General features: G+C 44.3%; 1 protein-coding gene across 1 annotated transcript; it reads right to left on the reverse strand.

Moving 5' to 3' along the window:
- Window positions 1-1,377: 1,377 nt before the first annotated feature.
- Window positions 1,378-119,534, reverse strand: B3GLCT (beta 3-glucosyltransferase). The gene is made up of 15 exons (XM_027557475.1): window positions 119,185-119,534; window positions 103,474-103,523; window positions 97,374-97,413; window positions 89,262-89,371; window positions 67,958-68,034; window positions 67,348-67,459; window positions 59,016-59,152; window positions 51,293-51,356; window positions 44,317-44,436; window positions 42,382-42,451; window positions 27,373-27,486; window positions 25,169-25,268; window positions 20,940-21,059; window positions 14,711-14,855; window positions 1,378-3,382 (listed from the first exon to the last, which is right to left on the reverse strand). The coding sequence occupies exons 1-15, from the start codon at window positions 119,255-119,257 to the stop codon at window positions 3,215-3,217; spliced, it is 1,500 nt and encodes a 499-aa protein (XP_027413276.1). The 5' UTR covers window positions 119,258-119,534; the 3' UTR covers window positions 1,378-3,214.
- Between the last annotated feature and the right edge of the window lie 24,645 nt (window positions 119,535-144,179).

A 144,179-nucleotide genomic window follows, 5' to 3' on the forward strand; every position in this document is an offset into this window, starting at 1 on the left:
CTCGGCATCCCTTTCTCAGCGGCCCTCTCTGACCACTCCATCCAAACGAGTCCCCATGCCCCACCCGGTTCTGTCTCCCTGTTCTCAGTGTCTAATTTAGAACATTTATTATTATTATAAATCATCTTATTACTGGTTTATGTCCTTTTCCCTTGTACCTACCCCAACTCCTTCCAGGAATATGTGTCTTTAAAGTGAAAACATGTGCTAAAAGACTTAATGCCAGAAACAAAGTCTTCCCTTTCTTTCTTTTAATATTTATTTATCTGTCTGTACTGGGTCCTCATTGCAGTACCAAGGATCTTTAGTTGCTGTGTGTGAACTCTTAGTTGTGGCATGTGGGGTCTAGTTCCCTGACCAGGGATGGAACCCGGGTCCCCTGCATGGGGAGTCTTAGCCATTGGACCAAAGAAGTCCCAAAGCCTTCACTTACTATAGATAGAAGGAAAGCATATTTTGCAGGTGACATGTTGATAGAAAGCTTGAGGACATAAAATGATAGCACCTACTGTGTGCCAGGCATTCACGGATGCCGGGGATAACACTGTAAGGAGGACAGACAAGAGGCAAGGGTCGTCCTGGAAGGTCTGACATGTAGTAAGCGTTTAAGAAATAGTTGCTGAATGAATCTGATTGATCCATTTTAGTCCAGGTAAGTTCCATCTCTGATTATGAATAGAAGACAGCAGAAACATTCTTACAAATGTCTACTCTGTTATAAATTTTTGAGGAAAATACAGAAACAATCGCAATGGATATGTTTGTGGAAGTACTGCAGGTATTCAGTAAATCAGGCAACTCAGCACTGATATGTACACACCCGTGCCGAGCATCACTGGCAGTCTAGCACGCCCATGGCCCTTTGTTCCCAAACAGTCTGTAAAGGCTGTGTTTGTGTTTGGATTTCTATTTTGCTACAAAAAGTAAAAGTCCTATTTAGTCAGGGAGCTTGCTTTGGCTCTATCAGCAGAAGTGGCTTAAAAGCAAAAATGGCATTCTAGTGACTCCACCTGCAACTCCTTGACAGTGATACCCCAGTATTAAAATAGCCATTTGAAGTAAATTCCTACTTAAAAGGCACAGAAAATATGCAAAGGACAGTGTCTGTCCAGGAAAGTTCAGATTCAAAACTAGTTCTTAAGATACAAACTCTATGAGAATCAGTTCCAACATATTTCCAATTCATTATATAATAAAATAGATAATGGTTTTATAGACCATGTGTAAATACATCTTCAATGTCCATGGTTTTTTTTCTTTTTAAAAACTGTGTTTACCCAGCTGCCAACTTCCTCCTCTGATTTCATTATTTCCTTTTCCCCATGGCCCTCCCCACTCCCACTCCACACTCATAAATACATTGGAGAAATCAGAAACTTAGGCAAAGTTCTTTTACTTATGGTTAGGCTTACACAGTTCCAAAAAGTAAACATAATTAACAGAATACCTAAAAGTACCAGAGGAGGCGCCCCGGTATCAGCAGAAGGCACAGGTCATCGTAACAGAGAAAGCTTGATGAGACCCTTCACATGGAGATGCTTCACGTTCAGTCCTGTTAGAGGAACACTGTTCTCTGAGTGTGACGACGGCAGGCACGAGTAGGAGCTGAAGGCTTTTCTCCACGGGGTCAGGCAGCCCAGCCCTCCAGGTGCGTTATTACAGGACCACGAAGGTGGCTGTGACAGTGACGGCAACAGGAATCCCAGCTATGACAACAGTGCTGATGTCATCAGCAGTAGCTTGTCCAGACGTTTACATCCTTCAGGCGCGTCTCATCCAACCGATCACGCTGGATCCATTCCCCGGACAGACCACAAAATCCACTTTCAGAGAAATGAATCCAGTGTGTTCAGTTATCATTGAAAACACACCAGTCTTGGTATTGGCTGGTTTGGAAAAATGATAAATACTATTGCATTGTTTTGGAAATCCATATAAGCTGCAAGAAAAATGTATCGTTAAAACACACACATGGGTACGTTTGGTGGCACAGCTTTAAAACCCTATGCTTGGATATAAAAACATTATAAACAAAATTAATCATTTTTATTTTTAAAAAAGTATTTTACTATGCCAAAATTAGTTTAAGACACAGTAAAATCAAATTTTGTGCAAAGACCTTTAGAAAATGGAATTATATAATTAAATGTTAAATACAGAATAAGCTTTAAAAATTAATAGTGTATTAAATTACTATATATTAAAGCTATGATGTGGAAATTAGTGCAGTTTCAAAATACTGTTTGCAGATTTAATTCCTTAAGAACCCTGGGAAGTTGCCAAATCACCATGCAGCCCTCCCTGACACTGGGGAGGTCCTTTCTGAGTCTGGAGTCATTACGTAATATACAATAAGAATAAAATACCAGGTACAATTAATTTAATATACTTGCTGAGACTTTACACAGAACTCAGTGACTTGAATAAAATACAACGCTGTTTTTTAAATACGAGAACACTTTTCTGGCAGCAGTCAGTACACTTTTGTGTTATAAGTAGGTCATAAAGATAGGGCTTCAGGGAGAAATAGAACACAGATGAACCTCTAAAGAAGCAGAAAACTCTCGCAGAAGACTTCTTATTCTCTTTTTATGAGGCATAAACAGAAAAACAGATAAAACATAACAACCCTGATTACAGACTCCAGGGGATTTTTTCATTTGCTAGACTTTTATGATGTTTTACGAATGATCCTTAATATAGCAGTCTTCCTACTGAGTTACCAGAAAATCATTTCGATCATCAATAGTATGGTTTAAAAGTTGGCCCCATGGTAAGATCCAGGTCAAGACACCTTCTCTTCTTTATTTTATGTATAATGGTGAAGACAGTCACGTCTCTCCAGCCTCATGCCCAGCTGACACGTCCGTTATAATGAAGAGCGAGGACAGGAAGGAGACTTCTGGTACCATTTATTTTTCTGTGACAGAAATAAAGCTGCTGTTTCACAGCTTGAAAAATACACAGTAATCATTGTGTATTATAAGAACTGCATAATGCCAATGCAAGTGATTTTTTTCCCCCAGAAAAGAAAAAAAATCTGTTTTCTCTATGACTTCTTCCCCACCCCCAACTCAAAAATGACCACATCACACGTCCACCTGCAGTCAGGACGCTTCCAAAGCCATGTGTCACGCACAGGTGAGCCAAGAGACGCAGCCCAGCAGGACAGCGCAAGTCTCGGCCTCCGACCCGTGCCCGTGGGCCCCGTGCTTCACAGCTCCTCTCTGAGGCCTCTTCGGCTCTGCTGCCTGGCTCGGTCCTCCTCATCGGGCGCCAGCCACGTGAAGTAGACTTTCACGGGATCGATGTTCCAGTGCTTGTGGAAAGACACGGGAACCTGGTGAGACAGGTAGTCCTTAGGGTAATCCACGGGCCGCGCCTGCAGACAGAACAGAGAATCACACCCTCTCACTCACCGGAAACAGTCCTGCTTCAGAATAACATTTAAATGTGTGGATCGACTGCTTTCTTTCCAGAGCTGGTGTTGGTTATGGGAATCTAACAGCAAAGAGGAGAATCCTTTCCAGGAAAATCTGCCTCCAGGCTCTTTGCTTCTGCATCTCCAGGTACTTCCTTACCCCCAGCACAATGCTCTAAACACATCCGCATTCTGCTCCGAGGTTCCACAGCCATGCCCCTGAGAGATCAACCGTGGTAATATGAAAAGGTTTCCTTGGTAAGTCATTGAAGTTACTATTAAAACTTCTGCAGAGAGGCGGAAAAACTTACTTCCCAGGTCTAAAGAAACTCTGGCCATACATGGTGTGTGTATGGCGAGGTGGGGCAAGGTGTTCTGGGGGTTCCCATTGCTCGTCTGCTGTTCTGACGTGGAATCAAGCGTATGTCTTTCAGAGAAGGGAAACACAGGTCTCATCAGGGACAAGGACAGGTCTAGAAAAGGAAACACTGTAGAGACACATGGTTGATGGCTGGATGGCATCATTGACTCAATGGATGTGAGTCTGAGCAAACTCCAGGAGATAATGAAGGACAAGGAAGCCCACTGTGCTACAGTCCATAAGGTCGCAAAGAGACACAATTTAGTGACTGAACAGTAACAGCAGTAGAGACACAAAGCAAACCTGTGGTGTCCTGGGTCTACAAATGCAGTGAGGAATGGCTGCAAAGCCATTCAAGGGAAGTGTGGGGGGCCTGACTATCGGGCCATAAGACCAGGTTTGTGATGCTCTAACTCTGGAAATTTGCTAAGATGTTTCAAGCTGCCATTCATACCATCACTGTGTGAGAACTGTGTATGGGATGTAAATCATAGCTCAGTACAGCTGTAAAGCGTCTAAAATAGTTTTAACCTCCATTTGTTGCACTGTTCAGTGAGCTGTCATCTCTACAGATAAGGTTTACGTTTTGCCCAACTTACGTCCTCCTGCAGTTTTAAACCATCTCTCTCTGTGTACACAGCGCCCCCTCTGCCTATGTCGATTCTCTTTGGTATTTGGGCCCAGAGGTTGATTATCAGAGGCAGTGCAGGCTTCTGAGCATCACAGATGCTGCTCTGGGTGCACTCTACTTTTCCGGTTTTGTCTTGTTCTTTTCCGTGACCTCATTTATCAGAAATGATTTCGCAAAGAGTCGGACACGTCTGAGCGACTGAACTGAACTGAATGCTTAATAAGCCTGCACTTCACTTCCACGGATGACTCCTGAGATGCAATCAATCACTTCTGGAATCTGCGTCAATAGAGACAAAGGTATTATGGATTTATTTTTTCCCTTTAGATATATCTCCCAACAGTTCATTTTTAAGTGTGAAAAACAAGCAACAATTTTGACACTTTGCTAGATTTGCTGGTTAACATTTTGAATTTTTGGTTAACATTATGAATTTTTACATCTGTGTTCAAGAGAAACGCTGGCCTGTGGTTTACTTTTGTGATATCCCATTTTAATCCCTTTGTTAATTTTTTAGCTATTTTTTAAGTGATCTTCTTAGTGCTTGCTCCTGGGGATACAGCGTATATCTGTGGCATCATAAACTGAGTTGGGAAACATTCTTGCTGCTTCTTGAATTCAATTTCATCAATGTATAAAGGTTTAAATACATTTTCTATTTCTGAAGAAATAGACTTGCTTAAAAAGTGTGATTCTAGAAATTTCTCCACTTCATTTAAACTGTCTAATTCGTTGGCATAATTTTGGTAGGATATATAATGATGCCCCTTTTTCACTTCTGAGTTTGGCAACTTACATCCTCTCTTATGCAATGCAGGAGACTCAGGATGGATCCCTGGGTGGGGAAGATCCCCTGGAGAAGGGAATGGCTACCCACTCCTGTATTTTTGCCTGGGAAAGCCCATGGACAAGGAAGCCTGGCAGGCTACAGTCCTCAGGGTAACAAAAGAGTTGGGTACAACTTAGCAACTAACCAACAAACAACAGCAAAAACAAAACAACTGGTTTTCTGTTGGTCAAGCTAGTTAAAGGTTTATCAGATCAGAACTAATTTTTGGTTTAACTGATTTTCTGTTTCCTATTTCATTATTTGTGCTCTGATCTTTATTTTTTTTATTTTATTTTTAAACTTTACATAATTGTATTAGTTTTGCCAAATATCAAAATGAATCCATCACAGGTATACATGATCTTTAATATTTCTTTTATTCCACATAGTTCAGATTTGATTTTATATTCTTCTGCTCTCAATGTAGAAACTTAGACTAGTAATTTAGTATCTTTGTTCCTTCCTAATATCACACAGTCAGACATGACTGAGCGACTAAGCACAACACAGCACAACATGTTTAAAACTATAAGTTTCCTAACACTCTATCATGTGAAAGTGAGAGTGTTAGTCGTTCAGTCGTGTCTGACTCTTTGTGACCCTGTGGACTGTAGCCCACCAGCCTCCGCTGTCATAGGATTCTCCAGGCAAGAATACTGGAGTGGGTTTGCCATGTCCTTCTCCAGAGAATCTTCCCGACCAAGGGATCAAACCCGGGCCTCCTGCACTGCAGGTGGATTCTTTACTGTCTGAGCCACCAGGGAAGCACGGCAGAGCACAACATGTTTAAAACCATAGATTTCCTACTAATCACTCTATAGCTGAACTCAAATTTTTGGATATGTTGTGTTCTCATTTTCTAATTTTCCTTATGATTTTTTTTTCAGCCCAAGGGTTATTTTAAAGCATGTTGTTTAATTTCTAAATATTGGGGGAATGTCTCCATTTTCTGTTGATTCTAATTTCATTCCACTGTTCTTGGGGGTGTACTATGTATGTTTTCAATCCTTTTAAATATATTGGGCAAAACAATATGACTTAGCTTCTGGTCTATCCTAGAGAATATTCCATATACATTTGAAAAAGGAAGTTTATTCTATTGTCAGATGAAATGTTTTTTATGTGACAAGTAGCTAATACTTGTCTGTTTCTCCTTTCAATTCCATTTAGTTCATGTAATGTGAAGATCTGTTAGCTATAAACATGTGTTATATTAATCATTTTTTCTCTTGATGTATTGACCTTTTGTCATGAAATGTCCCACTTTCTGTCTAGTAATATTTCTGTTCTTAAAATGTATTGTTTTGAATATTACTATAGCCACTCAAGCTCTCTTGTGATTTGCATGGTATTTTTTTTTTTAGTTTTTTATACCATTTTTTAAATTGAAATATAGTTAATTTACAGCGTTGCGTTAGTTTCAGGTATACTGCAAAGTGATTCCCTTTGTTCCAGTGCTTGTGGGAAGATATGTGTCTATACACATACAGATATTTTATGCTCACATTTTTCTTTTTTATACACGTGTATATATATACACAAGCATGTATATACATATGGTCTTTCCAGTGTACTTAATCACTCGCTTATATATTCCAGGTACCACATGGTATCATTTTCTCTCAGCCCAAAGGATTTTCTTTAGCTTTTTTAAGGGAAGGGAATGTCTGCTAGCCAAAAGTCCTTCTCACTTTTTGTTTATCTGGTAATGGCTTAAAGCTCAACATTCAGAAAACTAAGATCATGGCATCCGGTCCCATCACTTCATGGGAAATAGATGGGGAAGCAGTGTCAGACTTTATTTTTGGGGGCTCCAAAATCACTGCAGATGGTGACTGCAGCCATGAAATTAAAAGACGCTTACTCCTTGGAAGGAAAGTTATGACCAACCTAGATAGCATATTCAAAAGCAGAGACATTACTTTGCCAACAAAGGTTCGTCTAGTCAAGGCTATGGTTTTTCCTGTGGTCATGTATGGATGTGAGAGTTGGACTGTGAAGAAGGCTGAGCACCGAAGAATTGATGCTTTTGAACTGTGGTGTTGGAGAAGACTTTTGAGAGTCCCTTGGTCTGCAAGGAGATCCAACCAGTCCATTCTGAAGGAGATCAGCCCTGGGATTTCTTTGGAAGGAATGATGCTAAAGCTGAAACTCCAGTACTTTGGCCACCTGATGCGAAGAGTTGACTCACTGCAAAAGACTCTGATGCTGGGAGGGATTGGGGGCAGGAGGAGAAGGGGATGACAGAGGATGAGATGGCTGGATGGCATCACTGACTCGATGGACGTGAGTCTGAGTGAACTCCGGGAGTTGGTGATGGACAGGGAGGCCTGGCGTGCTGCGATTCATGGGGTTGCAAAGAGTCGGACACGACTGAGTGACTGAACTACACTGAACTGAACTGCATGTCTTTATTCCACTTTCATTTTGGAAGGATAGTTTTACTGATACAAAATTGTTTGTTAAATTCTTCCTTTTCTTTCTGCCTTCAGGTCTCTATTATTTCTAATGAGACATTAGCCAATAACATTTTAATTTCAATTTTCACTAGGTTTTTTTATTAAGGTTTTCACTTTCTCATTGCTTTTCAACGACTAAACATGTTCATGTGTAATCTTTTCCTGATTCTCCTGTAAGGGCCCTGTTGAGTTCCTCAGATCAACAGATTGCTTCTTATTACAATATTTGAGAAAATGTTGTTTCTTCTAAAAAAAAAAAAAAACTGTCCCATTTTTTTCTCCCTTCTCTTTTTAAAAAGAACTCCCATTAAATGTATGTTGATATACTTTATGTTTTACCACTTTGAGGACACGTTCATTTTTCTTTAGTCTCGTTTCTGTTCTTTGGATTAGGTAATTTCTATTCATTTGCCTTCAAACTTACTGATTGTTTCTTTTGCATCTCCAATCTACTGTTAAGTTCATTTAGGTAATTTCTCATTTCATTTGTTGGGTTTTACAACTATAGAGTTTCCATCTGGTTCTTTATGAAAGTTTCTGTCTTTCTATCTTGCTATTTGTTGAGTTACTGTAATATTTTCCTTTAATTATTTGATTATAGTTTTTTTTTTTAATTTTTTAATTAGGTGCTTTGAAGCCTTTGTCTGTCAAATCTAATACCTGGTCCCATTCAGAGTCCATTTCTGTTGACTGCATTTCTCCCTGAATATGTTTCTTTGCAACTTTCACCATAATTGGTTGGAAACTGGCTATTTTAAATAATGTTATAGCAACTCACAAATTTGTTCACTTTTACTACTCTTTATAAAAGACTAACTTAATTGAACTTATACCATAGACTCCTTCTCCCTGGAATGTGTGGCTGCTTTTTTCCTCAAGCTTTAATTCTCATTTTTTAGTATGATTTTCTAGAAGTCACTCCTATGCCTGAGCAACTTAATCTAATCAACTATATTAGATTATAATATAGGCAGAGATTGGACTCAGACATCTCTAGTCCATAAAGCTTCAGTCTACATTTGGATTGCAAAGGACGTTCAAAACTTCAGTGGATTTTCAAACATGCCTTGGCCTTGACTTTCTCTCAGGTTCATCACCATCCCATGCACATGCACAGAGCTTCCCAGTGGGCCAGAGAACTGCGGCTGGCTTATCCAGCCCTGCCTTCTTTAATGACTCAGTCGTGTCCGACTCTTTGTGATCCCAAGGACTAGATAGCCTGCCAGACTCCCCTGTCCATGGGATTTCCCCAGACAGGAAAACTGGAGTAGGTTGCTATTTTCTCCTCCAGTGGATCTTCCCAACCCAGGGATGGAACCCACATCTCCTGCACTGCAGGCAGATTCTTTACCAATGAGCCACCAGGGAAGCCATCTAGCCCTACTATGCTCTTATTTCCAGGGGATTAGATATTAAACTTCTGACAAATAATTTCTTCACATAATTGAAACTACAATCTCAGGCCAGTGAAGATGCAGGTTTTTCTTGTTTGTTTCCCACCCAAGTTTGACAATTTTAGCTGGCACACCTGTGGGTTTTCATCTCTTTCCCAATCAAGTTCACCCCCTGACAGAAAACTTGTTTGTTTTTTTCCAACCTGGCCCATACTGGTCAAACTGCTGCTCTCTCCAACCAAGCTGGGATGGAAATCAGGTAGGATTGGGGGTTTCAGCCAGAAAAGCTTCAGACTCTGTTGCTCTTACCCCAAACTACAGTAGTTTTTCAGGATTTCACACTTCTCGGTGCTTTCTGGTTGACTTCCAGAGTCCTCAAATGGTTACTTTGACAATTTTCTGCACAAGATTCACTGGCCATGCCATACCCATTCAGTTCAGTCACTCAGTCCTGTCCAATTCTTTGCGACCCCATGAATCACAGCACGCCAGGCCTCCCTGTCCATCACCAACTCCCGGAGTTCACACAAACTCATGTCCATTGAGTTGGTGATGCCATCCAGCCATCTCATCCTCTGTCGTCCCCTTCTCCTCTTGCCCCCAATCCCTCCCAGCATCAGAGTCTTTTCCAATGAGTCAACTCTTCGCATGAGGTGGCCAAAGTACTGGAGTTTCAGCTTTAGCATCAGTCCTTCCAAAGAACACCCAGGACTGATCTCCTTTAGAATGGACTGGTTGGATCTCCTTGCAGTCCAAGGGACTTCTCCAACACCACAGTTCAAAAGCATCAATTCTTCGGCGCTCAGCCTTTTTCACAGTCCAACTTTCACATCCATACATGACTACTGGAAAAATCATAGCCTTGACTAGACGGACCTTTGTTGGCAAAGTAATGTCTCTGCTTTTGAATATGCTATTTAGGTTGGTCATAACTTTCCTTCCAAGAAGTAAGCATCTTTTAATTTCATGGCTGCAATCACCATCTGCAATGATTTTGGAGCCTAAAAAAATAAAGTCTGACACTGTTTCCACTGTTTCCCCATCTATTTCCCATGAAGTGATGGGACCAGATGCCATAATCTTAATTTTCTGAATGTTGAGCTTTAAGCCAACTTTTTCACTCTCCTCTTTCACTTTCATCAAAAGGCTTTTTAGTTCCTCTTCACTTTCTGCCATAAGGGTGGTGTCATCTGCGTATCTGAGGTTATTGAGATTTCTCCCGGCAATCTTGGTTCCATCTTGTGCTTCTTCCAGCCCAATGTTTCTCATGATGTACTCTGCATAGAAGTTAAATAAGCCAGGTGACAATATACAGCCTTGACGTACTCCGTTTCCTATTTGGAACCAGTCTGTTGTTCCATGTCCAGTTCTAACTGTGGCTTCCTGACCTGTATATAGGTTTCGCAAGAGGCAGGTCAGGTGGTCTGGTATTTCCATCTCTTTCAGAATTTTCCACTGTTTATTGTGATTCACACAGTCAAAGGCTTTGGCATAGTCAATAAAGCAGAAATAGATATTTTTCTGGAACTCTCTTGCTTTTTTGATGATCCAGCAGATCTTGGCAATTTGATCTCTGGTTCCTCTGCCTTTCATAAAACTAGCTTGAACATCTGGAAGTTCATGGTTCACATATTGCTGAAGCCTGGCTTGGAGAATTTTGAGCATTACTTTACTAGCGTGTGAGATGAGTGCAACTGTGTGGTAGTTTGAGCATTCTTTGGCATTGCCTTTCTTTGAGATTGGAATGAAAACTAACCTTTTCCAGTCCTGTGGCCACTGCTGTGTTTTCCTAATTTGCTGGCGTATTCAGTGCAGCACTTTCACAGCATCATCTTTTAGGATTTGAAATAGCTCAACTGGAATTCCATCACCTCCACTAGCTTTGTTTGTAGTGATGCTTCCTAAGGCCCACTTGACTTCACATTCCAGGATGTCTGGGTCTAGGTGAGTGATCACACCATTGTGATCACTGGGTGATCACTGGGTCATGAAGATCTTTTTTGTACAGTTCTTCTGTGTATTCTTGCCACCTCTTCTTAATATCTTCTGCTTCTGTTAGGTCCATACCATTTCTGTCCTTTATCGAGCCCATCTTTGCATTAAATGTTCCCTTGGTATCTCTAATTTTCTTGAAGAGATCTCTAGTCTTTCCCATTCTGTTGTTTTCCTCTATTTTTTGCATTGATCACTGAGGAAGGCTTTCTAATCTCTCCTTGCTATTCTTTGGAACTCTGCATTCAGATGCTTTTATCTTTCCTTTTCTCCTTTGCTTTGGTTTCTCTTATTTTCACAGCTATTTGTAAAGCCTCCCCAGACAACCATTTTGCATGGGGATGGTCTTGATCCCTGTCTCCTGTACAATGTCACAAACCTCTGTCCATAGTTCATCAGGCACTCTATCAGATCTAGCCCCTTAAATCTATATCTTACTTCCACTGTATAAGTCATAAAGGATTTGATTTAGGTCATACCTGAATGGTCTAGTGGTTTTCCCTACTTTCTTCAATTTCAGTCTGAATTTGGCAATAAGGAGTTCATGATCTGAGCCACAGTCAGTTCGTAGTCTTGTTTTTGCTGACTGTATAGAGCTTCTCCATCTTTGGCTGCAAAGAATGTAATCAATCTGATTTCGGTGTTGACCCTCTAGTGATGTCCATGTGTAGAGTCTTCTCTTGTGTTGTTGGAAGAGAGTGTTTGCTATGACCAGTGCCTTCTCTTGGCAAAACTCTATTAGTCTTTGCCCTGCTTCATTCCGTATTCCAAGGCCAAATTTGCCTGTTAGCCCAGGTGTCTCTTGACTTCCTACTTTTGCATTCCAGCCCCCTATAATGAAAAGGACATCTTTTTTGGGTGTTAGTTCTAAAAGGTCTTGTAGGTCTTCATAGAATCATTCAACTTCAGCTTCTTCAGCATTACTGGTTGGGGCATAGGCTTAGTTTACTGTGATATTGAATGGTTTGCCTTGGAAACGAACAGAGTTCATTCTGTTGTTTTTGAGATTGCATCCAAGTACTGCATTTCGGACTCTTTTGTTGACCATGATGGCTACTCCATTTCTTCTAAGGGATTCCTGCCCGCCATAGTAGACATAATGGTCATCTGAGTTAAATTCACCCATTCTAGTCCACTTTAATTTGCTGATTCCTAGAATGTCGACGTTCACTCTTGCCATCTCCTGTTTGACTACTTCCAATTTGCCTTGATTCATGGACCTGACACTCCAGGTTCCTGTGCAATATTGCTCTTTACAGCACTGCACCTTGCTTCTATCACCAGTCACATCCACAACTGGGTATGATTTTTGCTTTGGCTCCATCCCTTCATTCTTTCTGGAGTTATCTCTCCATAGTAGCATATTGGGCACCTACCGACCTGGGGAGTTCCTCTTTCAGTATCCTATCATTTTGTCTTTTCATTCTGTTCATGGGGTTCTCAAGGTAAGAATACTGAAGTGGTTTGCCATTCCCTTCTCCAGTGGACCACATTCTGTCAGACCTCTCCACCATGACCCGCCCATCTTGGGTGGCCCCACACGGCATGGCTTAGTTTCATTGAGTTAGACAAGGCTGATTCATTGAGGCATCAGAGGGCAGACACACAAACCATAATCACAGAAAACAGTCAATCTTATCACACGGACCACAGCCATACCCATTAGTGGCATATAATTTTGGAACCGCAGAAAAACCACATGTTGTAGACACTTTGTTTTTAACAGAGAGCTATACTACACACTCCTTGAGGTCTGTTCTGAACCTGTGATTTCACAATAACCTTCCCTGACTCAAAAGAGAAGGAATGGGGCCCAGGCAACTTTGAATCCAGCTTGTTTCCACACACCCACTCTAACTCACCAAGAATCCTAGATTTTTTTTCTCTTTCTCAATATGAACAGATACACTCTCTTTTGTGAAAGTATTAGTTGCTTATGTATCATGTCCGACTCCAGTGTTCAAACATTACAAATGGAAAGTAATGTCCAAATCAGAGCAAACTCTCTTAAAAGAGGCTTAAGAATTGGAAGATAAAGCAGTGTCTGTTGGGGAGGATGGGTTTTGAGCACACTTTATGACTTTGGAAAGGTTTAAAATGTATTATGTGAATTAGCAAAATCATGAGTTTTAATGTTTGTGAAACAACACTTTTTAAATTACTTTCAAAGGACTTTTACTTACTGATTATTTTCCTTCTTTCTTTTCTCTTTACCGCTTCATTTACTAATGAATTCTTCCCTAAAGAAGCTGCTATAAAAAACTAAGACTGTGATGTGTGCTGTGTGCTCAGTCGTGTCCAACTCTCTGCGGCCCCTGGGACTGTAGCCCAGCAGTCTCCTCTGGCCATGGGATTTCTCCAGCCGAGAATACTGGAGTGGGTTCCCATGCCCTCCTCCAGGGGATCTTCTCCACCCAGGGATCGAACCTGCAACTCTTGCATCGGGTTCTTTACCACTGAGCCACCTGGGAAGCCCCAAGACTGTGATATTACCAGTGACAAATTATTTCCCTTATACACCAACAGTTTTCATTGTTCTTCCTCTCTGTGAGTGAAACATTATGAGATAGAACAAGAGAGAGGGGTCAGAGAGGATAACCTGCTTTTCTAAGTCCTCAGAACACCACATATAGGCTCAAGGTTTTAAAAGATGGCCAAGTACCTTCCGACTTGTACCAAGGAGGTGGCTTCTCAGACATTTCTTATTGTAGAGTTCTTTTTTTTAATCCTTCCTTGCAGTCCTCGAGAACGCAAAAAATGGGTTCTGCCTTTGTTGGTAACTTAAGCACTCTCTGTGCCTTGCTCAAGTTCTCCTGCAGGGCTATTTCTGTCATGCCCAAGTCTCTGTATGGCTACTGGTTATTGAATAAGCATGACAACTATATTTTCAATGTAAGGGAGGACACTTAAAATACATGTGCATTTAGATATTTCTAATTTCAAAAAGCTTTGAGTTTCTCAACAATGGGTGTGAGCTACGGTTATTTTGTAGAATTTTACATAAAATGTAAAAATACTGTAATAGGATTTCCTTCTTACCCCACATTGCAGGATGGTGACCTTATTAGCACCAACCACCCCTTATGAACATAACCTCATCTCTTCTATAACCCCCAGAATATATGCTTATTGAGATACTACACTGAAATTTAATTAGTTTAATAGCACCCAAAGAGGAGAAAGCCCAATAAAAAGGCAGCCAATGCTATAAAGACTGAGGCCAGTGGAGAACTGCAAACACTCGGTGGTAAGCAGGACAATATTGGGTCAGTCCTGATATTTCGAAATAGCATCTGATAGTTTCTAAACGCCATCAATTTTTTTTTAATACAAAAGGCGGTGGGGGGAAGGAACAGCTTCTACCTGGTCCCGCATGCAAGGATGCAGGTCAAACACCGTTTCATTTTGCACATGTTTCTGTGTTCCGTCTTCATGCTGTACAGGTACAGCATCAACCCTCTGGACAAACAGGTCTAGTTAAAGATGTCCCTGCCTGGAGCCTGTCTACACAGTTCTTAAGACTGTTTCCAGAAGAATACGTGAAGAGAAAAAAGTAGGATCTTCAAGTAAGAAGAAAATCCCCATCTCCCGCTCTGAGGTGGGAATAAAACCCTTTTTCTCACCTGATGGAAGAGAGGGCTGTGAGTCACGGGGATTCCTAACCCACTGAAGCACATCCCTAGGACCATGTCATCTGGAGCATCGTTGCTGTAGCAGCGACACTTGCTGGCGAGAAGTCTCCTGATGGCCTCTTTGCTGAAAACCATTCTGGGGGAAGCCAGAGCAGACAGAGAAGGCAGTTAGGTCCTTGCGACTGGTAATCTAAATGAGGAGATAGAGTTGAGAGCCACATTTCTCATAAAGATGTCAACATCAGTAGTGTTTCATAAAAATCACTTTTAAGTTATTTAATAAGCAATTGTATTTCTTCATGTATATCTTATACACAAATAAATAGGCAGTATTCTTTTTCTAGTATGTCACTGGAAAATTAGAAGAGTTCGTAAGTTCACACATGCTTAATGAGATCAGTAACAAAATCTGCCAACATTCCCCCAGCGGGCAGATGGACCCGGATATACAAGGTACCTAAGTCATACAAGTGATAACTGATGATGAGATCAAATCTAACTGGAAAACATGCGTGGTCCACGTGATTTCTGCTCACAGAAGCCTCCGTAAGGTGGTTTTGAGAAGGGTGGTGGGAGAAAGAGACTGATTGGTCTCCACTGGTGCTAAAACGCTGCCTGACCTGATACGCCGGGCACCTCCCAGTGGAACTCACACTGTCCCCGCCTTTCTGCGCTCTCCCTAGCGCTGCAGGAAGCTGGGGACTTTGCAGTGCCCTCCAGACTCCCTGGCCAGCTACATCCCAGCTTCATCCTGACAACAAGGGGCACATCCCTGGAGGAGGCCGTCTGCTCCTGGCTCAGCTGGTCTCTAGCCAGAGGCAGGTGTTGGGCGTGCGGGAGCCACGGGCTCCAGGAACGCTGGCACAGGCTGGCAGAGCTCTAGGGACAGTTCCCAAGCAGCAGTGGCAGCCAGTCCCGGGTCCGCCCCAGGTGCTGCATTGCTAGCCTGACAGCAGCGGTGGCCGCAGCAACCTGTACCAGTGGGCTCTCAAATCCAGCACCTTCTGCTCCTCCAGCCTCGGGAACAACAGCACTTCCTGGAGTTACTGAGCTCTGGGTAAAGCCACCAGCTCCCTTTTTGTCCTCTGGCCCTTTCCAATACCTTGTACCAAGTTCCTGCAATAAATTCTCTTCTTTTTAAGCACAGATCAGTTTCTAGTTTCCCTTCTGGTCCTAGAGTAGTACTAGATATTTTCGTATCATGAATAACCCAAGAGCTGATAGGACTAAAATGATTCACAAGTTCATTCCCAATAAGCAAAGACTTTACTGACAGCAAAACTATCTGTGTATCCATATATTCCATCGGCAAATAGAGGGTCTCACAGTAAGTCCTCAATAAAGGTCTGATGATCCGCATTTATAAAGCTCTTCCTGAGGGAGGGAAAGAGGACAGAGCCCTTGAGCACAGTCCCTGATGCAAACACATCCGTTCCCACTCAGCGGGGCTCAGTTCAGAACTGTGTAACCAGCACCAGTGACCACGGCCGGTGAAGCAGCAACATGGAAGACTCCCTGCCTTTGCTGACATGTCACAAGACTGGATGGAATATGACAAGACGACAAAGAAGCTCTTTATTTAAGGTGATACAAGGAAATAGGGCTGTACAAGAAGAAAAATGGTGCTATGAACTATACAAAAGGGAACTGCAAGTTTGAAAACTCACCATGAATGGCCTCTCTTAAAAATCGAGCATTCATCAGTGACTCAAAATGGCTTAAAGACTTTAAATGTAAGACAGATACCATAAAATTAGGAAACAGCATAGGTAAAACCTTCTCCAACATAAATGGTACAATGATTTTTCTTAGGTCAGCCTCCCAAGACAATAGAAATAAAATAAACAAATGGGACCTAGTCAAACTTACAAGCTTTTGTACAGCAAAGGAAGTCATGAAAGAAAGACAACCTATGGAATGGGTGAAAATATTTGCAAATGATGCAACAAGGGCTTAATCTCCAAAATATTCAAATAGCTCATACAGCTCAACAGAAAAACAACCCAAACACTGAGCAGAAGACCTTAACAGACATTTCTCCAAAGAAGACATACAGATAGCCAATAGGCACAGGAAAAGATGTTCAACATCGCTAATTATTACAGAAATGAGAATCTAAAACTACAGCGAGGCACCACCTCACACTGGTCAAAATGGCCATCATTAAAAAGTCTACAAATAACAAATGCTGGAGAGGGTGTGGAGAACAGGGAACTCTCTCACACTGTAGGTGAGAATGTAAGCTGATGCGGTCACTATGCAAAACAGTATAGAGGTTCTTCAGAAAACTAAAACTAGAATTACCATATGATCCAACAGTCCCACTCAGACAAAACTATAATTCAAAAGAGACATGCACCCCTGCATTCACAGCACTATTCACAGCAGCCAAGACGTGGAAACTAAAATGTCTAACAGACGAATGGATAAAAACGATGCGATACATACACACACACACACACACACATGCACAATGGAATGCTACTCAGTCATTAAAAACAAAATGAAATAATGCCACTTGCAGCAACATGGATGCAACTAGAGGTTATCATATTAAGTGAAGGTATCAGAAAGAAAGACAAATACCATGTAATAGCACTTTTTATGTGGGATCTAAAATATGGCACAAATGAATCTATTTACAAAACAGAAACAGACTCATAGAAAAGAGACTTGTGGTTACCAAGGCGGGGAAAGAGGGATGGAATGGGAGTTTAGAGTTACAGACGTAGGTGTTAGTCAGTCGTGTCCGACTCTTTGCAACCCCATGGACTGCAGCCCACCAGGCTCCACTGTCCACAGAATTCTCCAGGCAAGAATACTGGAGTGGGCTGCCATTTCCTTCTCCTTATAGATGCAAGCTATTGCATTTAGAATGGATAAACTACAAGGTCCTACTGACTAGCACAGGAACTATATCCAGTCTCCTGGATAAACCATAGTGGAAAAGAATATTTGAGAAGAATGTCTATATAACTGAGTCACTTTGCTGTACAGCAGAAATGAGCACAACACTGTGTAAACCATCAGTTAAAAAAATAAAAGTAAAAAATGTTAATTATAAAAAAGATGTTGAAAGGGTATAAGACTAATAATATGACTTCCTTTAACATACAATATAGTAATTTTAAAAATAGTTTTAAAATAAGGAAGACTAAAATAGGAGCCAGGGACTTGCCAAGGGCGTACCTGCAAATCAAGACACCTGCAGAAGTGTGTCAGAAACAGGCCAGACCTGTGCTGGGCTCTGAGCAGATGAACAGGTCATGGTGGCCTCTCTGGGCAACAGAACCGAGGCCTCTTCCAAGGAGGAGCCAGATCACCAATGACATCCTGAGCACAGCTTCATACCCAAACATATGTAAGCACTTTTTAAGAAAACAGTTATTGAACTAATTATCTCTAATTACCCAAACTTTCAAGGACTAAGCAACAAAGTGGAAAACAGACAGCTGGATTCTAATAGTGCAAAGGTCTCATTTTCCACACATACATCACTGGAGTCCACACTCCTGGGTTATCCCTGATAACTGGGGCTTAAGAGGGTGATTTAAAGCAATGGTTTTCAAAAATTTATTCGACTCTAAACCACAGTGAGGAAACAGAAACACAGTCCATATGTAACCATTTATGTTTTGTGTATGGGTGTAAAACTGAAAAATACACATAACATTTGCTACATAATATATCTATTTTATTCTGTTCTGTTCTATATTTCATTATTTTTAAATGTTGGTTGTGATCCATTAACTGGTTTTTAAAAGCCATTGATTGATTCTGACTTGCTGTTTAGAAAAAAAGCATGTTGGTTCTTAAGTTAGATCATCAGAAAAATCTCTTGTAACATCAGAGAAACTATTATGCCTGCAGCTTTTATCAAAGGCAGAAATGAGACAATCTCATGAAGAATGTTTCTGCATCTTTGTGAAGTGCTGCTATGAACAGAACATGACACTGGTCCATGTTAGTCATATAAAGATCAGTACCAGTGTTCATGCATCTGCTTATTCATTTGTCCCCTGGACCCTGTAAAACTGCGTCTCCACGACAGGCAGTGAGGATGGAATGAGAAATGAGATGCAGGTGTTGCCTTCAAATAATTCATAATTTGGGTAGAAAACAGGAAAGTAAATAGGCAATTAAATGATAATGGTCACCATAATGTGCTTCGTGTATATGAGGAAAGTATCTAACCCAGATTCAGGAGCCAGACTAGCTTAGGGCTTGAGAATGATATATTGTCCACGAGAAGCAGAAGGATTAGCCAGGTGACAGAGGCGGAAGGCGGCCGGGGGCGCGGTGGGGAACTGTGCTGTGAAGAGAGCAGCAGACGCCGTATGTGAGGGAAGCGTTAAAAGACAGCGCCTCTGAGGAACTGAAAGAGGTTCAGCACGAATTCTCTCAGGATGAGGGCGAAGATAAACGAGGCTAAGACGATAGAACAGCATCTGCCAAGACAGAGGCAGACCTGGTGAGCCCCAGTGAGGAAACTGGACTTTATCCCAGTGGAAATGAGGGGCTGTACAAGGGCGCGAAAGACTTCCACTCCCCTGGTCCCGCAAAGAAAAACCCAAATAAGATACAAATCACACTAACCTAAGGAACTGCTGAAGAGATGAGTGAGTGGAAGCCTAGATGAGCCGGCTTTCAGGGAAGAGCCTTGCCCGGGAGAGAGGGTCTGGGGGTGGGAAGGCAGGAGGAAAGACAGGTTAGAGACGTAGCCCCAAGGCCGGGTCTCGAGCACCTGGGGGCTGGGGGTTAGGCCAACGGGAAGTGGTTAAAAGTGAGGCCCGATCCAGGTCAGTGTGAGTCTGGTTGAAATCTGAGCGATCATCTTCTAGTCAGATGCCTGCAGTAGGAGAGGAGAGTTCAGACTAACAGCAACAGGAAGGCAGCGCAGCCTCTGAGCAGGGAGCGAGAGGACCACAGAGAGTCTCTGACATCAGCACAGCAGGGAGGAGGACGAGGGGCGGGGGGACCAGGAGGCTATGGCTCTGCCCCTTCTGGGGTCAAAGTATTAACACATTCCTGCTGCAAAATATATCGACCCAAGTACAAAGCACAGTTGTTCAGCTGCTCAGTTGTGTCCGACTCCTTGCGACACCATGGACTGCAGCATGCCAGGCTTCCCTGTTCTTCACTACCCTTTACAAAAGGGGAAACTCTGGCTTAATGGACACCAGCCCCTCACCCAGGATACTGATGCATTACCACAAGGCTGCAAAGAGCTGGAACCTTCTTAAATGATGACGAGCTCAACACTCCTCGGCTTGATGCTTTAGTGTCTTCTCCAAGGCCTCTGTGGACCCCTGCTTCCTACTGCTAATGGCCTCAGGTAGATCAACAAAGATCAGAACTTGCCCAGGCCTGGTTATCACTAGGAAAGGCCACCTCCACAACCATACTTCAGTCACCACTAACCAGGCCAGACCAAAACGGGAACCCCTGGAAGACCACCCTGTAGTTGTAGGCCCGGTTCTAACCTAGGGGATTGCCAAGTAAGAATAAAAAGTCCGAGGGTTCAGAAACCTACAATCCAGTGAATGCTGCCCACCACATAGTGGATACTCAACAAAACCTGCTGAATACGTGTAAATCACTACAGTGGATAAGAAGATTCTCCCTAAACACCCAGCAGCAAATACTATAGAAACAACAGAACAGGCTAACTGCTTGACTGATTCACCTACACAAATCAAATCAAAATCTCTCCCCATAAGAGATTAGGCAGAAGCTTACCTAAAAGCACTGATTCTTAACTATATTTAAAACCCATAAATCCCACACAAATATCCCATAATTGCTTAAATCTAAACTTCTGTAACTACTCTTTTCCCCAAATACAATCAATAAGCACGGGATAATTAAGAAGTCTAATGAATTATTTTCTGAAATGAAAATCTAGACCCCAAATTTTTTCATTCAAACAGACGATCAAAACTAACTGGCCACCTAGAAGCAATCACTACTACAGGCACATTTCTACCAACTATCATCTATATATATCATCTATATATACATACATTTATATATATATAATTTCTTCAAGGAATAAAATGTTCTTCACTGTGGGTTCTTTTTAATGTTCACGTTCCTATCATAGTAACAGCTCCCCCCATTTACAGAGCTCTTAGGTATCAGCCTAGAGCCCATAGCACAGACCCACCCCTGCATCCCGGAAACAGAAGTGCAATTTCCAGAAAGCCAAGCTTATAGTTACCCTCCTCCTCCTGTGACGTAGCTGTAGCCACCGGTGCCCAGCCCGTAGCCGTAACGCTCTCCCAGAAACACGGGTTCACGGGTGTCGTAGCAGCTCAGCAGGTGCCGGAGCCTGGAGATGCTAAGATTCCCAAGGGAACAGAAGCGACAGTTCCTTAATTCAAATGTGTCTGCAGAATACATATTTTACGGTTCTTACATCCCACTGGTTATACTCTGCAATACTCCCTCTCAGTCACAGAGATGAAATTCAAGAGACTTACAGAAGAAAGATTTTTAAAAAGAAAAAAACTTGATGTACACTGTACATCACTGGAAACAGGAGAGAAACTGAGAAACAAGGGTCTCCCCCTGTTTTCACAAGCCCAGACCAGCAGTGGCTGCCTTGTGTGCATGGGCAGCGTGGCCAGGCGAGGAAGGAGGGTGGCCAGTGGTCTGCTCCCCACTGAATGAACTCCTCAGTGTACCTTTTCAGACCTCGCTGGTATCTGTAACAATCCTTGATGGCTAAAAAAGGAACCTGTAAAGTACAGATGAGTCCTTGGCAGGCAGGTGAAGGCAAGGCGGGAAGGGAATTTGGGCAGCAAAGCTTTCCAGGGGGCCTTCAGATTGTGGCACACCACTGCACTGTACTTACGGCCTCCTCTAGGGAGGCTTCCCTAATCCATGGCCTTTTGTGTCTGTCTGTCTATACCTCTGGCCCCTATGCCTCCTTGTCGTATGTCAACAGTGACAGCTTCCACAGGGCTGTGGGAATATCCATTAGCTGCTCAGAAAAATGCATTTATTTGTCATTCACTTTATTCTCAGTTTCATCTCCTTTAACGGTTCCTCGGTTTTTTTAATCTTTCATGACACTGGTATTTTTAAAAAATAAATGCCCACCCCCCTTTTAATAGATTGGTCCTCATCTTGGGTTTGTCTGATGTTTCCTCGTAACACAGGCAAGGTTACACATCCTCAGGTGCTGCAGGGACACAGAAGGCATGCCGTCTGGCCTGCGGCATCCGCCTGTCCTCCACTGGGAGGGTCTGTTTTGATCACACGGTGCTGCCCGGGGTCTCCCCTGGACACTTGCTATTTTGCCTTTGCTGTTTCTCAGAGTCTCCGGCAGACACTCTAACACTAGCAAGTATCCTGGTCCTCATTAAAACTTATCCCTAGTTTGGCATCCGTCAGTTTCTTGCCTGAATCAGTCTTTACTCTGATGGTGTCAGAGAGATGACTTTTCCAGCTCCATCAACCAGTCAGAACTCCTTGCTCCCTGCTAGCCAGAATCTGCCCGCTGTGGACTGAACTGTGTCCCACGCACAACATTCATATGCTGAAGCCTTAACCCCCCAGGTGACTATATTTGGATATGGGGCTGAGAGAGTTAATTCCTAGGCAGGTTGATAAGTCCAGGGTCCCCAAGGAGGAGAAAGGGGTCTGGGGCTCTCGAAGTGGAGACAGGGCTCTGGAATTCTCAGGGAGGAGGAAAGGACAAACATCTTTTTTCTTTCCTCTACATTCCTTAGTCTCAGTCCCATAAAATGTTTCCTTTAAGCCCAGAACTGATGATTACACAACAACTCAGTTTTAACTCTGTACTAAGGATCATATAGGGTTTCCCTGGTGGCTCAGAGGTTAAAGCGTCTGCCTGCAATGTGGGAGACCTGGGTTTAATCCCTGGGTCGGGAAGATCCCTTGGAGAAGGAAATGGCAAGCCACTCCAGTATTCTTGCCTGGAGAATCCCATGGATGGAGGAGCCTGGTGGGCTACAGTCCACAGGATCACAAAGAGTTGGACAGGACTGAGCAACTTCACTTTTCAAGGATCATATAACAACAATATATCCTGCTTGAGGACAGGCTCTCCTTTCTGAAAACCTTCTGGCTAATCTGTTATCTTAAAATGTAAATTATGGGAGTGGGTCTAGTAAGATGTTTACAACCTTGACACATTCTTTCAATTTATTCCAATAACTAATTTTAAAAGTATTTAACTCCCTTGCTTAGGCTATCAAGGGGCGGGGGGCGCTCTCCATCCCCTTTCTGATATCTATGTCAGAAGCTTTCTCTGTCTCCTTCTATACTTTAATAAAACTCTGTTGCACAAAAGTTCTTGAGTGATCAAGCCTGGTCCCTGATCCCGAAGTTAAATCTTCTTCAGAGATCACGAATCCGACACGGTTCCCCGTAAGCTATCAGGGCCTAGAAGGAGGTTCAGTGAAGTCACCAGTGTAGGACTTGGATGCGACAGAACTTGTGTCTGTATGAGAGGAGACACCAGAGAACACTCTCCATGGCAGACAAAGAAGAGGTCCCGCGAGCACACACCAGGCCAGCGGCCACCCTCAAACCAAGAGAAGAGCCATAGAAACCTGCCTCACCAGCACCTTGATCTTGGACATCCCAGCCTCCAAAACGAGAAATAAATTTCTATTGTTTAACATAAATTATTTTGTTTATTATTTGGTATTTTGTTATGGAGCTAGATCTGCCTCATTACTTTTTTATTATAAGCATGAACTTATTGCTTCCTAATTGTCATGGTTCCTAATCCATTATCATCCTCAATGACACTAATGCTTGTCCCAGATTCCACCAACGGGAACCTCTTCAAGCTTGCTCCTGTGTCCTCTTAACATGCATTCTTCTTTCTTTCTTTTTTTTCCTAAGCACTTCCTAACTCTCTGGCATAAGAAAAAAAAAAGTTAAAATGTCTTCCTATATTTTCCTTGCCTCAACCTTAAAATCAGCTCTTTCTCTGAGAAGGCCTGGTTCCTTTTAGTAGGAAAGTTGTAGTATTAGTTCTGTTCATTAGTTGCTCGGTGCTACTGGGGATCTTGGTATCTGGTCTTCTTTGGTGTGAAGAACTAGAAAGATATGTGTGCGCACACACACACACACACACTGTAAAAACCATGAGTCTAATGGAAATTATGAATTCTTAGAGATTTCTCTACTTCTAGTCTTCCAGCCTATCAGCTTGACCTGGCCCATCCATGTCCTTCCACAGTGAGAACCATGGCTCCCACCCAACACTATTTCCACTTAGCATTCTACTCAGTCCTACAACCTACCTAACGTACCTTCAGAGTTGCTTCATGACAAAAAACAGACCGACTGAAATCTCAGGAGTTCTTTGGCATCTCCACTTCTCTACCCCTGAAGGTGTGTCTCTAAAACCTATCTTCAGCAGTATTTGCTTTATATTTTCCCTTCAGTGTGATTATGTTTTCATCTGAAATACAGTTAGTTTGTTTCAGCTTTCTCCTCATCCTTATTGATTTTTCCCATCCTTATAGATTCATTTTATTTTTCAATAGGTAAAATATGAGCACACTTCCCAAAGTCAAAACTAAACAAAGAGATAGAAAAGGGGCACACATACCCCACCTCCATCTACCCCACGCTCCCACCCACCCCTCTGTGGGAACTACTTCATGGACTTCCAGTTTATCTGCCCACTTTGTTTTTGAACAGCTAAGTCCACATGGGTATGTTTTATTTCCCCTTCTTTCTTACACACAGGGAAGCAAACAAAATACACTCTTATGCACTTGGCTTTTTCCACGTAATGGTATTACTGGAAATCACTTGATACAATTTGTTAATTTTTTTTTCAAGGAACCAAAATTTTGGCTCTTTAGTTTGATCCTCTGCTTTTTTGACCTCTACCTCATTATTTCTGCATGTATCTTTATTATTATTTTCTTCCTTGTTTGTCTGGGTTGACTTTGTGATTCTTTTCCTAGCTTGAGTTGGGAACTGAATTTTTTATTTTTATTGTTCCCACTGGCTTGGCAAACCTTACCCATCCCTTTATCATTAGACTTTTGGAATGACTATGTTTATGTGTCTTTCATATAAAGCATAGATTTGGGGCTTGTTTTATGAAGCACTTTGAAAAGTTTGTTAGGTGAGCTAAACCCACTCACATTTAGTGATATGACTGATGTTTGATTTCAACATTAAAATTATTTTAGTTTTGAATTATTTAGGTTTGAGTTATTATACATATAATACTGTATTGTCTACTGTCCATGTTTTAAAAATAACTCATTTCAGATACTGTGTCCTTTACAGCGCGGGGGGCGGTGGAGGGGAGGAAACATGTTTCAGATGTGAGGGTAAAATCCAGTCCCTGTTTCTACATGCTGGCCAGCAGCAGAAGTACCCACCCTAGTTTCTGCCTATGAATACATGTAGAATTTAAAGCCGCCTGAGGACAAGAGGGCCCCTTACCTTATTAATGTGTCATCATCCACAATGACCAACCACGGTATTTTGTCATGGCTATGATTTAGAAATCTTTCCAAAATGGCAAATGTCTTTCCACAATGACCTAGGAAAGGTGAGAAGAAAACTTACAATGTATTACTTTCCTTAAAACATTGTGAGTCAAAGTTTAAACACTGGTATTCACTTAAGAATTTGAAATTTTGAAAACCAGCCTTTTCTAATTTCCATGGACTTAGTGAACCAGGGGGAACGATAAAAATCATGAAGTCAGTCATTCATTTCATACATGAGAGACTGAAGACCTAGAGAGGTGAGGGGAATTACACAAAGTCAGGTATAGGAAACACTGTAGTTCACTCCAGACACATAAGAAATTTGTTAAGTCTTGCAGAAATTACAGGAGCCTGGCTTCTTTCCTTAGACCACATTATTCTGAAAAAAACATTAGAATCTCAGGCATCACAACCTTAGGGAAACAATGGTGCAAGATACAATATTATACTGTCGATTATTTATTTTGTAAATACTTGCTATTACGTTTCTAAAACGCCAGACATGGTGGCCAGCTCTGGGATGTACACTAAAGATACAGTGTTATCAGAGGCACAGTCCCTTAGATGCCGACAGATAGCAAACCTTTCATGGAAAATGCTGAGGCCAGGTCGGCAATAAATGCTTGGGGAGAGAATGCAAGTCAATAAATAAGAATAAACCCCTCGATTCAACAAAGTATTAAGTGACACAGTAGAGAACAAAGCACTCAACTAACCATTACTTTTCTTATTCTTGATCACTCTATGTATTTTTAACCATTATAGTATGGTTACCATAATACATTTTAGTACATTATGGTATATATTTTTGAAAGCCATCTCAAATTCCTTTTGGATAAGGTAGAACATAAATATAAGCAATAATAAGGTCAGACTGAAAATAAAACAAATCAAGAATGCATCAATTTGTGAGTATTAGAGTCTAAAAAGCAAGATAAACAAAAAAAAAGGAAAATTCCATCTGAAATCATTTTTCCAAAACAGACAGCAACAGACAGACTTAGTGATATATATACTAATCTTGTCAGAATAATCAATACTACAGGATGGAGTATTGATTCTACTTTATCAATCACAGCATTATGAGTGACAGTATCATAAAATAATCAAGATAAATTACTCTATAGAACAAGATCATCAACTTACTACTCTTTTTTTCATAAAAAGGTTTGGGGGGAACCAGAAAACTAAAGAAAAATGTGGCAGGAACAATGGATAAAAATTAAGATGAATAAAGCATCTGAAGGTGAGGTGGCCAAATTTATACTTCCAATTTTTTGAAATAAAAAATGTTTTGAATTAGCCTACAATCTGAAGAGAAAAACAAGTGTACTTCAACAATTTACTTATATATTATATATACGTATATGAGCTTATACTACATATGTCCCATGTAGGATGTGGTTAAGTGCCTCTCAGAAATACAAATGAAATGCATCCTGGACCGTAACAGACCATAAGCTTCTGGAAGATGGAAACCATCAGCTTCATTCCTGTTTCCCTCAGTGTCTAGCAGGGGCCAGCACACCACAGTCGGATGATAATACTGGCTGAATAAATGGCTAAAATTAAATGAAGAGACACTTTGCATGGGAATACGAAAAGTTAACTCTGGGAGGGGGGCTTCCCTGGTGGCTCAGATGGTAAAGAATCGTCTGCAATGCAGGAAACCTAGGTTTGATCCCTGAGTTGGGAAGATCCCCTGGAGAAGGGAATGGCAACCCACTCCAGTAATCTTGCCTGGAGAATCCCAGGGACAGAGGAGCCTGGAGGGCTACAGTCCATGGGGTCACAAAGAGTCGGACATGACTGAGTGACTAAGACACAGGCACCCCATTATGGCCACAGTGAATTATGAAGGTACAAAAAATCTGTGCTTAAACTCTACCATAACTGTCATGTGCATAATCGTCATGTATGTCAGTCACTTACATATGACCAACTAAAAACTTGGAACTTTTGTTAATACTAAAAGCAGTGCTTAAACTGCAAGAATCGGTCCACATCCATGGATAAAGATGTGAGGAGGAAGGAAAGAAACTTACACAAGGGGAACATTACAGTATTTATAAAATACTTCATTTTTATCCTAAGCTACTATATTTACAGAATGGACATTCTGAGTAAGAGGATCAGTCAGGACCGAGGACTCACCTCTATCTGTGTTAGGAATCCCCAGATCCACCGTCGGAATGGAGTTGTCTGCGTAATCACTGTAGTATTCGAGGTGACCTGCCTGCCCCGCCCAAGTCTGCTTCACGATGGGGACTGAAAAAACGAGAGAGGGGACCATCACTGGCACAGTGACCCAAGAAGCTGGAACCCCCGCGTGACGGGATGACCTCCCAGAAAGGAAGGGGACCAGCACGTGTTCTTCTCCAGGTGTTTCAAGGCTTAGCGCTCCCCTCCTACCCTGAGAAACCTCAACAGCACAGGCCCTCCTCATTGCTGCTTCCACAGGAAGATACACTGTCTAGTCGGATCAGACTGCTGTGTAGAAGTTAATTTTAACTAATTTTTCTCTTTCCCCAGGCTGCTTTATTTGAAATTCACAACCGGAGTTTTAGATGTTTTTTAGAGGTGTGGGGATACAATTACTTCTAAGGGCTGGAATATTCTGTGCGGTTCTCGTTGAGATGTATACTTGCCTCCCTCACAATGGAGGAGGGAACCTTTTCAAAGTACACGTCTCCACCCAAAGATGCCAACAGAACCACCCGACCCTATAAAGGACATGACCCTGCCATTAAGAATCACTACATGTACACCAGCAGCTGATTCATGTCAATGTGTGGCAAAAACCACCACAATATTATAAAGTAATGAGCCTCCAAATAAAATTAATTAATTAATTTTTTAAAAATCACAAAATGTGATGGCTGATGGTATTGTGTCGCACTTTTCGAAAGTGTAGAAGAAATAAAATCGAAAACCACTGCAGATTCTAAAACTGTATCATGAACAGATAAATTATTTTAATAAACACAAACAGCAGAAAACTTGGCTGATTTTCTGTATTTTAGGGTGAGATGCTCAAAGTTAGCTGTGACTCCACACCCGACACAGAGAAATCAGCTTGACCACGATTTGATACTAATTCACTTGACCAACTATCTCAGTAATTGCTTTCTTCTATACTTTTTTTAAAAGTTACTACCTGTGCATCTCAATTTTAAAGGGATTCCGCTGTTGTTTTAATAGAAAAGATCATCAACATAAAAAAAAACTAGATTTTATACTGTTGATTTAAGAATCTCAACTCTGATGAACCAAATCTTCAGGTCAATATTTTGAACCTTTATTAAATCATTTATATTTTTCCCCCAACCTAAATAAAAATAAATGACATGCAAAAACTACCCATGCAATGTCAAAGTTAAGTGTCTAGCTATGCCAGTCAGCAAACTGGAAGACAAACTCAGATAGCCCATATACAGAAAATACAAAAGTACATCATTCCATAGTCCACTATTTACCAGCTCTTAAAAAAGAAGAGACTTAACGAATTCTGGACATTTGCTATGGTAACCTCCAAATTACCTATTTTAAGCCACTAAATATTATTTTATATATTAAAATACAATTTTCTGCAATCATAAAAAAAGGCAGATATAAAGATTTCTCCATGCCAGAATGGACAAAGATCCGTAAATGATAAGGTTGGGGGCAGGAGAGGGTGGAAGAAATTGAAAGGGTAGTGCTGAAACATATACATTACCATATGTAAAACAGATAGCGAATGGGAAGCTGCTGTATGACACAGGGAGCCCAACCTGGTGCTCTGTGACAACCTGGAGGGGTGGGATGAGGTAGGAGTTGGGAGGGGGGCTCAGGATGGAGGGGACACGGCTGGTTCATGCAGATGTATGTCAGAAACCAACACAACACTGTAAATTATCCTCCAATTAAAAATAAATAATTTTGAAATAATAATAATAGATAAGGTTGCTAAGGGAGAATAAGAGAAAAAAGGAAAAATTCTTATTCTGTCCAAATTCCAGCTCAAGAAAACCCAAGCTTGACCCTGTGGTGGCCCTTGGCTTTGCACATAATAAGTAGGACTTATCCAGATAAGACCGGCTGCCCTGGTGGCTCAATGGTAAAGAATCTGCCTGCAGTGCAGGAGACCAGGGTTCGATCCCTGGGTCAGGAAGATCCTCTGGAGAAGGGAACATCTAGTATTCTTGCCTGGAGAATCCCATGGACAGAGGAGCCAGGCAGGCTACAGTCCATGGGGTTACCAAGAATCAGACACGACTGAGCGACTGAACAACAACACACCTAACCTACTTGTTTCCTGTTTTGGTTTGAAACAGGTGAAACAGAAATGTTACCAGAGGTAAGAATTTCTCAGAGCCCAGCACCCCATACAACCTGAGACACAGTAAGTGCTCAGTGAACAGCTGCCTGAAGACTGGGTGCTCTGGGGATTCCAAAAGGCAGAGGGTTCTTTCCGGAACTGGTTTAAAGGAAGGAGTTTTATCTCTATCAGCGATTCAGCCTTTGTACAAGACCATGCTAAGTTGCTTCAGTCGTGTCCAACTCTTTGTGACCCCATGGACTATAGCCCATCAGGGTCCTCCATCCATGGGATTCTCCAGGCAAGCATACTGGAGTGGGTTGCCATTTCTCCTCCAGGGGATCTTCCCAACCCAGGGAAGGTCTGCATCTCTTAAATCTCCTGCACTGGCAGGCAGGTTCTTTACCACTAGCGCCATCTGGGAAACCAGTACCACCATGACCAATCATTTTAAAATGGACTGACCATTTCAACACAGCAACGTGTTCTGAGTCTCACACCCCAAAACCATCCAACAGTGAACAATGTTATCACCTATCCAATCCTTGTCACGGTAATGCCTGTGCAAAGAACTGAAGTCAAGGTGAAGTCTCCTACAACAGCAGATGAAGACTATTTTAAACCAGAGTTGATGCAATACTGCTTAAAACTTTAGACATTTTGGTCTATTTTATCATCACTGTTTGAATAGAGAATAACTGAATTCTTTCTATTATTTATATTTCATATTAAGACACTCTATTCCTAAAGATATTAAACTTGGAGTAAAAATTTCAATATAGTTAACGTGATCTACTATTTCATTTTCAATACTGAGAAGCATACTTCCTCCCACATAATAAAACAATAGTGAATGTCTCTTTCAAGAATGTTTGCCACAGATAATTTAAAATTAGGATAAAGTAAAAAGAACTGTACTATTTAAAAAAAAAAAAACCATCTGTCCAGACAGCATACATCTTCTCCCTGGGTGCACCATTGAGAAGCAGGAGATGCAGAGAAGTCCCTTCTATTCCCAAAAGGCTGACGTGCAAAACTCTGATTACAAATGAAAACAAATTGACCCTTGAGCAAAATCTACCACACAACCAGATGTGCATGACCATTCTGATTTGAAGAATCTGCCGTTTTCCAACTGACAAACGGACCTTCTGTCTCGGTGTGAAGTCAGTGAGCACATAGGAAAGCCCTGGTTTCTCTTCTCTTAGGAGAGGCTTAGTGACAACACCAAGGCTGTGCTCCGATTCCTGGTTTGGGGATCGGGTGTCTGTAAGACGGAAAGGCTACTTGACACAGTAGCGTCAGGGCACTCTGGCCCCCGTCTTCACCTGCACGGCAGCTGAGAGAGAACTGAACTTTCATCAGGAATTAAGCTGCTCCGGGCGTTTGTTCTCTATGTCACGTCTCTACTTCTGCCTTGTGAATGAGACCATCAGTACAGTTTTTCTAGATTCTACATATATGAATTAATACAGAATACTTCTTTCTTCCTGACTTACTTCACTCTCTACGACAGTCTCTAGGGTCCAGCCAATCTCTACAATGACCTAATTTCATTCCTTCTTATGGCTGAATAATAGTCCATGAGTGGGAAGGAATCAGAAATTGGGATCAACACATATGCACTATTGATACTATGCATAAAATAGATACCTAAGGAGAACCTGCCAAGAGAACACACTGGTCATAGCAAACACTCTCTTCCAACAACACAAGAGAAGACTCTACACATGGACATCACCAGACGGTCAACACTGAAATCAGATTGATTATATTCTTTGCAGCCAAAGAAACAGCTCTATACAGTCAACAAAAACAAGACCAGGGCTGACTGTGGCTCAGATCATGAACTTCTTATTGCCACATTCAGACTGAAATTGAAGAAAGGAGAGAAAGTAGATCATTCAGGTATGACCTAAATCAAATCCCTTATGACTATACAGTGGAAGTGAGAAATAGATTTAAGGGACTAGATCTGATAGACAGAGTGCCTGATGAACTATGCAAAGAGGTTCATGATGCTGTACAGGAGACAGGAATCAAGACCATCCCCAAGTAAAAGAAATGCAAAAAAAGTAAAATAGCTGTCTGATGAGGCCTTACAAATAGCTGTGAAAAGAAGAGAAGCCAAAAGCAAAGGAGAAAAGGAAAGATATACCCATTTGAATGCAGAGTTCCAAAGAACAGCAAGGAGAGATAAGAAAGCCTTTCTCAGGGATCAGTGCAAAGAAATAGAGGAAAACAACAGAATGGGAAAGACTAGCGATCTCTTGGGGTGGCTGTGACTGGCGCACTAAGCGTGGGCGGCCGAGAGGAGCTACCCCATGTCCGAGGTCAAGGGCAGAAGCCGGGAGGATCCCATGCCCGAAGGGCGGCGGCCAAGAGGAGTTACCCCACATCCGAGGTCAGGGGCAGCAGCCAAGAGTGCCAGGCTGCGACAGCGCAGGAACGGCCGAGAAGAGCTACCCAAGTCTGAGGTCAGGGGCGGCGACCGGGAGGAGCTACCCCAAGTCTGAGGTCAGGGGCGGCGGCTGGGGGGAGCTACCCCAAGTCCAAGGTCAGGGGCGGCGGCCGGGAGGAGCTACACCGCGTCCGAGGTCAGGGTCGGCAGCCAAGAGGAGCTACCCCGCGTCCGAGGTCAGGGGCTGAGGCCAGGAGGACCTACCCCACACCCCCACACCCGAGGCCAGGGGCGGCGGCCAGGAGGACCAACCCCACATCCAAGGAGCCATGGCTGCGTGGACATAGGAAGGCCTATAGGAGCTATCCCATGTTGAAGGTCAGGAAGGGTGGCGGTGAGGAGATACCCCTCATCCAAGGTAAGGAGCAGCGGCTGCGCTTTGCTGGAGCAGCCGTGAAGAGATACCCCATGCCCAAGGTACGAGAAACCCAAGTAAGACAGTAAGTGCTGCAACAGGGCATCAGAGGGCAGACACACTGAAACCAACTCACAGAAAACTAGTCAATCTAATCATACTAGGATCACAGCCTTGTCTAACTCAATGAAACTAAGCCATGCCCGTGGGACAACCCAAGACAAGTGGGTCATGGTGGAGAGGTCTGACAGAATGTGGTCCACTGGAGAAGGGAATGCAAACCACTTCAGTATTCTTGCCCTGAGAACCCCATGACAGTATGAAAAGGCAAAATGATCAGATCAGATCAGTCGCTCAGTCATGTCCAACTCTTTGCGACTCCATGAATCGCAGCATGCCAGGCCTCCCTGTCCATCACCAACTCCCGGAGTTCACTCAAACTCATGTCCATGGAGTCAGTGATTCCATCCAGCCATCTCATCCTCTGTCGTCCCCTTCTCCTCTTGCCCCCAGTCCCTCCCAGCATCAGAGTCTTTTCCAATGAGTCAACTCTTCACATGAGGTGGCCAAAGTACTGGAGTTTCAGCTTTAGCATCATTCCTTCCAAAGAAATCCCAGGGCTAATCTCCTTCAGAATGGACTGGTTGGATCTCCTTGCAGTCCAAGGGACTCTCAAGAGTCTTCTCCAACACCACAGTTCAAAAGCATCAATTCTTTAGCGCTCAGCCTTCTTCACAGTCCAACTCTCACATCCATATGTGACCACAGGAAAAACCATAGCCTTGACTAGACGAACCTTTGTTGGCAAAGTAATGTCTCTGCTTTTGAATATGCTATCTAGATTGGTCATAACTTTCCTTCCAAGGAGTAAGCATCTTTTAATTTCATGGCTGCAGTCACCATCTGCAGTGATTTTGGAGCCCAGAAAAATAAAGTCTGACACTGTTTCCACTGTTTCCCCATCTATTTCCCATGAAGTGATAGGACTGGATGCCATGATCTTCATTTTCTGAATGTTGAGCTTTAAGCCAACGTTTTCACTCTCCACTTTCACCTTCATCAAGAGGCTTTTTAGTTCCTCTTCACTTTCTGCTATAAGGGTGGTGTCATCTGCATATCTGAGGTTATTGATATTTCTCCCAGCAATCTTGATTCCAGCTTGTGTTTCTTCCAGTCCAGCATTTCTCATGATGTACTCTGCATATAAGTTAAATAAAATGATAGGATACTGAAAGAGGAACTCCCCAGGTCAGTAGGTGCCCAATATGCTACTGGAGATCAGTGAAGAAATAACTCCAGAAAGATTGAAGGGATGGAGCCAAAGCAAAAACAATACCCAGCTGTGGATGTGACTGGTGACTTCTATCACCAGTCACATACAGCTGGTCATACATCCACATACAGCAAGGTCTGATGCTGTAAAGAGCAATACTGCATAGGAATCTGGAATGTCAGGTCCATGAATGAAGGCAAATCGGAAGTGGTCAAACAGGAGATGGCAAAAGTGAATGCCGACATTCTAGGAATCAGCACACTAAAATGGACTGGAATGGGCGAATTTAACTCAGATGACCATTATATCTACTACTGTGGCAGGAATCCCTCACAGGAAGTGGAGTAGCCATCATGGTCAACAAGAGAGTCAAAAATGCAGTACTTGGATGCAATCTCAAAAACAACAGAATGATCTCTGTTCGTTTCCAAGGCAAACCATTCAATATCACAGTAATCCAAGTCTATGCCCCAACCAGTAATGCTAAAGAAGCTGAAGTTGAACAGTTTTATGAAGACCTACAAGACCTTCTAGAACTAATACCCCCAAAAGATGTCCTTTTCATTACAGGGGACTGGAATGCAAAAGAACAAGTCAAGAAACACCTGGAGTAACAGACAAATTTGGCCTTGGAGTAGAGAATGAAGCAGGGAAAAGACTAACAGAGTTTTGCCAAGAAAATGCACTGGTCATAGCAAACACCCTCTTCCAACAACACAAGAGAAGACTCTACACATGGACATCACCAGATGGTCAACACCAAAATCAGATTGATTATATTCTTTGCAGCCAAAGATGGAGAAGCTCTATACAGTCAACAAAAACAAGACCAGGAGCTGACTGTGGCTCAGATCACAAACTCCTAATTACCAAATTCAGACTTAAATTGAAGAAAGTAATTGGGAAAACCACTAGACCATTCAGGTATGACCTAAATCAAATCCCTTATAATTACACAGTGGAAGTGAGAAATACATTTAAGGGACTAGATCTGATAGATAGAGTGCCTGATGAACTATGGACTGAGGTTCGTGACATTGTACAGGAGACAGGGATCAAGACCATCCCCATGGAAAAGAAATGCAAAAAAGCAAAATGGCTGTCTGGGGAGGTGTTACAAATAGCTGTGAAAAGAAGAGAAGCAAAAAGCAAAGAAGAAGAGGAAAGATATAAGCATCTGAATGCAGAGTTCCAAAGAATAGCAAGGAGAGATTAGAAAGCCTTCCTCAGCGATCAATGCAAAGAAATAGAGGAAAACAACAGAATGGGAAAGACTAGAGATCTCTTCAAGAAAATCAGAGATACCAAGGGAACATTTCATGCAAAGATGGGCTCGATAAAGGACAGAAATGGTATGGACCTAACAGAAGCAGAAGATATTAAGAAGAGGTGGCAAGAACACACAGAAGAACTGTACAAAAAAGATCTTCACGACCCAGATAATCACGATGGTGTAATCACTCATCTAGAGCCAAATATCCTGGAATGTGAAGTCAAGTGGGCCTTAGAAAGCATCACGATGAACAAAGCTAGTGGAGGTGATGGAATTCCAGTTGAGCTATTTCAAATCCTGAAAGATGATGCTGTGAAAGTGCTGCACTCAATATGCCAGCAAATTTGGAAAACTCAGCTGTGGCCACAGGACTAGAAAAGGTCAGATTTCATTCCAATCCCAAAGAAAGGCAATGCCAAAGAATGCTCAAACTACCACACAGTTGCACTCATCTCACACACTAGTAAAGTAATGCTCAAAATTCTCCAAGCCAGGCTTCAGCAATATGTGAACCATGAACTTCCAGATGTTCAAGCTGGTTTTAGAAAAGGCAGAGGAACCAGAGATCAAATTGCCAACATCAGCTGGATCATGGAAAAAGCAAGAGAGTTCCAGAAAAACATCTATTTCTGCTTGATTGACTATGCCAAAGCCTTTGACTTGTGGATCACAATAAACTGTGGAAAATTCTGAAGGAGATGGGAATCCCAGACCACCTGACCTGCCTCTTGAGAAATCTGTATGCAGATCAGGAAGCAACAGTTAGAACTGGACATGGAACAACAGACTGGTTCCAAATAGGAAAAGGAATACGTCAAGGCTGTATATTGTCACCCTCTTTATTTAACTTATATGCAGAGTACATCATGAGAAATGCTGAGCTGGAGGAAGCACAAGCTGGAATCAAGATTGCTGGGAGAAATATTAATAACCTCAGATATGCAGATGACACCACCCTTATGGCAGAAAGTGAAGAACCAAAGAGCTTCTTGATGAAAGTGAAAGAGGAGAGTGAAAAAGTTGGCTTAAAACTCAACATTCAGAAAACGAAGATCATGGCATCTGGACTCATCACTTCATGGGAAATAGATGGAGAAACAGGGAAAACAGTGGCTGACTTTATTTTTTTAGGCTCCAAAATCACTGCAGATGGTGAATGTAGCCATGAACTTAAAAGACGCTTACTCCTTGGAAGGAAAGTTATGACCAACCTAGATAGCATATTTAAAAGCAGATATATTACTTTGCTGACAAAGGTCCGTCTAGTCAAAGCTATGGTTTTTCCAATGGTCATGTATGGATGTGAGAGTTGGACTATAAAGAAAGCTGAGCGCCGAAGAATTGATGTTTTTGAACTGTGGTGTTGGAGAAGACTCTTGAGAGTCCCTTGGACTGCAAGGAGATCCAACCAGTCCATCCTAAAGGAGATCAGTCCTGGGTGTTCATTGGAAGGACTGATATTGAAGCTGAAACTCCAATACTTTGGCCACCTCATGCGAAGAGCTGACTCATTTGAAAAGACCCTGATGCTGGGAAAGATCGAGGGCAGGAGGAGAAGGGGATGACAGAAGATGAGATGGCTGGATGACATCACCAACTCAATGGACATGGGTTTGGGTGGACTCTGGGAGTTGGTGATGGACAGGGAGGCCTGGCGTGCTGTGGTTCATGGGGTCGCAAAGAGTCAGACACGACTGAGCGACTGAACTGAACTGAAGGCGAACCTACCGTATAGCACAGGGAACTCTACTCAGTGCTCTGTGATGACCTGAATAGTAGGGAAACCCATGAAGAGGAGCTATGTGTACACACACAGCTGATTCACTTTGCTATCCAGTGGGAACACAACTGTAAAGTGGGAACACAAGTTGTAAAGCAACTAAACTCCAATAAAAATTAACTTAAAAAATAATTAATCCACTCACTTCATCTAACATAGGATATGGCCTGCCAGTGGCTGGCTGCATTTTGATTCAACCTCCTGTTTTCAATAAACCTCTCCAACCAGAGGGAACACACTCTTTAGCATCAGTATGTTCACATCTAGAGAAAATCAATACAGTCAAGATACCAGTTTTTTTTTAAGCTGAAAGATGTCAAATGTTTATTTTAGGAGCTCCAGGGGCTGTGATAAGGAACTAAAGGCTGAGCAAATGGGGATTTAACCTCTCTACTTAGAGGGAGATGGCAGGAGGGGCAACACCTCACAACCCACCAGCTGACAAACAGAAACGGGGGCGGCCACGACATAAGTGGGACCCACACGGGAAGCACGTGGCTGAAGGACACACAAGACCCGTAACATTTTGCTGACAGCTCACATCACGTGAGGAAAGACACGTAACCCAAGAGGAAGTAACGAAGCTGCTTTATTAACTCCAGAGAGCTTTTCCTTGCTTAAACCTAACTTTACATTCTATGGCAGTTCATTGCTTTATATAATACCTCTAAAGTTTCTTTAAAACCCTACCAACCACTTGCATCTCAGCAAACCATGCTCGTTTGATGCTGTCAACATGTACTGCTTTCTTAAGCTAAGAGACAGAGTATATTTTTGCTAACTGTGTCCTAAGATGCTTTAATTCATCTAAATCAGAATCAAGACAAGTAGTTACGTAAAGGTCTGCTTTGCTGTTAGGGAAAAAAAAAAGTGTAAGATGTAAAATAATTTTTTTCTAATTTTGAAATTTGGCTGTATCAATTCTTCCAAAAGAGTATGAAAAATGAGTTCCTTGTGTACATTCCCTCACCTTGACCACAGCCTTGGCCGGACTGTTCTATCCCTCACATCCTCACCCCTGGAGGAGCCAGGACTGGGGCGTGACGAGCGTCCACTCCAGTCAGAACCCAGGGCATAGACAGTGAGAACCGCCTCCAGGGAAGTCAATGACAGCGCACTCAACTGCTCAGAGATAAGCACAGCCTGGTCTGTTTATTTCTTCCTTCACTGTTGTCTGGTTTCTGTAACCTCAAGTGTTTCTACCAGACTGCGTACAGAAAGAAAAAGCAAAGCCCCACATCCATGCATTCTGCTTGACTGCCGCAGTAATATGCGAGGATGGGGGCCATCTGACTCCCCAGCTCCGTGTGTGTTTCAAATCATCTGTAGATTTGAAGTCCTGGCCGTCCTCACTGCTACTGAAAGTAAAAAGCCTCCTGTCACTGCTTCCAGCCAAGTCAGATCTGACCTTGAGCACAGCAGAGAATCAACACAGCTATCAAATACTATTCATCAAGCGTTACATTCCTAACACATCCAAAAAACTTCCCAGGTGGCACAGTGGTAAAGAATCCACCTGCCAATGCAGGAGATGTGGATTCAATCCCTGGGTCAGGAAAGATCCCCTGGAGGAGGAAATGGCAACCCACCCCAGTATTCTTGCCTGGAAACTCCCATGGGGTCCAAGGGGTTGCAAAGAGTCAGACATGATTGTGATTGAGCACACACACACAAAGAGGTCACAGCACAGCTCTGCTGTGGCAGAAGGAACTGGGGGTTCGTGGCCAGAAAACCTGAGTCCTGCTCCTCTGCTCAGTCCGCATGAAGTTGGGCCAGTCTGTCGTCCCATGGTCAGCTTCCTTTCTCTGCTATATCAAGCGAACAGCAGTAATTACCACATCACAGGGAGCTGTCAACATGAAATCAGATGACAGAATACAGGTGAAGGGACCTCCCTAGTGGTCCAGTGGTTAAGAATCCACCTGCTAATGCAGGAGACATGAGTTTGGTCCCTGGTCCAGGAAGATTCCACATGCCGTGGGGCAACTAAGCCCATGCACCACAGCTGCTCAGGCCCGTGCTCCGGAGCCCACGTGCCGCAACTACTGAGCCCACACCCTAGAGCCTGTGCCCCCAACTACTGCAGTGAGAAGCCCTGCACACCTAGAGAGCAGCCCCCGATCACCGCAGCTAGAGAAAGCCCTCACCCGGCGACGAAGACCTGGAACAGCCAACTATAAATACATAAACTGCGATTTTCAAAAAAAAAATGAAAAACACCAGAAAACATGTTTAAAAAAAAAAAAGGATTAGCAGTTAGAAGCAGTTACTGTGGCATTGTTGACTAAAACTAATACGATTACGGGTAATTCTCTTGACCAACTGGTGACAGAACTCGGTTTCCAAAAGCGGGGCCAGAGCCCCCTGGCCTGGCAGACTTCATGTCCATCAGGCAACATGGACATCAGAGTCCCTAAAATCCAGCCACCTATACTATCTTTTCAAACAAACATGTCCAAGTTTAAAGACAGCCTGCCACAGCAACTCCACTGCCAAGTTCTCAAGATATCTTTTAGATCTCAGGCTTCAATGACCTCAGACCCAATTAACAGCAGTAAATCAGTTCATCTGGTTTGGGGAGGTTTGGTCTTTATGCTCCTAACAGACTTGGAAGATTTTATAATTTTTATAAACCTTTGACTCAAAATTGAAATACAAAAGCATTTCATAAATATCTGAAAGGATTATCATAACCTTATGCAAAATAAGAAAGCAGTAAACAAACAAAGCTAGTGGAGGTGATGGAATTCCAGTTGAGCTATTCCAAATCCTGAAAGATGATGCTGTGAAAGTGCTGCACTCAATATGCCAGCAAATTTGGAAAACTCAGCAGTGGCCACAGGACTGGAAAAGGTCAGTTTTCATTCCAATCCCAAAGAAAGGCAATGCCAAAGAATGCTCAAACTACCGCACAACTGCACTCATCTCACACGCTAGCAAAGTAATGCTCAAAATTCTCCAAGCCAGGCTTCAGCAATATGTGAACCGTGAACTTCCTGATGTTCAAGCTGGTTTTAGAAAAGGCAGAGGAATCAGAGATCAAATTGCCAACATCCACTGGATCATGGAAAAAGCAAGAGAGTTCCAGAAAAACATCTATTTCTGCTTGATTGACTATGCCAAAGCCTTTGATTGTGTGGATCACAACAAACTGTGGAAAATTTTTCAAGAGATGGGAATACCAGACCACCTGATCTGCCTCTTGAGAAATTTGTATGCAGGTAAGGAAGCAACAGTTAGAACTGGACATGGAACAACAGACTGGTTCCAAATAGGGAAAGAGTACGTCAAGGCTGTATATTGTCATCCCACTTATTTAACTTATATGCAGAGTACATCATGAGAAACGCTGGACTGGAAGAAACACAAGCTAGAATCAAGATTGCTGGGAGAAATCTCAATAACCTCAGATATGCAGATGACACCACCCTTATGGCAGAAAGTGAAGAGGAACTAAAAAGCCTCTTGATGAAGGTGAAAGTGGAGAGTGAAAACGTTGGCTTAAAGCTCAACATTCAGAAAACTAAGATCACGGCATCCGGTCCCATCACTTCATGGGAAATAGATGGGGAAACAGTGGAAACAGTGTCAGACTTTATTTTGGGGGGCTCCAAAATCACTGCAGATGGTGACTGCAGCCATGAAATTAAAAGACGCTTACTCCTTGGAAGGAAAGTTATGACCAACCTAGATAGCATATTCAAAAGCAGAGACATTACTTTGCCAACAAAGGTTCGTCTAGTCAAGGCTATGGTTTTTCCTGTGGTCACATATGGATGTGAGAGTTGGACTGTGAAGAAGGCTGAGCACCGAAGAATTGATGCTTTTGAACTGTGGTGTTGGAGAAGACTCTTGAGAGTCCCTTGGACTGCAAGGAGATCCAACCAGTCCATTCTGAAGGAGATTAGCCCTGGGATTTCTTTGGAAGGAATGATGCTAAAGCTGAAACTCCAGTACTTTGGCCACCTCATGCGAAGTGTTGACTCATTGGAAAAGACTCTGATGCTGGGAGGGATTGGGGCCAGGAGGAGAAGGGGACGACAGAGGATGAGATGGCTGGATGGCATCACTGACTTGATGGACGTGAGTCTGGGTAAACTCTGGGAGTTGGTGATGGACAGGGAGGCCTGGCGTGCTGTGATTCATGGGGTCGCAAAGAGTCGGACACGACTGAGCGACTGAACTGAACTGAAACTAGATTATTCAGAATGACCAAATTAAAATTAGCTAACTCTTTTTTTCATTTCTGTAGAATATGAAAACTACAACAGAGACCATCCCCAACTTTACCACTTTACTGCCAACTTGAAAAATGTGTTTCAAAAGAGAATATACCACCACCCCCATTCCTAACATTGATATATACTCCAAAGGCAGCTTCAAGATCAAATAAATCAATTTGAGCACTTCTGCTTGCTGTTTAAAAAAAAAAGAAGAAGAAAAGCAGTCTAGTTCAGTTCCCTTGACATTTTTTTAATGAAAGGTATTTATCAAAAATCGTCCCTCCAGATTATGTGAAAAACAAAAGGATATTAAACCTAGGTTAAACTTATGAAAAATGAAATTTTTAAGTTCTATATTGATTTTTAATAGTATTTTAGGACTTCTTGTATAATGAATGCATATTTTATTTAGACTGATTTTAATAGGACTTAGAATTTATTGTGACTATTTTAGGTAACCATGAAGGTTTATAGCAAACGTACTTTTAAGATAGTGTTGACTATAACCAGACCTGAATTGATGTCAGTGTCTTAAACAATGCCATAATTCCAAATTATGATATTCTTTTATCTGTAAAATATGTTCCTCTTTAAAGCATCATTTGTAAATATCATATTATCACATAAATTATATAAATGCCCCACTTAGCTCCAATCCCACAAAAATGACAGCTGGTTTAGAAATCTCTCCTCTATAAATATCACACTCTTGGTAAAACTGAGAGTCTTTTCATGGAAAAAAAAATAAAATATGTGCTAAAATTAGAAAATGCAAAAGATTGTCTAATCCTCGACTTGAGAAAAGTGCTGTTTGAAGGTGAAAAAAACAGATAAATTATGTATTTATAAATAGGCTTTTTAAAAAACAGTATCATCATAATGCAGAATTCTGGAATGGCACCAAAAAATTAAATAGAAACATCTATGTGCAGGATTTCCTTAAGAAGGAACCATGGCTTGTAAGACAAACATTTTTTACTTTTCTCTGTATATCTACACTTGAGCAAATACACATCCTTACTTACAAGTTCTGATGTGTGAGTGTGAAATAAATATAAAAAGAAGGAACGGCGTGAGAAAGACATTCTCTCTGACATTCCGTTACCTTGAGAAATCCCCTCTCATTCTTCACAGCTCAGAGTCCACACTTGGACATAACAGGACACTGTTTTGCAAAATGGATTATTATCCACTTACAGTCTCTGAGATTGCCACAGCTGAGCATTTCCATTTCCAATTTAAAACACTGCTCTAATTAGTCCTTAGAAGGGCCATGGCCTCTCATGTTGCAACACAAAATTGTCTTTTCTAATTGATCTTGGTGATTGAAGTGCTATGAGGAGGAAGACTGATTATATAACTGCTTGCACTTCCAATAATATATCTGTCATTATCCCCTTCTTGAGCTGAGCTCATATTTGATTTGTCCTTTTTTTTTTTTAAGGCAGTGTAGATTTTTAAAGTTCAATAAAAATGAATAATCCAAAAAAAAACATACTTCTATCACCATGAAACTTCTTGCATGTTTTCACTGCAACAAAAATATCCTCCTTCTTCACTGGATTTCCCTTTAAAAAAAAAAAAATGCATACGTGAGTCGATGTATCTTAACAGCACACCCAAATTAGTTGTCACATGCTCTTGAATTCAAATTCACCAATGTCAGCGACATCAAACTTGTCTCCAGAATCAAGTTTCAGGGCACGACTGTATCTTGGAGGACCACAAATGCTTTGCTCAGCCAGTGGGGTAGGGGGGTGGGGGGCTTCCCTGATAGCTCAGGTGGTAAAGAATCCACCTGCAATGTGGGAGACCCTGGTTTGATTCCTGGGTCGGGAAGATCTGCTGGAGAAGGAATAGGCTACCCACTCCAGTATTCTTGGGCTTCCCTGGTGGCTCAGCTGGTAAAGAATCTGCCTGCAATGCGGGAGACCTGGGTTCGATCCTGGGTTGGAAAGATCCCCTGGAGAAGGGAAAGGCTACCCACTCCAGTATTCTGGCCTAGAGAATTCCATGGACTGTATAGTCCATGGGTCGCAAAGAGTCAGACATGACTTGAATGACTTTCACTCACTCACTCATAGCCAGACGGAGACCAGAATCCCAGCTGTGCCATCCCCCCTGCATCACCTGGACGAATGTCCTCTAAATTTCCAGCTCATTCAGGAAATTGGGAGATAACCACCAGCACAGCTGCTTTTATTACTACTATTTATTTACTATGAACATCACAGGTGCCCAGGAAGTGTTGGTTTACCTTCCCTTTTTCCAGCTGGTGAAAAATTTTTTTAAAAGGGAGAGAGAAGTAGAAGGATGTTTTAGTGCAAAGTAAGAGATGACTCCCTTTAGGGAACCTGACCTCACTTTGATGTTTACAGTATTTTTATGGCCCTTAATGGTCCACGCAAGTCTAGGCAACAGCGGTGCTCTGTCCTCTGCCAAAGGCAGGATTACGTCAAACACCTCGCAGGGGTGGGGGCGCTGGCTCCAGCCCAGGCTGGTCGCTCAGATGAAGGGGTCACAGAGGGGCTTGTGGACAATCCGGCCCCTAGGCTGTGGGCGCTTCACAGTGGGGCCAGGGCGGGGGCTGACCCCTTTATCACCATCTCAGGGCTGTAGGGACATTCAATCCTGATTCTGCATCATTTGGGGCTGGTTTCCAGCGACATGCAACTGCAGTTTCATCATGCCACTCAAGGCACTAGGAGGTCAACCCTTCCAGATTTTCCAGAAGAACATTAGAGAACAAGCAAGCACAAAGTCTAGAAAGACATTTCCCTCTCAAGTACTATGCCAACAGCACAGATTCTCTCCCACTGCTACTGTGTGTGTGTGTGTGTGTGTGTGTGTGTGAATACACATACTCCTCTTTGAAAATGCAACCCAGACCACTGTGTCAGTGACTTGGAAATGAGGCGGTGAACCTGCTTATCCTTACGAGGAAGGGCTGCTAACCACCCAGCTGAGTGTGGTCTTTGGGTTCATCCTGGGGACTGGACCGAGGGCCCACCATGAGCCGGTGCATTCTCAAAGTTCTGGACAGTCTCAGGTGAGGTTGGAGTGGGGTCGCTGGCTGAGAGGAGGGTAGAGGTGGGCTTCAGGAGAGGGCTTGGGAACAACTGGAAATGTCTGACACTGCCTTTCTAGGAAACACACCAGGAACTGCAGCAGCTCTGTGCTATACCTTCAACCAAAGAACTGACTCAGGGGCCATGCCTCTGCAGCTCCGGGGTGCCCCCTTCTCCCGTGTCCAATAGGGTAACAATGGTGCTTACCTTACAGGGCTATCATCCCTAGAAACGTGATATATAGTTCTCACGGGGCACATGGCAAGTGGCGGTGTTTGATCAGTGTGTGAACTGCTAGGGCAACATCATGCACAACATGTATGTTTCCCTTTGACACACGAGGAAGCTGTCCTTCTGTTACTCACACAAAGCGGCAGGGAAGACTGGAACGAGGTGGCGCAGGAGGAGCCCACAATGTCTGTACAGAACTCGGGCACAGGCGTGAGCGGGAGTCCATCTCCTCCATCCCAGATGTAGAGCGCGATCTGTCACACAGGAAACCGGAGTGAATGAGAGCCAACACCACCGTGCACGGAGGTACGCCGTGTCTCCAGGGAAAGCTACACCTCCCCTTCTCTAGCGAACATCACACTGAACCACATCTACATGGCAGCATTCTGCAGGCTTCCCAATAGGTGGCGCTAGTGGTAAAGAACCTGCCTGCCAAGGAGGGAGCCGTAAGAGACACGGGTTCGATCCCTGGGTCAGGAAGATCCCCTGGAGGCGGGCATGGCAACCCACTCCATTATTCTTGCCTGGAGAATCCCAGGGACAGAGAAGCCTGGAGGGGCTACAGTCCATGGGGTTGCAAAGAGTCAGTCATGACTGAAGTGACTTCACAGCACACACCAAGACAGTAATTCCATGTAGAACAATCAAATCTTTTATTAACCATAAACAATTAAGAATCAATATCCTGGGGGACTTCCCTGGTGGTCCAGTGGTTAAGAATCCACCTGCCAATGCAGGGGACGGGAGTTCAATCCCTGGTCCAGGAAGACCCCACGTGCCACAAGGCAACTAAGCCCATGCACCAACTACCGAGTCAATGTGCTGCAACTAAGCCCGCAGGCCTAGAGCCTGTGCTCTGCAACAGGAGAAGCCCCCGCAATGAGCAGCCCGTGCACTGCAAAAAGCACAGAGAAAAGCCACTGAGCAGCAGCAAAGACTGTGTGGCCAATACATTAATTCTTTTAAAAGAGAATCAATATTCCGACCTCCAAAAGATCTCAAAACTGTCATAAGCAATTGCAGGGAAGCTATTTTAAGGATTCTAAAGCATCACAGAGAAAGATAAAACGTAAGATCATCGTGACTCTGGTTTCCTGCAGGATGGTAATTACACACCCTGAATAACCAACGGGCTGAAACTATCTAAAAATACTGCATAAAATATCTTTAAAAGCTTTTTAATGTACTGCTAAACTGGCATAAAACGTAGAGCTCACAAAGACAAAACTGGAAAGTGAGAACCTGGGAGAGACGGTCCCTGAGGGTCGCTTTCCCTCGCAGGCACCAGCTGGGTCCTGGGCATGCTGAGGTTCTGATATGTGTTAAAGAGAATAAAGCCTGTGACCCACCCAAGTGGGGGTGTCTAACAGCAAACCCCCACATGAAGCTGGGACTTTGGCACTAGATGGGGAAAAATCATCTCCAGCTATCCTGAGATTTTGTAACCAAGATCCAGGCCTCCCTAATCTGTCACCTACATAGTCCAAAAATACCTTAAACAGAGTGGCCCTGAGTCAGTATGAGTCTCTAGCAAGTTGGAAAAAGCTAATGCAAAGCCTTACTGAGGAGCCTGCAACCTTAATAGGACTCGCGGACTGTCACAGGTGAAGTCCCCAGGAGCAAGAGCACTCAGAAAGATCACAGAAAGTAAAACAAAGACAGGAGATGAAGAGCGAGAGCCAGCAGACACAGCTTAACCAGGCCCACCCAAAAGAATCCAAGGATCAGAGTGATCAAGCACACAGATTAGAAAACTACTGTTTCATATGTTTTTATAAAGAAAAACTTTAAAACATGAGCAAAATTTCTGGAAGATTACACAGGAAAGCAAATTTGAAAAAGAAATATCTAAAACATCAGACATGAAAAATACAAGCTGAAAATGAACATTTTAATGGTAAGGATAAGCAGCCTATCCTAGACACAGCTGAATAAAAACTAGGGAACTAAAAGATGAAGCCCCCCAAATTATCTGAACTGTATCTCAGCAAGAAACAGAGATGGGGAACATGAAAGAGAAGTGCAAACCTCTAGCATATATCTAAAGTTCCAGAAAGAGTAACAGAGGGGAGGAGAAAATAGTTGAAAAGACAGTGGCTGAGAATTTTTTTTAATTGCTTAACAATTCTATTATAGAAAGGTCCAATGAATACTAAGTAAGAGGAGAAAAAAAATAGTCTGCGTCTAGACACTGGTGTTGCTGTTCAGTCGCTTGTCATGTCCAACTCTGCAACTGCAGCACGCCAGGCTTCCCCATCCTTCATTGTCTCCCAGAGCTTGTTCAGACTCATGTCCATTGAGTCGGTGATGCCATCCAACCATCTCATCCTCTGTCGTCCCCTTCTCCTCCTGCCTTCTATTTTTCCCAGGGGTCTTTTCCAATGAGTAGGCTCTTTGCATCAGGTGGCCAAAGTACTGGAGCTTCAGTTTCAGCATCAGTCCTTCCAATGAATATTCAGGGTTGATTTCCTTTAGGACTGACTGGTTTAATCTCCTTGCAGTCCAAGGGACTCTCAAGAATCTTCTCCAACACCACAGTTCAAGAGCATCATTTCTCCAGCACTCAGCCTTTATGGCCCAACTCTCACATCTATACATGACTACTAGAAAAACCATACCTTTGATTGGATGGACCTTTGTTGGCAAAGTAATGTCTCTGCTTTTTAATATGCTGTCTAGGTTTTTCATAGCTTTCCTTCCAAGCAGCAAGTGTCTTTGAATTTCATGGCTGCATTCACCATCTGCAGTGATTTTGGAGCCCAAGAAAATAAAGTATATGGTGTATGTGTGTGCATGTGTGTGTGTATATGTTAGTCGCTCAGTCATGTCTGACTCTTTGTGACCCCATGGACTGCAGCCTGCCAGGCTCTTCTGTCCATGGAATTCTCCAGACAAGACTACTGCAGTGGGTATCTATTCCCTTCTCCAGGGGATCTTTCAGACCCAGGGATTGAACCTGGGTCTCCTACATTGCAGGCAGATTCTTTACCGTCTGAGCCACCAGGGAAACTCTCTATACATACACACACACACACACCATAGTGAAACTGCTCCTTGGAAGAAAAGCTACGACAAACCTAGACAGTATTAAAAAGCAGAGATATTACTTTGCCAACAAAGGTCCATCCAGTAAAAGCTATGATTTTTCCAGTAGTCATGTATGGATGTGACAGTTGTACCATAAGGAAGGCTGAGCACCAAAGAATTAATGCTTTCAAACTCTGGTGCTGGAGAAGACTCCTGAGAGTCCCCTGGACAGCAAGACAATTAAATAAGGAAATCCAAAAGGAAATCAACCCTGAATATTCATTGGGAGGACTGTTGTTGAAGCTGGAGTTCCAATACTTTGGCCACCTGATGTGAAGAGCTGACTCATTGGAAAAGACCCTGATGCTGGGAAAGATTGAGGACAGGAGGAGAAGCGGGTGACAGAGAATGAGATGGTTGGATGGCATCACTGACTCAATAGACATGAGTTTGAGTGAGCTCTGGGAGGCAGTGAAAGATGGGAAGAGTGGCGTGCTGCAGTCCATGGGGTCGCAAAGAGCCAGACACGACGGAGTGACTGAACAAGTGAAAACCGCAGAACACCAAAGACAAAGATCAATCTTAAAAGCAGCCAGAGAAACAGCAGACTCGCTACAAAGGACCCACGTGCGAGTGATGGCTTATCACCCAACACAACAGCAGTAACAGAAGAAAGGGCACAGGGGAGCCGCGCTGCTGTGATGAGAAAAGTCTCACAGCCCGGACTCCAATACACAATGTGATTATGTCTCAAGAACAAAGTTGAAACAAAGTATCTTTAAAGGGAAACCTGAGAATTTGCCACCCCACTAAAAAGGAAATTCTGAATGATATACTTCAGGAAGAATAACAATGATCTCCATTAGCAGGGTCCAGAAGCAAAACAAAAGAGTGAAGAAATACAGGGTTTAAGTTAATGCAAATGGTAACCGCATAAAGTAAGGACAACATCCGAGCTGCAGATTTAAAAGGAACGACAGAACAAAGCTACTGGACAAAAGAGCATCAAACTGAGAGAGGGATATGTTCTCAGGTCCTTAAATTTTCAGGATATTGATTAATTAGCCATGGTTAGGTAAGCATCACCAATTCAATGGACTTGAATTTGAGCAAACTCCGGGAAACAGTGGAGAACAGAGGAGCCTGGCGTGTGGCAGCCCATGGCGTGGCAAAGAGTCAGACAAGACTTAATGACTAAACAACAAGGTTAAGCATACATGTTAAAATGTTTAAAATAACCATTAAGAAACAGACATGGAGACTGAACTTCCAAAAGGGTTAGGGTTAGAAAGAGAAAAATGGGAGGGGGAACGAAGGTGCAAAGCAGGAAACATGGGCTCGATCCCCGGTCGGGAAGATCCCCTGGAGCAGGGAATGGCAACCCACCGCATATTCTTGCCTGCAAAATCCAATGGATAGAGGAGCCTGGTGGGCTACAGTCTACAGGGTCACAAAAGAGTCAGTCACGACTAAGCGACAGACAACAAATCTGAAAAATGTCAATGTAAATTTGCTACATGGTTTGAAGATAAAGGTTGTCAAACTGGGAGAAAAAGATAAGCATATCCTCTTCAAGAGAAACACATCAAAAGATGGAGGACATGGAAGTACTGAAAGAAAAAAGATGAAAAACACTTATGAGGCAAACACCAAACGAAAGCTAGTATGGAAGTGTTCCTGTCAACAGATGAACACTGAGGCAACGAGCATTCCTAGAGATAAAGAAAACTTTACCAAGAGAACATGACAAGTCTAAACCCGCATGCTTCTTACTGACATGGCCCCAGACTATAAACAGCAAGAGCTGGCAGCTCCACAAGGAGTCACTGTTGCCACTCAGAGGGAAGCGTTTCGTACCCTCCCTTAGTAGATGACTTATCAAGCAGACAAAACAAAAAAAAGGAGGAAGGGAGAGAGGGAGGAGATACATGAAAAGCACACAGGATTAACTGATGTATCTATTTCTTCTTTAACAGATATAAGTGAAAGTGTGAGTCACTCAGTCGTGTCCAACTCTTTGCAACCCCGTGGACTCTAGCCTGCCAGGCTCCTCTGTCCATGGGATTCTCCAGGCAAGAATACTGGAGTGGGCAGCCATGCCCTCCTCCAGGGGATCTTATTGAACCAGCGGTCAAACCCAGGTCTCCTGCATTGCTGGTGGATTCTTTACCATCTGAGCCACCAGGGAAGCCCCAGTAGATATGAAGAGACTAATATACCCTCCAATCAGAGCACATTTACCCTTTTCTCCATTTGTAAAAACTGAACATGAATCCGGTCTTAGCGTTAAGCCTAAAAATATTTCAAATGACTGTTATACAGACCAGTCGTGCTAAGCTGGAAATCAATAACAAAACACAAGAACAACACACAAGTACACTGAGTCACAGTGAAAAACGTATATTTAAAGTGAGTCCCAGTCACAAAACAATCTAAAAGCTTCTGCTATAGAGAAACTCTTACAGATGATCACCATGACATGTGTAAAAAATGTTTACAGAAGCAGTGACTGTAATAGCAAAAAGCCAGGAGTGACCCAGTGACCCAGGAGGCTGGGCAAAGGCACCATGGGATAGTCCTGAGACAGGCTGCTGCAGACAGTGAGGATAAACTCATTACAGCTGCACACAGCAACACAGATGAGTTTCAAATCAAATTATAATCATATTCATGGTACAGTTCTGCTTAAATGAAGCCCAGAAGGACGCAAAACTACACAGTATATATTCAGAGACACATTCCTACATTATAAAATGATGAAGAAAAGGGGGCAAGGGAGAGGACTCAAGAAAGCTATTCACTCTGGTGAGAATGAAGCAGGGTCCTCTTGGGGAGACACCAGGCAACCAGTCAAGCTCTCTCTCTTAAACACAGATATTCTGACTGATGGTTATACCTTTCAGGTATGTTAAGAGCTTTTTTTTCTTTTTATGTGTGTTATTTAATGTTCCATAAGCTCCCAAACCTGGGGATCTATACCTGAGCTGATTATTCATTAAAAATCTAGACAGACCCTGGCTTTCAACCAGTCATTCCCTCCCTCTCATGGAAAAGAATGATTTCTGACATGTATTTTCATAATTTAAAAACACCCCTGAAATGAAAATCCTTCGAGTGCCCTTTCTGCTCCTGGCAGGCTGCCAGTGCTGCTGGATTGAGTTATGTGTCATGACTGACCCCAATGTCCTGAGAGTCAGAATTCTCTGGAGGGAAAGGAGGGTTGGCCATCAGATGTACCCACGAATAAGATGCACAGAGAGATGATCAGAGATTACTGGATTCACGATGGCACGCCTGCCACCTGCCTCAGGATCCCTACCGACCAGTGTCCACTAAGTGCCAGGGGACCAGATGGCTCCATCCTGCTGTAGGGCGCCAGCACAGGGACACAATGGCGGCGTAAGAGCAACCAAAGCACCAAATTAGACCAGAGGTATTTTAATGACATTTTGGCAAGTTTTTTAAACATTCACCTCTGGCTTCCCTGGTGGCTCAGGAAGTAAAGAACCCACCTGCAATGCAAGAGACCTAGGTTTGATCCCTAGATCGGGAAGATCCTTCTCCAGGGGAGAAGGCAACCCATCCCAGTACTCTTGCCTGGAAAATCCCATGGACAGAGGAGCCTGGTGGGCTACAGTCCGTGGGGTCGCAAAGAGTCAGACACAACTAAGTGACTAACACTTTCACTTTAGTAATATAGAATTCTACTATTTTCTGTTAATCAATCATAATATAATGGTATTAAGTGAATAATATTACATAATCACAAAAGTAAAAGATGTTTATCAGTTTTCACAATGAATAGCCAGACAAAAAATAATTACAATTAAAAGCCATAATGGAAATATAATTAACCTAACACTATAAAATAATTACCTACAGTTTGGGGGGTTAAGTGGAGTGATGTGCTAAGTGGAAGTGCAAAGATGCAGGGGTTTTCATCTGCCAGCCTTTGTCTTCTGGTTGGAGAATTAAACCTATTTATGTTTAAGGTAATTATCAATGTGTATGATCTTATTACCATTTAAAAAGACACAGTTTCTTGATTACAAAGACTTTTAACCAAACAAATTCATGACCCACCTCATGTTTTAAATCTATCGTGAAGTCAGATTTCAGGGATTCACTCTTTAATCTCTTTGTAAGCCTAGAAAATAAGAGATAATGTGAGGTTTTTTTAAAAACCAAAACAGGCATCAAACAAGAATAATACATTCTTGAGACTTTCTAATATTTGAAAACAAAAGTAGAAATTTTAAGGTAAAAGTAAGACTTTCATTTCCTTAAAGCAAAGGACTATGGAAACAGAATTATTTGTGCACCAGGAAATGAAGGTAAGACCTGTTGCAAACATAGGTTTCACTGTATGAACACCTGGAAAGTAACATAAAACACAATACGACACAATAATGGCTTTCAAAAAGCCATCAAGTGTGTGAACTCTTGATAATCCTTGACTGAATACAGAAAGGGAAAGCAAAGAAGCTTGCACGACAAGGAAACACAAGTTGCTGCGTTTCAGTCTCCTGTTTTTAATGACCCTAATGAACTACAGTTTGTGGAGTTTTCAGGGGGAGAGAGCAGATGGTTTCAGGAAAGAATAACAGTTTCAAGTTATTTTCTTGCTTCAAAAAATTATTAATGGCTCTTTTCAACACAGAATAATGCCCCAAACCCCACCAGGCTCTAGAATCCCTGGCTCCTCAGCACCCTCCTGCCACCCCCAGAGCACACCCCTGGCCCAGTTCACCCCGACCCAACCTTCGCCTGGCAGCCTTTTCTTTAAGACCAAATTCAAGGGCTTCCAGACTTTCCCTCAAGACTAAACAGAAGCTTCCTCTGCTCCCAGAGTGGGAAGCACAGCCCATTGATCCATCACACACAGCAGCCCCACAACACCCTCTACACGGCTCCTGCTGTGCACCCCAACGCAGCCCACTGCCCCCTGAACCCAGTGCTCAGTGAGCAGCCTGGATGGGTGAGAGCAAATACCAGTGTGTTCCTTGATTCCAAGCTGAGAGAGAGAATTACACACTTACCAAGACCACTCAGATGCCACATGGTTCTATGCTTGTTACAGGACTAGAGGCAGGACCCCTCATTTCAACTACAAACCTCCTAATAAATATTCCCTGGTGGCTCAGATGCTAAAGAATCTGCCTATAACACAGGAAACCCGGGCTCGATCCCTGGTTCGGGAAGATCCCCTGGAGGAGGGCATGGCAACCCACTCCAGTATTCTTGCCTAGAAAATCCCATGGACAGAGGAGCCTGGCGGGCTACAGTCCACGAAGTCGCAAAGAGTTGGACATGACTAAGCGACTAACACTTTCACCTAATAAATATTTTAACTGCAAAGAAATCATAGTGATTTTAAAAAGAAAAGTAGTAACAAATTTCCAAAGTCCTTACTGAGTTTTCAGCCTGGCTGAAGCACAAATATTTCTTTTTTAAGAAATTTTAACTGGAGGATAAATATAATATTGTGCTAGTTTTTGCCATGTATCAACATGAATTGGCCACAGGCATACATGTGTCCCCTCAATCCTGAACCCCCCCACCTCCCTGCCCACCGCATCCCTCCAGGCTGTCACAGGGCACAGGCTTTAGACGCCCTGTGTCATACAGAGATAAAGGAGGAAGACACAGGTTGTAATTTACGTTTAGTTATAAAGCACTGGTTTTTACGGCTGATACGAATGTGGCTTGATGGCCGACAGCCCTAAAAAAGCCCGAAAGAATCTCTGTCACATTCCTGCTGGATATCTGCACACGGACCATGAGCAGGAGTGGGTGAGGATGTTACATAAAGAGACTGCATTCTCAGTACATTTCTGATATATATTAAGAGGAAAAAACCTGCCCTGGCACGGAATCTTGCCCAGCTCGAATTCTGCTTGGTTGGAGCCAGTTTTTATAAATAAACTCTTTCAAGTTAACTTTGGAATCTGGACTCATGACAAGTGCCTTCAAAATCTGATCAGACCATATTCAGACTCCAAAGACCAAAAACAAGTCATACCTGAGCTTACCGCCACAGGCAAGAAACAGGGGCTGTGATCAGATGCCAATGTCAGACGGCCATGCCACCCCTGCCCCTTAATAAACACCTCTGAACTGCCACCCTAAACAGGCTCTCTACTCCTGACTTTCCAGGTTTCTTTCTCATTCAGTTCTTGTACATTTTCCTTTGAGGAAAACCAGAGAAGGACAGAAAGCGACAGCCACTGAGAGACTCTCTTTAAGATGAGCACTGATTGACTGGAGACAGATCAGTGTGTATGCTGGCATCTGTAAGTGGCTGCCTTTAGCAACCCATGGACTCTGCCAGAACCAGTGATGGTTAATCAATATCATGAACTTCCCCTGGATGAGTCAGCCGCATGGGATGCTCGCAGCCTAACGCAGTCATCTCGCAAAGGAGTCCCAGCTCTAAACGTGCGCAGGGGGAATTCACCTAACTGAAGAGGCAAGTCCCAGCGATGGGGCCCAGGTGTCATTCTTCTACACACAACCAAGGGCTATACTCGAGGGCTTTTCAAATGCGAATTTCAGGAACCAGCAAGGCCAGAAATCCCAATTATTTCATGAAAATATTTCTTCATTAAATATTCAGTTACCGGCAAATAAGACATTCGACATTCAGCTTTCAGTTCTAAGCATACAAGAAGCTAGACTGGAAACCTGCAACAAACGGCGAACCCCTCAATCCTGTATTAGGAAAACTTCCTACTGACTTTTCTAATTCCACTTGTGAGATAGTCAGCAGAGTAAGATATTGGAGGAAATCAAGATAAGGTTTGCAGGTAGAAAAACAACAGAAGAAACCAGTAACTGTGTTCTGTAGTAACACTTATTTGAAGAAATCACCTTATTGAAAATTAACAAGCATTTATCCAAAAATGCAATTTTTAAAAATTGATGTTAGGGTTAGGAGAACACATTAGATGGATCACCGGAAACATTGGAAAGTGTTAATTCAACATTCACTAATGCAAAGAACTGACTCACTAGTAAAGACCCTGAATGCTGGGAAAGACTGAAGACAGGAGGAGAAGGGGACAACAGAGGATGAGATGGTTGGATGGCATCACCGACTTGATGGACATGAGTTTGAGCAAGCTCCGGGAGTTGGTGATGGACGGGGAAGCCTGGCCTGCTGCAGTCCATGGGGTCACAAAGAGTCAGACACGACTGAGCAAAGGACTCAACTGATGCAGAGTATATTTCCAGTGAGGAAGCATTTCTGATGAGAAAGCTTAAGAAAGTGAGTATCATGAGATGTTTTAAGTAACCAGTTTCTCTGGTGACTTGAGTAGAAGAAATGACAAAATGTGGTCCACTGGAGAAGGGAATGGCAAACCACTTCAGTATTCTTACCTTGAGAACCTCGTGAACAGTATGAAAAGGCAAAAAGATAGGACACTGAAAGATGAACTCCCCAGGACGGTAGGTGCCCAATATGCTACTAGAGATCAGTGAAGAAATAACTCCAGAAAGAATGAAGAGACGGAGCCAAAGCAAAAACAACACTCAGTTATGGATGTGACTGGTGATAGAAGCAAGATCCAATGCTGTAAAGAACAATATTGCTATAGGAACCTGGAATGTTACATCCACGAATCAAGACAAATTGGAAGCGATCAAACAGATGGCAAGAGTAAACGTTGACTTTTTAAGAATCAGCAAACTAAAATGGACTGGAATGGGTGAATTTAACTCAGATGACCATTATATCTACTACCATGGACAAGAATCCCTTAGAAGAAATGGAGTAGCCATCATAGTCAACAACAGTCCAAAATGCAGTATTTGGATGCAGTCTCAAAAACAACAGAATGATCTCTGTTCGTTTCCAAGGCAAACCATTCAGTATCACGGTAATCCAAGTCCATGCCCCAACCAGTAACGCTGAAGAAGCTGAAGTTGAACAGTTCTATGTAGACCTACAAGACCTTCTAGAATTAACACCCAAAAAAGATGTCCTTTTCATTATAGGGGACTGGAATGAAAAAGTAGGAAATCAAGAAACTCCTGGAGTACCAGGCAAATTTGGCCTTGGTGTACAGAATGAAGCAGGGCAAAGGCTAATAGAGTTCTGCCAAGAGAACGGACTGGTCATAGCAAACACCCTCTTCCAACAACACAAGAGAAGACTCTACACATGGACATCACCAGATGGTTGACACCAAAATTAGATTGATTATTTTCTTTGCAGCCAAAGAAGGAGAAGCTCTATACAGTCAGCAAAAACAAGACTGGAAGCTGATTGTGGCTCAGATCATGAACTCCTTATTGCTAAATTCAGACTTAAATTGAAGAAAGTAGGGAAAACCACTAGACCATTCAGATATGACCTAAATCGAATCCCTTATGCTTATACAGTAGAAGTGAGAAATAGATTTAAGGGATTAGATCTGATAGACACAGTCCCTGATAAACTATGGATGGAGGTTCATGACATCGTACAGGAGGCAGGAATCAAGACCATCCCCTAGAAAAAGAAATGCAAAAATGGCTGTCTGGGGAGGCCTTACAAATACCTGTGAAAAGAAGAGAAGCCAAAAGCAAAGGAGAAAAGGAAAGATATACCCATTTGAATGTAGAGTTCCAAAGAACAGCAAGGAGAGATAAGGCCTTCCTCAGTGATCGGTGCAAAGAAATCGAGGAAAAAAAATAGAATGAGAAAGACTAGAGATCTCTTCAAGAAAATTAGAGATACCAAGGGAACATGTCATGCAAAGATGGGCTCAATAAAGGACAGAAATGGTATGGACCTAACAGAAGCAGAAGATACTAAGAAGAGGTGGCAAGAATACACAGAAGAACTGTACAAAAAAGATCTTCACGACCCAGATAATCACGATGGTGTGATCACTGACCTAGAGCCAGACACCCTGGTATGTGAAGTCAAGTGGGCCTTAGGATGCATCACTACGAACAAAGCTAGTGGAGGTGATGGAATTCCAGTTGAGCTATTTCAAATCCTAAAAGATGGTGCTGTGAAAGTGCTGCACTCAATATGCCAGAAAATTTGGAAAACTCAGCAGTGGCCACAGGACCGGAAAGGTCAGTTTTCATTCCAATCCCAAAGAAGGGCAATGCCAAAGAATGCTCAAACTACCGCACAGTTGCACTCATCTCACACTCTAGCAAAATAATGCCCAAAATTCTCCAAGCCAGGCTTCAACAGTACGTGAACCGTGAACTTTCAGATGTTCAAGCTGTTTTTAGAAAAGGTAGAACCAGAGATCAAATTGCCAACACCCGCTAGATCATTGAAAAAGCAAGAGAGTTTCAGAAAAACATCTATTTCTGCTTATTGACTATGCCAAAGCCTTTGACTGTGTGGATCACAATAAACTGTGGAAAATTCTGAAAGAGATGAGAATACCAGACCACCTGACCTGCCTCTTGAGAAATCTGTATGCAGGTCAGGAAGCAACAGTTAGAACTGGACATGGAACAACAGACTGGTTCCAAATAGGAAAAGGAGTATGTCAAGGCTCTATATTGTCACCCTGCTTATTTAACTTATGTGCCGAGTACATCATGAGAAACGCTGGGCTGGAAGAAGCACAAGCTGGAATTAAGACTGCTGGGAGAAATATCAATAACCTCAGATATGAAGATAATACCACCCTTATGGAAGAAAGTAAAGAACTAAAAAGCCTCTTGATGAAAGTGAAAGAGGAAAGTGAAAAAGTTGGCTTAAAGTTCAACATTCAGAAAACAAAGATCATGGCATCTGGTCCCATCACTTCATGGCAAATGGATGGGGAAACAGTGGAAACAGTAGCAGACTTTATTTCTGGGGGCTCCAAAGTCACTGCAGATGGTGACTGCAGCCATGAAATTAAAAGATGCTTACTCCTTGGAAGAAAAGTTATGACCAACCTAGACAGCGTATTAAAAAGCAGAGACATTACTTTGTCAACAAAGGTCCATCTAGTCAAGTCTACGGTTTGTCCAGTAGTCATGTATGGATGTGAGAGTTGGACTGTGAAGAAAGCTGAGCACAGAAGAATTGATGCTTTTGAACTGTGGTGTTGGAGAAGACTCTTGAAGAGTCCCTTGGACTGCAAGGAGATCCAACCTAAAGGAAATCAGTCCTGAATGTTCATTGGAAGGACTGATGTTGAAGCTGAAACGCCAATACTTTGGCCACCTGATGCAAAGAGCTGAGTCATTTGAAAAGACTGATGCTGGGAAAGATTGAAGGCAGGAAGAGAAGAGGATGACAGAGGATGAGATGGTTGGATGGCATCACCAACTCAATGGACATGAGTTTGAGTAAACTCTGGGAGTTGGTAATGGACAGGGAGGCCTGGTGTGCTGCAGTCCATGGGGTCACAAAGAGTCAGACACGACTGAGTGATTGAACTGAACTGAGCAGAAGAAATTCATAAGTAACTATAAATCGTTGCCCTACCTACTGAGTCATCAGTCAAGGAAAGGAGACACGGAGAATAAACACTCCTGCAGTGGGCGCTGTTGACTAACCACACAAGACAGAGCCTTCTAAGAGAATTCTGATTTTGATTAATTTTTTAGGTCAATAAAGAGGTCTCCAGAGTCAGAGTTAGTTTGGTCCCAACTGATGCCCTAAAGTTCCCTGGCAGCTGTTTATGGTCCAGAGGTTGTAGACGCCTTAAGTTGTCCCCATCAACTTTAACCGGATAGGATCCAACTAGACACATCCCAGGTGCAGGGCCTAAGAGACCCGGGTTCAATCCCCGGGCCGGGAAGATCCCCTGGAGCCTCTAACTGTGGAGTATGCTAATCCTTAGTCTCTAGTTGTGCATTTATGTAAAGTTGCTTCAGTCGCGTCTACTCTTTGAAGACTCTATGGACCAAGGCCTGCCAGGCTCCTCTGTCCATAGCATTCTCCAGGCAAGAACACTGGAGTGGGTTGCCATTTCCTTCTCCAATGCACTAAAGTGAAAAGTGAAAGTGAAGTTGTTCAGTCATGTCCGACTCTTTGCGACCCCATGGACTGCACCCCATGGCTCCTCCGTCCATGGGATTCTCCAGGCAAGAACACTGGAGTGGGCTGCCATTGCCTTCTCCAACCTTCTACATCTACAATGGGCTAAAAAGCTTTTCAGGGCTCCAACCCCTAGAAACAGGGCACTTAGTCTAAGAAATAATAGAAACACTTTAATCTTTGTAGAAATAAAAACCACATTTGCATTATCAACTCTCCATTCCTGAAAGAACAAAAACTCACAAATAATCTGAATTATTTAGGTTAAGAGGGCTGTCAACAGCCATATTTCCCCTGAATTACAATTTACCTTCTCCTTTCACATCACAAAAGCATCACTGGGATTATCACACAAATAGCCAGGTACGATTATCTACAGCATCTTCTGCCCGGGCCCCGTTTAAATTCGTGCATATACACATGAACATAACCAGACGTCAACCCAGCCGCACAGGCATGCTGCGGGTTCATTTCCTTACTGACAAAGTCACGCCTGGAGGTCACCAGGTCCACTGACAGCAGTGGTCACCCTCCTGGGTATAGAGTCCTGAGCACTCATGCGGCCTCCTCAGTCTCACAGTTCATCATTCACCTCATTTTGCAGCAGGTAAGGAAGAGGAAGCACAGAGCAGCTGAGCCCTGAGACAGGACGAGTAAGGGATGGAGCCTCTGTGTCTGGCTCCTGCTTCCCGTCTCCCTGCTCTACCACTCGCTGTCTCTGCTGAAAAGCTCACTCAGATCCACCAGTTACAAGACTTAGCACAATAAAAGGTGATTCATACACAAAATGAAATGAAAAAAAGTCTAATAAATTCTTACTTGTTTACCAGTGGGATACTAAGGGCCCAGCCGGCAGCCAAGTCAGGATATTTAAAAACTGTAGGATTTTCAGAAAAGGCATAATGGTGAATTATTGTAGATTCTTCGTCATGTAATGCTTTTCCTAAAAACCATTCCTGTTAAATAAAGATAGAAAAAAAAATTTAAAAAGCCATTCAGGCAAGACCCAAAACAAATAAGTACCATTAGTTTCAGTTAAATATTCTGAGTGATAAAGCATAAGCACAGATTATATATTTTTAAAGAATTTTAACAAAAATATGATACTCATATGATAATGAATACAGCAGAATCTTTGTCTATGAAGAAAGCAATTTAAGATCACACCATCAGGATGAACAAAATGTTAGTCATTACATTATAAACACAAAAATGTTATTTTATAGAATATTTCTTATCAAAATACTATTAAAGAAAACTGTTCCTTTTTTTTTGTTTAGTTCAACATTTATTTAACGAATTTAGGAACAAAGTGATAGTCTATGAATACAACTTGAATATAAAAACAATCAAATGTAGAAATTTACATACTAATTTATTTTTACTGGCTTCCCTGATAGCTCAGTTGGTAAAGAGTCCACCTGCAATGCAAGAGCCCCTGGTTTGATTCCTGGGTTGGGAAGATCCACTAGGGAAGGGATAGGCTACCCACTCCAGTATTCTTGGGCTTCCCTAGTGGCTCAGCTGGTAAAGGCTGTGCCTGCAATGTGGGAGACCTGGGTTCAATTATTTTTATTGACCAAAGCAGAGTCAGTAGGCTGAAAGATGACACACTCAAATTAGGATAATTCAAGAGGTTTATTTGCCAAAGGGACCATAACTCTCCCAGGTATGAGGGGTCAGGAAAGAGCCATGAGTGACATGGCAGGAGCCAGCATGGAGCCCATGGCTGCAGAGCGGTCCCCACCCTCTGGTGCTTGAAAGATGAGAGGAAGGAGACAACAGAAAATTCCTGCCAGAATCAGTGCTTATTTTATTCATTCATTCAATTAACATTTATTATTTGTTATCAATTAACAAATTGATGGCTGGTGGCTCAGACGGTAAAGCGTCTGCCTGCAATGAGGGAGACCCGGGTTCATTCCTGGGTTGGGAGGATCCCCTGGAGAAGACAATGGCACCCCACTCCAGCACTCTTGCCTGGAAAATCCCATGGATGGAGGAGCCTGATAGGCTACAGTCCATGGGGTCGCAAAGAGTTGGACACGACTGACCGACTTCACTTCACTTTGACATTTAACATTTATCCCATACCAGTGGGAACAGAGCTTATACAACAGTGGGGAGACAGAAAGCAAGCAGGAAAATAAAATGAGTTCAGATAGTGACTGCATGTGCTACAATGAAAATAAAACAGAGTGACGGGGACCACCCTGGAAAAAGAGGGACCCTCTTAGGAGATAACTGCTGAACTCAGCTTTAAGATCACTAAGCTGAGCACACATCTGGGGACGAACAGGTAGGGCAGTTGATATAAAGTCCCTGAGGTGGGAAAAAAAAAACAAAAAACTTGATATATATTTGATGAAAATATTTAGTCCAGTGTGGCTGGAAGATACTGGATATGGGAAACAAGGTACGAAAGAGAAGCCGAAGAGAGACCAGGGTTCATGTGTCACAAGAGAACAGCCTGGGTCAGACCTGCTCTCCCACCAAGAACAAGTACAACAGCTGGAGAAATTCTTAGAGCAAATGACTGAGGGCATCAGAAAGCAACAGGCAAACAGGATGTGAGGGTTAACATCCCAGAGAGCAGGGGAGCCCACCCATGGGAACCTCATATTCATCTTCTTTACCCTCGAGGAATTTGCTAGTTCTCAGAGCAAAGGAAAAGCTATGACAAACCTAGACAGTGTATTAAAGCAGAGACATCCCTTTGCCGAACAAGGTCCATATAGTCAAAGCTATGGTTTCTCCAGTAGTCGTATACAGCTGTGACAGTTGGATCATAAAGAAGGCTGACTGAGCACCAAAGAATTGATGTTTTTGAACTGTGGTGCTGGAGAAGACTCTTGAGTCCCCTGGACAGCAAAGAGATCAAACCTGTCAATCCTAAAGGAAATCAACCCTGAATATTAAATTGGAAGGACTGATGCTGAAGCTCCAATACTTTGGCCACCTGATGCAAAGAGCTGACTCATTGGAAAAGACCCTGATGCTGGGAAAGACTGAAGGCAGGAGGAGAAGGGGAGGACAGAGGACGAGATGGTTGGATGGCATCACTGACTCAATGGACATGAGTTTGAGCAAGCTCCGGGAGTTGGTGATGGACAGGGAGGCTTGGCGTGCTGCGGTCCATGGGGTCGCAGAGTTGGACAAGACTGAGCGACTGAACAAGAGCAAAGGACAGCAGAGAACAGAGTGGCAACTGGGGGCTCCTGTTTGGCTGCACCGCAGAGACAGAGCTGGGGCCGGAGGCTGCCACGGAGGTCGAGGTTGATGGGGATCCCAAAGGAGTGACGCCAAAATTCTGCCTGCAATCTCCCTTCAACTCCTAGGCTACACGAAAACCAACAGAAAAACACAAGAACCCAGTGGGAAACAGCAGTGAGGTGGCTAAAATCTAAGCAGAGGGAAACTTCAGCAGTAGTTCTGGGAGCCCAAGGCTGGAGTACAGGGTCTACCAGGAGAAAGGGTCTACGGGTAAGGGCAGTCTGTAAACAGACCTACCCAAACAAGGTCTACAACCCTGGAGAAGATCAAATGTTCCTGTGAAGGGATACCACCCACAACCTCTTCAGTTTTTCACATCAAATAGCTGACATTTAGTGAAAATTAACCCTGCACACCAAGAAACAGGACCACACCAAAAACAGAAAAATGAGAACTAGAGCTTCACAAATCAGATTTTGCAGTTAAACTATAGTTAATATGGTTAAGAAAATAGATGAAAAGATGATTTTTACCAAAGAACTAGAACCTATAAATAAGAGCCAGATAGAAATTCTAAAACTGAATAATGCAATACCTAAAATTAGGAATTCAAGTGAATATCAGACATTAATAATATTGGGTTGGCCAAGAAGTTTGAGTTTGTACAGAAAAACCCAAACAGACTTTTTGGCCAACCCCAATACAAGAGATACCAGGGCTTTCGCTGGTAGCTGAAGCTGGTAAAGAATCCGCCTGCAATGCAGGAGACCCCGGTTCGATTCCTGGGTTGGGAAGACCCGCTGGAGAAGGGAAAGGCTGATAGACAGGGATGCCATTTCCGAGATGCGGGAGACTGATGTGGAAGAGGAACAAAGGGGAATGCAGAGTTCATGTTTGAACTGGGTGAGTCTGCAGCTCCTGTTGGGTACGTGGGCCGTGGGCACAGGATCAGAGAGCACAAAACTCACTCCCTTGGCTCCTTCACACGTGGCTCAAACTGACGTGAGCTGTGAAGTTCTTCCTAAATACCCTAAACAGAGAAGGAAGTCCACCCCAGCCTATCTGGCATCCCTCTCATTTTGTGTTCTTTCCTCCCCAGCACTTATACCATCTGATGCAGTATTTCAGGTCTGCCTACCTCCTGTCTCCCCTGCATCATTATGAACACGCCCTCCTTGTGACCTGGGGTGGTGTCCATTTCGCTCTCCGCTCTATTTGCAGGCTACCTCACCTGCCCCAGGTGCTCCAAGTTTTGTGTTAAATGATGCACCAATCCTGGGAGAGCTTTCAAAGGTAACCATTAAAGAAACGTCAGCAGAATCATTAAGTACCCGAAGCTCTAAAGCTTGGTAGTATTTTCTGTTATCCAGCCATCACGAGCTCCCTCCCTATTCCTTATCAGAAAATAAAAGCAGGAGAGAGACAGTGCTGTCTCCTAAGAGCCCTCTTCTGCTCATGGCTGTATTTCAAACACCTCCCCGTCTCAGTCTGGGTCAGTTCAGCAACAAGTCATAAATGAGCAGACATGAAAGGTCTAAGTTCCTAGTTACCCGAGGATTTCTTCCCAACACTTTATGGATATATGAAGTCACCACTGGGCAAGGGAAGTAATTATAAAGCAAATAACCTTGGCTTAAGATAGAAAATTCAACATCTTCTTAAAAATTCAAATGACTCGATAACCCTGTATGTGAGACAGCAAAAGAGACACAGATGTATAGAACAGTCTTTTGGACTCTGTGGGAGAGGGTGAGGGTGGGATGATTTGGGAGAACAACATTGAAACATGTATAATATCATATGTGAAATGAATCGCCAGTCCAGGTTCGATGCATGATACAGAATGCTCGGGGCTGGTGCACTGGAAAGACCCAGAGGGATGGGATGGGGAGGGAGGTGGGAGAGGGGTTCAGGATGGGGAACACATGTACACCCGTAGCGGATTCATGTCAATGTATGGCAAAACCAATACAATATTGTAAAGTAATTAGCCTCCAATTAAAATAAATAAATTTATATTAAAAAAAATTCAAATGACTAAACATTAATCAACATGAAAATCACATTTAACATACCATGTAAATATAGCTTATTTAAAGAAAATAAACACTTCATCATAAATAAATAATTTTATCATTTCAATTTTCAGTATATTTTAGCACTTTTCCCAATAATCTCCCACTATTATAATCTCCTGTTCCAAACATAAATTTATGCCGAACATGTTTTTATATTTTAATGATTAATAGCAGTGTTTAGCTATCTAGTATATAAGACTGTTTTTCAATATTTTTGTGGGGGGTTATACTGTAAAGTGGGCTTCCCTGGTGGCTCAGACAGTAAAGAATCCTCCTGCAATGCAGGAGACCTGGGTTCGATCCCGGGTGGGGAAGATCCCCTGGAGAAGGGCATGGCAACCCACCCCACTATTCTTGTCTTGCCTGGAGAATCCGCATGGACAGAGGAGCCTGTCGGTGCTGCAGTCCTTGGGGCTGAAGTCCTTGGGGTAGCAGAGTTGGACACAACTGAGCAACTAAGCATAGATGCATATTATAAACTACTCTAAGGGAGAAATTGGGAGAAGGCAATGGCACCCCACTCCAGTACTCTTGCCTGGAGAATCCCATGGATGGAGGAGCCTGGTGGGCTGCAGTCCATGGGGTCGCTAAGAGTCAGACACGACTGAGCGACTTCACTTTCACTTTTCACTTTCATGCATTGGAGAAGGAAATGGCAAGCCACTCCAGTGTTCTTGCCTGGAGAATCCCAGGGACGGGGGAGCCTGGTGGGCTGCCATCTATGGGGTCGCACAGAGTTGGACACGACTGAAGCGACTTAGCAGCAAGGGAGAAATTAATACATATTCTGTGAAGAAGCACTCCCTGTTGTGTCCCTCTTTGCAACCCCACGGACTATACAGTCCATGGGATTCTCCAGGCCAGAATACTGGAATGCGTAGCCATTCCCTTCTCTAGGGGATCTTCCCAACCCAGGAATCGAATCCAGGTCTCCGTACTGCAGGTGGATTCTTTACCAGCTGAGCCTCCAGGGAAGCCCAGTAATTTGCTTAATGGCTTCTTCATAAAGACTATTAAGACAAACTGTAAAAGAATAACTCAGTGTTCTATTAGTATCTTAGAATTACTCTTTGCCAGTACTCATGTTTTACCTCTATTAAGAATTAAAAATTAAAGACATTTCAGCAAATGCACACATAATAAAAGCATAGTGTAGGGGAAAAAACCTGAAAGACTTCAATAAGATATAGAAATTTATAGAAATCACCCAGAAAGGCAATTAACAGAGATTAATTACTGTAATAAAGATTAAAGCTTCTCCTTTAAAATATTGTATAACAGCATAAATTTGATTAGTGAGAATGACAAGATATTGAAGGGAAACAATGTCAGAATCCAATGAAATAATGATACTCTAACACATTATTTTAATATAGTTTATTTGTGTCAGTGTCAAAACTAGGTTTATTTTATACTTTTTTCCTAAAATTTCATATGGTCGGGGGGAAAAAAACACTGGTTTAAGCTAACTTCAACATCATGTAATTTTTATTCCCTAGTACTAGTTTTAAATGAAATAAAACATCCTTGACTTTTTTTCATGTGGTAGAGCTCACAAAAGAAGAAAATATCTTATTTTACCTCTGTTCTGTACTTGCTTTTCATGAACTTGCTCTGAACTTTTAAATTTATCATTCCAATTTTCATTAAAAAGTACAGTGAGTCACCATCTTCTGTACAGAATTAGAGCTATGGATAATGGAAAAAAATAATCTCCAGGTGAAGCAAACACTAGGAGGCGATTAAAACTCCTACATTCCAAAAAAGAGCTGGGAGTTTTTCTCAAATCAAAGGAAAACATAAAAGCCTAACAAATGTTTTACATAAAATGTGGCCCACAGCACACAGACACTGCTCAGCACCATCTGAAAAGACCAGATGAGACACGTTCATAAATCTTCTCTCCTTTGAAGGAATTATTTTTTTAACCTAACAACTTTCGCATTCAATTATATCTGTGTTTTCCCAGAAATCAAAAGCATGAAAAGAAATCATAATGGGTCCTCACAGCATTTAAAAAGCATCAAGACCAGTGGTTTTATTGTAGTAACAAACTTTTCAGCATTTGAGAAACCAACCTAATGGTCACCGTTGCCCAATTCTGTGTGTGTCCACATCAACAAACCCTGCGGGCACTGGGAAGCCATGGCTCCTTTTCTGTACTCTCAATGAATCTGATTCACTTCTGGAGTGGGCATCAGAACAGGGGTTGGGTGGGTGTCTAGCAATACCAGAAAGGACCCAATTCCACTTATTCCACATTGGAAGAATCCCATTAAGTGATCAGGGCATAACCTGAGCTTCTCCAAGAGAACTGAACAGCCTAATTTACCCTCCACAAAGCTGCAGAGCTGCCTGTGAACCTCCAGAGACACTGCATGTAGCCCAGCAGGTTAGCTGACATTTCAGTTACTCAGTCCTACACAAACATTTAGGGCTTCCCAGGCGGCTCAGTGGTAAAGAATCCACCTGCCAATGCAGAAGACACAGGAGATGCAGGTTTTATCCCTGAGTCAGGAAGATCCCCTGGAGGAGAGCGTGGCAACCCACCCCAGTATCCTTGCCTGGGAAATCCCATGGACAGAGGAGCCTAGCAGGCTACAGTCCATGAGGTTGCAAAGAGTCAGACACGATTGAGCATGCACACACACACACACACACACACACACATATTTACTAACCACCTGCTGCTGCTGCTAAGTCACTTCAGTCGTGTCCGACTCTGTGTGACCCCATAGATGGCAGCCCACCAGGCTCCCCCATCCCTGGGATTCTCCAGGCAAGAACACTGGAGTGGGTTGTCATTTCCTTCTCCAATGCATGAAAGTGAAAAGTGAAAGTGAAGTTGCTCAGTCGTGTCTGGCTCTTAGTGACCTCATGGACTGCAGCCTACCAGGCTCCTCCATCCATGGGATTTTCCAGGCAAGAGTACTGGAATGGGGTGCCATTGCCTTCTCCATTACTGACCACCTAGTAAGTGTTAAACACTGTGTTCAGCACTCAGAACTCAGAGGTAAACATGATCCATCTGCAACATCCTATCTGCATGAGATAAAATGTTAAAATATGAAGGCAGGGGTGAACTTTTCTCACAAGGTATTTCTGTCTCACCTCCAGACCTCAGATACTGTTCCCTCTGCTTAGAGTTCTCTCTCCTATTAACTCCTACTCACTCCACGGGACTCAGGTTAAATGTCACATTATGTCATGACCTTCCCAGATAAGATCTGATGCCCTGCTGTGTTACTTCTAACAACGCCCAGTGTTTCCCTTAAAAGATGTCTCACTTTTAACTGTAACTGCTTCTTCAATGGTCCATCACCCCCTGCTCCTCTGCACCATCCATTCAGTCAAGACCCTTGTCTGTCTGTCCAAGCTCCTGCTATCATAGTGCCCAACACACAGCTGGTACTCAAAGTTATTTCTTACCTAAAACAATATGTGGTCATTGTTGATAAAGAGAAATAACCAATTGGAACTTATTTCTTAACTCTGGTTTATAGTTTTCTTAATTCTCTAAAACTGGTAAAACATATAGTTTTTTTTTTCCATTTAGAAACGGCTCATTGTAAGTTCCATCTGTCTGACAGCTCCAAACCTCAAAGAGAATTATTTAACATTGCTTCCAGATATTTAACTGCTATTTCATTCTTTTTTCTTTAAAGTTAAAGCAAGTTTATTGAGAGAGATACACATTCCATATAATATGCTGCATATCACAGGGTGAGAGCGGCCTATTTTGTTCTTCTTAATTTTAAATTAAGTGTTTTTATTAGACTGAAAAACCTCTTAATCAAAATTAAACTTCCTTTAAGCACTTTCTCCATGCAAAAAAAAAAAATACTTGAAGTTGTATTTACCTTTGATGGGTCATATCTTCTGAGTGTTTCTAAGAGTTGTACAATTTGTATTCTTGTATCTTCTTCACAGAAGAAAATCCATGATGAATTTCTGCTATATGTTACAGAAAAGCTGAGAAAAAGAAAGATTCTAGTAATCATTTTTATAAAATGAGTTGATAACAAGGTTTAAAACTTACTAAGGAAGAGAAAGCAGGAAGTAAATACAGGACATATAAAATAGCAAGAAATCTGAATTTTTTACCCTATATTTTTCTTCCATGTACAGTTTCAGCTTATATTAATAGAAAAGCCAGATACTAATGGTTTGTGGAACAGCCAGAGTTCAAGTTAACTCTTTCCATGACAAACCCCAGCTCAAAAGATCTCAAAATCAGTCTCAAAATATCAAATATACTGATATTATATCTTTTAAGACAGAAACATTTAAAAATATAAGCTATTCATGATTAAGAATCAATCATTAAGAAATCTGATTAAGGCAGCAGTCATAGAATCCAATGACTTTACTTGCTGACTCTCGGGAAAAACACAGTTAGTGAGAAAACAAGGGAGCCTGCAAGTGTCAGGTAGAGATGCCAATAATGAGCACATTTCATGGGCAACGTACTGCGGTAACAGCGGAAGTATGGTCCACGCGCCTTCCTGCTGAGCCAGCTGGTGAAGGAGGAGCACAGTGGGCATTTCCTGAAGAAACAACCATCAGAGCAAAAAATAAATAATACAATATGACCACAAAGATTTCTTTAAAAGACTCAAATTTTAAACCAGGTATTTTTAAAGATCTGACATTTTATTCTTCATACTACTCTTTTTTGTTCTCTTCAGGAGCCACTAGAAATGAAGGACTTCAACTGAACCCACACAAACTCCCCAGCGCCTAGGCTCCAGACAGCGCTGGAGCCCTGAAATTTGCATATCTGCAAAGAGGACTGGAAGGGAAGAGCCCAGGGCAAGTGAGGGAAAACTCAGAGGTATAAACACAGCTTTTACTGTGTACCCAACGGAGGAAGCGTGTGGAAAATGGAAAATAAAACACTTCGGCTAAACAAAAGGAATAATATACAATTTATTTCATGGGAAGAAAAAAATTTTAGAATGCCCTAAAAACACTAAAACACCATCATAATGAAGAGCTTCAGTTCTGAAAACTAGAAATAGAATCCTTAAGTACTCAGGCAACAACAGTTACAGCATAATGATGGAATTTCAAAATCTATAAACTTAGTAAGAATGAAGATCCAGAAATAGACACAACTATAGCTATATATACATGCATATACATATACATAGAGACTCATATTTTTTAAGCTATAAATATAAAACGATTAAGCAGTATTCAATCTATTTGCAGTTGTGACAAGCCAAAAGTCAGACATATAATATGCTTGAACACCCCCACAACAAACTCCAGCATATTCTGTGCTTTATACAAGCTATATCCAGGTAACTATTACAGGCAAAAGACTTTAAGGATACATGTTTAACTATTTGAAATATTACCACACTAAAGTAGATTCCATACCATTCTTGAAGTTCATATAAGCTTATTATTTAAGAAAGAATGATTTTCAATATAAATCTTTGAACTATCAAATATGTCTTATTTCTTCATTTTATATAGTATTTTTTAACTTTCATGTACAAATATGAAATGTAAAAACAGTAACCTAAGGTTACATCTACTCAAGGCTATGGTTTTTCCAGTGGTCATGTATGGATGTGAGAGTTGGACTGTGAAGAAGGCTGAGCGCCGAAGAATTGATGCTTTTGGACTGTGGTGTTGGAGAAGACTCGAGAGTCCCGTGGACTACAAGGAGATCCAACCAGTCCATCCGAAAGGAGATCAGCCCTGGGATTTCTTTGGAAGGAATGATGCTAAAGCTGAAACTTCAGTACTTTGGCCACCTCATGCAAAGAGTTGACTCATTGGAAAAGACTGATGCTGGGAGGGATTGGGGGCAGGAGGAGAAGGGGATGACAGAGGATGAGATGGCTGGATGGCATCACTGACTCGATGGACGTGAGTTTGAGTGAACTCCGGGAGTTGGTGATGGACAGGGAGGCCTGGCGTGCTGCGATTCATGGGGTCACAAAGAGTCGGACACGACTGAACTGAACTGAACTGAAGGTTACATCACACTAACAATATGGCATGTTACAGAGAAAAGCAAACCCTGAAGTTTGAATTAGCAGCTACCCAATATAACTCTGGGCTTTCCTACTGTTGATTCTGAATAATGAAGTAATTCTCACTGTCTTTCAAAATGTGTTATATGTATACATATACACATACTAGCTGTATGTTTTATACACATACATGCCATATATGCACACATATATGCCATATCTGTACATGTATACATATATAGCTATATGCTATATACATATATATGCCATAAATACACAAATATATACCACACACATATTCATAGGGGATTATATCAGAGAAAAAAATCATGTGTGAAGATAACTAATAACTTTAACACATGCATTAAAATTTCAAATAATTATTTGTTGCTCAGTCACTATGTTGTGTTCCAACTCTCTGCAACCCCATGGACTGCAACATGCCAGGCTTCCCTGTCCTTCACTACATCCTGGAATTCTCTCAAACTAATTGGGACCATGCTAATATGCACTAGCTAGAAAAGAAACACAGAAGACACTTAAAAAAAAAAGTCTTACAAGAAAATAAGTAGCAAATGCGCTTTTATGTAGCAAATGAAATTACAATAATGAAGACATTATGACAATGGGAATGTCTTTACATTAAATATTAAAACAGACATAACTCCAACCATGCAAAACAAAACAGAGAGCATAACGGAGCCAGAAAAATGAAAATATTTGTGTCAGAATGATGAAATGATTACATATACACTTTAAACTATCTTTTAAGTAAAAATCTGTTTTCAGCAAAAATAAATACAAAAATGTGGCTTCCAAACAAGAGCCACCCTTCTGAGTTATATGGCAAGTTACAGGAAATATACAAGGGATGGCAACAAGCATTGCTATGACACCAGACAAGTAACTTCAGCAGAAAGACTGTGAGGGCCCTTGCCAGGCAAAGATGCAAAGGTCAGGATGATAGAAGTGCAGCAGACAAAGGTTTAGGCAGTAAAAAGGAGGAGTTAAAGTCTAGACTAAAATAAGCTCTCTGGATTACTAGTGGGTTACAATCTTTCCTATCTCCATTACTTTTTGTTTACTAAATCACATGCCTGGATTTCTATTTGCTTCAGTTGGTTAACACAAAAATGGCAGCCAAGTTTTCTGTACCTCTGCATCTCCAAATAGAAATATTTCAAAAACTAGTGTTCTATGTTGACAACTATCTCCAAATACGTCTCAAAATATAAAATAGGTCCTCACTTGATACTCAAAAACATGATCTTGAATAAGCCAAGGCCATTTGTGAGAATTGGACCATAAAGAAGGCTGAGCACTGAAAAACTGGTGCTTTCAAATTGTGGCGTTGGAGAAGACTTTCTTGAGGGTTCCGGGGACAGCGAGGAGATCAAACCTGTCAATCCTAATGAAAATCAATCCTAAATACTCATTGGAAACATTAATGCTGAAGCTCCAATACTTTGGCCACCTGATGCAAAGAGCTGACTCATTGATGCTGGGAAAGATTGAGGGCAAGAGGAGAAAAGGGAGACAGAGAATGAGATGGTTAGATAGTATCACCAACTCAATGGACACGAATTTGAGCAAACTCCAGGACATAGTGAAGGACAGGAGAGCTCAGCAACTGAACAATAACATTTTACTTACAAAGTTTTGTCTATTAATCCTCAGAAAGTACCAATAGCTTTTGTTCTTGTTTTATATATACATATGTGTGTATATATGTATGTATGTATGTGTGTGTATTTATGTATTCTCGTCTGTATGCACAACAGACCCAGACTTAGATACACACATATTCATATGTATTGAGTTGGCCAAGATGTTCATTCAGAGTTTTCTGTAAGGTATTATAGAAAAACGCAAATCAACTTTTTGGCCAACCAAATATTAGCATGGTGTGGGTGTGCTCAGTCCGGCTCTTTGCAACCCATGGACCGTAGTACCCCAGGCTCCTCTGCCCATGGGATCATCCCGGCAAGAATACAGGAGCAGGTTGCCATTTTCTCCTCCAGGGGGTCTTCCAGACCCAGGAATCAAACCCATGTCTCTTGCATCTCCTACGTTGGCAGGCAGATTCTTTACCACCGCGCCACCTGGGAAGCCCTTATTAGCTCCCTGAGATAAAATAATTTAAAAGGTAACAAAAAATGTTCCATCAAATGATCTTATCTCAGTTCTTAACACTTGAGACTGTAATAATTTACATTCTTTCTGTCTGTTCTATCCATACTACAAGACTTACACCTCTTTGAAGTACCATATCAACAGCTTAAGGCACTTTTGGACACAAAGACCACTTTTTAAAATGTAATGCCTGGCTGAATAAGAAAGAGTTTTTAAACAAAAAATCAAGGGAAAAGTAAGAAAATGTTCTATCAACAGAGCCCTTTGGAGTAAAAGCTAGATGCTATGGCACTGATGTGTGGAGTACTGCCTCTCACCAACCTAAAGAACGCTTATAACCATGCTACTATGTCAAACCTAAAAGCTGAAGGTAAAATTCTATCAAAAATGAGATAATACCATTTCAGAGGCAAGCATAAGGGAACTAAAAATACAAATAATCAAATCAGGGTAAATGACAGAAAAGGAAAATTTTTTTAAATGGAAAAGTTGATCACGGTAATTTAAATACTTTAATTCTATTTGTCTCATTGAACCAAAAATCTACATTTCTAGCAGGCATCTGCTTCTATCCTAATAAGCACTTTGAAGTCAGAAAGCCTACAGAACCGTCCCACAGTACTTCCTTTGAATTTTTTTCCTCAAGGCACATTCGCATTTAAAGACACTAATAATTACTGGGAACCAAAAATTCAAAACCAACACTCTCCCTTGTTACCTGGCTCTCATACATATTCATCATCTTCATTCACGAAAAGGTTCAGAATCCACAGCTGAGCATCTGAAGATGCTCTGAGAGGAAAAAGCCCATTATTCTTGATATGGAGGGAGCAATCATTCAAAATTTATATCTAGAAATATCAGTAGTATGAATGAAAATGCCAACATGTGAATGTAGATCAAAGCAGATTAATATTTTAAATGTCATAAGTAACTTTAATTATTAGACAAATTTGGTTTGGGACCACTTTAGTCCTTCTGCCTCTCTCGAAAAAAAAAAAAAAAATCCACTAATTTAAGTCTGTGATGCTTTCCTTTTTCCTTGTCAACAGACTATTTCCCAAAATATGTAACTTGTCCTTGCATGTGAGCTAAGTCGCCTCAGTCGTGTCCAACTCTTTTTGACCCTATGGACCATCACCCGCCAGGCTCCTCTGTCCATGGGATTCTCCAGGCAAGAATACTGGAGTGGGTTGCCATGCCCTCCTCCAGGGGATCTCCCTGGCCCAGGGATTGAACCCAGGTCTCTTAGGTCTCCTGCACTGGGAGGTGGGTTCTTTACCACTAGCGCCACCCATACCTTAATATAAAATATAAGCCTGGCAGTACATGAGTTTATGGTCTAATTCAGTCTCATTATTAAGACCAAGTACTCAGAAAGCAAAACCCAAGACATTTGTTAGTATTAGGCAAACGTTCTAAAGGACTGAATTGTGTTTTAAGACTGATCCCAGTTCAAATGCATTTCCAAAGCCCAACAATTATATAGTTTTTAGGCACTGAACTGAGCTTTTAGACTAACAAATAAATCATGACAAAAATTAACATGTTTATTGTTATAATTTCTTCCATATGAAGTAGGCCTATCTTATGAGGATAATAATAGAGATGCATAATATCTTGTTGGGAACATATATCAGACAGATTTACTAGCCTTTAAAAACCCACCATTCATTTGTGGACCAGCAGATTACATGTAATGCTATAATAACAAACCTTCCAAGAACCTAAGCCTATATTAAATATATTTTCCCCCAGAAATTTGTCTTAATCATTAACTGTCATTTCTTAACAAGAGAAAAATATTACCTCATCATTGATGTAATTTATTTTAATTTATGTAATTTATTTACTTTGAAATGCTCTACTAAATACATTTTTATGGTTCATAAAACCTGCTTTAAATAATCATTCACTCATTCATGAAAGGCAGTGAAGTTTAGCATTTTAGGAACCTGATTTCTGGAGCCAAAGTGCTTACATAAGAATCCTAGCTCCAGCTCTTCTGAACCCTGCAGTCTTGAGCAAGTTCCCAGACCTGCCTGTGGTCTGTTCTCTCACCTCTAATATGAGTGTAACAACAGTCCTGGGGATCAAGTGAGTTAATATATGCCAAGCCCTTGGCACATGCTTGAATGTGATGGTTACTAATATTATTATTGAGTGTATGGTATTTGTTGAGCAACTGCTATGTGCCAGGTACTGTTCTAGGACGATAGCAAACAACTGTGCAAACATAGGGCAGAGTCCCTGCCCTCTTGGATCTCAAGTTCTAATGAAGGAGGCAGGCATTAAGCAAAGAAATCTAGAATACACTGTCAACAAAAAAATGGTATTAAAAAAAAATAAAGCCAGGTAAAGTGAGAGAGGGCACAGGCATGGAGTTACTTGCACACAGCAGCCGCAGCGATCTGCTGCCTGGCCCTGAGGTTAAGGCCCCACCTGCGTGTCGGGAGACAGGCCAGAACTGAGAGGCAGACCTGACAGCACCTCTTATGAGGGATGGGAGCACGGGCAGGTTGCTGAATCCCGCGAGGCCTTGGTTTCCTCTCTGCAAATGGGGAGAGTTACAGAAACCACATAATAACTTCGACGAGCTGAGGCTTCAAAAGTGGCAGAGTGCACTGACACGAAGTAGTAGTAGTAAAACAAAGATGACAGTGTGTGCTAAGTCCCTGCAGTCGTGTCCGACTCTGCGACTCCATGGACTGTAGCCCTCCAGGCTCCTCCGTCCATGGGATTCTCCAGGCAAGCATACTGGAGTGGGTTGCCATGCCCTCCTCCAGGGGATCTTCCCGACCCAGGGATCAAACTCAAGTCTCTTAAGTCTCCTGCACTGGCAGGTGGGTTCTTTACCACTAGCGGGCACTCAATAAAAGTCAGCTGTGGTCACTCCTGTAGATGTGAACCCTCCTCGAGGGTCTCCACTGCAGACCCCAGCCCCACGTGTTAGGAGTCTCGCTAATCCCACCAAGCCCACCTTCCCAAATAGGAACTCAGGGTGCTGTGTGAGCTCAGAGTGGCTGCTGCTGCTGCTGCTGCTAAGTCGCTTCAGTCATGTCCGATTCTGTGTGACCCCACAGATGGCAGCCCACCAGGCTCCCCTGTCCCTGGGATTCTCCAGGCAAGAACACTGGAGTGGGTTGCCATTTCCTTCTCCAATGCATGAAAGTGAAAAGTGAAAGTGAAGTTGCTCAGTCGTATCCGACTCTTAGCGAGCCCATGGACTGAGCCCTCTGCTAACATCCCAAGAGACCCCAGTTCACTGTCTCCATCCGTGGGAGTCCCTGCAGCCACCCCAGGCAGGAGTCCAGCAAACACTACTTCAAGGCTCAGTTCAGATGTCACAACAAACCCAAACTTTCCAACCAGGGCATTCTGCTGCCTGGCTTGTGTTTTCATGGTAGCTGCTGATGTGGCTGCAGAAAGGAACGTACAGTGTCCCTTGATCCCAGCATAGGCCTCCCGGAGGGCAGCTCATGCAGGGGCCCGACCACAGGGAATCACAAGGAAGAGGTCACCCCACCGGGTGTCACCTCCACACACCAGCATGTGCTGCCACCGCATCTGGTCCTGACTGTCACTACCAGGGGAAGGAGAGCTGGTGATCACTTCAGGACTTCCCTGGAGGTCCAGTGAAGACTCCATGCTTCCACTGCTCCCTGGTTGGGGAACTAAGATCCTGCATGCCAAGCCGTGTGACCAAAAAATAAAAAAAATTAAGTGACCACATCTATGGGTCCTGGCTCCAGACTCAGAATCCTGAGTTACAACATCCAACACCCTCCCTGAGTGGGGGAGACCCTGAATCTGGCCTCTGATGTCTTTAGTGGGCTGAGCCCACTCCCACCAGACTCACATGGGGTTGAATTTGCTGGTAAGGGAGGGGGTCCGAATGCTGGGGGCCAAACAGAAAGGCATGTTCATGACAAGATGTGAGGAATTCACTGCTGAGCAAGCCCCTGAGGAAGTGGACTGTCCCACTGTTCTGCATTCTGGGGCATCTTGCTCAAGCCTTGCCTGAGTCAATATTCCACAAAGACTTAGTAAATGGATGCATAAATTCTTATTCAATAGCAATGTGATAAAAACATTACCTAACACCTGTCAATTATGACAAAAAACAAACTTCACTAAGAAATTAAGCATTTGATTGGTCTCACCTGAAAAAGGAAAAGACCCTGATGCTGGAAAAGATTGAAGGCAGGAGGAGAAGGGGGCAACAGAGGACGGGATGGCCTCACCGACTCAATGGACATGAGCTTGAGCAAGCTCCAGGAGATGGTGAGGGACAGGGAAGCCTGGCATGCTGCAGTCCATGGGGTCGCAAAGTCAGACACAACTTAGCGACTGAAAACAACAAATAGGGAAGCTTAGTGAAAGCCACTTGACTCACAGCTCACCCTTCAAGGAAGTGCTTCACCCTACCTCCTTGCCAACAAAAAAAAAGTCTAAAAATAGAAAACATAAGGCCATTTTCTTAAGCTTCTTCACACTAATCCATGAAAAGCTTTGCTCCCAGCTCTCCTGGCTTATTGCATGGAAATAAGGTTTGTTTGTTTTTTTTAATTAATAAGCCAAGGCCTAACTCTTCTCAAGAAAACAGTGATTTCCAAAACTTTCTGTGAATAAGCAGAAAGAATCATTTATTTGTACTGTTATAATTCTGCCAGGTTTTAAATAAAGTTCATACCACAAAAGATGGCAGCAAAATTAGAAGTGCCTGTTCTCTTCACTTTGGTTATTTGATTTCCATGTAAATCTTAGAGTCAGCCTGGCAATTTCCAGTGAAACACCTACTGGAGTTTTCATTGGGATTGCATTTAATCTCTTGATAAATTTAAGGGAAATGGACACACTATTGAATCTTACAATCTATGAATATGCTTTTTCTCTGTTCATTTAGGCTTTAATTTTTCTTTAACTTACCTGAGAAACCTGTCTGCAGGTCAGGAAGCAACAGAGCCAGACGCAAAACAACTGACCGGTTCACAACTGGGAAAGGAGCACGTCAAGGGTGTGTGCTGTCACCTTGCTTACTTAACTTACATGCAGAGCGAAGTGAAGCGAAGCGAAAGTCGCTCAGTCGCGACTGACTTTGCGGAGTCATCATGATGCAGAGTACATCATGAGAAATGCCAGGCTGGATGGATCACAAGCTGGAATCAAGATTGCTGAGAGAAATAACAACCTCAGATGTGCAGATGATGCCGCCCTAATGGCAGAAAGCAAAGAGGACTGAACAACCTCTCAATGAAGGTGAAAGAAGAGAGTGAAAAGGCTGGCTTAAAACTCAACAGTCAAAAACAAAGATCATGGCATATGGTCCCATCACTTCATGGCAAATACATGGGGAAAAAAATGAAACAGTGACTTCATTTTCTTGGGCTCCAAAATCACTGTGAATGGGGACTGTAGCCATGAAAGTAAAAGATGCTTGCTGCTGCTGCTAAGTCACTTCAGTCGTGTCCGACTCTGTGCGACCCCATAGACGGCAGCCCACCAGGCTCCGCCGTCCCTGGGATTCTCCAGGCAAGAACACTGGAGTGGGTTGCCATTTCCTTCTCCATAGATGCTTGCTAGTTGGAAGGAAAGCTATGATAAACCTAGACAGCATATTGAAAACCAGAGACATCACTTTGCCAACAAAGGTCCATCTAGTCAAAGCTATGGTTTTTCCAGTAGTCTGTATGGATGTGAGAGTTGGACTCTAAAGAAAGCTGAGTGCTGAAGAATTGATGCTTTTGAACTGTGGTGTTGGAGAAGATTCTTGAACTCCCTTGGACTGCAAGGAGATCAAACCAATCAATCTTAAAGGAAATCAGTCCTGAATATTCACTGGAAGGACAGATGCTGAAACTGAAGCTCTAATACTTTGGCCACCTGATGCAAAGAGCTGACTCACTGGAAAAGACCCTGATGCTGGGAAAGATTGAGGGCAGGAGGAGAAGGGGACGACAGAGAATGAGATGGTTGGATGGCATCACTGACTCAATGGATATGAGTCTGAGCAAACTCAGGGAGAAGAACAGGGAAGACTGGCATGCTACAGTCCATGGGGTCACAGGCAGACATGACTTCGCAACTGAACAACAATTTTTCTCAGTAATGTTTTCTACTTTTCAATGTAGAATCCTGAACATTTCTCATTAGATTTATCCCTGTGTATTTAATGCTTTTTGATGCTATGAATAAATGATATCATTTAAAATTTTTCAATTCTAATCGTCACTGCTTATATATAGAAATACAAATGATTTTTAAACATTGACCCTGTTTTTTTAAACTAGTGACCTTGATAAACTCTTTTGTTGGTTTTGTACATTCTTTTTTTTTTTCCTTCATGCACAATCTTGTAGTCTCTGAACAATGAAGTTTTCTTTCCTTTTTTTTTTTTTTTAAGCTATTGTGGGTAGGGAGAGTACAAAGATTTCTAAGCAGCTAGTCTGGCCCCTTTTGGCCTAAAACAGAAAATGTAATCCAACATCTGCCATAAAATGAAATGTACTCACTCAGTCATGTCTGACTCTTTGCAACCCCATGGACTATACAGTCCATGGAATTCTCCAGTCCAGAATACTGGAGTGGGTAGCCTTTCTCTTCTCCAAGGAATCTTTCCAACCCAGGGATTGAACTCAGGTCTCCCACATTGCAGCAGATTCTTTACCAGCTGAGCCACCAGGGAAGCCCAAGAATACTGGAATGGGTAGCCTATCCCTTCTCCAGTAGATCTTCCAGACCCAGGAATCAAACTGGGGTCTCCTGCATTGCAGGTGGATTCTTTACCAACTGAGCTATCAGGGAAGCCCAATCAGGGCACCATACCCACCTAAAAAATAAAACACACCTTGTAAGCCTAATCCACTTCTGAATTTTCTTTTCTGTATTTGGAGGATGCTTTAAAAATGGATCCATAATTCATCTGTGCTTCTGCCCCTCCCCTAGGTCCTGCCTTCATTCTAAGCTCTGCCCATCCCCCTCTCCACGTCCTGCAGGGGCTTCTTCCCTGTTCCTCATTCAGAGTGATTCCCCAACCAAGCATGACCTGTGCCTGGTGCTTAGGTAAAGGGTCACACTTCAGAGTCTTCAAAACATACATGAGTCTTTATTTTACTAGAACCTACTTTAAAACAACCACCATGCTTTAGCCTCTCTTCTTCACTGTTTCAAATGTAATCTCTTTTAAAAATCTTTGTACGTATTTATTTTTGGCTGTGCTCGGTCTTCAGTGCTGTGTGGGCTTTCTCTAGTTGTGGCGAGCAGGAGCACTCTCCAGTCGTGGTGCACGGGCTTCTCTTTGTGGCAGCTTCTCTCATTGCCGAGCACAGGCTCTAGGTGTGTGGGCTTCAGCAGCTGCAGCACAAGGGCTCAGCAGTGTGGCTCCCAGGCCCTGGAGCACAGCCTCAATAGTTCTGGTGCTCGGGCTTCACTGCTCTGCAACACGTGGGATCTTCCCTGATCAAGGACCAAACCCGTGTCTCCTGCATTGGCAGGCAGATTCTATACCACTGAGCCACCAGGGAAGCCCTCCAATTTAATCTTATTTTGAAACTCCTTTGTGGATTGGGATATTGGGATTTGAAATATATACACTATTCAGATCAGATCAGTCGCTCAGTCGTGTCTGACTCTTTGCAACCCCATGAATCGCAGCACGCCAGGCCTCCCTGTCCATCACCAGCTCCTGGAGTCCACCCAGACTCACGTCCATCGAGTCAGTGATGCCATCCAGCCATCTCATCCTCTGTCGTCCCCTTCTCCTCCTGCCCCCAATCCCTCCCAGCATCAGAGCCTTTTGCAATGAGTCAACTCTTCGCATGAGGTGGCCAAAGTACTGGAGTTTCAGCTTTAGCATCATTCCTTCCAAAGAAATCCCAGGGCTGATCTCCTTTAGGATGGACTGGTTGGATCTCCTTGCAGTCCAAAGGACTCTCAAGAGTCTTCTCCAACACCACAGTTCAAAAGCATCAATTCTTCGGCGCTCAGCCTTCTTCACAGTCCAACTCTCATATCCATACATGACCACAGGAAAAACCATAGCCTTGACTAGACGGACCTTTGTTGGCAAAGTAATGTCTCTGCTTTTGAATATGCTATCTAGGTTGGTCATAACTTTCCTTCCAAGGAGTAAGCGTCTTTTAATTTCATGGCTGCAGTCACCATCTGCAGTGATTTTGGAGCCCAGAAAAATAAAGTCTGACACTGTTTCCACTGTTTCCCCAATGGTACTATGGATAAAAGAGATAACTAATGAGAACCTACTGTATAGCACAGGGAGCTCTACTCAATGCTCTGCGGTGACCTGAATGGGAAGGCAGTCCAAAAAACAGGGGATATATGAATACGTGTAATGGATTCATCTTGCTGTACAGCAGAAACTTACACAACATTGGAAAGCAACCAAACTCCAATAAAAGTTAATGAAAATAAATAAAAGTTTGAAAAAGAAATCCCTTAGGAGAACAAAATGGTTCCTATAATTTTAAGCAAGTGTTCATACATTTCTGAAGCTGCAGTAAAAATGATCCGGGATCAACCATGGTTACTGGATCCCAGGACGCAGGAGAGGGGAAAAAAGCAAAACCTCTCACTGGACAGTCTCTGCATCACAACACAGACCACAGACACAAACTTCTCCAATAGAGGCTTCACCAGGGACCGAAGTGTCAGTGCCCATTTTTATTTAACAAAACAAAACAAAAAAAAACAGAATTTTCCCACAAACATCCACTCCAGGAGGAATTTTTTCAAGTTCAAAAAACCTAAGTCATAACATAATTGACACCCAGACGCCACCCGGAATAGGTATTTAGGACAGAACACACTCAAGTGCTGATTAAATCAGAGACTGTCACACACTCTCCTCGTGGGCTTCCGTCAGCCTCACCTCCACTTGGCTTTTGTTCATGCGCCTCTTTAAATAGTCAGGCTCTCTAACTGCACATTACCCTTCCATCTGTAATGCAGGGAGAAAACATTTGAGGAAAAACAGTAGCACTTCTTCCAAATTTGCAGTCTTCTCTCTAGAGATGTGCACTCAGGAACCCCACACTAGGCCACCACATCCCCCACCTCGCCAGCTCTACTTTCCACCCATTTCAATCTAAAAAGACCACTCTTCCTGCTAAAACACACTTTAATTATCCCCCCAAACAAACCCTAGGTCTCTCGGCACCCCAAAGCCAACCATACTGATGATTCATGTCTACATCTTCCAGATCCGTTCAGTTCAGTTCAGTTCAGTCGCTCAGTTGTGTCTGACACTTTGCAACCCCATGAATCGCAGCACGCCAGGCCTCCCTGTCTATCACCAACTCCCGGGGTTCACTCAGACTCATGACCATCGAGTCAGTGATGCCATCCAGCCATCTCATCCTCTGTCGTCCCCTTCTCCTCCTGCCCCCAATCCCTCCCAGCATCAGAGTCTTTTCCAATGAGTCAGCTCTTCACATGAGGTGGCCAAAGTACTGGAGTTTCAGCTTTAGCATCATTCCCTCCAAAGAAATCCCAGGGCTGATCTCCTTCAGAATGGACTGGTTCTAAACCAACATCCCTCCAGCTCAATTCCCGTCCCCGCTTCCCGACCTGACACAAGTCTTCCCTCTTTATCTCCTCAAGCTTCACATGCGCTGTCGGCACTATATTCACTCATGCTTTTTACACATCACTCTGCTTCCTAAACAGCTTCGTGACTATTGTCTTTTCAAGGGTCCCATGGACTGTCTAGAGATGTTTGAAAGTACCTAATATAGCTAGAATTGTGCAGTTAATATTTGTCAAATAGATAGGTTAATAGACTTAACTTGATTTTTAATTTCTACTTATGTGTGTGCTGGCTCAGTCATATCCAACTCTTTGCGACCCCGTGGACTATAGTCCACCAGGCTCCTCTGTCCATGGGATTCTCCAGGCACCTGAAGAATACTGAAGTGGGTTGTTGCCATTTCCTTCTCCAGGGGGATCTTCCTTACCCAGGGATCAAACCTGCGTCTCCTGCATTTTCTATTATGAGATTGTTACCGTCTATCTTATTCCACGGGATCACAAAGAGTAGGACATGACTGAGCAACTGAAAAACCACCACCACCATCTATAAGTAATTCAAGGAACTGGAGTATCTGTTAATTCCTCTCAAACTGCTCCACAACAATCCAGAATGGTTCTCTGCACATAGGATGCACTTGGTAAAGTCTGCTGCCTTCCTCTTTAGAAGAAATGTCTCACTATAGACTTCAAAACCATTATGAACTGCACTGTAAGCTTCAAACCTAGCGATGGGAGTGACAACCCACAATGACCCAGATTGTTTCAGAAAATAAGAACAGCTTCACCACTGCAGTAACAACTCCAAGTACAGTATTAAGTTTCAGACAGAAAGTTCGCTTAGGCTCCTGGTTCCTCCAGTCACATGAGAAGAATGAAAAACGTCTTGTGTTTTCAGTAAGACTGCATTTTAGCATCTTGAGGCAAAACAGGCAGAGGATGACTTGCCAAAGCAAAAGAGAACAGCTAAAAGCAGATGCACGACTGCAGCAACCATTACATTTTTGCACCTTAATTTTTGGCAGATTTCGTAGTCAAGTGCAACCCGACAGGAGTAATGAATAAATAAACTGCAGCTCTAGACCTCTGGTGGTGTGGGAGGAAGAGATATTTTGGGCTATCAGATAAATATTCACATGATAAAACTTACCGGTGATTCCTTCCTCACTAAGCAACTGTTCTGAATGCTCATGGTGGGCAAATCTATGAAAACAAACAAAACTGCAACCTGAAGACATCGAGTTCAGGTTGCAGGTGACATCCTGTCCCATTAGAGGCGCAGCGCACACCTGGCGAACGATGGGGCTGGCCCCTCGGAGGAGGAGGAGCCGGCCGCTCCGTGCCACAGGCTGGAGAGGCCCTGATAACTGCCTGGGGTTCGGACATCCTCAGTTTCCCCAGCTGATGACTAGGCCGTCAATTCTTTCTCAAGAACGTGTCAGTTTCAGATATAGAAAATAGACTTATGGACATGGGGAGAGGGGAGGAGAGGGTGAGATATATGGGAAGAGTAACATGGAAACTTACATTACCATATGTAAAATAGACAGCCAACAGGAATTTGCTGTATGTCTCAGGAAACTCAAACAGGGGCTCTGTATCAACCTAGAGGGGCTGGGAAATGGGAGGAAGGTTCAAAAGGGAGGGGATATATGTATACCTATGGTTGATTCATGGTGAGGTTTGACATAAAACAGCAAAATTCTGTAAAGCATTTATCCTTCAATAAAAAATAAATGAATTTTTTAAAAAAGGAAAAAAAAATGTCAGTTTTTTAAAACAAGTTTCAGTCAAGCTATAACCTGGGAGCCATTACCTGCCTCTCAAAGTGATCCTACCGCCCTCTACTTTGTGCATCTCAGCACTTAATTCTCTGCACTGCATCTTCTTTCTCTATTTTTATGGAGTTCTAGGTCAGGGTAGCTTATCACTGCTCAAAGAGCTGTCTGCAGACCCAATGTGAGCTTTCAACCATCTGTGGATCTCCAAAATGCTACCCATGGAATAAATTCGACTCTCAAGCATATAAGTAACATGAAGAATTCTACAAAGATAAAAAAATGAGCCAGCATCATGTACAGTTACAAATGCTTAAAATCGTTCCAGCCATTTCAACTACCACAAGACTTGTTAACCCAAAGATGAAATTACTTTAAGTCCTAACAGGACACCCTGGATCTTGTGAGCAAATTAAACCCAAGTGCTAAAACAACGTTCTGTCGTAACTATTTCAATACTCATAGCTGGCTTTCCGGAGAAGGCAATGGCACCCCACTCCAGTACTCTTGCCTGGAAAATCCCATGGATGGAGGAGCCTGGTAGGCTGCAGTCCATGAGGTCGCTAAGAGTCAGACACGACTGAGCGACTTCACTTTCACTTTTCACTTTCATGCATTGGAGAAGGAAATGGCAACCCACTCCAGTGTTCTTGCCTGGAGAATCCCAGGGAGGGGGGAGCCTGGTGAGCTGCCGTCTATGGGGTCGCACAGAGTCGGACACGACTGAAGCGACTTAGCAGCAGCAGCAGCAGCAGCTGGCTTTGATGCTAGGAACGAATTTCAGAATAAGAAAAACATACCTTCTGATAATTAAAGGGAGCTTTCCTATTGCTTCAGTCTAGACTCCTCCTATGACCATGGAAACAGGATGGGGAGAGGGGTTTCTTGATGATGATGCTTAATTAGGTGTCTTTAAATGTAAAACCAATACTGCCACCTAGTGGCCATCTAAGTCACTGGCTAAACAGGCGATCTAACCAGCAAATAGTGAAAGCAAATGACAGTACAAATTAAGCAGAAGCACACTGAAACTAGACAGACGGCGTATTAAAAAGCAGAGACATCACTTTGCTGGCAAAGGTCCACACAGTCAAAGCTATGTTTTCCAGTAGTCATGTACAAATGTGAGAGCTGGACCATAAAGAAGGCTGAGTGCCGAAGAACTGATGCTTTCTAATGAAATCTGGTATTGCAGAAGACTTTTGAGAGTCTCTTGGACTGCAAGATCAAACCAGTCAATACTAAAGGAAATCAACCCTGACTATTCATTGGAAGCACTGATGCTGAAGCTTCAATACTTTGGCCACCTGATGTGAAGAGCTGACTCCCTGGAAAAGACACTGATGCTGGGAAAGATTGATGGCAGGAGGAGAAGGAGGTGACAGGGTGAGATGGTTGGATGGCATCATCGACTCAATGGACATGAATATGAGCAAACTCGGGGAGATAGTGAAGGACAGAGGAGCCTGGCTACAGTCCACGGGGTCGCAGAGTCAGACACAACTTGGCGACTGAACAACAACTTCAAGGTCATATCCTTAAAAGATCCCTACTTGTCCTCCACACACCAGGATGCAAAGTAAGGGTGTCAGCCAGCTTCAACCATGCAGTAAGGACAAGACCCCTCAGCTCACAGCAAGCAACAGACAGAAGGAAAGCAGAGCAGGGCTGCCTACTCCTGCCCTCCTCACGTGGACTGTTTGTGGGGAAGTGAACTCCCATCTTCCTTAGTCATTGTTACGCTGATAGCAGTCAGTGAACGTTCTGGTTCTTTTCCATACTGTCTCTCAAAGACACACTTAAGCATGAGATCACACTTCCCAAGCATCGACTCACGCTCGTTTTAGTCTACTCTTCTCCCTAAACTCTGTGGCTTCCTGGGGAGAAATAAAATAGTTGTTATATTTAATATAAGAGGTGGTGGCTCTAATCAATTTAAAAATTAAGACAAGTAATTTTAATAGATAAAATACTTTACTTAAAATAATGCTTAGTTTTCATTTGTTTCATTTATTCTGAATTCAGTTCAAATGCTGTATGCTCAATATTCACTATGCAAAAGGTACTACGAGAGAATTAAAAGCAGAACAAGCCAGAGCATCTGCCTTCAAAGAACCTGTGATTTCATACGAGTCTGTGCGCTTTGTGTGTTTGTGTGTAGTCAAAACTGTTCATTACAGCACTATTCACAATAGCCAGGACACAGATGCACACTAAGCGTCCATCAACAGATGAATGGAGAAAGAAGGTGTGGTACATACACAATGGAATACTGCTGCTGCTAAGTCGCTTCAGTCGTGTCCGACTCTGTGCGACCCCACAGACGGCAGCCCACCAGGCTCCCACGTCCCCGGCATTCTCCAGGCAAGAACGCTGGAGTGGGTTGCCATTTCCTTCTCCAATGCGTGAAAGTGAAAAGTGAATGGAATGCTACTCAGCCATAAAGAAGAACAAAATGCCATTTGCAGCAACACGGACGGATCTAAAGATTATCATACTAAGTGAAGTAAGCCAAAGACAAATATATGTGCAAACTAAAAAAAAAAAAAAAAAAAGATGCACACAAACTTATTTACAAAAGAGAAGCAGACTCACAGACATAGAAGACAAACTTATGGTTACCAAAGGGGAAGGGAGAAGGATAAATTAGGAGTTTGACATTAACATATTCATACTACTATACTATATAAACAGATAAACAACAAAGACCTACTGTGGAACACAGGGAACTATATTTAATACCTTCTAATAACCTATAATGGAAAAGAATCTGAAAAAAAATTATCTGTGTGTGTAAGTTAAGGTGTGTACACACACACAGTTATATAACTGACTCACTCTGTCATACACCTGAAACAGAACATTGCACATTAACTAAATTTCAATTTTAAAAAGCAGTTTAAGAAAAAAAGTGACCATACTGTAACAGAAATAAAAGGAAACTTCTATTACAATAGAAAAGAAGATACGGAAAGAGTTGGATGATAAATTTCAGGGACTCAGTTTAACATTCACTGAGGACTCAGGTTCTGAACATGGAAAGCTCTGTGCTTGGTTCTGAAGATCAAAAACCAGTAAGACATTCTCTGCTCTCAAAATTTATAAAAGAGAGATAGAACAACAACAGTACAAAAGTGAAAACCATACAATAAAAGCAGAACCAAGGAGGAAGCAATTTGTCCCTGTGGGTCAAGACGCTGCACAGAAAGACATCCCCGGGAGCTTGTCAAGATGAAGGGGGTTCTGTGCAAGGTCACAGAGGCTTGGCATAGCCAGGCAGGCCCAGGGACTCCAAGGAGTTTGCAGTTACTGGCAAACAAAATACAAAGGGACGAGGGGTGGGAAATGAAGCTGGCACCAGAGGTGGGACTAAAGTTAGCAAGCTCTGGTGTGGCGTCTTGGTGAAAGGTAAGGAGCACGGGAGGCCCCACAGCTCTGCCAGATCCACACCCGCAGCTGCCGCCACCTGCCTCCACTCCCGGGAGACGCACATGCTTTCCATCCATATACACGACGGCCACACTCTGTTTAGACAAGAACCTGTAATCATCCTCCCCAGAGTCTACTGCCAGTTTTAAGCACCCAGTGGTCCTGCATGTGAGCCCCAGATCCCTGAAGAAGCAGGCATTCCCAGCCCCTAACAGCACCTTCTGCCTAAGGGGCAGGAAAGAAGAAGGAACATTTTACAATCCCCATTCAGTTCAGTTGCTCAGTCATATCCGACTCTGCAACCCCATGGACTGCAGCATGCCAGGCTTCCCTGTCCATCACCAACTCCCAGAGCTTGCTCAAACTCATGTCCATCAAGTCGGTGATGCCATCCAACCATCTCATCCTCTGTCATCCCCTTCTCCTCCCGCCCTCAATCTTTCCGAGCATCAGGGTCTTTTCCAGTGAGTCAGTTCTCTGCATCAGGTGGCCAAAGTACTGGAGTTTCAGCTTCAGCAACTTCCTTCCAATGAATATTCAGGACTGATTTCCTTTAGGATGGACTGACTGGATCTCCTTGCAGTCCAAGGGACTCTCAACAATCTTCTCCAACACCACAGTTCAAAAGCATCGATTCTTCTGTGCTCAGCTTTCTTTATAGTCCAACTCTCACATCCATACATGACTACTTGAAAAGCCATAGCCTTAATAATAATAATAATCCCTATTGCTTCCCTCCAAAAGGTACCCACATGCCTTTTCCCCACTGTAAACAAAGTTCTGGGAGCACTGTCCTGTCCCTGGTTCCTGGGAAGACACTCTTCCCAGAAGAGCAAAGGGGATAAGACAGACAGGGAGACAGTGATGAGTACCTATTAGAACAAAAAAAGTACCCATTTGCCAAAAAAAAAAAGAAAAATTAAACAGCAAAAAAGGAGCTGGCAACTAGTAGAGGAAGTCCTGGGGGTATACTTAATCAAGTGGCCTTGGCTGGCAAAGTATGTAACCAATCACATTAACAGTGAGGACTACCAGTATGGAGTAAATGCAAGGTATATAATCTAAAAGGCACACGGGGGACTTCCGGGCGGTCCAGTGGTTAAGACTCTGCGCTTCCACTAGACGGGGCACAGGTTCAGTCCCCGGTCAGGGAACTAAGATCCGGCATGTTGCAGTCATAGCCAAAAAAAGAAAACAAAATAAAGAAAACACACGTGAATCTGCCTCTCCAAGAAGGAGGGTATTTTCTGGGAACAAGCTACACAGAGATAGTTGTGCCCTTAATCCATACATGAAACCAAATGATGCATAACTCTGTCCTGATGTTATCACTGACTTCCAGTCTGGGGTAACTGCCAAGGCCTGGTTGAGTTCAGTCCCATGAATACTCGCCTGGACCCCACTGAGGAACTATGTGGGCTCCTGGCTTCCCCTCCACCCCTCCACTTTCCCCGCCCCCACCCCCTCACCCCACACCTACCCCCCCACCCCACCGCTGCCCTGCATCCACCTCTACCAGAGCCCATGGGGGAAGACCAGCCATGCAAGGTTGCTATAGGAGTTCCTCTGTGATGGAATCTGAAAAGGTTTAGTAGAAGACACTGCCCCAAGCTGAGTTTCCAGACAAATAATAATGAAAGTCACTCAGTCATATCCGACTCTTTGCAACCCCATAGTCCATGGGATTCTCCAGGCAAGAATACTGGAGTGGGTAGCCTTTCCCTTCTCCAGGGGATCTTCCCAACCCAGGGATCAAACCCAGGTCTCCCGCATTGCAGGCAGATTCTTTACCAGCTGAGCCATAGGGGAAGCCCAGACAAAAGAGAACTTTAATCAAGCTACTATCTCTAATTACTGCCCCACCCCAAGCAAAAAAAACCCACTTGTCTACAGCCTGCAATCCCTTTCTGTCCCTTGAGAAGTGCTGATGCTCCAAGGAGAGGAACCAGGATCTGTCCTTGTGGGGACATGGGGAGGTCGGATGAATTTCTCACACACAGCATTTAAAGAGCAAACACAATAAACCTCACTGCCAGCAGTGCCCCGACGTTGAACACCATTAAGGTTGTTCACTTTTCCATTCTTATTTCCAACCCTTTACTTCCACGCTCCCACTGACAGAAAGCAAGCCATCCGCCAAACACACAGGTCTCTGGTCGAAGAACTCTGATGGCTTTTACCTCCAGACAAGCACTTCTGTCTTGAAGGCCAAGGCCACGGCCATGCAGTGTACTGGGCTGGGAGGCCTGTCTCTGCTTGGCTAAGGAGAACTGCTTCTATATGGCTGCATGCGTGGGTAGATCTTCCTTTGCCCCAAACCTCCCACAATATGCAGAGCAGATTTAAATTCAGTTCACGCTTATTTTAAACTTTATTAAAGTAAACCTGGATGTGTCAATCTTTCTCTCCATAATCCTCCTCGGATATTACATTATAAATCAAATCAGAAGTTCAGTTAATAATATCCAATCAAAAAACAGATTAAGAAACTCATAGAAGCACCACTGCACAAAGGTTAATGAAAATGTTATTTCAACATAAAAACTGCCTTAGAACCTGTTACCAAAATTTTGAACGTTAATTATCTTTGCTATTTTAAACTCCGCCTTTAAAAAGTTATTTCTTCCACTTTTTTCTGTCATATTTTATGATAAAACCATGCTAGTCCTATACATTTTTACATGTTTGTTAAAATATGTATATAATAATTTAGAACATGATACTTTGAGCATTTGAAATTAACTAGAGCATTTTAAACAATAGATAGTCCATATTAAGCCAGCAAAACAAGCCAGAAGATGTATTCTATCTAAATAGAACTGACTCTCTATGGACCAAGAGCTTTGGAAAACATAAACGTATCAAGAAAAAATTCAGACATCCCAAGTCATCTTTACGTACCTGTGTAAGATCTGTAGATTGCTTTAGGATGCTTTGTTTTAACTGTTCTGCCTTCTTCACATGAAAAGAATTACTTTGACTCTGGATGACAAATACAATTTCTTTTAAATCTAGAACAACAAAAAAATTTGTTCAGGTTTGTTTTTTTTTTTTTTCTTTTAAAACAACAACTGAAATAAACTTGAAAACAAATCAAAACGAAAAGAAAAGGAAAAAAACAGTCACAAGGCATGCCTTCAGGCAATAAACTCTTAGGGGAAAAAAAATCAATTTATATGTAATTCTAGTGACAAAATCTCTCTTTTTAAACTCATCTCTACAACTTCCTTCCTAGAAGTTAGCAAGTAAATACGCTGGCTGTACTAGACCCAGTCTGGTAACAAACTGTGAATTTGTTCCTGCATCTGTCACAAAGTATGCAAATGTAAATGTGAGAAAGTATGAAAATGTCTAGAACACGCACCTCCCCAGTCACTGAAAACCCACTGTGTTTGCAAGAAACCTTTTAAGAATTACACAGAATCCTACAATGCGCCTCCCTGTTAGGGGTCGCACTGCGACCCCCAAGCTTCACGGGATAAAGTGTCCTGAGCCCCAGGACCTCAGAACGTGACCTTATTGGGAACCGGGTCTTTACACAGGCAATCAAGTTAATGTAGGGTCATTAGTATAGGTCTTCACCCAACATACTTGGTGCCTTTATTAAAAGAGGACTGTAACCTACCAGGATCTTTGATCCGGGGGATTCTCCGGCCAGGAAGACTGGAGTGGGTTGCCATTTCCTCCTCCAGGGGATCTTCCTGACCCAGGGGGTTGAACCCAGGTCTCCTGCATTGAGGGCAGATTCTTTACCAGCTGAGCCACCAGGGAAGCCCCTAACCCAATATCCTGGTGTCTTTTTGAAAAGAGGCGATCTGGGCAAGAGACACAGAGGGAGGCTGCTGTGAAGACCCAGGGAGAAAACGGCCACCTTCAAGCTGAGGAGGGCGGCCTCAGAGGAAACCACCCCCCGCCCCCCAGAACGCAGAGACACATCTCTGTGGAAGATGTGTCACCTTGTTTCAGCACCTTGTTTCAGCAGCCCCGCGCAAACTGACACTCGGCCGCAAGCGCGCTCTGGACGGCCCCTCAAGGCGACACTCAGCAGGGACCTCAGGGGGCACCTGGCCAGTGTGAAGTTCGTCTCCAGGAAAACACCCACGACCGCAGGGCCACAGGGCTGCAGTGGGAATGAGCTGCCTGTCAAGCCTGGGTTCAGGGTCGTCAGGGTCTTGACTGGGGCTGGAAGGGAGGCAGCCCTGATCTGTCACCCCTTCAGACCAGAGGAGGATCTCGCCTGCAGAGGGGGAGGCCCAGACCCCACATCAGGAAAGCACGTCAGGCCTGCCCAGGTTCCGAGCTCGTGATAAAAGAAAGAAACTGCAGATGTGCCAGGACCCTGCCACCAGACAGGGGTGTTGGCTAAAGGCAGACATCACATAAAGTTGTAGCCTCCGGCAAGGTTGACTATAAACCAATATGGGGACCCTCCCCACACTGTGAGCTCTTCCCTTTAACACCTCGACTCCCAGATGGTGCTAGTGGTAAAGAACCCGCCTGCCAATGCAGGAGATGAACGAGACACAGGTTTGATCCCTGGGTCGGGAAGATGCCCTGGAGGAGGGCATGGCAACCCACTCCAGTATTCTTGCCTGGAGAGTCCCATGGACAGAGGAGCCTGGCGGGCTACAGTCCATGGGGTTGCAAAGAGTTGGACACGAATGAGTGACTAACTCTTTGTTTTCAAGGACACTAACTTGGTTTCTATTTATTCCACTGTATTTTACCATTCTTGTGTTGAGCTCTACAATTCTGTTCATTTATTCACTCACTCAAATATTCATACAACAAACAGCCCCACAGTGAGCCATCCAAATCCTAAAAATGTTCCAACATGCTTTTTGAACAACCTGCTGAATGTGACCTAATTCTATGTAGGAGTTTATATAAATTCGAACCTTCCACGTACTATCTCTATTTCAAGTCAGCATCCTGGCTCTACAAATCAGACACACAGATAACACTCAAATAAGTGTCTTCTACTTCAGCTGAAATGTAACTTCCGATCCACTACATCTGAGACATTAACATAACTCACTTATCAGAATGAAACAAGGTTTATTTCTGTTCAAGAACGGAGTCAATAAACCTCAGAGAATAATTTCTGCAAAATGTAATAAAGCTGAAGACGCACATCTGCAATGACCCAGAAACTTCACTGGTATGTCATCCTTGAGAAGCCCTCATATATGTTAACAGGAGTGCTCACCGCAGCATCACTGTGTGAAAAGAAAAAAGCTGGAAGCAAACCAGACACTCACAAAATATACAAACTGGAATACTACACAGTGGAATTCACACAGCAAGAAAAGATCAACTAGCTGTATATGGATCAATCCAGATGGAAGCTGGAGATGAACCCTCCAGACAGAACACTGAAAAAAATGCGGGAGGTGATGACTATACAGCATAAATCAATGGTTTTCAAAACTATAAACATAAATCTATATAAAATGGATATATGCTATATAATACGCATGTACACACAGATCTAACCGACGTGAAAGCAGCAATGACGACAGGAGAGCTTCCCTGGAGGCTCAGTGGTAAAGAACCACCTGCCAAGGCAGAAGACGTGGGTTTGGTCACTGCTCCAGGAGGATCCCACATGCCACGGAGCAACGAAACCTGTGTGCCACAACTACTGAGCCTGTGCTCTAGGGCCCAGGAGCTGCACCTACCGAAGCCCGTGAGCCCTAGAGCCCAAGCTCCAAGATAAGAGAAGCCACTGCAATGAGAAGCTCGCACACCACTAGGGAGTAGCCCCCGCTCACTGCAACTAGAGAAAAGCCCACACAGCAACAAAGACCCAGCACAGCCAAAAATAAAATAAAAATTTTTTGGAAAAACAAAGACTATAGGAGAGTGATGAACACCAAAATCAAGATACTGGTTTAAAGGCTGCAGCCATGTTAGCAATGTTTTGTCTCTTAATCTGGGAGGTAGATACCTGGATGTGACTCTTTGTAGTTCCTGGTATGTTCAAAATAATTCACAATAAATTTTTTAAAAGAGCAGCTCCACCTGTCAAGAGGTTAACCCCGCAGGAATCACCTCCCACCACCTCCTCTACCAGATCAGCAAAGTGTCCACGGTTCGCACACACAGCAGTTCTTTCGCATGGGGAAGACGCTTGGCAAAAAGAGAGGAAGCAAATTCTCCCCCTTTCCATCTCCTGGGTCCTGTGCCACGACTTGTATTCACTCCCCCTCCTTTTATCACGCGCTTGGATCTCACATGCTGTGTGCACTCAGCGAACACTGAGCCTCTCCTAGCACAGAGTCCAGGGTACCAAAGGAGCAAGCGCGGCTCCAGCACAGCAGTCCAGCTCAGAAGACAACACGAGCATTCCGTGTCGGGAGCCAGGCGGGGACGCTGGGGGCCTGGAGGCAGGGAGCCAGGGCAGGGAGAGCTTCTGAGAAGGATGCTTCCTGCGTTTCCTTTAAAACACAGCAGTGGGGCTTCCCTGGTGGTCCCAGTGATTAAGACTCCATGCTTCCACTGCAGGGGGCGAAGGTTCCAGCCCTGCTCAGGGAACTAGGATCCCACAGGCCATGGGATACGGCAAAATATATATATATATACATAAATTAAAAAATAAAACTGAAATGTAGCCGTTTTCTGCAGACGCAGGCACAGAAGGGAGCAGTTGAGTGGCAGAGAAAGAACTGGGTTATCATGGAGCCCTCAGCCCACCTCATCTCTGCAGCAGCCCTGAATGGGTGACTGGGAGGTTTATCAGGCATTTCTGAGAAAAGGATGAAGAGAACAGCCAGTGATGAAGTCAGAGAGAAAGGCAGTGTCAGCCAGGTCAGATCAGGAAGAACCTATATGCCACACAAATAGGCTGCATCTATAGATTCAGTTCAGTTGCTCAGTCGTGTCCGACTCTCTGCAACCCCATGGACTGCAACATGCCAGGCTTCCTGGTCCATCACCAACTCCTGGAGTTTACTCAAAACTCATGTCCATTGAGTCGATGATGCTATCCAACCGTCTCATCCTTTGTCGGGTCTATAGATTAACAGCTTTCAAACTGGGGAAGGGCCCCAGAGTCACCTGGGACCCCAGACAGCAGAGCCTCCCCAGGGGACATGACGAGGGCACAGAGCCCTGGGGACCCCAGGGGGCCCTTTCCCAATGGAGGGAGCAGCGGAGGTTTGCAACAGCAAGTGGAGCACAGGGCACCAGCAAAGATTACAGCTAGAAGTGGCTGCACAGTGAGGCAAGGGACGGACACATAGGGGAGTTACCTGTATAAGGCAAGAGAGGAAGGGGTACCCAGGTGTGCCCGGCCCTATAGCCCTGATACAGTGAGTGACAGATGCCCGCATTCAGCCCCACCCCGATTCCAGACAAGAACCCGGGGAGTCCAGTCTGATTATGTGTTTGTGCCCTCCCAGAGTGGAGTCCCTGTTTCCTTCAGTCCTGTGGCGGGCCTGGAATCAAATTCTGCCGGCCTTCAGAGTCAGACTCCCTGGAGATCCCCAGGCTGGGGAGCCTGGTGTGGAGCCTAGAACCTTCACACAAGTGGAAGAACTTCTCTGGCATTAACGTTCTCCAGTTCGTGGGTCGCCCACCTGGTGGGTATGGGGTTTGATTTTATCGTGCTCGCATTCTTCCACCATCTTGCTGTGGCTTCTCCTTTGTCCTTGGACATGGGGTGTCTTTTTTTGGTGGGTTCCAGTGTCCTCCTGCTGACGGCTGTTCAGCAACTAGCTGTGATTTTGGTTCTCTTGCAGGAGGAAGGAAGCGCACAGCCTTCTACTCCACCATCTTGAACCTAGTCCAGTTTAGTTCTTAAATTCCTGCTGTTCTTTTTCTTTCCAAATGGGGTGTTTTCTTTTTAAAAAAATATTTATTCTCATTTATCTGGTCTTAGCTGCAGCATGTCTTGTTGCAGCACTCAGGATCTTTAGTTATGGCATGTGAAGTCTTAGTTGCGGCATGTGGGATCTATTTCCCTGACCAACCATAGAACACACGTGCGTGCTAACTCACTTCAGTCGTGTCCGACTCTTTGCAACCCCATGGACTATAGCCCAACAGGCTCCTCCTCTGTCCGTGGGATTCTCCAGTCAACAATACTGGAGTGGGCTGCCATGACCTCCGCCAGGGGATCTTCCCAACCCAGGGATGGAGCCCAAGTCTCTTATGTCCCTGCGTTGGCAGGCGGGTTGTTTACCACTAGCACCATCTGGGAAGCCCAGTTGAACTTCAGGCCCCCACATTGGGAGGGCAGAGTCCTAGCCACTGGACCAGCAGGGAAGTCTGTCCTGCCGTTCTTTGTATCAGCACCAAGAAATACTTCCTGATATACATCCTAAGCTCTGCAGACTGCGTTCATCGCATGTTGACCAAGTCCAGACCCCAGGGCTCACCTCGGGAGCCGTCTTCTCTATTCACGTGGCTCAGCCCCCCAACTCTTAAGCTCCCACAGCCTGGTCACTGGAATCAAATAAGACGATTCCATCCCTTTGCTGATACTTCCTGAAACCCACTGTGATCTGCCTTTTGCAAACACTGTCACAACTCAAGACAGACTGTCATTGTCTCTCCTCTAGGAATGAGCAATAAATGGGCAGCACACCAAATGCCTGACAATAATGATGAGTGTGACGGGTGAGAAGGGGCGATAAAGACATCCATCACGGGTGCGGAGAGGACCCAGGCAGTGTTGAAGCAGACAGAGGCTGCGGAGAGCTTCCAAGAAACAGAACCGGAGAGGGCTACACAGGAGGATTAACTCTTCTGTGCAGGTAAAGCAACCCAAGGTTCTTGGAGTCTCATTTCTGAGTATACACCATACCAAACATCACATTACGTGCTAATCTGTAATCTGTCTCGGTCAGAAAGTAACTAGAAACATGGACTTCCACACGCTGGCATTTTTCTGATGAGAAATCAATGTGATGTTCTTCAGACAAAAGCTACATGACAAGCAGCCTGTGATGTGAGGCAGAGATACATACACGTGCACACCTACACACGCACACACACACACACGGAGAGTCACACAGTGATGCTGGCCAGAACAATGGTCACTGGTGAATGTACGGACTAGGCACTGGATCAAAAGAGATGAAAAGACCACCCCACCCTTGGAGTCGGTCACCAGGCCCTGTGGACCATGAGACCGCAACGGGGTGTGGATTCTGCTGGGTCAGCTGCTTTAGTAAACCCCAACCCCACTCCATCCCACCAACTCACATTAAGGGTATGGCAGATAAGCCCTCTGGGTCTTTCTTCAGATGAACAGACACCAAGTCAAGTATTACCAGCTCTGCCATGTACAACTGCTAGAAGGCAGATTCACCTGCTTGGGGAGCTTCCCAGGTACGCTGAAAACTCACACTCTAGACCAGCACCACCATTCACTTAAGAACCACCTACAGGCTCCCCTGGTGGCTCAGTGGTTAAGAATCCACCTGCCAAAAAAAAAAAAGAATCCACCTGCCAGTGCAGAGGATACAGCTTTGATCCCTGACCCAGGAAGATCCCACAAGCCGCGGTGCAACTAAACCCACACACCACAACTACTGAGCCTGTGCTCCAGAGCCCGGGAGCCACGGCTACTGAGCCCACATGCTGCAACTACGGAAGCCCACACACCCTAGAGCCCACGCACCACAAGAGAGCAGCCCCCGCAGCCACATTAGAGAAAGCCCAGGCGCGACAACGAAGACCCAGTGTGGCCTAAACTAAATAAATCAATCTGAAAAAAAACATTTGCTACAGGAGGCCCAGCAGTTTCCACACACACACACAAAAAAACAAAACAAAACACGGAGGGGATATATGTATACCTATGGCTGATTCATGTTGAGGTTTGACAGAAAACAAAATTCTGTAAAGCGGGTATTCTTCAATAAAAAAGTAAATTAATTTAAAAAAAAAAAACAAAACACAGACAAATGCCCAAACCCACCAGGGTTGGCTGCAGAGGTAAAATCTCTATTTTAATCTCCTGAGGAGTGGCTGACCACGCAGGGTATTGTCGTGTTGTCATGTAGGGAAGACAAGCAGCGCATCACTGTGGCTTCTTAAACACGGCTACTCTCAAGACCCCAAGACTCTAGCCCGCACCCCTGTGGTCCCTGTACACCTGGGCCCCAGCACAGCTCATCCTACCCCCGCCACCCAGCAGGGCCACTACCACCTTCCAGACTCCTCAGAATCCAGGCCCAGGCAACAAGGACCTTACGAAGGAAAGTGTGTCCCTTTCCCCTCGTCCAAGGTTCACCTCCCGAGTCTCCATCACCTGTCCTGGGATGACCCACGACGACCAAGTACACACACTTGGGGAAGAGACCCAACATACAGAGGCCAGCCTTGCCCTCCCGTCATCACCTAGAGCCTGTTTCCCAAAACTGAAGCCAGAAAAAAAAACACAACAAACTCACGGTCACAACCCTGACAATGCTCACAATACATGGGGGAGAAAGATGGGTTTATAAGGCAGTGAGTGCAGACTGGGAGCTGGTGGGACTGAGAGACATGTGCAGCGTCTGCAGAGAAGCCAAGAGCCGCCTCCGCCAGAGGATTTGACAGAAGACGTGGTCACCACGCTGACCCGCAGGGGACAGGCTGCCTTCAGGTCAGCAGTGGTGCCCCGGCTCCAGGCAGAGGGGACATGAAAAAGGCCACAGCTGACCCTTCCTCCCACTAAGTGTGCGTGCGCCCCTGAGAACAGACTCTGTCTCCATTACCGCTGTACTCCTTACAGCAGCCCCCCAGCACGGAAGTCTCTCTTTACCAGCAGCTCAATACACTGAGGCTGAGGGAAATAAATCCAGCTCATGAATTATTACTTCCAATATGTTCATCTGAAATGTGTTCTCGTGTCTTCGTGACGGTAAACACTGGGCTGAGCAAAAGATGAAGTATTTGGCCAACAATATTTATCACATAAATAAAATCAGAAAGAAAAATTCACTTCACTGAAATGTAATTTACAAGAAATAGCCCCTGGATATCAACTCTTAAGTTAAAAAAAAAGAAATCGTTACTCACCTATGTCATTTTTCTTTGATATATCACTTTTCTCCAAATTCTGTATTTTAAATAAAAGAGAAAAAGATCAATCTCATCACATTAACAAAAAACAAAAACAGCAATACATGAAATAAACATGTATGGTACATATTAACATCTGGGGGTAAGACATGGAAAATGAGAGCTTGGAAGTGCTCCTTAAAGAAACAGACAAAAATTAAGGCAGGAAAAGCAGCAATAATATATTTCTGCATCAGAACAGAAGACTCCTATGGGGCCGTTCATCTCCTACATGATGGTGGGCAAGTCACCGAATTGAGCTGAGGCTCTTTCTTCTCGTGTAAAATGGTTCACAATGTTCCTGGGAGATATCGTTTTAAACCCTGAAACATGGTAAGAATTACATACGCGTCAGGACTGTACCCATTCTGACTGTGTGTTCCTTGGGAAGACGGGCTCTACCAAACACCATATTTATCATCTGGGGGGCTCAGACATGCGCCCATCAGCAATGTCACCACTGTATTCTCTCCTACCTGAGAAGCAGCTCTGGGGGGAGGGGGTCTACCTGGGGCTCACAAGATTTCCTGAGCACGGAAGGGGCTCTCAGAGCTGCAGAGCTTCAAACACAGAAACGTGGACGTGGGCACGTGAGCACAGATGTACCTGATCCTGATCAAACCAGCTCCTCAAAGACTCCTCCACAAAGCGCAGAGTGTCAGCAGCTAAATCTGCCATCTTCACTGTCTCCTCTGGCAGAAGGAATTCTCCCTCTAATTGCCCCTTTCCATTTTCAACCACCACACGCTATAATTATGACAATTGGACGGTGGCAAATATCCTTCCATTTCCCTCACGACTGCAACAAGAAATGCAGTCGTGAGCTGTTACCAACAAAACATCAGCAGCTTACAAGCCAAGATACTGCCACCGAGACATGTCCTCTCAGGATGCAGGAGGGACTGTAACAGCAGACGGGGGAGCAGCCACCTTCGGCAGCGTTTTCTGAAATTCTCTGTGTCTCAGGAGTAGAAATAACAGTGAGTGGAGAAGAACCTCAGAGTTATGTACTGATCTGCTTGCCCCACCTCGGGGTCAAGTGACACTTGACCTAACGATGATAAAACACATACTTTTCAGAAGAGCCGCTAAGAAGACTGGAAGGCTCAACCACTTCCCTAAATGTGCTCAACCAGGGCCAGGCTAGCATCCTAGGCCGGCACATGTGGACTCACTACCTCTCTGGCCAGGAGCGCGGCCTGAGCCCGGGGACGGAGCCCTCGGCTTCCCCTTGGCCAGGCTGCCTCCTCCTTGCCAGGCCACGCCTTTGGCTGCTAGACACGGATTATAGAAAACTGGAAATTTCAGATCCAAAAGTAGCACTGGAATGGATAAAGAAACTGTGGCCTCTTGGTACAATGGAATATTAATCAGCCTTAAAAAAGGAGAGAATTCTAGGACTTTCTTGGTGGTCCAGTGGTTAAGAATCCACCTGCCACTGCAGGGGACACAGGTTCGATCCCTGGGTGGAGAACTAACATCCCACATGCCACATGGCAACTAAACTTGTGCACCACAACAAAGAGCCCACAGATCCCGAGTGCCGCAACTAAGACCCGAAACAGCCAAATAAATAAGTAGATTCTTTTTAAAAGGAAGGTAATTCTGACACATGCTACAATATGGATGAACCTAAGGACATGATGCTAAGTGAAATAAGCCAGTCATAAAAAGATAGAGACTGTATGACACCACCTACGTGAGGTACCTAGAGCTATTAAATTCAGAGATGGAAAACGGGGTGGTGGAGGGGCAGGGGCCAGGAGGGGATGCAGAGCTGTGGCTTCATGGGAGGAAAGTTTCAGTTCTGCAGGATGAAGAGAGTTCTGGAGACTGCTTGCACAACAGTAGGAACATACTTAGCCCTACTGAACTGTGCACTTAAAAATGGCTAAAATGGTAAATTTTATGTGTCTTCTACTACAATTTTCTAAAAATAGCATGGGAGATGATCCAATCCAACATTCCCCTTCTGCAGATAAAACAAAAGAGGCTCGGAAAAGGCACAGGATTGGCACAACATCTAACAGCCATTCTAGCCACAGGCCAGGACTGAAGGTCTTTGGCCCCTTTCCAGCGTTCCTTCCTTACACCTTCCAGTAATACATGCCCAATCCTCCCCCAGAGGCACTGTTCAGAAAACATGCATCATGAGATGGAAACATACTTTGAGAGTAACCTAAAAGATATGCAGAGTACATCATGCGAAATGCTGCATTGAATGAAGCACAAGTGGGAATAGAGATCACAGGAAGACATATCAATAACCTCAGATATGCAGATGACGCCACCCTAATGACAGAAAGCGAACAGGAACTAAAGAACCTCTCGATGAAGGTGAAAGAGGAGAGTGAAAAAGTTGGCTTAAAACTCAATATTCAGAAAACGAAGATCATGGCATCTGGTTCCATCACTTCATGTCAAATAGATGGGGAAACAATGGAAATAGGGACAGACTTTATTTTCTTGGGCTTCAAAATCACAGCAGATGGTGACTGCAGCCACGAAATTAGACGCCTGCTCCTTGGGAGAAAAGTTATGACCAACCTAGACAGCATATTAAAAAGCAGAGACACTACTTTGCCGACAAAGGACCGTATAATTAAAGCTATGGTTTTTCCAGTAGTCATGTATGGATGTGAGAGTTGGACCATAAAGACAGCTGAGCACAGAAGACTTGATGCTTTTGAACTGTGGTGTTGGAGAAGACTCTTGAGAGTCCCTTGGACTGCAAGGAGATCCAGTCAGTCCATCCTAAAGGAAATCAGTCCTGAATATTCATTGGAAGGACTGATGCTAAAGCTCCAATATTTTGGCCACCTGATGCATAGAGCTGACTCATTAGAAAAGACCCTGATGCTGGGAAAGATTGAAGACAGGAGAAGGGGATGACAGAGAACGAGATGGTTGGATGGCATCACCGACTCGACGGACATGAGTTTGAGCAAGCTCCGGGAGTTGGTGACGGACAGGGAAACCTGGCATGCTGCAGTCCATGGGGTCTCTAAGAGTCAGACATGACTGAGTGGCTGAACAGCAACAGCAAAAGTATTCATAATACCTACAACAAAAGCCACCTTTACCGGAAGTTGAACATAAAAAGTATCCTGAACTCAATGATTCCAGCCAAGCTGGAACAGGAGCTAGACTTTCTGCCAGATGCCTTGGCAAAACCAAAGAAAATCAACTGAAATGCCACAGCTTCCTGTTATTAAGCACTGCAGCTCTGACTGCTGGATACAATAGGTAGGAAATGACTGACCATTTCAAACGGCTCAATTTGTAAACTGTAAAAATAAAATATCCAAGAATCGCCTGATTTAGGTGAACTGAAATGGAACCAAAATGGTCTTCATTAATTTCCCCTTTGAGAAAGAAAATTGGAGTAAATGAACTAATTGACAGAACATTTAAATTCTGTCTCCAGCTTTCCTTGTGAAAAGGCTTAGTTCTTCCTAAGAAGAAACACATGGTTTATTTTATTATCTCTTCTGCTGTGTGTTTCTAACACCATCAGTATCCATCAAAACGTGCTCACTATCAAAAGTTCTCTAGGTCAACGGAACTGCTACTCAGACAGGAAAGATATCTGCTACCAGGACACGCACCCCACAGACAGCTCCTACCCTAGCCAGAAAAACACAGATCTAAGACAACCTTCAGTGCAGCTTTTATCTTTAAAACACAAGAGATTTGAACACTTGCAATCCATATATGTGATGCTTAGTTTATAAATCCTTCATTAAAAGAAGATTAAAAAAAAAAAAGCCTCACAAGAATTTGCTATGAAATCTTTTAAGTAAAGAATTAAACTGGCATCTTCAGCTTGATCACAACCGCCCACCCACCCCTGTGTGGAAACTTCTTGAAAGGTTGCATGGGGCCTTTCTTGCTGTCACAGCAGGTAAACGTGTAAATAGGGACGGGCACTGCTCTCAGTGGCAGACACACAACGTAATCTTCAATCTGCCTTTGTGAGGGCAGTCCTGTTTCAGATGAGGGAACTGGACATGGGTGTGTCCACTGGGGGCCAGGGTGGGAGAAGGACCGTGAACCACAGCAGTCTGGCTCCAGAGCCTGGCTCCACGCCTATGTCCCACAGGGCCCAGTGTCACAGGCCAGCACAGGATGGAAGGCAGGTCGAAGTCACCCTCAGAGCTTGGCTGAGGCCATGCATAGCATGAGCTGGGAAGGGCAGGCTCCACGGAAAGCCGAGGTGGGCCAGAATTCAGCAGAGCCAGGGCCCGGGGAGCCAGGAGATGCACCTGGGCCAGAGGGCAGGCCCCGGCCGGGACAGCAGGGTGACGGCTGCCTCAGGATTCCCGTGAGGAGCCTCCTGACACCAACCAGGGAAGCTGAGTGACTTGGGGAAGGCCCCCAGCTCTGAGCAGGACTGGCCTGGTTCTAGGGAACCAGGGCCCTTGACTACAATGAGCAGTGGGGTGAGCAGGAAGGAGGGCGGCCTTCTGGGCCACAATGACGGCTCCCAGGTGTGCTGAGGGTGATACGCCAAGGACACCCCAGTGAGCATGATTACTGTCAAGGGCCTTAAGTCCTGTCTCAGGTTCATCTACAGACAGACTTCAGACAACCTTGGACAAATCGATTCTCCTCCGTCTCCCAGCCTTGGCATGGGCTACAGTAGACATTTCATCACTGCCTCTCCTCAGGGGATTAATGGCTTTTTGGCTCTGTAGCCAAGCACAGATGGGGTTAATGACACTTTTCAAGGACTTTAATACCTTTGCATGAAAAAAATGACACTAAGATATAGGACTTACCTTATCTCTACTTATATTCATATATGTATTTAAGGCCAAAAATATACGTATTTCTTCTTTTGGAAAGATGAGTAAAAACCTATATTTGAAAGTATGTGCTATAATTCCTAAATCTATTATACAAAATTTTAATTCCCTATTAATAACCCTTAAATTCATAATGAGCTTCATTATAGCCAAACAAACACGTGACAATACACAGGACAACGTAATACAAAAATACAGCATGAAAAATTCACGGAGTCTGCAAGTGGATTCTGACCTCACCTTTTAATACTCAAGTGACCTCGATCAACTCACTTCTCTAAGCAAGTATTTTCTCTGCTCTGTATGCGAGTATCTGCTTTGCTTAGCAATAACACGACCACTGAGAAAAGCAAACCAAATTAAACGTCTGAAATGCTTTATTAACCATAAAGAATCATAAAACCATAAGGAATTATTATCCTCATTTCCCTTGTGTGGGAACCCCATGGTATAGTTAGAACAGATCACACTCTGTTGGTAAAAGAAACATTCTATTTAAAAACACTTTTATACTAATTGTGGGGCAAAAAAGAGAGTCAACTGAGCCTTAATTAATGCAACAAAAACAACTCATATTTTAAAAAATATTCTCTTTCTCAAATGCTAAACTGATCTAATGCAACCCCAAATGGCAAAAGTTAGATGCAGTTCTTGAATGCAACCAGTGATGGGAGAGGAGCAGCTCTGAGATTTGAAAAAATGCTGTTCCCCCGCCATGGGTCCCCCACGTCTTCATTTCAGGTTCTGACTCTACAAGGAGCCTGGTGGTCACCTTTGGGGTCTCAGCCAGTCCCCAAGATGCCCTTTCACATAATGTCACCTCAAGGTGAGGAGCACTCAGGGACTTGTGACCCCGACACAGCACACGTTTCATAGGCTGGGAAAACTAGGTCCAAGATTAAGTCCATGGGGTCTCAAAGAGTCAGACACGACTGGGCCACTGAACAACAACCTAAGACGTGGAAAGACCAGAAAAAATCTACAGTATCCAAGTTAAGACTTCTAAAATGTCTAGCTCCATATCCGAACACCTTTTTTCTTAAGATAAAATTTAAAACCAAGTGGATCTGCCTTAATAAAGGTTTTTTTTTTTTTAAGCAAGGCTATGTGAGTTGCTGCTGTGGATTCAAAAACCAATGTTGACCAACATTTCATTAATTCATTGAAAGATGAAATCATTATAGCTCCCATTAAAGAAAAGACAGACAAATCTCAGACAGCAAGAATAGATTTGGTTTTAGAATTAGTACCTTAGACTGTCTGGCCTCTTTCTTCACATCTTCAGAAACCAAAGCAAAAGCTAGGGGGGAAGGGAGAAATAAGAAACATTTGTACATTAAAATCAGCAATTAAGATTCATTCTCATATTCAACAGTTTTGCTTAAAATGGAAAAAAAAATTATACTTTAACAGAATAAATTTTGCTCGTTTTAAAAGCAGCTGCATTGCTGCAAACTAGTACCGAAGGCCGCCTTTCTCCAGACCTAAGAGCATCCACTGGTGTGAAGTCAACAGGCTCAGGTTCCCAGCGAAGGAAACACTACATCTAAAGAGGATACCATTTGTATCTGTAGCTATAAACCACAAGACAGAGGCATACAGAGTACAACTTCCTAGAAACCTGAATTCTGGTGCCTTCCAAAGCAAAGGGGAATTGCTGAGATTCCACCAGGAAGAAGTGCAAATTCCCACTCTCACATCCCTGTCAGAGCCCGGCGGGCAGCGGAGCGAAATCTGGGGCAAGCTGTCCGCCTCCGTGGATTCGGGTCAGTGCGGTGGTACAGAGGCTCCTCCAGGCACGTGGGGAGAGTTACCAGAACCCGGCTAAAGCCATGGCGCCAGGGGAGAGAGAGGAAGTAGAATCATTCCCCATTTAGAATGACCTTGAGTCGGAGCCCATATAGACAAAGATATCCCCAGAGACATATCTAGGCTCTACATTAAAATAATAATAATAATCTGACAGTAACACGTGGGAAATAGGAAGTAAAATAATAAACCAGTCAGGAAGGTTAACCAGACAAAACCATAATACCTTAACTTTACAGTGCGTTTCTCCTGAAAAGCTAAGAGGAAGCATTTCAGAGTCTGCTTTCTCCAATTAGCGTTCCCAAGAGAAAACAATGCTGTGGCGCAGGAAGGTAGGAAGGGATGGCCAGACAATTCCAGGGAACAACAGAGCAGTGCAAGGCGCGTGGGGGTGGGCAAGACAGGATTCTAGGTAACGGAGAAGACCCTGCTCAGAAGCAGGAGACAGGACCACCCATCCTGATGCTTGGAATCCTCCCACCCCAGTCCCAGACACCCACTGCCTCAAATCTAAAACATATTCACACTCGGAAGCAAATGACTAACGTGGTTTAATCACTTCCACTTCCAGGATGACATTTCAGAAGGCAGGTAAAATCCAGATGAACCTCTCTGTGGGCACTGAGATCCCAGGTAGCACTGTACGAGGCTCTGGAGAGTGCAGTGTCCCCTGACCCCGACACCCCTTCCCCACCCTTCACTCTGCTTTATTCTTCTCCAGAGCGCTTACCACCACTGACACCGTCTATAGCTATTTGTTTATTGCTTGTCTTCTATGTTAGTTTAATGTAAGCTTCATGAAGGCAAGAATGTGGTTTTATGTACTATTTGCCCCCTACGACAGGGGCAGCACACGGAAGAAAGTCAATAAATATTTATCGAATGAAAGTCTTCCCGAACCATCATTCAAGGGCTGTCTCCTTACACTGACATTGCCAACCCCGGAGAACAAAGGACTTTAGTGCCCCCACTGAATTCATGGTCACTAAGATCGATGCCTAATTCACTTTTTACACACACACACCCCCCAAGACAAATGCAAAGCCCAAATCATTCACAAAGTTCTAAGAAGGGAGGAGAGATTTAACATCAAACACCATTTACATTCTGCTTCTGGGTATTTAATATTTCGGTTTTGTTTTACTTATCTCTAAACTAGCAAACACATTTAAAACCCTCAAGAAGATCCCAAAAATGGATTAATAAACATCTTACAGGGAGGTTGCAACACATCAACACCCCTCAGCATCACAGAATTCTAGAAAATGAAACAGTGTGTCAACCTATGGGATGTAAAAACTGTGGTCGATCTAATACAGGATTCTTGAGCCTCAAAAATCCATCTCCCCCAACCCTGTGCATGGCATGCTAAGTTGCTTCAGTCATGTCCAACTGTAGCCCATCAGGCTTGTCTGTCCATGGGATTTCCCAGGCAAGAATACTGGAGTGGGTTGACATGCCCTCCTCCAAGGAATCTTCCGGACTCTCCTGTGGCTCCTGCTTTGCAGAGGGATTCCTTACCATGCAGCCACCAGGGGAAGCCCTCCCCCAACCTCATGGATGCCTAATTCCGAGCACAGACAGTCAAAGCTCTCTGGATTAGAATTTCCTTTTATCAAGAAAAAATAACCTTCCCAATGTAACAAATTCAGTGACTCCTCAGCTAATAAGCAGGGTTAGTCTTAACCTCATTTTTCTGCCAAGGCCAGGTAGCCTTATGAAAAAGAAGAGTGTGTCAACACAAAAGCCCTTGCCCTTCAGAACAGACTCTGTACTGAAGAAAAAGTGTCTTTAGTATGCATTGGTTCTAAATACTACTAACACATCACCTTTCATCAACAAGCAGCTAATGTTAGCTGACAGTGTTACTGTATAAAGTAAGAATTACCTTCAGGAAAGATGCTCCCCATAAATCAAGTGAATTCCACAAATCCTCCTTGTCTTTATGGAATAAAAACACCATACTTTTATTCAGCAAGGCTTAACTGAGGGAAGGGTAAACTAGATTTTAATTCTCTGCAAAAAATATACTGGCTTCCCAGGTGGCTTAGGTGGTAAAGACTCCACCTGCTAATTCAGGAGACGCGGTTCAATCCCTGGGCCGTGAAGATCCCCTGGAGGAGGGCATAGCAACCCACTCCAGTATTCTTGCCTGGAGAATCTCATGGACAGAGGAGCCTGGTGGGCTACAGTCTATGGAGTCCCAAAGAACTGGAGATGACTCGGCCACTAAATGACAACAAAAAGTTAAAATACCCTTTAAAAACAAGTGACAAAACTTATTTCTCTCCATCACTCTATGAAATTAAAAACTCCTTTTTCCCATGACAGAAATAAATTATATAATATTTAAAGCAATAACATAAGAAATGCAGTTACTTGTACGCATAAGAGCAAATCAGAACATGGCAAGATAATCCCCGTTAGATGAATATTAAGAAAAACACTAGTTGGTTTTATCTTTGCATTTCCATAATCTAAATAAAGCAAATCATCAAGGAACCAAATGCATTTTGAAGGCACAGGATACGCTATCTCGTTAACAAATCCAAATATAAAATAATGAATCACTGACAGAATTCCTACCAACTTCCCTGTTGGCTCAGATGGTAAAGAATCTGCCTGCAACGCAGGAGACCTGGGTTCAATCCCTAGTCCAGAAAGATCCCCTGAGAAGGGAATGGCAACCCACTCCAGTATTCTTACCTGGGAAATCCCATGGACACAGGAATCCATGGGTCACAAAGAGTAGGACACAACTCAGCGACTAACACCTTACCAACAAAATCCCAGCTTTTGCACTTTGTGGAAATGCAGGAAAAAAACGGTGCTGACAGAGGAGAAAGTGAGAAAAATTAGCGAGTGAGGTAAGAAATTATCTGTCACCTTCGACAACCGTAACAAGAATACAGAGTGGGACTCTCCCACAGCAGGAGGGAGGCAGAGACCCCAGCAAGGAGGGGTGGCTGCCAGGGGCTCAGTGTTTGCTGTTTGGCTTCATACTAATTTCCAGATTCAGTGGGGGGAAAAAATATTCTTGAAAGCTTGGTCTTAATGCACACTTGGAGAAATATTCTAAAAGGTAAATCATGCTCTTCTATGCTAAGCGGCTGTTTAAAAAGTAATTTTCCCTTTTCTATCTTCAACATGCATTCCTGTAACTGCTACAGGGAACTATATTTAAAGTGCAAATCAGGGCAGGCAATAGAAATAAGACCTTTCTCATGATAACTTTAGATAATTCAAGCCAATGAATGTGTGTGAGCACATCTACCCCGAGAGATACATCAAATTTTACAGCGATCCCGGGCCTGAGATTTATAGGCTAGCCTCGGCCCTAGAGTGTAAGAAACAGGAGAGGAATTAATTGCGATGAATTTAAGCAACACTAATCAACTGTCTTCCGTCCATCCCCCCAGGGGAGGGAGGAAGCAGGATCAGCCCAGGCAAGAGAAGACCCCTGAGCCTCCCGTCTCTGCTTTGTTCCTGTACCCAACTCACCCTCCCAAACTCTCCCTGTAACCTTTATCACAGAAACCAAATTAAATACCAAACATGGAAAGCACCAAGAGGCTAAGTGGCCCCCTCAGAGGTGAGCTGCCAGGATGGGAGACCTGTGGGATGGGCAGAAAGGGTTTAGCGAAGGTTCAGCAGGACTGAAGGCTCAGGAGGTGTCCGTGGAGGAAATAAACGAGCACCATGGGACCAGGCGGTCCTGGGCCCCCACCCCAGCTGTCTGGGACAGAACCCACCCCTGGCGCCCCCAGGCTCAGGGCTTCCCCTGGTCCGTTCTCTGCTGTGACCTACTTCACATAACAGGATTCAGTGGCAAACCCCGCCCCAGGCAGCCCCGGCTCCCTAGGGCTTCCAGGTTTAATTCCAGCTCCTCCGAAGGGGCCTGGACTCCGGGATGCAAGGCCTGCAGCCAATTTAACTGGTTCCCCGACCTGCTTTGAAGATAATCCCTGGCAGCAGACGGAAGAGAAACAAAGGCGTCTGCCCAAGCACCTGCATTCCTCACGCTCCTCTCACAAAGCCACTGTCTCCAGGGTTGCGGACGTGGGGGCGGGGGACACCCCACATGGAGCGCCGGTGACTGTGCGGGGCTGAGGACAGAAGGGCAGAATCAAGGCAGCTGAAGAGCCCATGGGTGAGGCCACGCAACACACCACACGGGCTCAGAATGGGGCCTGCCTGGCACGTGCTGGGGGCTCTGGGTGTGAGCAGCCACTGTCAGTATCTTTATTAATGTATGCTTTCGCGTGTTCAACAGAAAATCAAAGAGGGGCTGCCTGAGTTAAGCACCAGGCTTTATGCTAGGAGCTGGGTGACGATGACAAAGCAGCGGCTCCCCAAGGAGGTCTAACCCCACAGACAAGTCCTGTGTCAACTGCCAAGGGCAGATGGGCGCGCTCTGACGGCACCACCGCCCAGGGAGCCCCTGAGAAGGAGGGAGGGCAAAGCACCAAGCAGGGCAGCAGAGGCTCCAAGCACAAGAGGAGGAGGCCTGGAAACAGGCTTCTGCACACAAAGCACATCCAACCGTCCAGCGCGCCCAGAGCATGGGCACCTGGGGGGCGGGGAGGAGTGACCTGGGCATGGACACCTTGGCGGGGGCCAGGGTGGGGGTGTTGTGTGACTGGGGCCAGGGGTGAGGCTGGAATGGCAGGGCCATATCCTGAAAGGGGTCAGTCCGGTCTTACTCTGAGTGCCACCGAAAGCTTTCTGAGGCTTTTGAGAAGGGGGATGCCATGCTGAAAGCTGTGCCTGAGACCAGTTTCCAGAGACAGCGTGTGGGTTGGGCTGTGGAGAGACAAACACACACACACCAGCCAGAAGGGAGCTGGAGCCAGACTTTGAGAGCTAAGGGACCTAATGAAGGTGAGGCGACTCCTGGGCACAGCAGGTGGGGAGCCAGAGTCGTGCTGAGGTGTTGAAGCAGCAGCATCTCCAGGTCTGGAGACGGACCCCACGAGTGGATGAGGGCAGGGAAGGGCCGACGGGGAGACGAGCACAGATGACTCCAGGATTCGGATCCAAGCGACAGGGTAAGCCTGGGGTGCCATTCAGATGCTACGGGATAAAGGACAGCGAGCAGACTGTGGGAAAACTCAACGTGGTTCCCCGTTTCCCGAGCTGCTACAGGGGATTCAAGTGGCAACACCCCCATCGTGGCCTGGTCCCCAGTGTGCAGAGGCATATTCAGTGTCTCCGTGGCGTGGTGGAACCAGAGCCACAAAGCTGGGTGCTCAAGATGGGAGCAGGGGAACCCCAACATCTCAGGGACTAACTGCCAAGGAGACAGAAAGGCGTGGCCAGGCAGAGAGAAGGCAGGCGTGTGAGGTGTTTTCTGAGCCCTCTCCTTAAGGGCACCTGAGAAGGACGGACAGAAGAGCTAGAGACTTTTGCTCAGGGACCAAATATAAACAGCAAACTCTTGGGAAAAGAGATCCCCTGCTTTGGGGACGACACCAGCGCCATTCCAACACCACGGCGGGTAGAGAACATTCAGGGTCAGGAACCTCTTCGCTGTGTTCCATGGGATTCCCAATCTTTTCAAAGGATGCAGCCAGTTGGGAGAAGTCAGGAGAGGCAAGGCTCCCCCATGGCAGGGAGCACAAAGACCCCACTTTCCTCCTGCCTGAGCCCCCCGCTGCCCACACTGGATCTCACTCCATCTGAAACACGTTCCCTTGTTTCCTCACAGAAATCAGCGGGAAATGGAGTCTGGAACACAGACTTTCCCTCACTCGGCAGCGACATTTGCCAGGACCAATATACTCCGCATGCCAGAGGGTTAGCATATGTACAGGAAGGACAATAAACAGAGGGGGGAAAAGAGAAAAAGGAAAGAATTATATATTTTAGGAAGGAAAAGATCTCTTGCTTCTTTGATTCATATCTCATTTAAACAGATGATATGAAAACCCATATGCCACTCAGGATCTGAAAAGAAGCAAACTCCAACTCAAACAGAGTTTGGCGACGAAGTCATAAGCAGGCTCCACAGGCGGAGTCGTGGGTGAGGGCAGAAGAACCCTGTGCACACACCCCACTCCCCAGAACACCCGGAAGGGGTCCGGGAGAGCTAACATGCAAACACAGGAAGTCAGAGCTCCGTCTAACTCCCTTTACACTGCTGGAGAACATTCAGCAGTCAACTGCCAGGCTCGTTTAATGCCTGACTTCTACTATCTTAGTTTTGAAATATAAAATGTGGGTCCCAGGGCTTCCTGGTGGCTCAGTGGTAAAGAATCCGCCGGCCAATGCAGGAGACACAGGTTCAATCCCTGATCCGGGAAGATCCCACATACAGAGCAGCTAAGCCCAAGGGCCACAACTACCGAGCCTGTGCTCTGAAGCCGGGGAGCGGTCACAAGAGAAGCCACCGCAATGAGAAGCCCGTGCACTGCAACAACGAGGAGCCCCCAACCAGAGAAAAGCCTGTGTGGCAACGAAGACCCAGCACAAAACAAGTGGGTCCCCAAAAGCACACCGGTCAGTGTCGCTGAATCCATGGTACCCACAGTCTGAGACATTCCAGGAACTCATCTATAGTCCAAAAACCTTTGATCCAACAGCCCACTACTTCAGGTTTTGAGACTCACGCTCCAGGTACTAGAGTCCCTTCAGTAGCATCTATAAATCTGCCAAACAATACTGGAACCAGAGGAAGACTTCTGAGTTCCAATTCTGGGGTTTCTCATTCCCTTCCCAAGAAGGCAGAGCCCCTGAATGCCAAGTATCAGGCCTCAACTCCACACTCTGCTTTCCCCGTAACAGCTCCTTACTGCACCTTAAAAGACAAAGCAACCAGCAATCACCTTTACATTCTACAGATGTGCACGGGAACCACCAGTGACAGTCCCAGTTCAGACCTGGGGGCCAGGGTGGTCCCAACAGGGCTCTGCAACGTGCCAGCAGACACAACTCACCTGGCGCCCTGTTAAAGACACAGATCCCCGGGGCCCTGTCTTAGCTCTCCTGAACCAGCAAAAGCTGGAGCTGGAACCCAGAAATCTGCATTTTAACAAAGGAGACTCTTTAAAACCCTGAAGTGTTCCCACGTGTGCTGAAGTCTGACACCCACTCAAAGCAACAGAACGCCTGTCTTTTTTTATTTTTCCCTTCCCCCAACTGGGTTTGGCCATTTATCTTCCTTTGCTTCCTTCATTTCATAAATGACAAACAAGCTCCTGCCTATCCACCCTCGAGGATCTGGAGAAGATAAATTCAGTGTGATGTGTAAAGAGCCTTGAGCTTCTTATGGGAAGCAATGATGTAAACCAAAACATATCACCTTGTAAGATCATAAAATATTCCTTTAGGAGTGAAAGTAAGTTGTATCCCTAGGAGAGACTGGCACTGCTCTAGTTGAGATGCATTCAAATCGTATTTGATGATACTTTAACTCATTTGTTTTGGTTAAACCTGCTGCTCTACATCAGGTCAGCTTTACAGATAAAGCCTGTTGGCTTCTCCAATTTTATTACACAGACATTATTAGTATTAATAAATGTTTAAATAAGTTTATGTTGTCAATCAAGGCTCTCTTCTTTTAAAAAAAAAAAGAAAGAAATGAATTCAAATTTCCCCTTAAATCTCTCTGGTGCAGACCTCTCCTCTGAGGTCCAGACCCTCAGTGGATCTCACTGCTACTGGACATGGTACCTGAGCATCTCACAGGCATCCCAAACTCAACCTGTCCAAACAGAACTCATCTTTGCCTCCCCCTAAAATTAAAAGCAAACTTTAGAAAACCGTCTGGATACTTCATGCCACCGAACTGTACATTTAAAAATGGTTCAAATGATTCATTTTATGCTATATATATATTTAACTACAATAAAACAATTTTTCCCTTTGACCACATCTGGTCCTTCTCCATCAGATCCTGTATCAGTAAACAGCTCTGCTCTCCACCTACACTCAGAGCGGGAGCCTGTGACTCATCCTTGGCCCTCCTCTCGGCCCACTTGACCAGTCAACCACCGCACCTCTGACTCTTAATCAGCTCTCGCCAGGTTGACTCTGGTAGCCTCCTCACTCGTCCCCCACGTCCACACCAGCCCCCGCCCATCCCTGCTCTACAGAACCACCAGCTTGAGTTTCTTAACACGTTAAGTCAAATCACATCACTCCCTATGACAGCCCTGCAACAGCTCCCCACCACTCTAAGGACCGAGTCCAAAATCTCCATGCTGGTCTGCAAGGCCCCCATGGACCTTCCAGCCCGCTCCCCTGTCCAGTCCCGCCCTTTCTCCACCAGCTTCCTCCAGCCAGAGCCTTGTCCTGGCCCCCTCCATCCTCCCCATGGTAGCTGAGCTCTGCTTCCCCTTCAGGTCTGAGATCCAAGGCCCTGCCTTGAGAAACGTCAGGGCTTCTCAGCCTGGCGTTATTGCCCGTTTGGACTGGAAAGCTGATTCTTTGAGGGGGGAAGGGGATGTCCCATGGCACTATGGGTTGCTCAGCAGTGCCCCTGCCAAACCACCCCCTGTGACAGTCCTGAAATCTCTCCGTATGGACAAGGATTCCCTGAGGGGGCAAGATGACCGCCCCCACCCCCACTCCCCATCGAGAACCTCAGCTCCAGATTTCCAGTAAAGCCTCATCAGTTCCTGGTGGCCCAGCAGTAAAGAATCCGCCTGCAATGCAGGCGACACAAGAGATGTGGGTTTGATCCCTGGGTGGGGAAGATCCCCTGGAGGAGGGCATGGCAACCCACTCCAATATTCTTGCCTGGAGAATCCCACGGACAGAGGAGTCTGGAGGGCTACACTCCATGGGGTCACAAAGAGTCGGACACGACTGAGCGACGGAACAATGTCCCTGAAACACCTGTCACAGCGCCCTGGACGCCACCACAGCACAGACCACGGTCCTGCCCCTGGTGCTCCTGTTCAGTGTCACCTTCCCTTTCGAGACTGCAAGCCCCATGAGGGTAGAGACAGGCTATATCGGGTTCTTCCTGCAACAACCCCAGTGTCTGGCGCATACTACATGCTCAACACCTTCTGAACAGATGAAGAAACTGAGTTTGGTTTTTCCCTTTAATACTATGTAAAACTTACTAACATGTTCTGGTAGTTCAAATCAGCCCTTACCTGGTTTCTCTGGAAGCAGCTTAGTGATCAGACCTCTGAGACGTGGCCTTAAGGGAGACTCAGTCAAGAGGTCTAATGAATCCCTGACACCTACTGTGACTTCTCCTTTATACTGGGAAAGGTGTGTGTGTGCGCGCTCAGCCCCTCAGTTGTGTCCAACTCTGTGCGACCCTATGGACTGTAGTCCCCCTCCAGGCTCCTCTGTCCATGGGATTTCCCAGGCAAGAATACTGGAGTGGGTTGACATGTCCCTCTCCAGGGGATCTTCCCGACCCAGGGATCAAACCCAGGTCTTCTGTATTGGCAGGCAGGTTCCTTACCATCTGGGCCACCAGGGAAGCCCTTGGTACTGCCTCAAGGAACTAAAAATCTGTAACGTCTGTTCAGTTCAGTTTAGTCGCTCAGTCGTGTCTGACTCTTTGCAACCCCATGAATTGCAGCACACCAGGCCTCCCTGTCCATCACTAACTCCCAGAGTTCACTCAAACTCACGTCCATCGAGTCAGTGATGCCATCCAGCCATCTCATCCTGTCGTCCCCTTCTCCTCCTGCCCCCAATCTCTCCCAGCATCAGGGTCTTTTCCAATGAGTCAACTCTTCGCATGAGGTGGCCAAAGTACTGGAGTTTCAGCTTTAGCATCATTCCTTCCAAAGAAATCCCAGGACCAGATGGATCTCCTTGCAGTCCAAGGGACTCTCAAGAGTCTCCTCCAACACCACAGTTCAAAAGCATCAATTCTTCAGCACTCAGCTTTCTTCACAGTCCAACTCTCACATCCATACATGACCACAGGAAAAATCATTGACTAGACTAGACGGACCTTTGTTGGCAAAGTAATGTCTCTGCTTTTTAATAGGCTGTCTAGGTTGGTCATAACTTTCCTTCCAAGCAGTAAGCATCTTTTAATTTCACGGCTGCAATCACCATCGGCAGTGATTTTGGAGCCCCCCAAAATAAAGTCTGACACTGTTTCCACTGTTTCCCCATCTATTTCCCATGAAGTGATGGGACCAGATGCCATGATCTTCGTTTTCTGAATGTTGAGCTTTAAGCCAACTTTTTCACTCTCCTCTTTCACTTTCATCAAGAGGCTTTTGAGTTCCTCTTCACTTTCTGCCATAAGGATGGTGTCATCTGCATATCTGAGGTTATTTCTCCCAGCCATCTTGATTCCAGCTTGTGCTTCTTCCAGCCCAGCGTTTCTCATGATGTACTCTGCATATAAGTTAAATAAGCCGGGTGACAAAATATAGCTTTGACATACTCCTTTTCCTATTTGGAACCAGTCTGTTGTTCCATGTCCAGTTCTAACTGTTGCTTCCTGACCTGCATGTAGGTTTCTCAAGTAACATCTGTAAACTATTATAAATAATGTTTCTAATGAAAAGCAAAAAAAGCTGGCCCCTAATGGTCCAAATGAGGTCAATAATTATGACTTAAGTACCAGGCCCACAGTGTTTCCCTCAGAAACACTGAACACAAGGGTCAGGACATCTCCTCCCCTCCTCTACCCACATTTGACACAGCTGCTCTTCCTCCCTCTGCTTCCACACCCTCATCCCAAGAGCCTGAATACTGGCTACAGGCAAACTCCTGGATCAAGCTGGTGACCAAGGGGGCCACACCAGCTTGGTGTCCAACAACAAAGAATCCACCCAGACAGTTAAAATCTGTGCCGGTAATATCTGAGTAATGCTGAAGAAATAAGAGAAGGGCTTAAAAATCCAAAACAGAAGAGCACAAAGCAACCTGGAGCCAGGTGTGACTCTTGGGGTCCTAACGTGTCTGATTCGCTGCCATGAAAAGAATCCAAGCAAGACCTGGCTCAGAGTGGAAAATCATCCCTGATTTTGGCAGGTGCTAAGAAATATAATCGTGACTCAGTAGAAACAGGGATAAGAAAGACAAATGCTACTATCTATTATCATTGGTTCAAATAAGCTTCTTCACAGATGTATCAATTACAATTAGGTTTGGCTGCATGTAGGTAAAAAAAAAACCCAACAACTGAGGCTTAAACAAGACAGATTGTTATCTCATGCAATACATGTGTGGAAATAGGCAACGGTGGGCTGGCACAGTGCTCCACATCTACCTGGCACCCAGGTGGTACCATCGTTTCTGCTCCATCATTGTAACTACCAGTTCTGTCTTCAAGGTCACCTCATGGTCACTAGATGGCCACCGCAGCTCCAGCCATCAGATTCACATAACAGGCAACAAGGAGGAGGAAACGGCAGAAGGCCTGCACCACTGCCGGGTCAGTCATTTTTAATAAACTTTACCAAGAGACGCACTCAGAACTCCCTGCAGACAGCTCACTGGCGACCCCTGTCTGCAAGGGCCGCTGAAGATGTCTTTCCACCAGACACACTGCTGCCGCCACCGCTCCTCCACCCTTCCCCTTATCCCCTGTATTATTAGTGTGCTCAGTTCAGTGGCTCAGTCGTGCCTGACTCTTTGCAACCCCATGAATCGCAGCACGGCAGGCTTCCTGTCCATCACCAACTCCTGCAGCTTGCTCAAACTCGTGTCCATCGAGTCAGTGATGCCATCCAACCAGCTCATCCCCTGTCGTCCCTTTCTCCTCCCGCCTTCAATCTTTGCCAGCATCAGGGTCTTTTCCAATGAGTCAGTTCTTCTCATCAAGTGGCCAAAGTACTGGAGTTTCAGCTTCAGCATCAGTCCTTCCAATGAATATTCAGGACTGATTTCCTTTAGAATTGACTGGTTTGACCTCCTTGGAGTCCAAGGGACTCTCAAGAGTCTTCTCCAACATCACAGTTCAAAGGCATCAAATCTTCAGCGCTCAGCTTTCTTTATGGTTCAACTCTCACATCCATACATGACTACCGGAAAAACCATAGCTTTGACTAGACAGACCTTTGTCGGCAAGGGCTGCTAGGGCTGCCATAATAGAAACTATGGGGGGGTGGGGTGGGCAAGGGCTTAAACAACAGAAACTTATTTCTCACACTTCTGGCGGCCAGAAGTCCAAGACCATGGAGACAGCAGTGTTGGTTTCTGCTGAGACCTCTGTCCTTGGCTTGAAGCTGGATGAGCTCTCCCCGTGTCCACATACAGCCTTTTCTCTGTGGGCATTTCTGGAGTCTCTACCTCTTAGAGTCCTACTAGATTAGCCCCACCCTTATGACCTCCTTTAACCTTGTTGTGCTGTTGTTTAGTCACTAAGTCCTGTCCCACTGTTTTGTTAATGCATAGACTGTAGCACACCAGGCTCCTCTGTCCATGGGATTCTCCAGGGAAAAATACTGGAGTGGGCTGCCATTCCCTTCTCCATGGGAATCTGCCCGACCCAGGAAGAAACCCTGATCTCCTGCCTAGGAAGGCGGATTCTTTACAACAGAGCCACTTTAATTACCCCCTTAAAGGCACATCTCCAAATACAGTCATATTGAGGATCAATGCTTCAATATATGTATTTGAAGGACAAAACTCAGTCTGTAACACTGCTGATTATCTAAGACAGTGGTCACCAACTGTTTGGTACCAGGGACCAGTTTTGTAGAAGACAATTTTTCCCTGGCGGGGGGTCGGGGGGGGGATGATTTTAGCTTCACCAGGTATTTATCTCCTGCTGTGCAGCCTAGTACCAGCCCCTGGCCTGGGGCCTGGGGACCCCTAAGAGGTTTTTCGAATCAGGAAAAAACTAAGGGTTTGGGGGATAGTGGATAGACTCTGCCACAAGAAAACCAGTTGACACTGTAAGAGATGACAAAGTTCTAGTATTTTATCAAGTCTATGCCTCCCGTTTTATAGGAAAAAAACCGAGACTCAAAGCAAGGAGAAGCCACATAGTGGCTGACCCAGAGGCATGAATAAATCTTCTGAGTCTGGTCTTGGCTCTGGACTTTAGAACTGAAGTTGCAGTGACTTTTGTCTGTATAACCATCTGGGTTTAAAATAAATGTTCTTGTTGACTTCTCTGAAAGCTTAAATGAATACACTACGCTTGTGTGAGAACTAAAGTATACACAGTCAAGTCCACTAACCAGGGAATATTTCAGGTATTTTTATACTGTCTGAATTGTTCTCATGCCTTGGAAGCCTATCATGTTCTCTATTTCAACAAGAGTCCAAGAACCCTGATTTCAAGACATATGAAGGCTGGGTACCACACCTTTCTATTTCTCCCTGTCCTTCCACAACATCAAAGCAGAACGCAGTAAAAGGAACTCGTGATTTACTTCAGATTTGGAAGAACACAGCTTCCTGTCTATACCGACCATGAAATCCCCTTCACAAAACCAAATGTTTCACAGGGACCTTTTAATAGGTCTTATATCTTATTTATTGTGCTTATCTGACAATTTCACAAGGCTAAAACACATCTTTTAAGAACGTGTGGACATTTTAGTTCATTCTGAATGTCGGGTAATATATTATCCAGTGCAGACATTCCCTTTCCTGCAGTGAAAAACAAATCCACAGAGCAACACAAGTGTGCACTTCAGCCCCTATAGTGAATATATTACACACAAATATTACATTCCCAGTACAGCAGTTACAAAGTGCAGAGCTATAAATAGAACGCCAATTTCAGCTCCCACCCACCCCATTTGGTGAGGTGCAAAACGTCCAGGCAGCAGGCCAACTGATGCAGCCGGGAGTCTCATCGTCCCTCCAACCTCCCCTCCTCTCCGGGCGCCCCCACCCCAGCGATGCACTCTTCTGCTAAAGCAGATCCCCGCCAAGTTCAGTAGCGTCCCCACCGCCAATTACAGCCTTCGCAGCCCAAGGTGCCCAAACATTTTTAATTACATTGTTACTTAATCACGCGTGTGAACAATTACCAATTAATTTCACTGGCTTTTCCCACACTTACTGAACTGCTACAGACAGGCCAGGGGCACACAGTCAAGGTCCTCATTCCGAGAGTCTTAAGTCCAAGTAGAAACGGCTGCCAAGGTTCCGGTGGGCTACCTAAACAGCAGTGCACGATGACGCTACGTCTTTTCCGAAATCGCACCATTCTGCCATTTCTAAAAATCTGAAATCACTGCCTCTTAACAGGCTGGAAACAAAAAGTCTGAGATGACAACAACCCCAAGCACGCTAATAGGAATATTTTTCCTCCAAGGTTTCAAACTTGAACACACCTCAACCATGAAAGTCAATTGCAATAATTTTTTTTTTAACTTTTATCACATTATTTTATTGGGGGAAGGGGGGGCATGCTCTTGCGAGGAGCACGGAAGAAAAAATGGGAAGGGGCATTACAGCAGCAGCAGACAAGCACTGTTTGCAGAGTTCTCTAATTCTTCCCCAGGAAGATGCAGGGTTCGGAAGACTCCCTACAGCCTCCCCCGCCCCCCGACCGACACCCAGAGGCCCAGCCGGGCACCCGGTCCTCCCTTCCTGGTCAAGGATCCGGTAGAAGGGGCTGGGACCCGGTGGACACCCCAGCCTAGGGGGCCCGGGCAGTTCCGCGAGAACCCCACAGGGAGCCCCGGGAGAGGTGGGGGGGTGCACCGCTGGCCGACCGCGCGGGCCGGGCGGGCGACGCGGGCCAGAGCGCGCGGGAGCCCGGGCCGCAAAGCCGGCCCGCCCGCCTCCAGCCTCCGCCGCCAGCGCGGGGCGCGGAGGGCCGGCGGGACGCGGGCGGAAGGCAAGGGGGCGGGCCCGCGGCCGCCGCTTCCCTCGCTCCAAAGTTTCTCGCAGTTGCACATTCACTCCGCGCTTCCTGTGGGGGTGGGCGCCGCGCCCTCGCGGCCCGGCCGGCCGCCCGCTCCCGGCGGAAGGAATTGCTGAGACGCGAGTCGAACCGGAGCGGCGGCGGGACCCCAGCGAGCCGAAAGAGGCCGGCCAGGGGCACCCCGCGGTCCCGGGATCCCGGAGAGCCGGGGCCGGCTGGGACGCCGGGAGAGGGCGCTGCCGCCGCAGGCGCGGCGGGGACGGGACGGCGGGGCGCGGGCGCCTGCGGGGCAAGGCAGGGATGGACCGCCTGGCGCGGACGCGGGGCGCGGGCGGCTGCAGCCGAGGAGCCCACGCCTCTCCAGTGCGCGTCCGGGCCGCCCGCTACTTACCCAGGGAGCAGGTGAGCAGCGAGAGCAGTGCCGGCAGCGCCAGGCGGCGGCCGCGGCGGGCGGGCGGCAGCATCCCAGCGGCGGGGCTGCGCGCCCTATATGGGCGCGGGGACCGGAGACGCGCGGGGAGCGGAGCTGCACCGCTGCCGCCGCCGCCGCCCCTGCCGCCGCGGCTGACCCGTCTCCGCGGCTCCCCTCCTCCCTTCCCCGGCCCCGCGCCGGCTCCGGACGCGCCCTCTGGCGGCCGGTAGCGGGAGCGCCCTTGTGCGCGCTTCCAGCGCCCGCCCGGCTCGTGGCTGTGGCCTGGAGGTCCCCCGGGGCCGGGCTGCCGATAGAGGTGTCCGCCCCTCTGCGGGGACAGCGGCCTCCTTCAGGGGTCCGACCTCTGTTTCCTGCGGTCTCCATTTCTCCTTTTCCTTCCTCGCATTTAACCTGGGCCCCATCCTCTGCCTTCGTGCGCTCCTGCCTTGCTCCATCACCTCCCTTTCCTCGATTGCCAGCAATAGGTCAGTGTCCCTTCTTATCGCCAAAGTGAAGCTAAAAGGGGGATGGGCAGCAGAGGAAGGAAGGAGAGGAAGGAGAATCGTTTTTCTTCCCTGCTAATGTACCATCTGTTATTAAAAAAAAATCAATAATTCAACTCTTAATATTGTTGGCACCAGCAGTTCTACTTTGATGAAGGTGTTTTTAATCAGCTCAACTAATTTACTTCATATTCTCTTTTGAAAGGGAGTGTTGCCAATAGCTTAGGCCTGGAATTTGGCTTTTAATTGAAGTTTGTGTAAATGTAAGTTTAAGTGTTCACCATAATGGAAGAGGAAGGGTGTAATTTTATTCAAAAGTCTTATTTAAAAAATAAATTACATTGGAACCTTGGCAAAGTCCCCCAGGTGGAACACACACACCCCTCCACACACACACACCCCTCCACACACACACACAAACACACACACACGCGCCCGCCTCCCCCGGAAACTTCAACCCACTGTTGCCTCCCAGGAAGGAGGCAGGACCAAGTGCTTGCGCTCACCGGCCTGTGGCCTCCTGAAGGTCACGCCCATATTTTCATTCCTATTTCCTTATATTTTTGGATGCCCGCTCTGTGCCTCTCACTGCACCAAGCACCCTCTGAACACCAGTATCTTCCACGTGGACATGTAGCATCCACCCACTTGCTGAACATCAAGTGAAGACCAGTGCCAGGCCCTAGGGATGCCAGTAAGATGTGGGTGAGACAGAGAAGCAGGTGCTGAATGTTTGCTGTCTTTAGACCAGAAAAGGTGAATGCTCTCCCGGAGGTCTGACCTTGAGTGCCTGGGACCTGTATGGCCATCTGCCCTTACAACAGCTGCTACAATTGTTTGAAAAAGATGTCTGGAGGCAATGGTGTGGTTTTTTTTTTTTTTCCTCTTTGGTTTACATTGAAGTCTTAAAACTGGAGATTGAATATTTTGTGTGGATGCAAATAGTGCCATTTGGTTCCATTCAGCCGAGGTTTGTGGCCCCCTGTCAACACCATGTTTCTGGGAGGGAAAAGAAATGTAAGACTCCTTCCTTCCATTTTTTAGTGAAGCTTTGCAAATTTATGACTGACTGCATCGATCCCTTCTATCTTTCTTTAAAATTCACCTGCCTGGTTTAGAGTTCTAGAAGTTTTCCAATTTCCAAAGCTGTTCAGCTTTCTTCCAAGAAAACCTTTCTCGCATATATTAGATATTAAATATTAAAACAAGAGACTTCCTTGGTAGTCCAGTGGCTAAAACTCTGTCTGTGCTCCCAATGCTTGAGTTCAGTCCCTGCTCAAAGAACTAGATCCCACATTCTGCAACTAAGAGTTCACCACAACTAAAGATCCCACATGATGCAACTAAGATCCAGCACAGCCAAATACATAAATAAAAATCCACTCAAACCGAAACAAAACATTACAGTGTTTAAACAGACACAGAAACCTAGAAATTAAGCAGCTTACTTTCTATGTGTTCACATATCTACTCCATGTTTGATAACAAGCAACTCTAGGTGCTTAATATTTTCATCCATGTGTAGTAAAGGTATGGGAAACAGCTCTAAATACAGCTGAGAGCACCAAGTCGTAAACTTGCCCTGGCGTGCTTCCTTGCCACGGCAGACACAGATAAATGGCACATCACAGAGCTCCATAACTCACGTTTTAAAAAGGATTACTCTACACTTACTCTAGTCACATGATCAGTGGATTTGCTCGGAGTGCTCCCTCCCCATCCGATCACAGATTGAGAGTTGCCTAGAGCAAGACGTGCCTGTGGGGACACCAGTGTTCACAGTAACACACCATCTGCCTCCGTGCCTCTTTTGCCACCTGAACCACCAACCACTAAGGGGAGACCTTTCAACAGAAAAAAAATTCATCTCATTCACTGTAAGACCTTGAAAATGAGCCGGTCAAACTCTCTTCCTGGGGCTCACTCACCTGAATTCCAGGTACCACCTCCACACATGCCCCTGAAAGCATGCCCTTGCTTTCCAGAAACCAGGGAGAACCAGGGAGTCACTTCTTTTGGGGGTAGGGGGCTATCATATCATGATTGAGACAGACTGGTAATTTTTAAAAAGAATTTCCTAAATGTTAAAGGAGAATGTAATACTATATGGAGAAAACCATAGATCACCAAATAATCTCATAGGTTTATGAGATTATTACAAAGGTGCTTTCTGATCACTTAATAACTATACATTAGGCCCAAAAGGCTGGACTGTATTCATTCATTCAACTGACGCTGACCCACTGAACGCCTTCTAGCTGGCATGCCCATTGCTCAGCTCTGGGGCAGATACAAAGAAGCAGACAGCATGGTCCTGGGTGTAAGAACTCCCAGTCCAGTGAGAAGGAGAGAAACATTCAGAAGTGGTTCTTCCCTGGTGGCCCAGTGGCTAAGACTCTGGGTTCCCAACGCAGGGGGCCTGGGTTCAATCCCTGATCAGGAAACCAGATCCCACGTGCTTCAGCTAAAGATACCATGTGCCACAACTAAGACCTGGAGCAGCCAAATAATACAATCTTTTTTTTTTCAAGTTCAGAAGTAATTTTCCTGCCATAATGAAACACTATAGCACAGGTGGGAACACTTTGGAACATATAGAGGGGAAAACAGATTCTGTCAGGGCCACAGGTTTTGGTTATTAGAAAAGCAGACGTGACCTTTGGACAGGGTCTTAAAGGGGAAATAGGAGGTTCTGGGCTGTGAGCAAAAAGAAGGGCATCTAGACAGAAGCTCACATGCACACCGTAAAGCTCAGAGGTGTCTGGTGTGGGGGCAGTGGTGACAGGGTGCAGGCTTCTTGCCCAGCCCGGCGTGGGCATCCTGCCCGGTGCCAGCAAAGACCAGGGGACAGACCCCAGCTCCCCATTCTCAGGGTCCTCTCACAGGGCATCAGGAGGACCATTCCTCTGCACACAGAAAAGTGGCCTTATGAATTATGCATGCGCCTTGAGGGTTATTTTCCCAAACTAAAATCCACCCTGAGGTCTGACAGTGGAGTAGAATGTCTAAAACTGGGTCTTTGTGATAATCAGACCCATCATATAACCATCCACTAATCTTGTCCCATGGGCTTCCCGGGTGGCTCCGTGGTAAAGAACCCACCTGCATATGCAGAAGACTCGGGTTTGATCCCTGGGTTAGGAAGATAACCTGGAGGAGGAAATGGTAACCCATTCCAGCATTCTTGCCTGGGAACTCCCTTGGACAGAGGAGCCTGGTGGGGGACTACAGTCCATGGGGTCACACAGAGTCGATCACAACTGACGGACTGAGCACACATACAACCATGCCCCACTCCCCCAGAGTCAGTGCACACGTGACTCTAGGGAAGAAATCAATCACTTCACCTGAGGCCTTAACCTTTAGGGAAACAAGGGGAATCTTATCGCCTATAGGAGAAGAGACAGCAAAGACCTCCGTCTCTCGCAGTAGACCCACCCAGTGGCCACACCTCCCGTGCAGCGGGCGCTCAGAAAGAACACCCCAATGACAATTAATCAGAGGGTGTCTCCCACGCCTCTGATGAACTTGTCTCCCTTTGCTTTCAAAGCTATTCCAAGACTAGAAGTGAAACCCATTCTAGCAAGCCACACTTTGAACCACGATTTTTACCCAAAGAGACTAAATTCCCACAGACTATCAGCCCTGAACCAAGATCCAGGAAATAGAACTGAGGTTACCATCTCTGTAGTCCCCCAGGACAAGCCCAGAAATCTGAAGCTGTTGGTTTTTTTGAAGATAGAAAAAGGTGTAGACTCTTCTCTACCAAAAAAAAGCTATCTCCTAGAAACTTCTGACCAGAAACAGATTATCCACTTGGTTCTTTTCTCCTTTCTAGAATCACAAAGCCTCTGGTTCTCAGTAAAGATCAGGAATCGCTCCTTTTAGGCGTATCAACAAGAGCAACAGGAAGCATCCCTCATTTTTTTTTTTTTGTAATTTTGTATATTTTATTTACTATGATCCATTTTTAAAATTCAATTTATTTAAACTTTAAAAAATCATCCATTTCTCCCTCCCTCTAATCCCTTGCTTCTGGCACCCACCAACCTGCATCTATGAGCTTGGAGTATGCATGTATTAACTTCCACATAGATCGGGGGTGGGAGGGGGCTCCAGAGGGAGGGGGTATATGTATACTTATAGCTGATTCACATTAATGTACAGCAGAAACCAACACAACATTGAAAAGAAAATATCCTCTAATTAAAAGAAAAGAGAGTTCATACAGTATTTGTCTTTCTCTGTCTGACTTACTTCACTTAGCATAAGGCCTTTGGGGTTTATCCATGTTGTCACAAAACAGCAAGATTTCATTTCTTTTTTATACCTGAATAACACTCTATATACACCACAATTTATCTATTCATCCAACAATGGACATTTAGGTCATTTCCATCTTTTGACCATTGTAAATAATTCTGCAGTGAAAATAGGGTGCATATCTTTTCAAATTGGAGTTTTTGGGGAAAAAAATTAATGTTTTTGTTTTCATCAGATAAATATCCAGAAGTGAAATATCCAGATCTGGTAGTTCTATTTTTAACTTTTTAAAGAAACTCTACTATTTTCCAGAGTGGCTATACCAATTTATATTCCTACCAACAGTGGGATCTGTGCTCTTGGTGAATAACATGATTTTCTGTACAGAAAACCCTAAAAACTTCATCAGAAAACCATTAAAACTAATAAAAGAGTTTAGTAAAAAAAAAAAAAGGAAAAAAATCAGTACACAAAAATCTGTTATGTTCCTATAAACTATTAGAAAGAGAAATTAAAAAAAAAATTCCATTTGTAATTGCATCAAAAAGAATAAAAATATGTAGGAATAAATTAACCAAGGAGGTGAAACACTCGTACACTAAAAATTGTAAGATATAAATAAAAGAAATTAAAGACAAGTAAATTAAAAGATATTCCATGCTCATAGGTTGGAAGAATTTATACAGTTAAAATGTACTAACATGCACTGAACATTTGCCATAGCTAGACACTCTGCCAGCTACTTTATCTTTTACTTTTATTTTTAAATTTTTATTGGAGTATATAGTTGCTTTACAGTGTTGTATTAGTTTCTACTTTTACAGCAAAGTGAATCAGCTATACATATATATGTATCAGTTACTTTCAAATTTATTATTTCATTTAATCTTCACTAGGAAAAAAAATCTATATAAAGACTATTTTTCCCACTTTACAGGTTAGTAAACTTCAGTTCAGTTCAGTCGCTCAGTCGTGTCCGACTCTTTGCGACCACATGAATCGCAGCACGCCAGGCCTCCCTGTCCATCACCAACTCCCAGAGTTTACTCAAACTCATGTCCATCGAGTCGGTGATGCCATCCAGCCATCTCATCCTCTATCGTCCCCTTCTCCTCCTGCCCCCACTCCCTCCCAGCAACAGGGTCTTTTCCAGTGAGTCAACTCTTCTCATGAGGTGGCCAAAGTATTGGAGTTTCAGCTTTAGCATCAGTCCTTCCAATGAACACCCAGGACTGATCTCCTTTAGGATGGACTGGTTGGATCTCCTTGGAGTCCAAGGGACTCTCAGGAGTCTTCTCCAACACCACAGTTCAACAGCATCAATTCTTCGGCATACCAACAGCCAGAACTGTCTTTGGCGGCAGTCTCTTTCCACCAAACCATGCTCTGTAAGCCAGCTGGTGGCAGCAGGAAAATAGCAGAGAAGGGACCATCCTGGGGACCTGAAAGAGGTCACATCAGCAGTGTCTGTGAGTGAGTAAACACTGGCTGACTGGAGAGAAGGACCACAAGAGACAGATGGAGCCACTAACTACAAGGGAGATCTGCCAAAGGAATGAGTTTATGGAAAAAATGAAAGCATATCACCATTACTACTATTATAAATGATAGCTACACCCTCAGATATCAACAGATTACATTAATAGTAATAGCGAACATTTAACAAACACTTGTTATATACCAGCACAATACTAGGTGCTCTCCATGCATTATTCCTTAATAAATAATATTTTAGTTACTTCATAAAACAGCTTTATTCCTATTTTAGAGAGGTCAGGCAGCTTACATTAAGACAGCATTTCTCACGTATGGTCTATGATCCTCTTGATGTTCCCAGGACTCTTTCGAATGCCCAGGTTCACAAGCTCAAAACTTTTTATAACAGTACTAAGTACAATGTTACCTTTTTCTTCTGGGTTGAATCTCCACCAATCTTGCAAAACTACTTATGGGAAAAAATATTATTGCCTTAGCACTAATCAAGGCAGTGGCAACAACAAAAAAGCCAGATCACTTAAAAGGACCCTTGCTGCGGCAGGACAAATTAATAATTTTATTAAATTACACCCTTGAGTAGACATCTTTTTAACATTTTGTGGGGGAAACTGAGGCATAACATAAAAGTCCTTCTTCTGTATATCAAACTACGATGTTGTCTCAGGGAAAAGCTCCTGCATGATGCTTGAGTCGCAAGTTGAACTAGCTGCTTTTTTCACAAAACATGGTTTTTAGTTGACAGACTGACACGTAAATTGGTAATTCACCCTTAGGGACCAGGCAAACATTTTCTCAAAAATAAATTGAGCCTTCCACTTCAAAGAAAACAGCTGATGTTATTTGTGACAACTATTAAGATATAAGCTTCGACATGAAACTTGAATTTTAGACAATTTGTTTCTGCTACCATGAGCTTCAAAGCCTCCCCATCCATGAAGATTTTTCAGTGACATCAATGATAGCGTTAATAAATGTGAAGTTTTGAATTGTATAACAACATGAGTCAACATTTGTAAGTCCTGCAACTTCTGGAAACTATTTTCCAAGGGACCTATGTAAGATGTTACAAAATCATGAATGGGTTTTTTAAAAAGTTTCATTCAAAGTAAAAGACCAATGGGTTTTAATGAAACCCCATACAGAAGTTCTCTGATAAGCCTTCAGTTTCAAGTTGCAACTAATCTTTAAGAAACTTCTGATTGTCTTGAATCTTGGTGTAATATCAAATAATGCCCACAATTTCATTGAAAAATTATTAAAAACCCATTCTCCAATTGTGTACCTGTAAAGTTGGATCTTCATTTACTTCATCCAAAACAGCATATCCTGACAGATAAAGAAACAAATATGAGAACCCACCTTCTATTAAACTAGATATTAAAATAAATAAATAAATAAATGAACTAGATATTAAAGAATTTGGGGGGAAATATAGTTGCTGCTCACAAAAATATATTAACATGCGATAGAGTGATAGGTACCATGGTTGCGTGCTCAGTTGCTCAGTCAGGTCTGATTCTGCGACCCCATGGACTGTAGCTCGCCAGGCTCCTCTATCCATGGGATTCTCCAGGTGAGGATGCTGGAATGGGTTGCTATTTCCTACTCTAGGGGATCTTCCAAACACAGGGATTGAACTAAATCTCCTGTGTCTCCCACATTGACAGACAGATTCCTTACCACTAGTGCCACCTGGGAAGCCCTAGGTATAGTACAGGTTTGGGGAGGGTTTGGCGGGGGCGGGGCTGGTTTGGCCACACCTTGAGGCCTGGGGGATCTTAGTTCCCAGATCAGGGATCAAACCTGCACCCCCTGCGGTAGAAATCCAGTCTTAACCACTCTACAGCCAGAAAAGTGCCACTATAATTATTTTTACATGAATTAATAAATCACTGTTAAAAATCTTTGGTCTTGTATCTAAAACAGCAAATATTCATAGATGTGACCCATAAAAACAAAAGTTCTTTGGGGTCCTCAATAAGTTTTAAGAGTACAAAGGGATCCTAAGACCAAAAAGCTTGACAACTACCAGCTCAGAACATATAACTTGCAGGAGCCAGGATTCAAACCTTGGTCAATCTGACCCCAAAACCCTCCTTCTTGCCCTGAATTGCTCCCTGTTTTAGTTTAGATTTGTTGCATTTAAGGTGCCAAATTTCCAAGCATCCCACTTTGGCTCTCAATTACCTATTTAACTTCCTAACCACCAAGGATTTAAATAATAAGTATCCATTAGATGGGCAATGCTATGCTTAGGTAACAGCCTGCAAATGTCAATGGCTTACAGCTACCAAGGCTCTCTCGGTCCTGCCATTTCTGCTGCTGGCCCGGATGCCCCTCCAGGCCCCCTGTTCTACATCGTGGGTGACCTCTGGGCTGACTGCCATCTCAGCTCAAGTTCCTTTTCATGGCCATCATTGCTAGAGCACCAGCAGACAAATGCTTCCTGCTCGGGTTTCATCACAGAGTGGGGAAGGCACAGTGCCTGCAGCCGGAAGGGAGGAGAGCTGGGTGCTGCTGAGCCCAGAACGACACCCCACTCACCCTTCCTCTGCACCTCCATCCTGGAACACCCCAATACCTGCTCCGAGGATGCTGTGCCAGGTGTGAGGGGTACCAACAAGGTTCAGTTTTTTATTTTGCTCAAATATAGTTGACTTACAATATCTTATTAGTTTCAGGTGTACAGCACGATGATTCATATATACATTCTTTTTCAGATTCTTTTCCCTTATAGGGTTTATAGAATATTGAGTATAGTTCCCTGTTGGTTATCTATTTTATATATAGACTATTTTCTGTATTGGTGGGTCTATTTCTGTTTCAGAAATAAGTTCATTTGTATCTCTTTTTTTTGGCCACACTGCTCAACTTGTGGGGTCTCAGTTCCCCAACCAGGGATTGAACCTGGGCCATGGTAGTGAAAGCCCAGCATCTTAGCCACTAGGCACCAAGGAACTCTACATATGCTTTTATTTAGCCATATAGACATATATATGGATAAATAATGTTTACACGTATACATATATATAATGGAATATTACTCAGTCATCAAAAAGAATGAAATGAAGTCATCTGTGGCAAATAGATGGACTTAGATGTTATCATACTACGTGAAGTCAGACGAAGACAAATACAATATGATATCAATTACATGTGGAATCTAAAGATTCAGTTTTTAGAACTTAGCCTCTGCCCTTCAGAAACTCATAAAATATCTAGAAAGAAAATAGCAAACTATAAATACCTACAGTTTTGTATCAATAACTATAAAAAGCTATAAGTTGTCTCACCTGTGTATGTCTCCTCACTAGGTACCAGGTAACCACACAAATAACCAGGGCACCAGGCAGTTAGAGGAGAAATCCAGATGACTCCAACAGTCGTGAGTATTCCTGGGAGAAAGAAAACTCTGGCTTGAGTAATCAAGGATGGTTTCAGGGAGAAGGTGGGGTTTGAATACAAGTCGGAAAATGAAGAAAGGACCCAAAGTGATAGAAATGGAAAAGGGGAGGGATAAACACACACACACACACACACACACACACACACAATCGGTGAAGTAAGAGAAACACTTGCAGAAAGGTGAAAAGACTGGGGCTGCAGTTCATCATGTCAGGAAACGCCTTCTGGCACTAAGATGACATCGGGGGTGAGAAGACAGGAGAGCTGTCTGCAGAGGGCAGTAGCAAGCCCTGGAGTGGGCCCTGAGCTGGTAAGGATGCAAGTCCCTGGGTGGGGCGGGTGCAGCTGATCAGACACCGGAAAGGCGGCCACGGAACCCTGAGGACATCTCGTTAATCGACAAGAGAAATGCTAGGCTTCGCGATAGACACCATTTAATCAAAAAAGCTAGAACCAAAACATGATTTATGTCTCTTTTCTTCTAAAAATATATTTCCTTTACAGTTCTCTGACTTCAATAACAATAGCCGCGGCGTGATAATGTCTCACGCAATTGAAACACAATTTTCAGAAATAGCATTTTACTAGCTTTAAGTCAAGTGGATGCTGGAGTCTCTTTGCTTAAATCAGTCAGGTTCTTTGGCATTTGAGAGGAGGCAAGTCCTGGTTTTGTGTTTCCCTGCTCTGTGCACTAACACCTAGTTTGAGAGGGACAGAAGAGAAGGAAAAGGAAGGAGACCACAGATCTTGAGAACGCATTTTTACCTCTGCTCAGAGAAGCTGCAAAAGCGACTCACTGAAGCACCCAGGGGTTGGTTGAGAACAGGGAAAAAGTGAGGGAGTGGTGCTGGAAGACAAGAGGTTGCAGGAAGGAACGTGGCAGGCACAGAATTTAAAGGACCTCTCAATAGCTGGGGGGCCTCCCTTGTAAGTTCAGTGGTTAAGAATTCCTGCTTCTCAGGGCACCCAAAGCCAGTGCTCTGGGACTACCCAGAGGGATAGGGTGGGGAGGGAGGTGAGAGGGGGGGTTCAGGATGGGGAAGGACACATATATACCTGTGGCCAATTCACGTTGATGTATGGCAAAGACCATCACAATATTGTAAAGTAATTGTCCTCCAATTAAAATTAATTAATTAATGAGGGGGCACGGGTCCAATCCCTGGTCGGGGATCTAAGATTCCACGTGCTGTACAGCACAGCCAAAAGAAAAAAAGACTGAGTTCAAGTATAATTCTTATCTAACCCCAAGTCTGAGATCAACACTGTGGTCATCAATGTTAGGGATATGGCCAAAGATTGCTGGAGGACCATTATGGTCCAAGAATTAAAAATCCAGACCCTCTCCTACTCAGGACTACCTTTTAGAGGATCAGTGAGGCAGGAGAGCCATGTGTTCTCATTCCTTCTTTCCTCCCACAGAGAGAGACCCACTCAGCATCATCACTAGGAACAGGACCCCATGGACTGATCCACAGGGGCAAGGGTTAGCCATCCTGCCCTCTCCTCCCCTCCTGTCTGTTGCACTCGGTAAAACACAGGTCTGAGAACTTGGCAAAGTCCTTCTCCATCTTTCTACCTAGTCCACCCCTCCCTCCCCTTACTGGATGAGCCCACCACGGATGCAGGGCTCTCTCTAGCCTTTCCACATTTTGTAAAAGTGTTATTGGGCTTCCCCAGGTGACTCAGTGGCAAAGAATCCTCCTGCCACTGCAGGAGACACAGGAGACTCGGGTTTGATCCCTGGGTTGGGAAGTTCCCTTGGAAGAGGAAATGGCAACCCACTCCAGTATTCTTGCCTGGAGAATCCCATGAACAGAGGAGCCTGAAGGGCTCTTCCAGGAGCCATGGGATTGCAAAGAGTCAGACATAGCTGAGCACACACGCTCACACACATGTGAAAACCACTGCAATACTTTTCTTCTGACTAACGTGGTCCCCTTACTTTTCTGCCCAGGCTTCCTGGGGCGTTCAGATCAAATATGCTCATTTGGGAACGTTATTTTGAGTCCTCCACACATCAGATCAAATGATTCCTATTTCTGGTCTTGTTTAGCAGTGTTCTCAAAATGACCAATTATATACCATAGCTACCTATGTCTATTTATAAATTTTATGTGTGTCATTGGACCAATTATGTCTATCTAAAAACATACAAAAATAGAAAAACTTAAAGTATGAGATAAAGACAAGTTCTAATACTTTTTTTCCTGTCCATCCTCCACCCCAACGCTGGGACCACACCCTCTAGGCATAATTCGATCACATTCATAGCATCTATCACCTTCTATTAGAATTCTTTTTCAAAATCCTGTTTACTTTGCACAGAAACAGACTCACAGACTTAGAGAATGAACTTTTGGTTGCAAGGCTGGGGCGGGAGAGGGGGAGATGGGAAGAGGGGTAGTTAGGGAGTTTGGGATGGACATGTACACATTGCTATGTTTAAAACGGGTAACCAACAAGGACCTACTGTATAGCACAAAGAACTCTGCTTAACGTTAGGTGGCGACAGCCTGGATAGGAGGAGACTTTGAGGAGGATACAGGTTTATGTATGGCTGAGTCCCTTTGCTGTCCACCTGAAACTGTCACAACATTGTTAATCAGCTATGTGCTGCGCTTAGACTCTCAGTCGTGTCCGACTCTTTGCAACCCCATGGATTGTAGCCCTCCAGGCTCCTCTGTCCATGGGGGTTCTCTAGGCAAGAATACTGGAGTGGGTTGCCATGCCCTCCTCCAGGGGATCTTCCCAACCCAGGGATCAAACCCAAGTTTCCCACATTGCAGGCAGATTCTTTACCGTCTAAGCCACCAGGGAAGCCCAAGAATACTGGAGTGGGTAGATTATCCCTTCTCCAGGGGATCTTCCTGACCCAGGAATCTAACTGCGGTCTACTGCATTGCAGGCAGTTTCTTTACCAGCTGAGCTACCAGGGAAGCCTGTTAATCAGCTATACTCCAATACAAAAATAAAAAGTTAAAATACCCTGTCTAGTTTGTCTTTGTATCCACAAAGTGCCTGACACAAAAGAGGTGCTTATAAATATTTGTTGAATTAAGTCATATAACACTATAAATCATTTTTTATAAATACTTCAAAATTCCCATAATTTCTCACTAGTGGCTGATTGTAGACCTTGCTGCATTAAACAACTTACTGAAAAAATACAGTGTAAACCTCAAATGAATTGCTCTCCTTCATTCAAATGGTCCCAACAATTGTGCTCAGTTGGGTTTTTTCCTGTCAGTCTTGGAAGTATGCCGCAGGGCACAAATGAACACCAATCTCAGGCCCAGGCTATTAAAAATTCCAGATCTGGGTTTGCTTTAGAAATGAAGTATTCGGACATTACCATTTCAGCGAGGACTGGGTCATTGATTTGCAAATGTAAAACTCTCCCCAAACCAAGCCAAAAGCCCTGTTATTCACACAAGTCTTGCGTTGGAGGAAAGAACAGAACGACAGGAATATACTTTAAATAGTCAAATTCCCATTTCTGAACATTGTATTCGGTTTGGGCATTCAAGGTTCATTGTTTTTTCTTACGAGAATTATCTGACTGTGAATACTTGTTTAAAAAAAATACTGTTATGTTGTGGTCCTTCATGATGTCTATTTTAGTCGTTTAAATTATACAACTGATGGCCCAGCTCATCAGACATGTTATTGTTGTTGTATTAATACGTACATTGTTAATGCTAACACTTGAGCGTGTGAGTTCTCTGATGAGGTGAGTGCACCTGCCTGATGGGGAGGTGACGGTGAGTGTTGACTCTGTAGGATGTCCTAGAGCAGCAGGCCCCACCATTTTTGGCACCAGGGACCCGTTTCCTGGAAGATGATTTTTTCATAGACTGGGTTGGGGGATGATTTCAGGATGATTCAAGCACACTACTTTTATCGTGCACTTTATTTCTATTATTATTACATCAGCTCCACCTCAGATCATCAGGAATTAGATCCCGGACATTGGAGACCCTGTTCTATGGCTTCATTTCCCTGCCAATAAGCCTCCAAAGCATACCATTTAATGATTTTTCTAAAAAGTGAATTTGAAATAGGTGCATAAAGGGTCTTGACTGAGCACTTATTCTTTATTTTGTTCTCTGTTTACTTCTCCCTCAGGACATTACATTTCTGATAAGGGCTATTCGGAAACAATAATATGGGTGAGCTATTAGGAATGCTGCTTTCATTTGGGAAATTCGACAGATAAGGAAATTAATAGTAGATTGTATACTATTAAAGGAGCTGTTTAGGGTTTCAGTTGGTGTTTAGGGTAACAGACCGTTCATTCCTTCTTCCCTCTCAGGATTTATTCCTAAGTGTCCTAAACCCAAGGAACACTAGCCAAAGAACTGGTAGAACAACAACCCCCACTGCTGAGCTGGAGTTAGGCTGGATGCGTAAGGATGAATGGGATTCCCAGATGGCTCAGTGGTAAAGAATCCAACTGCAAATGCAGGAGACAGAGGTTCCATCCCTGTGTCAGGAGGATCCCCTGGAGTAGGAAATGGCAACCCACTCCAGTATTCTTGCCTGGGAAATCCCATTGACAGAGGAGCCTGGTGGGCTTCCACCCATGGGGTCACAAAAGAGTCGGACACGACTTAGAGTCTAAATGACAAATCAGATTGAATATGTTTGAGGCCAGGAGTCTTAAGTAAATCCTTTTGCTGCCAATGCTTCTCTTCCAAGTCTGTGATGACTAGGTTGGTAGGACAGAGTAAGTCCACCTGCCCAGGCAATCAAATGGGCAGAAATGACAAGCAAGGTCCTGAGGAGGCAGATTACAAAAAAGAGAGTAGAGGGGAGGGAGGGGGCAGCGCCCTGGGCGGGCACGGCGCATGAAAAAAAAGAAAAAGAGAGAGAGTAGGTCTTGTCTACCTTTTAGACCAACAGCACAGCTCACTAGCAAAGCCCAGGCCAGGGGATATCTTGAATTCTAACCAATCAGATAAGCAAGTTCTCCTTCTGCAGAAGCGCTAAAGGGCTTGAGCCTGAGAACAAATGTGGCTTAACGTATTCTGCCCACTATGGGGAGGGAGGCTGAAAATGACAAGAAGGTCTGAAAATTCCTCCTTTCCAATAATGGTAACAAGACATGGAAAATTTCCTACTAAATCAATAAGCAAGGATGTCATCAGTCAGTCAGTTCAGTCGCTCAGTCGTGTCCGACTCTTTGCGACCCCATGAAGCACAACACGCCAGGCCTCCCTGTCCATCGCCAACTCCCAGAGTTCACTCAAACCCATGTCCATCGAGTCAGTGATGCCATTTAGCCATCTCATCCTCCATTGTCCCCTTCTCCTCCTGCCCCCAATCCCTCCCAGCATCAGGGTCTTTTCCAATGAGTCAACTCTTCACATGAGGTGGCCAAAGTACTGGAGCTTCAGCTTCAGCATCATTCCTTCCAATGAACACTCAGGACTGATCTCCTTCAGAATGGACTGGTTGGATCTCCTTGCAGTCCAAGGGACTCTCAAGAGTCTTCTCCAACACCACAGTTCAAAAGCATCAATTCTTCAGCACTCAGCCTTCTTCACAGTCCAACTCTCACATCCATACATGACCACTGGCAAAACCATAGCCTTGACTAGACAGACCTTTGTTGGCAAAGTAATGTCTCTGCTTTTCAATATTCTATCTAGGTTGGGCATAAGCATCTTTTAATTTCATGGTTGCAATCACCATGGGCAGTGATTTTGGAGCCCCCCAAAATAAAGTCTGACACTGTTTCCACTGTTTCCCCATCTATTTCCCATGAAGTGATGGGACCAGATGCCATGATCTTCGTTTTCTGAATGTTGAGCTTTAAGCCAACTTTTTCACTCTCCTCTTTCACTTTTATCAAGAGGCTTTTTAGTTCCTCTTCACTTTCTGCCATAAGGGTGGTGTCATCTGCATATCTGAGGTTATTGAGATTTCTCCCAGCCATCTTGATTCCAGCTTGTGCTTCTTCCAGCCCAGAGTTTCTCATGATGTACTCTGCATAGAAGTTAAATAAGCAGGGTGATAGTATACAGCCTTGACATACTCCTTTTCCTATTTGGAACCAGTCTGTTGTTTCATGTCCAGTTCTAACTGTTGCTTCCTGACCTGCATATAGGTTTCTCAAGGTGAGGTCAGGTGGTCTGGTATTCCCATCTCTTTCAGAATTTTCCACAGTTGATTGTGATCCACACAGTCAAAGGCTTTGGCATAGTCAATAAAGCAGATATAGATGTTTTTCTGGAACTCTCTTGCTTTTTCGATGATCCAGCGGATGTTGGCAATTTGATCTCTGGTTCCTCTGCCTTTTCTAAAACCAGCTTGAACATCTGGAAGTTCACGGTTCACGTATTGCTGAACCCTGGCTTGGAGAATTTTGAGCATTACTTTACTAGTGTGTGAGATGAGTGCAATTGTGTGGTAGTTTGAGCATTCTTTGGCATTGCCTTTCTTTGGGATTGGAATGAAAACTGCCCTTTTCCAGTCCTGTGGCCACTGCTGAGTTTTCCAAACTTGCTGGCATATTGAGTGCAGCACTTTCACAGCATCATCTTTCAGGATTTGAAATAGCTCAACTGGAATTCCATCACCTCCACTAGCTTTGTTCGTAGTGATGCTTTCTTTTTTCTTTTTTTTTCTAATTTTATTTTATTTTTAAACTTTACATAATTGTATTAGTTTTGCCAAATATCAAAATGAATCCACCACAGGTGTACACGTGTTCCCCATCCTGAACCCTCCTCCCTCCTCCCTCCCCATACCATCCCTCTGGGTCGTCCCAGTGCACCAGCCGCAAGCATCCAGTATCGTGCATCGAACCTGGACTGGCAACTCGTTTCTTACATGATATTTTACATGTTTCAATGCCATTCTCCCAAATCTTCCCACCCTCTCCCTCTCCCACAGAGTCCATAAGACTGTTCTATACATCAGTGTCTCTTTTGCTGTCTCGTACACCGGGTTATTGTCACCATCTTTCTAAATTCTATATATATGCATTAGTATACTGTATTTATGTTTTTCCTTCTGGCTTACTTCACTCTGTATAATAGGCTCCAGTTTCATCCACCTCATTAGAACTGATTCAAATGTATTCTTTTTAATGGCTGAGTAATACTCCATTGTGTATATGTACCACAGCTTTCTTATCCATTCATCTGCTGATGGACATCTAGGTTGCTTCCATGTCCTGGCTATTATAAACAGTGCTGCGATGAACATTGGGGTACACGTGTCTCTTTCCCTTCTGGTTTCCTCAGTGTGTATGCCCAGCAGTGGGATTGCTGGATCATAAGGCAGTTCTATTTCCAGTTTTTTAAGGAATCTCCACACTGATGCTTTCTAAGGCCCACTTGACTTCACATTCCAGGATGTCTGGCTCTAGGTGAGTGATCACACCATCATGATTATCTGGGTTGTGAAGCTCTTTTTTGTACAGTTCTTCTGTGTATTCTTGCCACCTCTTCTTAATATCTTCTGCTTCTGTTAGGTCCATAGTCACTAGCAATTGCAGTCGTGGGGAGTGGTGAGCTGATGAGCTCTGAGGGAACTCAGGAAGGGAAGAATTCCTGCCATCTAGAGTCATCAGTCTGCAGCCCAGAGGAAGCTGGACACTGGCCCCCAGATACCTGGTACCCATCAAAAGAAGGATTTCAGTGAACCCAGACTCTTGCATCTTCCCATATATAGAAAAGCACTAAATTCCTTAACTTGGGATATCTGGTTTTCTTTCATGAAGAATCATTTTTTTATGCCCTTTATGGCCAAACAACCTGGCTCCTCCTCTTGCCTCCTCGGAACTATTCTCTCAGGGTCACTTGAGATGCTGTCTCCGGGGCTTGAAGTCCTGAACATTCCTGCGAATAAAACTGTCGACTGAAAAATATAGTCACAATCTGAAAGTAGAGAGTTATTGTATTTGGTGGGAATGTTTAGGACTCCAAGCCCAGGAGACAGCATCTCAATAGCTCTGAGAAAACTGCTCCAAGGAGGTAGGCGGGGATGTCAGGATATATATAAGTTTGCAACAAAGGGAGTAGGCAGTCTGAACATCAAAGATCAGGTATCAAGTTAAGGAATTTAATGTTTTATGTAGAATTTAATGTTTTATGTACTGGAAGATGCAAGCCTCTGGGCTCACTGAATTCATTCCTTTCACATGCACCTCATATATCTGGGGCCAATCTTGTTTCCTTATTCACTTTGCTTCTTGCGTTTCCCCAGCTCCTCAGCAATCACTGTGGTGGTGGCAGCCTCTGCTGGATCACAGTTTGGATCACATTTAGGCTTCTCTGGTGGTTCAGATGGTAAAGAATCCACCTGCAATGCAGGATACCTGGGTTCAATCCCTGGGTTGGGAAGATCCCCTGGAGGAGGGCATGGCAACCCACTCCAGTTTCTTGCCTGGAGAACCCCATGGAGAGAGGAGCCTGACGGGTGACAGTCCACAGGGTCGAAAAGAGTCGGACACGACTGAGTGACTAAGCACAGCACAGTATATTCACATTTGGAGGCCAGAAACCCCCGATAGCTGTGACATTTCTTGTTTATTGATATGGCAGGAGATATTTTCATTTCACAAGGCATAACTGTCAACTTCCAGGTTGTGAATACTTTTGTGAGTCCAAAATCACACCAGGGGTTCTGCTCTCTGGTGTCCTCACTCAGAGACATGCATGTCCACCTCATCCCCTGCCACAGGGTGGAACCAGGACAGAGAAGGAGAGCATGGTCACGCTATCCTAAAGTGTTTCACTAAGAGGTGACACATGACACTCCTGCTCCCATTCTGTTGACCAAAACAGGTCACGTGGCCATGCCCAAATTTAAAGGCAAAGTACTATCCCACAGGGAAGCCTGGCATGCTGTAGTCCATGGGATTGCAGAGTCGCAAAAAGACTGAACTTTTAAGAGTTCAGTCACTGAGCGACAGAACTGAACTGAACTATCCCACAAGGTACCTGGAAGGAGGAGAACCAAACTGCAGGTGACCCCTCCCCCCAGGAATGCTCATGGAAGGTATTGCAGGGGTTACATCTGTCGAACTTGGCCTGGGCTGAGCAGCTGAATAAAGAATGCAGAATTCACCAAATGCCTGTGACTGCTTAGGCCAGATTTTGAAGAATAGGGGAAAAGAAAAAATAATACATCTTTTGAGGACTTCCCTGGCGGTCCAATGGCTAAGACTCTGTGCTTCTAATACAGGGGGCCTGGGTTCATTCCTTAGTCAGGGAACTAGATCCTACATGCTACAACTAAAAAAAAAAAAAACCCACATGCAGCCTAAATAAATAAATATAAATACATAAACATATATATTTTTGGAGAATCCCAGGGACGGGGGAGCCTGGTGGGCTGCTGTCTATGGGGTCGCACAGAGTTGGACACGACTGAAGCGACTTAGCAGCAGCATGGGGGAAAAAAGTGAAAGTTTTGTTTCCGGCCACACTGTGCGGCAGTGCGATCTTAGCCCCCTGCCCAGGGGTCGATCTAGCTCAGAGGCCACATTATAAAGGTCTTGAGGGACTCAAATGCCCTTAATGATTCTTGGGGGTGGGGGTGAGGGGAGAGGATGGGTGAAGGGTCAACGTCCCCATTGGGCACAGCAGGCATGGTATCTGGGGCCCACAATTCTTTTAGGGGCCCAGGACAATGTTTTATGTTGTCTTAAAATCAGAAGAAAAAAATAACTTTTAAGTCAAAGGAAATGTTTTCATATATAATATTAATAGATTCATCTTTTTACCAAGGTCATAGTAAAATATAGTTTTTATCTCTTGTGAGAAAAAGGGTTCATGACGACAAATGTGTCAAAATGTGGTGTGGGGAGAAGAACCCTGGATTCTCTCCCAGCCTCCCCTCTAAAGAACAGAAATACAGTTGACCCAGCCTGACTATCAAATGCATTTGGGATTAACCAAGAACACAAATCAGGAAATTCAGGCCTCAAAGAGAAAACAGAGCTTCCGCCTGTCCCCCAACCCCAGGGCACACCCATGGAGGAGTGCTGATAAAGATGGCCAAGCAGGACCTATGGGGCCTTCCCAGGACAGGACTTCCCCTTTATCCTCCACTTTAGCTCCTCTCTGAAGTATCTAGATAATAGTATTTTGATGCAAATTTCCTCAGTTGTTTTGCAGACATGAACACCCCTCCCGCCAGCCACCAAATGGAAGATGTTACCTACTTGACAGTGGGAACCCAGGCCTCCTGGAGTCTAAGGACTGATAACGCTCACCTCTGTGACACCACCCTGTTACCTCACCATCAGCCAGTCAGAGGACCGTGCACCAAGTGATCACGTACCCTGCAACCCCACAACCCCTCCTTGCTCTCTGGCTCAGTTGCTCTGTCTGATTCTTTGCAACCACATGGACTAGAGCCGGCCAGGCTCCTCTGTCCATGGGATTTCCCAGGCAAGAACACTGAAGTACGTTGCCATTTCCTTCTCAGGGGATCTTCCTGACCCAGGGATTGAACGCTGGTCTCCTGCATTGGCAGGTGGGCTCTTTCCCACTGCTCCACCTGGGAAGCCCCCATCCCCCCACTTGGCTTTTAAAAATACTTTGCAGAAGCCCTTTTCATGACCCAGATAATCACAATGGTGTGATCACTGACCTAGAGCCAGACATCCTGGAATGTGAAGTCAAGTGGGCCTTAGAAAGCATCACCATGAACAAAGCTAGTGGAGGTGATAGAATTCCAGTTGAGCTGTTCCAAATCCTGAAAGATGATGCTGTGAAAGTGCTGCACTCAATATACCAGCAAATTTGGAAAACTCAGCAGTGGCCACAGGACTAGAAAAGGGCAGTTTTCATTCCAATCCCAAAGAAAGGCAATGCCAAAGAATACTCAAACTACCGCACAACTGCATTCATCTCACACTAGTAAAGTAATGCTCAAAATTCTCCAAGCCAGGCTTCAGTAATATGTGAACTGTGAACTTCCAGATGTTCAAGCTGGTTTTAGAAAAGGCAGAGGAACCAGAGATCAAATTGCCAACATCCGCTGGATCATCGAAAAAGCAAGAGAGTTCCAGAAAAACATCTATTTCTGCTTTATTGACTATGCCAAAGCCTTTGACTGTGTGGATCACAATCAACTGTGGAAAATTCTGAAAGAGATGGGAATACCAGACCACCTGATCTGCCTCTTGAGAAACCTATATGCAGGTCAGGAAGCAACAGTTAGAACTGGACATGGAACAACAGACTGGTTCCAAATAGGAAAAGGAGTACGTCAAGGCTGTGTATTGTCACCCTGTTTATTTAACTTATATGCAGAGTATATCATGAGAAACGCTGGACTGGAAGAAACACAAACTGGAATCAAGATTGCCGGGAGAAATCTCAATAACCTCAGATATGCAGATGACACCACCCTTATGGCAGAAAGTGAAGAGGAACTCAAAAGCCTCTTGATAAAAGTGAAAGTGGAGAGTGAAAAAGTTGGCTTAAAGCTCAACATTCAGAAAACGAAGATCATGGCATCTGGTCCCACCACTTCATGGGAAATAGATGGGGAAACAGTGGAAACAGTGTCAGACTTTATTTTTCTGGGCTCCAAAATCACTACAGATGGTGATTGCAACCATGAAATTAAAAGACGCTTCCTCCTTGGAAGGAAAGTATGACCAACCTAGATAGCATACTCAAAAGCAGAGACATTACTTTGCCAACAAAGGTTCGTCTAGTCAAGGCTATGGTTTTTCCTGTGGTCATGTATGGATGTGAGAATTGGACTGTGAAGAAGGCTGAGTGCTGAAGAATTGATGCTTTTGAACTGTGGTGTTGGAGAAGACTCTTGAGAGTCCCTTGGACTGCAAGGAGATCCAACCAGTCCATTCTGAAGGAGATCAGCCCTGGGATTCTTTGGAAGGAATGATGCTAAAGCTGAAACTCCAGTACTTTGGCCACCTCATGTGAAGAGTTGACTCATTGGAAAAGACTCTGATGCTGGGAGGGATTGGGGGCAGGAGGAGAAGGGGACGACAGGGGATGAGATGGCTGGATGGCATCACTGACTCGATGGACGTGAGTCTGAGTGAACTCCAGGAGTTGGTGATGGACAGGGAGGCCTGGCGTGCTGCGATTCATGGGGTCGCAAAGAGTCGGACATGACTGAACAACTGATCTGATCTGATCTTGGGAAACCCAGGGCTTTTGAGGGCATGAGCCACCTCATCTTGCGTGGCCCTGTAATAAACCTTTCTCTCCTCCAGACTCCAATGTTTCAGTTTGTTTGGCAGTGTGTCAGGCACACCAACTATGTTAATAATGTCTCCAAAATAATTAGGGGATCAAGAGATGGTGGGGCTTTCCTGGTGCTGGAGTGTGATGAGGAAGGGATTACAATGCTCAGCCCAAGCCGAACATCTACTTTTGGACTGTTCTAATGTAGTGTTTTGTGTCAGACCCGGAGTTATTCCCAGTAAAGTTCCTCCTCCCTACAGGGAGCAGGGTTGGGAGATAGATCAACTTCTACCCTCTGCGCTAGGGAGCGGCTATGATTTCTCTAGATTGCTCCTCCCTGGAGTGTTTATGCCCCCAGCCTCATCTTTATTCACCCTTCTCTCTTATTTGCACCACTGCAAGAACTGTCTTCATTCAGCCTCCAGGACCATCCCTGAGTTCCAACAGGTGGGTTCAAACAGGTGCTAATCAGGCAAGGGAGGGGATGTGGAGACAATGGAGTCAAAAAACAATGATGGAGCCTTGGGGAAGGGTCCTGGTTCCCCTCAAGGGACACATGGATCAGTATCTTTGAACTGTTTTGCAGACACAGAAACACCCCGCTAGGTGGGACACGTTAACTGTATTTTGCCCACCAGCATGCAGACGCCAAACGGGTTGGAACCAGAAGGCTGATGATGCTGACTCCCATTACCCCTGGAGAAGGGAACGACAACCCCCTCCAGTATTCTTTCCTGGAGCATTCAGTGGACAGAGGAGCCTGGTGGGCTACAGTTCATGGTGTTGCAAAGGGTCAGACACGACTGAGCTCACACACAGTCGCATTACCTCACTACCAATCAATCAGAAGAATGCCCACGAGCTGATCACGCCCTCCTTGAACCATTACTATAAAACTCCAGGTTTGGGGCACAGTTTTGAGGGTATCATCCTGTTGTGGCCCCTTTTGCCTGGCAAAGCAATAAAGCTACTCTTTTCTACTTCTTCCCTGCAAAACTCTGTTTCAAAATTCAATTTGGAACGGGGGTGAGAGAGTACAGAGACCAAATTTTGGCTATGTAACCACAAGCCAGAAAGGACTATTAAGCATTTGAAGTGTGACTATTCCAAAGAGATGCTGTAAGAGTGAAACACACACCAGATTTTGATGATTGAGTATGTAAAAAATGTTAACAGCCTCAACAGTAATTTTATAGTGATCACAGCTTGTACTCTTAATAATTCAGATATATTAGGTTAAGTTACATACATTAAAATATTTCCACCTGTTTCTTTTACTTGTTACCATGGCTACTAGAAAAAAATTTTAAATGCCAAATATCTCGCATTTTGTGGCTCATGTTATATTTCTACTGCACAGCGCTGGTCTGGACTCCACAGAGCACCTAGAGCGGTCCTTTGAGAGTCCTGAGTCTCCTGTCACTTCTCTACTCAAACTCTCCAGTGGCTTTACACATCCCTCAGGGGCAAATAAAAGATCATCCTGTGGCCCATGAGGACTCTGACAATCATACATAATCCCACCTAATGCCTCTCAGACCCCCTCACTTGTCACTCTTGCCCTGGCCACTCCATTCAGGGACACTAGCCTTCTTGCTCCACTTTCCACATGCCAACGAGGCTTCCAGCCCGGGACCTCTGTGTGTACTGTTCCCTCCGCTCAGAATCCCTTCCTTTACATATTTGTATGTCACTCCCTCCTTCCTTCAGGCCTCTGCTCACGTGTTACCACCCTATTTAAAGTAGGAGTGCATACACATGCGTGCATCACACACACATACACACGTCCTTGTACCACCCGTTCCCCCCTTACTCTGCTTCAGTCTTCTTCATGGTGCTTACCACAGGCTGTCATTTTTCTGGGTCAGCCTTCTTATCTTAGGCTATAAGTTCCATAAGGGTAAGAATTTTTGTGTATCCTTTACTGATGAGGACCAAGTGCCTAGAAGAGTGCCAGGCATGTAGTAGACACCCAAAGAGTGTTGAATGACTAGTAAAGCAGTAAATCTGTGCGGATCAAGGCTGGGGGGAAAGCCCAGGCTGCCCCTCAGGTCTGCTGCTGGCCAAAGTAAACGGGTCTCCTCCACCACCGATAGATTTCTACACTGGAGTTTAAAGCAAGAGCCTCATAGTAATGGGGTCCCCTTCGCAATGAACTTTTATCTGCAGAAACTGAAGGAAGTGACTAAGTCAGGATGAGACCTGGAAATGCTGGATATCCAAAATATTACCAACGCAAACACAACTCACAAAAGTCTTGTGTGCATCATTTTTCTGTTCCTTTTTTCAATTTTTGGCAACATCACACGGCAGGCAGGATCGTGGTTCACCAACCAGGGATTGAACCTGCGCTTCCCATTGTGGAAGCACAGAGTATAACCACTGGACCACCAGGGAAGTCCCAATCTTTTTTTCTTTCCTTCTTTTTCATAACTAAAATAAGTTACAATAGTTTATAATTCTCAGGTAAAATCAAAAGAAACCAAAGACGCCCCAGTAGCATAAAACCAATTACTGTAAGGCTTGGGCTGTGCTCTTACAATAACTAGAGTCAAGTCACAGATGGATTAAATTTTCAAGAGCCAGGCCTGGCTTCAGTTTTCATCTGTCTCCAAGTCACCTGCGCTCTGAACGTTCCCTCATTTGCCATTACCTAGTGTCAAACCAGTCAGTCCTAAAGGAAATCAATCCTGACTAGTCACTGGAAGGACTGATGCTGAAGCTCCACTACTTCGGCCACCTGATACGAAGAGCCGACTCATTGGAAGAGGCTGACGGAGGGCGGGAGGCAAAGAGGGCGACAGAGCGTGAGAGGGTTGGATGGTGTCACCAACTCAATGGGTAGAAGTTTGAGCGAACTCCGGGACATAGTGAAGAACAGGGAAGCCTGGCAGCCCATAGCGTCACAAAGAGTTGAACACAACTGAGTGACTGAAGAATGACATGTGTCCTCCTGAACATTCTCCCCCTTTCAAGGAGAAGTTAGAATGTCAGCTTTTCTTATGAAAAAAAAATCCTTGCTTTCTAGAGACCTCTAGATCCCTGTTCAGTCACTCTACACACAGTTAATTCCAGTTCTTCCAGTCAGTCCTCTCCTCTGCCCACTGGCTTTTTTTTTTTT

The sequence above is a fragment of the Bos indicus x Bos taurus genome, chromosome 12 (assembly GCF_003369695.1).
Source record: "Bos indicus x Bos taurus breed Angus x Brahman F1 hybrid chromosome 12, Bos_hybrid_MaternalHap_v2.0, whole genome shotgun sequence".
NCBI classification, from domain to species: Eukaryota; Metazoa; Chordata; class Mammalia; order Artiodactyla; family Bovidae; genus Bos; species Bos indicus x Bos taurus.

Excerpts from the sequence above, each read along its gene's own strand:
- B3GLCT (XM_027557475.1), bottom strand. The coding sequence starts at position 119,257 with ATGCTGCCGCCCGCCCGCCGCGGCCGCCGCCTGGCGCTGCCGGCACTG. Across the intron at positions 42,452-44,316 it reads AGTCTTCCCTGCCGCTTTGT|GGAAATCCAGTGAAGAAGGA; the intron begins GTGAGTAACAGA and ends TTTTTTTTAAAG. Across the intron at positions 25,269-27,372 it reads GATTCCTAACACAGATAGAG|GTCATTGTGGAAAGACATTT; the intron begins GTGAGTCCTCGG and ends CACCTTTCCTAG.